Source organism: Homalodisca vitripennis, chromosome 6 (genome assembly GCF_021130785.1).
Source record: "Homalodisca vitripennis isolate AUS2020 chromosome 6, UT_GWSS_2.1, whole genome shotgun sequence".
In the NCBI taxonomy this organism is placed as follows: Eukaryota; Metazoa; Arthropoda; class Insecta; order Hemiptera; family Cicadellidae; genus Homalodisca; species Homalodisca vitripennis.
In genome coordinates this window covers 11,333,366-11,475,075 of record NC_060212.1, presented here as the reverse complement: position 1 = coordinate 11,475,075, position 141,710 = coordinate 11,333,366, and the positions used below count along the sequence as shown (strand labels likewise).

General features: G+C 35.1%; 3 protein-coding genes across 7 annotated transcripts; 1 reads left to right on the top strand and 2 right to left on the bottom strand.

The window, feature by feature from the left end:
• The first annotated feature begins 20,471 nt into the window (after nucleotides 1-20,471).
• Nucleotides 20,472-94,176, top strand: LOC124364101 (histone-lysine N-methyltransferase SETD2). Of its 2 annotated transcripts, XM_046819284.1 has the most exons (17): nucleotides 20,472-20,798; nucleotides 34,111-36,230; nucleotides 36,943-37,062; nucleotides 38,756-38,884; nucleotides 40,855-41,056; nucleotides 46,435-46,532; nucleotides 47,643-47,820; nucleotides 49,511-49,735; nucleotides 52,205-52,326; nucleotides 58,311-58,570; nucleotides 74,274-74,366; nucleotides 76,676-76,727; nucleotides 77,925-78,059; nucleotides 80,871-81,061; nucleotides 86,182-87,257; nucleotides 91,125-91,604; nucleotides 93,318-94,176. In XM_046819284.1, exons 2-17 carry the CDS (start codon nucleotides 34,147-34,149, stop codon nucleotides 93,468-93,470), a joined length of 5,598 nt encoding a protein of 1,865 aa, XP_046675240.1. In that variant the 5' UTR covers nucleotides 20,472-20,798; nucleotides 34,111-34,146; the 3' UTR covers nucleotides 93,471-94,176. The 2 variants fall into 2 exon arrangements, with proteins under 2 accessions (XP_046675240.1, XP_046675242.1); XM_046819286.1 differs by lacking the exon at nucleotides 74,274-74,366.
• Nucleotides 58,721-84,586, bottom strand: LOC124364102. 4 transcript variants are annotated; one of them, XM_046819289.1, is made up of 2 exons: nucleotides 84,472-84,586; nucleotides 58,721-59,844 (listed from the first exon to the last, which is right to left on the bottom strand). In XM_046819289.1, the coding sequence occupies exon 2, from the start codon at nucleotides 59,657-59,659 to the stop codon at nucleotides 59,285-59,287; it is 375 nt and encodes a 124-aa protein (XP_046675245.1). In that variant the 5' UTR covers nucleotides 59,660-59,844; nucleotides 84,472-84,586; the 3' UTR covers nucleotides 58,721-59,284. The 4 variants fall into 4 exon arrangements, with proteins under 4 accessions (XP_046675245.1, XP_046675243.1, XP_046675246.1 ...); XM_046819287.1 differs by lacking the exon at nucleotides 84,472-84,586 and adding an exon at nucleotides 63,508-63,742 and having other exon boundaries at nucleotides 58,721-59,695; XM_046819290.1 differs by lacking the exon at nucleotides 84,472-84,586 and adding an exon at nucleotides 63,508-63,587.
• A 14,003-nt stretch (nucleotides 94,177-108,179) lies between the features above and the next one.
• Nucleotides 108,180-116,002, bottom strand: LOC124364100 (outer dynein arm-docking complex subunit 4). Its single transcript, XM_046819283.1, has 5 exons — nucleotides 115,202-116,002; nucleotides 114,275-114,407; nucleotides 114,028-114,180; nucleotides 111,481-111,732; nucleotides 108,180-110,177 (listed from the first exon to the last, which is right to left on the bottom strand). The coding sequence occupies exons 1-5, from the start codon at nucleotides 115,772-115,774 to the stop codon at nucleotides 109,987-109,989; spliced, it is 1,302 nt and encodes a 433-aa protein (XP_046675239.1). The 5' UTR covers nucleotides 115,775-116,002; the 3' UTR covers nucleotides 108,180-109,986.
• Between the last annotated feature and the right edge of the window lie 25,708 nt (nucleotides 116,003-141,710).

Genomic DNA, 141,710 nt, shown 5'->3' with positions numbered 1-141,710 from the left:
TCCTTGGCAATGCAGCAGATTAATGCTGATTTGTCGAGGGTCAGGCTGACTGAAACCGTACATCGCCGCTCGCACACCCACAGCAAACCATCAGGGATGCGCGCTCCGCCCAATGGTGGCGAACGGGATGCCGGATCAAGACTGCTAAACTAGGTAAAAAAAAAAAAAAAAGAACACCGTGGTCAGTATACTCAGGTTCATTTACTAAGACACACACATGGACCTATCCAGTCAATATAAATAAATATGTATATATACTATAAATAAAAAAAAAATAAAATTAAATAAAAAGGTGCCTGCAGTAGTAGATACCTCAAACAATCCTTGTCAGGTGCACCTGCATACAAAAAATTAGAAAAACGCCATAATTTGAACAAGGAAATGCCCAATTTCACCCGGTATCCTTCGGCTAAGGGCGGGCTCCTAATGAGTGAATCCAAGAAATAACTAAATAATATCTAAACACTAACTTAAATTAAATAACAAAATATAAACTATATAAATGGCAACAATAACAATATCACAGGGGTTATCACAGATGTTGACGTGGTAGAAATGTTCCCATCATGGTGGCACCGTCCTTCAGTTGCAGTAGAGCGCAAAAGCGAAGGTTCTCTGCGACACGCCATGATGGAGAGATGACAGGAGGAAACAATTCATTACCCTTGGACCTCATCAGTGAGGGGGCCGTAAACTTAGCCGCACATGTCAGAAGGAAATCAGACTCCAGCAAATAATAACAAAACACTTAATTAAACTAATATATTAAACTGGAGCTACTCCTAACTTGTACACCACGGCTCGGAGTCTTTGCCACTCTCCGGAAAAGGCCACAACGCCTCCCTCAAAAGGTCAGTCGCCTCTGCAGCCAATAAAACCACACACACACTATAATAAAACACACATGAGCCGGGGGGATGATATAGGTATTGAACCGGCTCAGACTCCCCCCCCAAAAAAGGAGGAACACCCCTCTGTAAAATTTCTTCAAAAAGAAGAACCGAACGAAAGTGCCTCTCCCCAATGGTTGAAGAAAGAAAATATAACCGGAAAACCATGAAGTCAGCAGAAGGGAAGGAAAACCAAGAAAATCCAGTTGGAGGCAAGAAATCCCTCCAAGAGTAGCATGGGTACAAAGAAGAAAACAGGAACCTTGATCAGGAAGAAAGAGCAGAGGTGATTCAGGCCTCTGGAGCTAAAACCCTCCCGCACAGACTAAAGAGGAATCACGGATGACTCCGGCAAGGCTTCAGATGGGATATTGTGCTGCCTTCATGAAAATCTTCTCGGACCTGAGGGATCTCCAGAGTCGGGCTAGTCACCGGAGTCAGAAACTTCAAGATTGCGGTGGGGGACCAGTCCTCCCTGTAGCAAAGTTTAGCAGCTCTTTTAATACACAGCCGAATCTGGACTGGGCGTGAGCCTTGCAGTAAACTAGATCCCCCACCTGGAAGGGATTGGCAATACGACCTTCGGTTGTACTTCCTCACTCCTTACTCTAACTCCCTAGCCCGAATGACGATTCCGCCTGGCTGCCTCCCAAGTGGCTTTCACATCGGGGAGCTGTACCAGGAGGTGGCAGAAGATCGCTCTAATTTTCCAAAGGTTCGCCAAAGGGTTGTTTGGCGGGAAAGCCAAATAAATAATAACTCGAAAGGTACCGGGGCTACCTTGTGACTTTCATGCTGGGCCGTATTAAAGGGCAAATTGGATCCAAGGTAGTTGTTGATCCCAGGTGGTGCTCTGATTTTCCGCATGAAAGGCAATGAGAGCAGATCGAAGATTGCGATTGAAACCGTTCGGCGTGAGAAGGCATGAGGGATAGAAAGGGGAAGGAACGTGGTCACATGGCGGATTCCGTGCCCAAAGCACATTCTTTTTTTAAAGATATTGGAGACAAACTGTGAACCACTTATCGGAGAACTAAGGGTGGCGGGGATTACAAAGTGTTGAAAAAAATGGTTTACGAAGTGCTTGCACCGTGAGCTGCGCGGTAGCACTCTCCCGCAATGGGAACAACCAAAACAAACTTGGAGAAAGGCATCCACAACAAACAAGTAGGAACTTATTTCCAGACTTTGCTACGCGGGGAGAGCCCCCCCAACATAGTCAATGAAAAACCCTTCTCCAAAGGAAAAAGAAACGTTCGGTTCAGTTTTTTTTTTTTCCGCCTCCTCAGATGACAAAAAGACCCAACTTGGTATTTTGAGCGGGTTTGCTTAGCGAGAAACAGTTAACAAGATACGTACTCGAGCTGCAATATCCCTGAGTCCATACCTTTGTCCAGATGAAGTACTGATCCCTAAATCTTCGCGAGGTCTTTATGAATGCCTAGATGTTCCTGCCCACAGGAGATGAATGAAAATACTGAAAGACCATCGGGTACAAGAAAGCTTGGCAGCACTAACTTAGGTTTTCTCCGCTGCTTGTCACGGGCAGCATAGAGCACCTCGGTACAGAAAATATATGGAGGGTGGGCACCCTTCACGTTTTTAAGCTCATTGATGATAGCAGTCAGATCGGGATCCTTAAGTTGGTGTGGAAAACAATGTCCGAAAATGCAGAGGAAAGTCTAGGAGAACACACACATACATGGGCGGCTCTGATTATAATTCTTGGTGGTCGTTGGGTAAGTGATACATGCGTGACAGAGTGTTCCGCTATGATATTTTGGGGTGCCTCGCACGTGCTGCACTGTAGTGAAACTTTAGGGCAGAATTTGGACTTACACCCAGCGACCAATCTTCCCAAGCTGACGGGGGTGGGCAAGGAGCCAAGAAAGTGCCTGGTTGTCGGTTTCCAACAAAAATTCTTTATGTTCTAGGTAACGCCCCTTGAACTTATTAATTCCAAACACGGACAGCCAAACTCATTCCAGGCTCATAAACAGAACAACTCTTCTTCTCACAAGGGGTTAACGTGCGTGATAGCAGAAGCTATGGGCTGCCGGATACCATCTACTTCTTGCGATAAAAAACAGCAGGCAACGGACTTAAAGGAAGGAAGCATTCAGTTTGGAAGACGAACTTACTCGACTGAAATCAGGCATAGCCAAGACTGGAGGCTGCATCTCTGGCCTCTTTCAGCTGCTCAAAAGCAGTCTGTTGCGCTTCACCCACACTCAAAATTTTACACCCTTTTTCCTAAGAGAGTTCAGAGGGGCCGCCACTTCGAGCAACATTTGGGGATGAAACGACGTATTAAAAATTTATCATTCCCACAAAACGGGCAATCCCACTTGGCATCCTTAGGAGGAGGAAACTCCCTGATTGCCTGGGTTCTCTCTGGATCATTACAAACACCTCGAGAAGAGACAAGATGACCCCAGAAAGAAGAAACGATATTTCAGGCTGAGCAAAAACTCACCTTTTCAGGATTGACGGTAATGGCCAGACTCTCGCACAGCCTAGTTAGAACTTCCTCTAGATGAGTCAAGTGCTACCTCATAACTCTCACTGTACACAAGCAGGTCATCCAGGTAGTTGAACACGAACTTAAATTTGATCATCATGAAAAGATAGAATCCAGGAGTCTGGTGAGTGTTTGGGCCCCCACAGCCAAGCCCATTGGGCACTCGGGTGAACCTGGTACAATTCCAAGGCACACAAAAGGCAGTGAGAGGTCGAGAGACTCGTGTTTTAGAGGGAATCTGGATGATATGACCTGATTAAGATCAAAAAAATGGTAGAATATACTTGGCCTTACCAAACCAGTCGAAAGTCCAGAATGCAAATCGGGGAGAGGCACGGAGTCAATTTTCTATCTGAGCATTGAGCTTTCGATAATCCAGGACCAAGCTGGGGTCTTTCCCATTAGGTTTCGGCACTAGAAACGCTGGACTGGAAAAATGTTATTGAGCAAGACGGCTCGATTACCCCACTCTTAAGTAAATCATCAATCATATTTCTCAGGAAATTACCATCTTGGGCGGAGCAAGGCCCTTTTATATGGATGGGAAAAGTACAGGACGGGTGTCATGTAAGACGAATCTCGTATTCCACAAGAGATTGGTCGTTGGCCAGTTTGTCAGTTAGGACTTCAGGAAAACTGGAACAAATCTGCCTTATGTCCTCAGCCTCTTTTCGGCGTAAGATAAGATGTCATTAGTTTGGTCAGGAGGAGTCAAGCTCTTATCTTCTATCTCTAAGGCAAGCAGTCACCACGAGACTCAGACATCTGAAAAGGGAGACGAGCAACCACGCTCCTGGCGAAAGCAAAGGAAAAAGAAAACATTGACTGGAGAGGTCCAAATCCAAAATCATGCCAGTTTTTCCCGATAAAATCTGCTCCCAAGATGAAAGGAAATAGTTCAGGTCCTTAGCCACCAAAAAAGCTCCAATCCCCAAGAGAAATAATTAATTTTGATTTGTGATTTCTGGGCACTACAGATAATAGGTCAAATCATAATCAAATCAAATCTTTTATTGCTCGGTCACAATTACCACATTGTATGGCAATCGTCAGAATTAATTATATAAATTTAAAAACTCGCATTTTTCCACATTACCACCACGTCCAAAACTTACATTAATGTTCCATGCATTCCAGTCTCATTCATACCATCGCCAATCTCAACCCACTTTCAGCGCTGGAGTCAGTCATCGAATTGGGCGGTCTCCCAGTTAAACGCCAGAAACTCGTCACACGCTGTAGAATGCATTTGACACCCTGGAAGCGCTTTAAGACGAGCTTTTGGATCGCTTGGGGCGTTTGGGACGTTTGTATAAAATTTGGCAAACTGTTGATGAAAATGAACACCTGCCTGCGAAGGTAAGTTGCATCATTAACCACCGTTCTATGTCTTTCCAGTACGGTAGTTATCTCTGCCTCTAGTCTCATACCCGTGTATGTCATCGTCCCTGGGTTAGGGCACATTTAGGACAAAACAGAACCAAGATGTTTTCTAAAAATGTAGAGACATGGAGCAAAAGTCAACAGTTTGCCAAAGTGTTGAATGCTGTCCTGCACGGACTCTCTGAAATTCAACTTTAGCGGGGATGATACGAATAGCTTTTTTTTGCAATTTGAACGACCATCAGGAAATTATTGCCTGTACCCCCCCACCCCAGGCCCCCCCCACAACACACTCCATAGGAAAAGGTGAGAGTGTGAATTAGCCCATAATATGCCGCAATCAATACCCTGACTGGGGCAGTACGGGGCCAAGACCTCGAAAACATATTATTCCTGAGGGACAGTTTGGCGCAACACATGGTCAATGTGATATTATTCCATTGTGTTCAACCTCGGTCGAGGAGGAGTATTCCAAGGAATTTTGAGGAGTAGACTTCTTCCAATAAGGAATCTGCCAAACATGACGGCCTGACCCACATTGGGAGTCCGTTGGACGCAGTGTGAAAATTTCAACACGTTGGATTTCGAGAAAGAATTCGTTTTGAAGGTTGAGGTTATTGAAATATTGCACACAATTGTTGATATCTACAAAGGATTGTAGCTCCAAACCTTCTTGTGTGTTATCTCTGAAACAGAAGAGATCCGTGTCATCAGCATACTGCACAATTTTACCATGCAGCAGCGGATTGAATGTACGTCGTTGACGTATATCAGGAAAAGGATTCGGACTGAGTATAGAGCCTGAGGGACTCCATAACTCAGTTTGAATTGGTTTAGAAAATTGGTTTGAGATCTGAACCCATCTTGACTTTCTCTGAACTTAAAAATGATTTAAGCATAAGAGCGGCACTCGGACATGGATGCCCATGAGGAATTGTAATGTGTCAAGGCCAGTATTATTTTTTTTCATGGTCAACGCAACAGTCGAATGCTTTAGAAAGGTCCAGGAACCCACACTTAATGTGTGATCCTGACGTTCTAGACCTCTTCAACAATATCAACCAGACTCACCACTGCGTCTATCGTTCGATTTATTTTTCCTGAATCCAAATTGGTGTTCAGAAAGCTGGTGTTTTGTTTAAGAAATAAAGCATTCTCGTTAGAAAGAGTTTTTTCAAATATTTTTGCTCCAGTACAGGCAAAATTGAGGACTGGCGATAGTTATTTAATGAAACAGGGGTTTTCTTATACTTGAAAATGGATGCACTTTTGCAATTTTTAGGAGTGAGGGAAAAAAAAATCTCCTGAGTTAAAAGACCAAAATTGACCAATTGAGTCAGTGGTTTCACGATATGCTTAGAGCATTGTTTTATTAACCACATGGATCTCGATTCTAGATCATTCGATTTTTTAGCTGGGAATTGTTGAATGATTTTATCGAGCTCTTCCTCAACTACAGGAGTTCAGAGCCATTGAGGCTGTTGGACTCTGTCTACGCGTGTGGATTCCCCTGTGGCAGCGATGGACGAGGGGCCCCGGTCCACAAGCAACAGACGCAAAAAATCCGTTAAACTCGTCGGGCAACCCTCAGAGGCATCGCTCACAAGGGTGTCCCCAATTTTGACTGTGGATTTGCTTGGATTTCTGATGTTTATTGTTAATGATGCCACACCATACAGTTTTTAGATACGTTTTTTGAAGAAGTAATTGATTTTGACGACATCATACGATTTTTGCAGCTTGGGATCACCTTCCTGTAAATTTTTTTATAATTTCGAAAAAAGATTTTGAAACTGTTCATTGGCTGTTTTTTTCTGTTTATTTCGGAGAAAAACTTGAGTTTTTCTCTCGACACCAGAATGCCTTTAGTGACCCAAGTATTATTTACATTCTTTGGGACAGAGGTTTGATCGTTTTGTAGGGCTAGCAGGGCGGTGTTGAGATGGAAGAAGTTCAAAACCATTCATTGAAAATTTGAAAACTGCTGCTCTACTGGGTGTGAAGAATTTAGAAAATTCCACTTTTCTTTTTGAAAGGGAAGCGTTGAGGAGGCTAATCATTTTCTGGCCTCGTGTCTCTTATTGTTTTGGTAATTCTGGGTTCTCTCTCGATTTTGTTTTCACCACTAATGATAGCCTCTTAGGCCTTAGTGGTCTGACGATAGCTGTGTTGACACACGATACTGTGACATTTTCAATGTTTGTGATGATGTTATCAATAGTCGGACTGTGTTGTTGTAGCCTGTCACTCTCGTTGGAGTTTTGACCAGCAGTTTCAACGGCCGTATGACCTCAGCAGGATCGACAAGTCGCTTGGTGGAAGGATGGTTGCTGTTTCCATCGCATCCACGTTGAGATCGCCCATCAAAGACGTATTTGCAATTTGATGGTTAGTCAGGTCAGTGAGTAAACACTTTTTTTTTCGAATTTTGAAAAAAAACTGATCTTCATTTCCACTGGGAGACCTGTAAATCCCTATCACAATTAATGTTGACCTGTTAGTTTGTACTTTGATCCCAACTGCTTCGAAATCTTTCGCGGTCGTTCTTTGATCGTAAATTTTGTAAAAACTAAAATTTGGTCTCAGAAAATAATTGCTTACCACCATCCTCCTTTGGAGGTTCTGGCGTCAGTACGCTTCTGCAAGTCTGTAATTTGGATATTTTGAATAGTTCAAGGTTTTCGTTGTTAAAACCGTTCTCGGTTGACAACGAGTATATCTGATTTCTAGGCTCCTCACCACATCAGCTGAATTTCATCCAATTTGTTGGTTGCGTATGTGCGTTTTGGTGGTGTTAGTCTTAGGGGAACCATTGCACAATGTAATTTTTGATTTGTCTGATTTTTGGCCGATTTTGGTCGGTCAATTTAGTCCTTTTGCTGTAAAGTGGGTCCCCTAAAAAAACTGAATTTTCTTTTAGGTTTGTAGAGGCATCCTTTTGATCTGCAGAATGTCTGGACTGGGGTGAGCGTCCTCAACGGCGTCCGCCGTAGGAGACATCCTGGATGCTAGCTGGCCGTTGAGGGGTGGTCGCCGACTCTTCTCGGGGCGAGCAGCGGGCGTTGGCATGCTGGAATGTGGAAGCAGGGCGCTGCGCGAGGATTCCTCCAAAGTCGCGGCTGCGCCTTCATTTTTTTGATTTCTTGAGTGGCTGGAATATCGCCGCCACGATTCATCCCAGCCAGTAACCGCTTTTGTGTTTTTCCCCGCAGGAGAGATGTTGGCCGTGTCTCGTGAAATACCTACGGCTGATGTCATCGAAGTTTAACACTCTTAATATTGTGTCTAACAGCCAGTTCCTCAAGGTACTGTAGGCATTCACGAGAACGGTCTGATAGTGGACAGGTTGGTGGGTCTCGGGGTCCAGAATCGTGGCGGATGCGGCTGGGAGTGTGAGTGAGGATGATCTCGGTGCTGGAAGATCCTGCAGCGATATGTACCCCCTCCAGATGGCGGTGGTAAATATTTCGCTGCCCGCCAACCGCCCAGGTCGTTAGTGCCGGCGATCAGCACCTCGCAAGCAGGCGCCGGGGCTCAGATGCCGTTCGACGTGGTGGTCTCACAATATCCAGAAAACGCCCGCGGGTACAACAGACGTCGCTCACCGCGGTTGCAAGGGGCCGAGCTGTTTCCTCACGAGTCCAGCGATGTGGCGAGCGTTGGCTTATCCCCTCGAACAGTTATGGACTTAATACTGTACGTTGCGTGTAGGGATTTTTGGAGCTTGCCATGGATTTTTTTGACGTTTTTGAAAGCTAGTTGGATAATTTTGATTTTTTTCCATTTTAGAAAAAGATTCACTTTTTTTTGTTGAGTTGTCATTTTTGTTTGGGGGGCAAATAAATTTATTTTGAACGGTGCCGGGTATTTGGGCTTCCTCTTCTTCACTTCTGTTCACCTGTAGTTCTCTTTGAGATCAGCGCACTCGCAAGTTTTCAGACTGCTGCTTGAGACTCTGGTTCTCCGCCTCCAAGACCTCTACTGTTGTCCTACAATCCTGTCGTCGAGAAAAGGTCAGTCACGCTCACACGTGGCAAGCGGTTTGGCTGTTCCGGCAGGTCGCACTGCACTCCGAACTCCACAGAAAAAAACGGGTGGGCTGAGGAGCAGCTCGCACTGCACTCCGCGGTCCGAAGTCAAGGGAGCATGAGTCGTTGGTGTCGCGGGGACGAGGTGTCGACAGGGAAAATCTGGGTCCGTGGAACTGCAGTAGGCGGGTGTCGGATTCAATAGTATGATCTAGGAGACCTGGAACTCTTTTTGTTAAGGCGTTCTATCTCCTTGTTTAGTCTTGCGATCTCTGCTGGCTGCATCCCCAGGTGTTGTTTCAAGGGGTCGGTTCGGGTTCCGTAGAGGACAGGGACGCAGGTGGAAAAGGCGGTTGGTGAGTGAGGTGGCGGGGTCCGGGCCGGGAGCGTGGAGCAGCAGGCGGGCGCGGGCGTTCCGTCCGTGTGTCGGGGGACGCGGTGGACGTAATAACGGGGCTTAAGTAAAGGCGAAGGAGAGAGAGGGTTCGCATAGTGAATGGATGATCCCCCACTGTGCTTTTCGTTACAAAATACCGTCACACTCTCGTTTTATGTTCTCATCAGTTCTAATTGATGCTCCGCAACTTTTCCCTAGACACCGCCATGATATTTCGCCGTTTTTTTAGGAGTCCGTTGTTGCCTAAAATTTGAAAGTGTTGTATACAATACAAGGTCTACCAGTTTTGGTTTTTTCGATTAAGAAAGTACATTGTTGAAAGATGATTATAAAATAAAATTAGGTAATAAATTAAATAAGTTAATAATAAATACGTTAATAAATAAATTATCAATAAAATAATGTAGTCAACAGATAAATTTGTCAATAACTATAATTGATTAAAATAAATAAGTCAACAATAAATAATAATAATAATAATAACAACAACAACAACAACAGTTTTAAAAATATTATAAAATAATAAAAGTCAACAGCAACAATAAAATCTGAAAAAATAAATAAGGTCTCTGTGGTTGCTTCAAGCAAAAAGATATGTCAGAAGCCGGTAATCGAACTGATGTCCTCGAGCGTAAACTGACGAGTACGCAAACCGCATTCTGCCACCCGAGAGGTTTGATTGTGCAACTGTTTTATTACTTGTCATTTATGAATGCGCGCCCAAAGTCACGTTGAAAACAGCATGTCCTTCTACACTTGTAAATTGCCAGTAGTCTAACCTTGTTAGTTTGAGATGGTTAGCTTTTTATGGCTATTTACTACTCACAAAATGTAATGCTGTCCTCGATTTCGTCTTGATCCAGGTTTATGACATTAAAGAATACCTTGAATTTGTCAAAACCTTTCGTTATGTCTTTAAAACTAAAAATAAATCAATTTAATTGAGGAGCGTCGTGATGTACGTGTTCGCTAAGATTGGACACCAGGCCTACCAACCCTAGGTAAAGGGCTGTGCGTGATTGAAGCAGTTCCAGCAGATAAGTGAAACTAGGCTCAACCTGCCGTATTAGCCCAGAGGATTTTAGAATTTTCAAAAAAACGACAAAGAAATCAGGCTGCGTGCTGACCCAGAATCAACCAGGGCCTTCTGCACCACATTCCCACAAGTACATCCAGTTCGTGGGCAGGTTGAGCGGGCAGCCCTTACTCCCTGCGCAGCCAGAGCAGCAACCCTCCCCTCTCGGCCAACGATGATAACTGCTCCCCACGTCTATTTCTTTCTGTTTTCTTTTCTGTTCTGTATTAAACCAGAGCTACCCTTTTACCATCAAAATTAGGTACATATTTGCCCTCAAAATTACCTTTTACGGCACGAGTCGGGCTTACTCGTCCGCAAAGCTTTTATGACTAGTTTTTTTTATTAAGTGGACAATAAACGGTCTAATATCGTCCCACTTGCTTGCAGCCCGATAAACAGGTAGGAGGCTTTCTTGCCTACGGGAAGGAGCTGCTGCTGGCTCAGACTGCACCGGAGCCATGGACCGGCCCCGGAGGCAATAAGTGAGGTAAGATGGCCTCGACCATGGCCTCCCTTTGATCATCCGCTCATCCTGAACCCCTTCTGGAGATGATGGAGAGGCGGTCCAAATCCGCAAAAGATGCGGGACGGCTACAAAAAAAATCAAATGGGAGAGCGTTCGTCAGGTTTAATGCCCTCCAAAATAAGGCTCACACCAAATCCGTTTCGCCCCCCTTCATTTCAAGCTCAGCTCAAGCGCCGCACCACCGGGCTACATCCCGTATATCTCCCGACAAAATGGCTCTCAACGTCTCGTCTGGTGCCTTCGAGGACGGTAAACGCGTTCCACCCGCAAGCGCTAATCCTAACCCGAGCAGGTACAAAGAACTCCAAGATCTCGGCGTGGAACTGGTCAAATGTGGCACCTCGCTTAAGGCAGTCTAGAAGGCGATCAAAAATGCGCTGCGCTTAAGGAAAAAACTGCGCTAAAATCTGCTATTAAGCATGGCATTCTGTCATACCAGGAAATTCTCTTAGCTTTAAAAAACTTCCAGAAGGAAAATGGATAAGTAAATTAGTGTCAAGTCCATCAACTCTGGGGAAGTGTTGTAAAACATCTTTCCCCACCCAAAGGATGAGGGCAGTTTGCCAAAGGCTAGAAAAGGAAGGCACAACTATAGATGAATGCCCTCACCAGCCGCTTCAGGAGGGCCACTACCCATCGGAGACATTAGTAACTCTGGGAGTCTCGAAAGAAAGAGCCGGTGGATGGTTAGCAAAAAGTAATGGTAGTGGGAACCTCCGTTGGAGTGACAGCGGTAAATAGTACCCCCTTCTCTTTCACCGAGCGCACCTCACTCAAACCATCTAAGGCTTGTTTTAATTTATTACTGGCGAAAAAAGCCTCCAACTTTTAATATCAGAGTCTAAACTAGGAGCTGACATAAGTAAACAAACTATTCTGTCACGCCAATGTAAAAGCTTGGGAAGATGCCCACAATCTAGCCTTGCTGACCCGGACATGGGAAGTGACTCAAACATTAATGTCGTCTTCTAACTCTTCCCCCCCATTTTTTCGAGGTTTTACAAAACTCAAATTCAGTATTTAATTTTTTTGGAACTCTGCATTTCCAGCTGCGGTCCAACGCTATACAAGCCCGTAATTGAGCTCTTAATGCCCTCACATCTCCCTCGGGCTTCTGTCCTCTCGCCAGGACCTCAAAAACCAACTCGGGCTTGCGCAGATTCTGTTCAGGCACACAGGGAAAACGCCATACCAAAACAATTAAGACAAAATAAATACAACAAAGCGTACGCAACAATTTACTTAGTAACCTAAAAAGTGGCCATCAACTCACAAAGGGTTACACTGACGAGGTCCAAGTGAAGGTAACTTAATACTGCCACCTAATAGAAGGATACCCTGCAAAACTATACACTAACCACAACCTACAAACACAGAATGCAATAAATATAACAAAACAACACATTGATAGGGGAGAAGTAGAGTACAGTTAGATAAATTTATTAGCGGTTTAAGCAATTTAGAGTCCCTTGCTCCCTGCAACGGGTAAGTCTGCAGGAAGCAAAGACACTAAACCAATTCCACCGGTATCCTGTGCTAGGGCGGAGCTCCTATATAAAAAAAAGTTGTGTACTCTGACCTCCCCCTACCTAACACTAAACCTACCTACACCAACAAACAAATAACCAGAACTGAGAGAACAGCTTGTAGAGAGCAGCTAACCACAGCTCTGCTACATCTGAAACCGTTACATCGCCGCTCGCACACCACAGCAAACCATCAGGGGGAAGCGCGTTAGCGCCCATGGTGGCGAAACGGGGATGCCGGATCAAGACTAAACTAGGTAAAAAAAAAAAAAAAAGAACACCGTGGTCAGTATACTCAGGTTTCATTTTACTAAGACACACAATAGGCATATCCAGTCAATATAAATTAAAATATGTATACGATACTATAAATAAAAAAAAAATAAAAATAAATAAAAGGTGCCTGCAGTAGTAGATACCTCAAACAATCCTTGTCAGGTGCTGCACCTGCATACAAAAATTAGAAACGCCATAATTTGAAACAAGAAATGCCAATTTCACCCGGTATCCTTCGGCTAAAGGGCGGGCTCCTAATGATAACTAAAAAAATAACTAAATAATATCTAAAACTAACTTAAAATTAAATAACAAAATATAAAACTATATAAATGGCAACAATAACAATATCACAGGGTATCACAGATGTTTGACTGGTAGAAATGTCCATCATGGTGGCCGTCCCTCAAGTAGAGCGCAAATAAGCGAAGGTTCTCTGCGAACACGCCATGATGGAGAGGAGAGATGACAGGAGGAAAACAAGTCATACCTTGGACCTCATCACGTGAGGGGCCGTAAAGACTTAGCCGCACATGTCAGAAGGAAATCAGCTCAGCAAATAAACAAAAAAACACTTAATTTAAACTAATATATTAAACATGGAGCTACTCCTAACTTGTACACACGGGGGGGGCCTCGGAGTCTTTGCCACTCTCCGGGAAAGGCCAAAACGCCTTCAAAAGGTCAGTCGGCCTCTGCAGCACAATAAAACCACACACCTCACTATATAAAACACACATGAAAGACGGGGAGAGATATAGGTATTGAACCGGCTCAAGGCTCTGGGCTGACGATCACGGGCTTCAGTTGAATCCAAGAAAGTGTTCACTTGTTAATTTTTACCCCTCTTCAAATGCAGTCTTTCTTGGTAATGGACCCTTGGGAGTTTCCTTGGGAGGTGTTCCTTTGCAGGTTTCAGACACAGTAAAAATCCTTGGCGTTACTTTTGACAAGCAGTTAACCTTCTTGAACCATGTTCAAAATATCAATCGTGGTGTAATGAATAGGTTAAGAGTGTTGTTTAGGTTTAAGGGGTTGCTCCAGGAGGAAGAGAAACTGAAGATTGTCAAAGCTGTGGTTTTCCCAGTTATTGTTTATGCTCTTCCTGTATTTGGGGGAAGATTGACCCTTGAGGGTGCGGTCCTGATTGATAGGTTACAGAACTCTGCTGTAAGATTTGTGTACGGCCTGAGAAAATTTGATCACGTTAGCCAGTATCGCCGTACAGCAAGGATCCTCCCGATAAAGTACATTTTCAAACTCCAGGTGGCTTGCCTTGTTCACAAGGTGTTGCTGACGGGAAAACCCTCTTACCTCAGGGGGATGCTACAGACCCGGGCTGAGATTAGGGACTGTCACACTCGGCAGGACGCCATGCTGGAGGTGCCCAGGGTCAGGCTGGAGATGGGGAGGAATGGATTTCAATACTTTGGCCCCCAGATATACAACAGTGTCCCTCACAGTCTAAAGGCTTATGGATATTCCTCGTTTAAGGACAATCTGAGACTGGCTTTGGAGGAGGAGTGTTTCACCTCTAAATAGCTGTGTAATGTATTAGATTAGTTTAAGTTAGGTTAGATTAGTTTAATTTTATATTTCTCGGATGATGATATAGATTTGTATGTGCCTTGATTTAAAATGTATGACTTAAGTTATTTTGAAAAACAACAATGTAATGTTGAAAATCGCTGCAAATAAAGACGTTATTATTATTATTATTATTATTATTATAGCTTTTCTTGGAAGTTCTTTAAGTATTTTTCCAGTAATACAGTGCTGGCCAAATTATTAGACTAAAGCACATTTTTTTGTTTTTTCTTCTCAATTTTTAGTAAATACATTTTTAATTTCATGTTGGTATATGTTAAAGTATATACCCTCATTCGTGTGTTACTTTAGAATAGTATGAGCAGAAAATTTTGTAATTTTATGTTGGCTGGTGGCAACACTGCCTGTTTTGTTTATCATCTGCCTTTACAAATCTACCAGCTGCATAACCACAATCAGGTTACAGTTAATTTTTCATGTGGTTAACATGTTTTAGGTTCAGTAGATCTTTCTATTAGTGTGTTCTGTTATTATTAAAGTAAGTTTAAGGTCATTTGTGAGTGTATGAAACCACTTTTTTACTTCCTTATTGGCTATTTATAAAATTATCAGGAAATGGGTAAAAAGAGGACCTTTCATCTAGGAAATGTGCTGTGGCCAAGGTTCTTTTGGAAGAACAACATTACACACAAACTGAAATAGCACACAGACTAAATATTTCACAGAAGTCATTTAGTAGGATCAAGAAAACACTTGATATCAATGGTATTTATAAATCCAGCCGTATCGGAAAATGTGGCCGGAAGAAAGCGTTGTCCAAGGATGGCCAGAAAGTTTAAAAACATGACATTAGTCAATAGAAAAATGACCAGTAAAGTTTTTTAGTGACCAGTTAAGAGATTATGGCACAAATGCTTCGCCCAGGACCATCAGAAGAACCTTGAATGGACAAGGTCTTCGAGCATGCAGGCCTACAAAAAACAAAAAATAACACCGGCAATGGCTAAGAAGAGATTGGAATGGGCCAAAGGCATTCACTTCACTGATGATGATTGGAACAAAGTACAGTACCCTCAGGATTCAGTAGTGAACTGAATCCCTTTGACCCATTACAATATCTTCTTAGCCATTGCCGGTGTTTTTTGTAGGCCTACATGCTCGAAGACCTTGTCCATTTAAGGTTCTTCTGATGGTCCTGGGCGAAGCATTTGTACCATAATCTCTTAACTGGTCACTAAGAACCTGTACTGGTCATTTTTCTATTGACTAATGTCATGTTTTTAAACTTTCTGGCCATCCTTGGACTTAACGCTTTCTTCCGGCCACATTTTCCGATACGGCTGGATTTATATATACCATTGATATCAAGTGTTTTCTTGATCCTACTAAATGACTTCTGTGAAATATTTAGTCTGTGTGCTATTTCAGTTTGTGTGTAATGTTGTTCTTCCAAAAGAACCTTGGCCACAGCACATTTCCTAGATGAAAGGTCCTCTTTTTACCCATTTCCTGATAATTTTATAAATAGCCAATAAGGAAGTAAAAAAGTGGTTTCATACACTCACAAATGACCTTAAACTTACTTTAATAATAACAGAACACACTAATAGAAAGATCTACTGAACCTAAAACATGTTAACCACATGAAAAGTTAACTGTAACCTGATTGTGGTTATGCAGCTGGTAGATATGTAAAGGCAGATGATAAACAAAACAGGCAGTGTTGCCACCCGCCGACATAAAATTACCAAATTTTCTGCTCATACTATTCTAAAGTAACACACGAATGAGGGTATATACTTTAACATATACCAACATGAAATTAAAAATGTATTTACTAAAAATTGAGGAGAAAAAACAAAAAAATGTGCTTTAGTCTAATAATTTGGCCAGCACTGTAGAGTCGTAGCCAGGAGACGTATGAGGATTGAAATTGTGAGTTATAACTGAACGAACTTCAGATGGTTTGAATTTTCGTAACGGGAAATCGAGTTGAAGTGGAGAATCTAAATACTCGTGTGTTTCCTCTTCGTTCTTTATAAAGGCGTCATTTGGTTTGAAAACATTGGTGAAATATTCTGCAAATGTCTCAGATCTTTCAATATTACTTTTCGCCCAATTTCCATCAGGTTTTAAAATAGGGGATATGGATATCTTAGGTTGCTTAATTCTTTTAGTTACTTTCCGTAACGAATAGTCTGTAGCTTCGGTTGCTGAGAGAGACTGAGTATACTCTTCAAACCACTGGTTTGTAATATTAAACAATAATCTTTTCAGATGTTGTGCTGCCCTGTTGAAGTTTGCCTTATCATTTGGATTTCTACTGTTTTGCCATATTCTTCTTTTCTCAGCGATTATTTTCTTGGCGTAGTTAGGGTAGTATAACCCTGTCTTGTCAACTTTTGAAGAACGTTGTAAGGTTGTAGCCAATTTGGCAGAACATTGCAAACAATCAATAAAGTAGTCTGTTGCATTTTCTAAATCCTCAACACTTTTCAATTAAATGTTCTAATTCAAATCTTCATTTAATGGATCACGAAATCGAACCCAGTTAGTAAATTTGTTATGTATAATTTGACTTGACTTTTTTTAATACTTCTGTGCTTAAATTAAGTATAATTGGCGATTGATCAGAAGATAGATCAAGGTAGGATTTGATATATGTGTAGTTTTGATTAATATCTTTTCTAACAAAAAAATATAAGAAATCTGGACTTTTTCTCATATCAGATGGCCAGTACGTATGTTCACCCATAGAAATATAATTGTAATGATTATCATTTAGAACATTTAATAATTGTCGTCCTCTAGGGGTGGCCAAACGAGAACCCCATTCTGGGTGTTTCGCGTTGTAATCACCTCATGCTATAAATTTATTTCCCAATGTAGTGAAAAACTGTTCGAATTGTTGTCTGTTTATAACATGTCTGAGGGAACAATAAATTGCTGAAAATGTAATAGGGCCTAACCAATCTTCAATAACAATGCTGGAATCTTGAAAGTGATTCTCTCTAAAGCTGGGTAGTTCATAATGTTTAATTGTGTCATCTACTAACACGGCACTACCCCCATGGGCCGTTTTATCAGGGTGATTGGTATAATATAATGTGTAGTTAGGAATTTTAAAATACCTTCTGTTTGTGAAATGAGTTTCTGATATAAGTAAGACGTCTAAGTTATGTTGGGTGATGAATAACTGGACTTCTTGACACACGCTGAGTCAAGCCGTTGGCATTCCATAAAGCGATTTTGATAAGAATATTCATTTTAGACGAGAAATAATAGTAGTCAGCAGATTAAGTAACGTACTAATCTGTTCTGCTTGTTTAGATAAAATATTTTAAAATCGTTCAAAAGATTTTTGAATTATGTTAGACAAACTTTTGGATTCATGTATGTGTTCGTTAGATTCTTGTTCCCTAGAAGGAAAACTATTATTTCTGTGATTATTCTGTACAGCTTGAGCGAAAGTTACCCCTTCAGTAACCAAAATATTTTGAGAGGACTGGTTTTCTTTAACATTAGTTGGGTTGTTTCGTCTAGAACGATCCTGGTGGGTTTCTAAAGTCTTCTTCCTAAGTCAAGGGAATTGTTTGTTTTGTATTTCTTTATAAACAGGACAACCTTTGTATCATGGTCCTGGGAATATTTAACATAACGAAATGTATTTTGACAATATGATTTAGTATGTCCATAACATTGGCAACGTTTACATTGAACAACTTCCTTCTTTTTATTAGGTGGATCAAATAAAACTTATAAAATACATATATAATTTGAATATATATATATATATATATATATATATATATATATATCTTATATATATAAAAATCTTGAGTCACGATGTATGTTGCCAATAAACTCCAAAACGACTGAACCAATTTCAATCAAATTTCACATGTATCCGTAATTTAGTCTAACTTAGAAGATAGGATAGTTATTATCTGAATTATTCGCTTATGTCGTGAATATAAACGAATAAAATGAAGAAAAGTTTTCAAAGCGCCTGCACATTATAACCTGCAATTACGAGATAGATACGTATATTAAACAGTGAAACACTATTTGAAGGCGCTAAGTTATGATGTATAATTGTCTAAACTAAATTTTTGGTTGAACTTAAAGGTTGAGTGGTAGACCACTTTGTAATAAAATACATTATGCATGTACAATACATTTTTGACATATTTTCTTGATCGTGACATCAAGGTAAAATCTACATCGGGGTTGGAAATATAATTTACTTCAACCAGAAATGCTCATACGCGGGCAAAACTTACGAAAAGCGTGCGAAGCCGCGGGAAACAGCTTGTATATATATATATAAATGCGAATGTTTGTTTGTATGTTCCGTTATAACTCTGGAACCAATGCACGAAACATCGTGAAATTTTGTACAGTGATTCTACACGTTCCTGGAAGTAACATAGGCATACTTTTAGAGAGGTATTTGGTCCAATTTTAATAGTTTATTTCATTATTTTTTTAATTATAAATTGTTGTTGATGTTGGTGTGTTTTATATTGGATCCGACAGACTGCGCTACGACACGTAATACAAAGCGAATTGATACTTAACAGCTGATAATACTTTCAGCTGAAGTTCATCAAAGAGGCATTTGTTTACATTTAAAATTTAAAACATTTTTATTGTAAAGTGCTTGATCAGTAGTGTTTTTAAATTCAGATTGCATCAATGATCAATAAACTATTTAATTCAAAGAAAATTAATTTTAACAGACCGAATGTGATTCTTTATAACCTAATTAGTTTACCGAGATTCATCCGTATACAGTAACTGTTCTGAATAACTTATCAACACCTAGCAAAAACCACGAAAGATAGAGGCAGGAATATGATACATACCTTCATAATGCGCCCAAGAGGCTCACGAAGGAACGACTGTCAATTATCTCAGCAATGTTTAGAATGTGATAGAAAAAGAATAAGTGAATATAGTGTACTGTTTTCAACGGGAAATTGCGTGCGAAGCCGCGGGAAAACTGCTAGTATATATATATATATATATATATATATATATATATATATATATATATAATTTGAATATATGCGAAGCCGTGGTTAACTGCTAGGTTCTGTTATATTTTTAAATATTAGACTGCTTCTGTTGTGATATGTTTACAATGTTTTTTTTTCTTTTTGTGTATTAAAAATTAATGCTTGTTTTATTCATGTTACAGTTATATTGTCAATATACAACATTATTTATTGTAAAACTTAAAAATAATAATGGAGAAACCTTTAGAATAAACAAATAAATAAACTATAGTTCTAAATTATATAATACCTTGACGGATGGTTTTATAGCAATATGACTGTGAGTCCATTAGAACGAGAACGTTTTTTCTTGGCCACCATATTGTTTACTGTATAATTTGAGAGTGTAATTTAATATTAATAAGGTAGGTACACCTGTTTGTAGGAACCTACTTAACTGTGTTATAAACCTATTGATAACAATAAATTAACACCAGGAGCGTGGGCGTGACAGCTTGAAATATTTAGCATCTGACGTCCTCATGGAGACGGAGGCCTAGGGGATTATCGAATTCCTACTACTCACTCAAACAAAACTGCCCTTATCCAGAGGTAACCACGAGGAAAGTGACTGGTGTTAAAAGCTTTTACTGTTTCATGACTCTAAAAGACATAGACTTTACTGAGAAAATGATTAGAAAGCATTAACAACAAACATTATTGTGCGTCAAAAGTTGTAACAAACATTTAACAATTTTTTACGCAGCGATTAACAATTATTCATTTTTAATAGTTTTATGTATCTAAGGTGTATGCACATATTCAATCATATTTATGAAATAAATATTACTTGAAGCGTTATCATAAATAATATTTGTCATGTTTTGTATACAAAACACACATTGACACATTTATGTAATTTTTATGTTAAATATAAGTGTTTGGCACAATCGCTTTTTAGGCAAAAGCTATATTATCATCTAACATCATCTGAAATCCATCCCTGTATAAACAATAGTTTATTTTGATGCTGAAATATTGCTTTTGATTTTTTGAACTCGTATGTGCCTTTTTAAGTAGACTGCTTCAATTTTACATTTTTAATTTATTTTATGGCCTATCAGTTGGTCCGATATATTAGTGTATTAATAATGTTATAAATATCCATGACATAGAGATTGTTTTTATCATCAGTGGTGTTTCAAATCTTAGTTAAATCCCTATTCCATTATTTCCTCTATGTCACCATTTCTAACACCTAAGAATTTCAGGAAGGAAAGTAAAAAAATCTCAAGCATAGTTGCCTGCCTCCTGCCTTGTTGAGGTGAATGAGTCGGTTGAGGCAACCTCTATTTTCTGTAATCAGTATTGGATATATCAAATTATTTAACTAGGAAAATTAAGTCTTTGCATTGCGAAAAGGCCAGTGTCCTTTTAAGAATGATATTGTACGCACCACATGGAAACTCGCTTTATGTTCTTTTTTATAAATAAAAATTTTGTATGAGGTCTAAACAATAATTATTTTGGGTCTTGCAGTGGTATATTTTAGGTCAAATTGTTTTGTTTCTCTAGTAACTCAAGTTTACTTTCAGTTAATCAAGTGATAAAAATCATCAGTTTCAGTAAGTACAAGTTATATTCTAAGATGAAGACAATTAGCATAGCTTAGGTAGGTATACACATTTTAAAATCACAACATGCACTGATTTTGCTGGATTTGAAAAAGAACACAACTATTATATGTAGAATATTAAGTTAGTTCCTCCAGAGTTAGATATTGGACTAAAATTGTTAGTTTGATTCCTTGTTGGTTAAAATGTCCCATTACAGAATATTTAAATCTTTGTTTGGGCATGTTATTGTTTGCCTAACATACCTACCTGAAGCAAAACAAATCCAGGTATTTATTTACAATACCGTGACCATGAAAAATGGACTTTTTTTCATGGGTTGGGCATTTATAGCCAAGTATTATTATCACAGGTGCATATAAACTGGGGGGAAAGTATATTATTGTATTATATTGATGCCTTTCGGGCATTATTGCGTTAAAAATGGAAAATAACCGACAAAATTTTGTCGAACAACACTTAGAGGGTTAACGATCAGGGGCATCACGTGATCTGGGATTCGACTTTTGCAAGCTCGAGTTAATTTTTTTTTCTAAAAGAGCAAGCAGTGCGCAGCACTGCGCAGCGGGCAGGCATCGTTGACAGAATTAACGTACTTGTCAGCATCATTTCAGTAAAATTGCCAGAGATACTTTCAAAAACAGAGTTTTCAAAAAATCGTAACTCCTTTGATTTTTGTTGCCGACGAATTTTTTCTTCACTATTGTTTTCAGGAAAAATTGTAGTTTTCAGGGGAAAAAAATGAACATACCTTTCCATGGTCACGTTATTGTAAATTGATACCCAAATCCATGTTAGAATGTTTAGATAATTTACTTGTTCCATTGTATATATCTGTTCTTTTGTATCAAACATTTTATGGGTAGAGTACCATAAGCGGAACTGGTTTATATCGAATAGTATAATCATCGATATTTAATATTCATATTTTGAATACGAGTCTATCAATTACATCAACATATCTATAGTTATAAGAACAATCATACTTGAAATTTAAATAATTAATATAATGCAAATAAAGGCAATATAAAGGAGGGGTAGGGTACGATAAGCGGACCTGGTTTTTTATATCGAAGAATGGTACTTTGGGATTAGCCTATACCGACCACACCATGAAGAACACAAAAATATAAATTTATAAAAACAAACATGATAGAACGAAAAAAACAACTCTTTAATTACAAAATTACAAACTTACAACGATTATCAATTGTTAATAGGGTCAGATTCCGTTATCAAATCAAATCAAAACATCCTTTATTCCATATAACATATTACAATGGATTGGTTTGCGTCAACTTAGTACAATCATGTGTAGAGAACAATTTACATAGGAAAAAAATACATAGGAAGGACTAAATAAATTACGTATTGCTATTAATGTAGTCATCTACAGAATAGAAACAGTGTTCAATAAGATAAGCTTTAAGCATTCTTTTAAAACAAAATAAATCCTTTTCAGCTCTAAGAGCATCAGGAAGAGCGTTAAAAAGGGACGTGGCATTGTAAAAGGTGTGATGTTTAAAAAAAGTAGTGGAATGGTAAGGAATATTCAGTTTATGTTTTTGTCGAAGACTGTATCCCGACTGAGGAACAAGTTATATGCCCCCAACGCTTAAACGTTTTTCAATTAACGTAGAACGTAATAAAACGATGTAGTTGAGTAACAGAACTAACATTCCATCAATCAACAAGCATTTCCAGGTATTGTGATCGTTATTGTTGTCGCTGTTATCTTATCTTTCTCGAGAATCCCAATTACCGCAGGCCGCGCGGCATTACATGATTATTTAAGTTTTTTGCACGGTACATAATTGCCTTTCCATTACAATTCAATTTATATTTCTGATCAGCCCCTCTAGAATTTGATATTTTACTGATGGGTACTATCTCGAAGGATGTTTTTCTTTCGTTGACATCAGCACGGGCAGCTGCCGAAGCCCACGCTGATGGCCGGAGGCACTCGCATTTTGGGTGGCTGAGTGTGATCAAGAATAAAAACAAGTTTTGAGTGTTTTTTTCAATAAAGAGTTTAGTTTTGTTTGGTAATGTTTGTTTTTGTTGAATTTTTGTGTTTGGAGAAATGTAGGGGTAAAACACGGAAGTACAACAAAGCGACGCACCAGCTTAACGGGCGGCGAGACTTTGCAATCACGTTATCTACTAGACCGCTCGACTTTGACCTCTGTCTGAGGATGGGGAGGGGTTTGCAATAAGACAATTCCTGTTTTAAGTTATATTGACGAAATATTGTTTTACGCTAATCTAGTAATGAGTAGAAGCAAAATGTCAAATAACGATTCATGTCTGGGTGTGGTCGGTATAATCCCAAAGTCCCCGAAGAATATAGTCATCGATACCTAATATTCGCATCTCAAATCCTAGACTATCAATCGATATAAAAGTACCTATAGTCCTTGATAACAATCATATGTTTGAAATTAAAATATGAATTTAATATTTACAGTGATCAAACAACCAAAATTAGGAAAACTGAAGACAGCCATATTTACTCCTCTCACAGTTACAGTAGTTTCTTTCCCACAAATTTCACATAATGGGTTTTTCGGTACGAGTCCAACATGTTGAAACCACGAAAAAGCAACGTCATGTATTGTAGTTTTCTAAAATTGACTGCCATTTTTAATAATCAGAATTACTTATGTAAATTTGAAATATTATCCTACGTGTATTATTTTAGAGTGTTTACAGCTGTTGATATAGATTATTTAAGTTAATAGTTCAAAATAATTAATCAGTATCGATTGATTATATCGATGGTTATGATTAAGTATTATTGTTTGCCAATTTCGATATAAAAAACAGAGTCCGCTTATCGTACTCTACCCTAAAGGAGGTATAAACAATTAGAACTGGAAAAACTCATAAATTAGGTAAGAAATAATAACAACATAATAAACATTTATAACACCAAATAAGGAATAAGCGTAACTATTATGTTTTCTCTTGAGTAGCAATGATTAAAGACAAGAAGTTGTTGAAAGCATCCTCTCTAAAAAGTCACATTTTTGTACAAATACTCACATGCAGTAGTTGATCTGCAAGCAGATTGGCTGATATGACACTTTTTAAACTTCGTTTCAAGGTCTCTCCATTCAACTATGTTATTGTCTATAAAAGACAATACTTTTTTTCAAAAAGTGTTTAGAGCTGATAAAAGTTAGTTAGGTGTATTGTTTAAAAATCAGTATTGGTTTACTATATCAATAGTTATAATTAAGTAATATCATTTGTCAGTATCGAGATAAAAAACAGGGTCTGCTTATCGTACCCTATACCCTAATTTTGCTATTCTGATAAATTAATTTTGAAACACTAACACTCAAATGGGCAGTCTGTAAGAGATGTGGATCCAGTTTTGATTTTGTAATCAAATGTAAGGTCATGGGATGGATGTGAAATTATTGGTTGAGTGGCAAATCATTATATTGACGTTAGCCTATACTTATTGCATTACTTATTACTCGTCCTGAACAAAAAAGTTTTAAGATTTGTGGTAAATTAGACTGAAGCCCGCATTGATGGCCAGAAGAAATTGTGATCGGTACGTTCTCGTGATCAGATCATGAATGAATAGGCAGGAGAAAGTACTGATTACAAATGCCTCTGGCTATCAGGATGGGTTTCGGTAGTGCCACTACGCACTGCTAGCCTAATTGAAAACATCGCTCTTATACCTAAATTCAAGATCAGACCACATTATTGCTCCAATCTCAATTGAGTATTAACATTAATTACATAAGGCAAGGATAAATTTACAATTGATCCATCTATAATATGTATTGGTAGATGTGAAATAAACGTTCAGATTGTCTAAATATGAGTTTTACCATTGCCATCGTTGTCCAGATCAAAACAATATAAGGTTTCAAGGGACCTATAACAAGTTATAGAACATTAAAAAGGAACTATTTGTCTCGTGCAGAGTAATAATTCCTTATTATACAACTGCGCTGGAAGTCAATTGGTCTTGTATCCGTGTGTGAACCTCGTATTTATTATACCGTCTTTGGATATGTAAAATACCAATAATACTGAAATAAGGGCATTTTTACACAGTTAAACAACAATTTTGTTAACTTAGACTGTTAAGTTCATATTGGGCTGACATGAGTGCCTCTGGTCATCAGGGCAAGATGCTGCCCTGTTGGTGTTGACAAACAAAAAACATAGACAATGAACAAATATTTATTGTACAATACATTTTCTGTTATCACAATGTAATAAAAAACTGGTACATAGTCGATGATTAAAACTACATAACTAAGATTATTCTAAAACATATTTGATTGTATAGACTGATTGTATAGATTTGATTGTGTAAACATTTGATTTGATGTATAGTTGATACATATTTTATTGATATAAAAACGTTATGAGACATAACAAAAACATGTCACTTATCATTTTTCGTCTAATTAGAGCAGTTGTATTGTCTGCGTATAAAAAGAGGCTACCAACTTCTTTAGGGAGATAATTTTGGCAGATCGTTGACATAGACGATGAATAACAAATGGGCCTAAGATTGTCTCGAAATGGATTCGCGCGGAGCATGGGAGAAGGTGGAGGTTGCATGCGGGTTTGAGAGTGAGTAGAATGGTATTACAGTCACACATGTAAAATTCCTCATTTAAGCCTCAAGGGCTTTTTGCGCACCCCGGAAACACCATGAGGCCCACCAGTCTACAACTTCAGCAGTTCAACAAACCGCCGAAAACAACCTATCAAGTCCTCCTGGGAAAATTCACCACCCCTGTCCAAGCTGATTAAAGTGGCTCTACTAAAACTGAGTGAAGTGGGCGTGAATGTTTAAAGTGTGATCTTTCATGGTACAAGCACTAATCTCAGTGCTTTAAAACATTTGTAAAACAGGTTGTAAATTCCCTGAAATGCCATTTTTTTAACTTGATACCATTAATTATGAGATTTGTGCTATTTTGAATCCCCCGCACATGTTAAAACTATTACAAAATGCTATAGCGGATATGAAAATTATGGAATCTAAGTCAGGTAGGATTTGTTTTAAATATATAGACCTTAAAAACTTACATAAAAAAACTGGGTTTCAAAATGTGTAACTATCAGACAAACATGTTTTCTCCAAAACCGAAAAAATTAATATGAAGGTTGCAGCACAGACTCTAAGTTCCAGGATAGCGCTTTAGAATATTTGTGTGTAAAACAGCATCCACAGTTCATAAACTGTTTACCAACCGTTGAATTCGTAAGGATAATAGATAATCTTTTTGATTATTTGAACAGTAGGGATCAATTCGGAAGAGGATATAAGGGTCCCATAAAATTATAAAACAAGGAAAAAGATTAAAAAAATGTTCAATAGAGCAAAAATACTATTTGTCCAAACTTAGGATTAGAGAACTATCAGTGTTGGACCATAAAAAGAAAACGTTTGTTCTTGGGGTTTTAAGTAATGTCAAAAGTATTTGTATTTTAAGAGACAAATTGTTATTTTAGATGATTTTAACTATTTGTTAGCCTATAAATTTAGTCAAGACCATTTAGAATTATTGTTTTCGGGTTTGAGAGTGAGTAGAATGGTATTACAGTCACCTTCCTCCAAGGTGGCTTCGGACCTTCTCTCATTAAACAGATCAATGTCTTCTAAGGTCATTGGTCTCATTACGGGGCATGGTCACCTGAGGAAGCATCTACACAGAGTTGGCATCCTTCAGGAGGATCCGCTCTGCGGAAGGTGTAATGAGCAGGAGGAGACTGCTGAGCACCTACTCTTTGATTGCCCTGCAATAGCAAGAGAGCGGTATGCCATCTTTGGTAGCTTGGACAGGGGTGGTGAATTTTCCCAGGAGGACTTGATAGGTTGTTTTCGGCGGTTTGTTGAACTGCTGAAGTTGTAGACTGGTGGGCCTCATGGTGTTTCCGGGGTGCGCAAAAAGCCCTTGAGGCTTAAATGTATGGCAGTAGGCCGCCCCAAGGAAAAGAAAAAAAAAAAAGAAGAAAGATTGACCCTTGGGGTACACCCAACGAATTATACTAATGGAGCGCGCTCTGGGCCGCAGAATCCGAGCCGCAATCAGAGGTTGCGTCTGGTGGCTGCAGGCGCTCAAAATGGGCAAGAACTCACTCCGCACATATGCCAGGCATTACAGTAATGATCTAACAGCACTTTAAAATGCAATCTAGATTTAATAATATTGTTATATTCCTCAATTGATGTTTTATTTTTAGTTATAAAAACAGAATATTGTTACAATATCAAAATAACTGAGATGTTGCCTTGGCATTTTTTGTATAAAGTAGGTAACGAAGACTACAGATATTAAAATATGTAACATGTAAAAAAATAATTTTTTTATTGACTATTTTATTTCAAGTTAAACTACATAAAATTTACAAATATGACATACTTAGTCTACGTGTTAGAAAATAAAATTATTTGGTTCAGTTTTTGCCTTATCCTAAGTTGGATTTTTTTGCTACGTCCAAAGTTTTCTGTTTTGCAATGTGATGAAATATTATTTAAAAAAATAGTTTAGTATCAGTTTTAATAAAAGATAACTCATAGCTTCCAGTGAATTCGTCATTAGTTAAATGTCTCTTTAAAACACTACCAGTAAAATGGTTACAAACTCTTAATGTCAATTCAGAAGAGGTCGCATATGCTTTAGCTAACTTGAGCAGATAACAATTTTTTATAATTTTCAATACGTCATCACTTGATCTAATTAATTTACTCTCAGATTTAAAATCAGTGAAAAAGTGATTCTGAAATCAGAATCATTGGCGTGGATTACATAACTGCAGTCGTTACATTTAATACTTTTTTGAATTTGTCTTACAATGACGCAACAAATATATTATAAAATTTAATCCTTAAAACTAGAACTGTCTTAATTTTCCATAACATACACAGCACTCTCAATTTAACTATTATCATCTAAAGACAACTCCAATTCACACTTATCATAACTTAACTCAAGACGACCATGGTGTGAATTAGGATAAAATTCAAGGCGGTTAGCATTCTCAGAAGCTCTGACACTGTTTCGAAAGGAACATTAGTTGTCTTACTGCCCAAGTTGACTGTTTAGTATTTTGATTATTATTGTTTTCACCCCCACGCCAATGATTCTGATTTCAGAATCACTTTTTCACTGATTTTAAATCTGAGAGTAAATTAATTAGATCAAGTGATGACGTATTGAAAATTATAAAAAATTGTTATCTGCTCAAGTTAGCTAAAGCATATGCGACCTCTTCTGAATTGACATTAAGAGTTTGTAACCATTTTACTGGTAGTGTTTTAAAGAGACATTTAACTAATGACGAATTCACTGGAAGCTATGAGTTATCTTTTATTAAAACTGATACTAAACTATTTTTTTAAATAATATTTCATCACATTGCAAAACAGAAAACTTTGGACGTAGCAAAAAAATCCAACTTAGGATAAGGCAAAAACTGAACCAAATAATTTTATTTTCTAACACGTAGACTAAGTATGTCATATTTGTAAATTTTATGTAGTTTAACTTGAAATAAAATAGTCAATAAAAAAATTATTTTTTTTACATGTTACATATTTTAATATCTGTAGTCTTCGTTACCTACTTTATACAAAAAATGCCAAGGCAACATCTCAGTTATTTTGATATTGTAACAATATTCTGTTTTTATAACTAAAAATAAAACATCAATTGAGGAATATAACAATATTATTAAATCTAGATTGCATTTTAAAGTGCTGTTAGATCATTACTGTAATGCCTGGCATATGTGCGGAGTGAGTTCTTGCCCATTTTGAGCGCCTGCAGCCACCGGACGCAACCTCTGATTGCGGCTCGGATTCTGCGGCCCAGAGCGCGCTCCATTAGTATAATTCGTTGGGTGTACCCCAAGGGTCAATCTTTCTTCTTTTTTTTTTTTCTTTTCCTTGGGGCGGCCTACTGCCATACATTTAAGCCTCAAGGGCTTTTTGCGCACCCCGGAAACACCATGAGGCCCACCAGTCTACAACTTCAGCAGTTCAACAAACCGCCGAAAACAACCTATCAAGTCCTCCTGGGAAAATTCACCACCCCTGTCCAAGCTACCAAAGATGGCATACCGCTCTCTTGCTATTGCAGGGCAATCAAAGAGTAGGTAGGTGCTCAGCAGTCTCCTCCTGCTCATTACACCTTCCGCAGAGCGGATCCTTCTGAAGGATGCCAACTCTGTGTAGATGCTTCCTCAGGTGACCATGCCCCGTAATGAGACCAATGACCTTAGAAGACATTGATCTGTTTAATGAGAGAAGGTCCGAAGCCACCTTGGAGGAAGGTGACTGTAATACCATTCTACTCACTCTCAAACCCGAAAACAATAATTCTAAATGGTCTTGACTAAATTTATAGGCTAACAAATAGTTAAAATCATCTAAAATAACAATTTGTCTCTTAAAATACAAATACTTTTGACATTACTTAAAACCCCAAGAACAAACGTTTTCTTTTTATGGTCCAACACTGATAGTTCTCTAATCCTAAGTTTGGACAAATAGTATTTTTGCTCTATTGAACATTTTTTAATCTTTTTCCTTGTTTTATAATTTTATGGGACCCTTATATCCTCTTCCGAATTGATCCCTACTGTTCAAATAATCAAAAAGATTATCTATTATCCTTACGAATTCAACGGTTGGTAAACAGTTTATGAACTGTGGATGCTGTTTTACACACAAATATTCTAAAGCGCTATCCTGGAACTTAGAGTCTGTGCTGCAACCTTCATATTAATTTTTCGGTTTTGGAGAAAACATGTTTGTCTGATAGTTACACATTTTGAAACCCAGTTTTTTTATGTAAGTTTTTAAGGTCTATATATTTAAAACAAATCCTGCCTGACTTAGATTCCATAATTTTCATATCCGCTATAGCATTTTGTAATAGTTTTAACATGTGCGGGGGATTCAAAATAGCACAAATCTCATAATTAATGGTATCAAGTTAAAAAAATGGCATTTCAGGGAATTTACAACCTGTTTTACAAATGTTTTAAAGCACTGAGATTAGTGCTTGTACCATGAAAGATCACACTTTAAACATTCACGCCCACTTCACTCAGTTTTAGTAGAGCCACTTTAATCAGCTGCAACAGTAAAATGTATGAAGTTTTATTTACAAAAAAAGTACTTGCTTTTGAATAAAATATGGCTCCCTTTAGTCAGTCTGGATGTGCAACTTACGCTGCACAAATCTACGCCATGTCACAAAATAACAAACATTACCGACATTGACAACTAAATAGAAAAAAAAAACTAGTTGAGTTGCTCAGAGCAGACGTCTTGACGTACTGAACAAGAAGAGTAGTCAACAATGCAAAATCACGCGTTAAACGATGATTCATGTTTCAACATGAAAAGGCGGGATGCTGTATCGTCCCACATGTAAGGATGCTATCGCAGCATAACGCGGTGAGTTCTTGCCCACTTTAAGTGCCTGCGAGCCCGTGGATACACCCGCAACGCACAGCTGAATGTGACCGGAAAACACAACATGCGGCTTATGGGCAGTGCGCGTTCCAGTAATATAGTTCGTTGGGTACACCATGTTTTACGTCTGCCCAATTAGAACAATATTTTCCTGTTTTATCAGTATTAACTACTCTCTGTTTACGGTTAATTAAATAAGAATGTAACAGTGTAAGAGCTGTACCTTTGACACCCATTCTTCCCTACTTTGTTAGCACCAGTGTATTGTTTACACAGTCTAAAGCCTTAAGATAAGTCACAGAAAATGCTTGCATCATCCAAGGCCTCAACGGTACTGTTTACGAAAGAGAACAGAGCTGCTGTTTATATAATTTGTTATTCGATTCTAAAAAGTCAAAAAGTCCCTTGAGGTAGTAGTCTATCGGTTACTAAAACATCACAGCCTAGAGGATCTGATTACAAATGCTTCTGGCCAATACTATGAGCCAGGAAATGCAAGTTCACAAAGAAAAAAAATTGTAAAATTCACCTAACCATAATTTTTTACTATCTTGCAAGAACAGTAGTTCCACTTTTAATGTTCTACAACTTCATTGTGTGTTATTTTCATCCCTTTAAACCTTATATAGTATATTCAGGAGGATGATTGCAATAGTTAAATAACACAAACTTTAATACCAGTGAGGATAAAAAGAAATTTGAAAATAATGAAAACAAATTGAACCAAACTTACTTCAAACAAATAAATAATGTATACATTTCCAATTTTTTTTATGCATGTACTATCTACTTACTCACTATCATACCTTGTAACTTCTGATCACATAAAAATATCTTTTCCTCATTTAAAAACAACACACGACAAACTCATAGGCTACTCTAACTCTGAAACAACTCGATAACAACTTAAAAAAGGAACAAATTATTTCCATAATATTTTAACTTTAAAAGTAATTCACACTCACTCATGTAAATATTTTAAAAACTAATACGCTTAAAAAGGTTTCAGCTTCTTAATCACGTTCATGACAATGTGACAATAGACAATAGACAATATCTTTATTTGCATAATCTTGAAGATCAGCATGGTGTCACATCGAGTACACATGGGGCTTTCGCAAAGAGGATGGATTCCAGTCCTTAAAATGTAGAGTTCTAATTTTTTTAACACAACGATGGCAAATAGGCTATTCAAAATCCTATTATCCTTTCCAATCATTTACCTTCAACAACAAAATTTAGATCATTCCCTTGTTTTAGACTTGCACTGTGTATCATGTGATCTCGTGGCCACAATTGCTCGTGGCCGTGAGTCAAACTCGTATTGGTTATTACTGACATCAGCTCATCTATTTCCATCAATTGGTATGTGAAATAACAGTAATTGTGAAATCAGGGTGTGGTTTTAGCCCAAAAGAACAAGGGTTATTTAAATCTTCAGAGAATATCATCTGACATGAACGCTTCAGGTCATAAAGTGCTGTCCTGCTGTGATGGTGATGTACTACAAACATTTTTTATGAATTTTGACTACTAAAAGATCAAAATTTTAGACCATTTGATTACGAATGCCTTCAGGTGTGGTATGAGACAGGATAAAACAACTTTAAAGAGTTAACTAGTATATGAAATTCACCAAACATTCACCCAACCATAACTTTCTACAATTGCTCAAGTAAATCCTACCGATAAAGACAAATTTCAAATTAAAACAAAGAAGTTTTCCCATAACTTCCATTAATTTTACCCTTTGAGTGCCAAGAACCGATTTAGTCGGCCCACAAGTAATTCCAAAAAGTGCCGAGATCCGATGACATTGACCCACAGGTATTTCTGAACAATGCCAAGGTCCAATTAGATTTACTTTTGATTATTTATTATTCTGCTACAAATGTTGTTGTGTATATTCTACTTAGTCTCATTGTATACATAATAGTTCAATTAAAAATAGATTATTTAATTTGAGTTGATTTGTAACTGGGTTAAATCTATTTGCCAAGTTATATATGGGTGCGGATTATCAACATTTTGCACTAATATACGAGGCGTGTTTTTAAAGTAAATATTAATTAGATTTACTTTTTGTCCATTCGGTGGAGCAAGTACTTTTTGTGATTAAATATTTATTTAAATTTTATATTTGTAAAATGGCCAAGATGAACTATTATGGCTATGGTGAGGGTGTGATTTCATGGATAAGACATTTATCTGCAAGAAAGATGGCAGGTAAAAAAAATTGGCAATGAGACATCTCAGCCCCTTTTCAAATTGCATTGTACACCCCAGTAGCAGTGTGAATGCCCCCTCGAAGTCAATTTCAGCTGCTGCTTCAGACTCTGGTTCTCAGCCTACAAGACCTCTCTCAATCTGTCGAGGAGGTCATCTCGTTCACACGTGCCAGCGGTTGGCTGTTCTGGCACTTGGATTTGCTGCTGAGTTTTTTCTTTCTTTTAATTAAGAAGCTGATAATTACTCCCACCCAAGTGCAAGATTTGTTTCTTTTTGGGTTGGTATATTTTCCCCAAGCTGAATACTGTTATATACTGTATTTGAAAGAGAAAAATAAACACATTTATTATAATATTATTATTTGAACCCTTTGAACATCGTAAGCGATGTATTTTACAAGCATTGAAATCCCTATAACGCTTGTAGTGAGTTATCCTGCAAATTACATTTTGAAATATTAGGGGTCATAATAGTTGTTGAATTTTCCATAAAATGGTGGTACTTGTCAATTTTACTGCTTCTCGACGTCTGCTAACATGCGAACTGAACATCAGAAGAGTACCGACTGACAGCAGCTGTTCCTTTGGTCCTCTGTCACCTGTGCTTCTTGAAGCACCCATAGCGAGTACACTCGCTGTCATTACTTCAAGCTTGTTTTTTAATTCCAGCTTTGTGGTTCTGCTCATTGGGTGTTTCCTTATTTACAGTTTTATCAGTTTATATTACATTGAGTGTTTTTTAAACCTTGTAAATATTGACATACTTGGTAAATCAGAATCAGAATCTATTAATTTCATAAACATCAAGTTTCGAAAGTGCGTCATATTAACTTAAAGCAATACAATGTTAAATATTTACAGAGTTTCATAATTTCTGTACAAATGTTTTCACTATGATGGTTAATGCAGACGACCTGGACATGACGAGTTTTTTGTTTTGATGTTTATTATACTTTGTAGAACTACTCATTAGAATGGTACAAAATAGCAAAAGATTTTGCAAAAAATGTCTGTACTGTTTTTGAACATTTGTATTTCTATATTTTTCATATGATATTTTTGTTCATGTATGATTTTATAAAAAATATGTCTTGTCAAAATAACACTGTTCATTAATTATACATACTGGTACTAAATCTAATCTAAAAAATTCACCTACAAAGCGTTAAACAGTTTTTATTCATTAAATCAACTATCTAAACAAGTAAAAAATGCCTTTAAATGAAAACAAATTTAATTTGGTGTTAGGGTCAAGTATCTATTAATGAATTTGGCATTCAAAGGATTAATATAAAAAAGAGGTACTAGAATTGCTCATGATTCCTGTAGGGTCCTTATTGAAAGGTTTACATAACAGATCAAGTAGTTTCATTTTATGACATAAATCAGTAGTTACTGGTATTTCTTATACATTTTCACAAATATGTATCAGGAACATTGTAGACCACATACTCTCTTGAAATCATATAAGTGTTACTACAAAATAACATTGAAACTTGTATTTTTCAAGATTATTTTACTAAGAATTTCAGTGTATTTTATAACATATTTTATTTGCATCATCTGCAATAAATCTTAATGGTTCCATGTTTTGTGATTGTTCCAGGTACCCAATTGGCATAATCTGAAAGTAGTATCAGTTATGGCTAAAAGGCGAAGAGGCAGTGCCAATGGGAAAGGGAAAGATTCTAAAAACAAAGATAGAAGTTTGTCAACAGAAACTGATGATAAAGAAGGAGAAGGAAAGAGTTCTGGAGATGTAAATCTAGATGAATCATCGGCACCAAAGGATCCAGGAGGTTCTGAAGAGGAAGTAAACATATCAAATACAGAATCAGATAATGGAAATGAACCTTCTTCTCAAGAAAATCTTATGCCAATCGATATTCAACAAATGATTTTGGGTGACTTGCAGACTGCTGGGGGAGGAGATGAGATTATAGTGAGTAGGGAGCCAGCAGGGGACAGTATTGAAGATGAGATGGAGATCGTGGCAGAGTCCCCAAGAGAGGAGGAATACGAAGTTCATACAGAAGGTGAAGAAGATGAGGAGTTGGTGTTAACGAATGATGAAGATGGCGAAGAGGGGCATCAGTACGTGATAGTTTTGGACAGTGATTATGAGGTGACCAATCATGATGATGCTAGCCAGGAAATTAGTATACAAAACCTGACAGAACTGCAAGAGGGTTCTTGTGAGATCATAACGGTTGTGAGGGAGAGTGATTATGAGAGTAGTCAGGAATCTGTGGATGGGATCGAAGAAGATTGTGACAACATAAATGCTGTTATAGGAACAATAGATGGTATACATTGTGTTAAAATTTCACAGTATAACTCAGATGATGAGTTGTCTATCCATGAAGATGAAGTAGAAGAGGATGAAATTAGAGTGACAGAGCATGAAACTGAAATCGAATGTTTTTCTAGTGTCGGGAATGACGGTGATGAAGTGCTTGTTGGTAACAGTGAAAATGTAGATATTGAAATGCTAGAGGCTGTCAGACCTCCTGATATTGAAGACTCTACTGAAACTAAGGAACCAAACTGTATAGAGAAAATAAATAATTCCAGAGAAATACATGTACTACAAAAGGAATGTGATAGAAATTACAATACTGATCATAAAGTAGTAACTGAAGAACTTACAAGTGAACCAAAGTTTAATGTGCATGAAAATAATTGTGAATTAGTTGTAGAAACGCCTAAGGTAACTGAGATTATAGGGGAAGTAGTCATTGTTGAGGATAAAGAAATCGATGAAGAATTTTGTGTAAAAGATGATGAGACATCTTTGCCTCAGGTGGCTTGTGAAAGGCTTGATAGTAAACCTGAGGAAAGCCTAGATCTTCCTAGTAGCAATAAAGACTTGAATGTTAAAATTGTGGAGGAAAATTGTGTACCTGACAGTAGTGAAAGTAAAGATAATAGGGTTACAAGAACTTTAAGGACAAGAACAAAATCTGTAGGCCTAGAAAATAAAAGTTTAGATTTAGAAAATAAAGAACTTTCTAAAAAGGAAGATATTAGTTCTCATATAAAATTTGAACATCTTGAAAATTTGCAGGAACATATTATCAGTAGCAATTCTAGTGTTTCTGAAAATATGAGTTCGCAAGTTTCAGATGTTTCAAGTCAATCACCAAAAAAAGAAAATAGTAGTTCTTTGCATGATTTCTTTGACATAGAACGTGACAATAAGGTAGAGATAAAAGGAGATGTTTTAGTGAAGGAAGAATTGTCTTTGAAAGAAGAATCGGAGAAACAGGCAACATTCCGAAATAGAAGTGGCAGTACTGATACCACCGGTTCTGAAAGTGGATCGAACTCGGGTTCAGGTAGAAGACGAAGTGGCAGAATAAAGTCAATCAGCTCTTTGAAGCAAAGTGAATTGGACAATTCCAGATCGGGTGGTACAGGTTCTATGGTGACAAGCACCACAACCCCACCGGTCCCTGGGTACGAAGCGGACAAACCTGTGAAGGTCAAGTCACGCTGGAGGCGTTCCAGTGAACTGGAGATGGGTTCCAGCAACAGACGACAACTGGAACTGGACGTGATAAATGCCAATTTGAGGTTGCAGATGGACTCTGATAACACAATGACACCACCTCCCAGATCGGGGCAGCCCTCTACACCTCCTTACACGCCTCCACCTGACAGAGAAGTGGAGGACATCCTTGCGAAGTTCCAACACTTGGACTGCAATGAATACCTCACTGACAGGTAACTCTCAGCAGTGTTTTGTCATGAAAATATGACCAATAGTAATAAAAAGTTTATTCACAAATCCTGGTATTTCGTTGAACAATCTTTTATTGGTATGAAATTCTGGGATTTGTTCGATGAATAGCCTGTATTAGTACAGAATTTTTGAGATAAGAAAAAGTGAATTTTATAAATCTCTGGACTGAGATAGTGGTACTGATTGAGAGCTGCTGAGACACTGGTAAAAAGTTTCTAAACATAAAATTATTCACTAAAATAACTTTTGAAACCTTAAAAATAAAGCTATTCACTGAAAAAATAATATTTATAAATAGCCATGACGGCTGACTACATGCTCCCATCAGCATTTTACAAATTGTCCACAAACTTCACTCATCAGTTGTACTCGAACTGGTCAACTCTACGAATAGTCGAGAGTTTACTGTACACACATTTACAAAGCTAACTCTTGTTATTATTTGGATATAGTTCTCGTATTTTGTGAGATGGCAGTGTGTAGAAACCCCTGGATTTCAAAGTTTTTAAACTTATTGTAAAATGTATTAGATGATCTGAATTGTATAATTTGCTGTTACATTTATCTAAGTTTAACACCACCCCAGGGACAGAGCAGTCAGTGTAAATATTCTGAACAGACCATATCTTCTTTAAACTGTAAACAAAACAACCCATAGTATAACCTCAGATTATAATTTTCTTTTAATTTTAGATCAAAAAGTAAAGATGCTAAACGCATGGTGTGTGACTGCACTCTTACCAAGGAGGAGCTAGCTAGAGGGGACATGGGTTGTGGAGAAGACTGCCTCAATAGACTACTTATGATTGAATGGTAAGCAGTAATTTAGTATAAAACAGTACATAATCCATACATTCTAGATTTGCAGAATGAAGACAATTTTTGGAGAGAATGATGCTATCATCGCTCTCCTACTGCACTTTAATAACCATTTAATAATTATTTTATTTTATTTTCTATTATTTTATTTAATAATTATTTTAGTTATGCCTTTTTTAATGTTTATACAAAATTTCATTAGAACAAATTCCATAAATTGTTTTTGGAAGAAGTTGGAATTGAGAAGGAAGTATATAAACCAATCTCTACTGAATGTATATTTTTAAGGCTTCATTGGTGGCACTCTTTCATTTGTGGGACAGATTGGAAGAGTTGTGGCTAAAGAAAAGTATTTAACCCTCCAAGCTAAGTTTAGAGGTTAAGTGGAGGCTAAGAGGACTTTTTAGTCCTAAACTTGGCCCCTATAAATAAAGACATTTTTCATTTCAAGATAGATCCTTGCTCCTGAACCACTCATCATTTTTGGGTTCTCTGTCATCAAGGGACTGGTTCCACTGTTTCAGACCTCATTAAGCTTCTTCAGAGTCTCTCCAGTATGTCAGAAACATGTTCTACTGCTTCCAGATTACTGGATATTGCAACTGATCTTTCTCTTTCATTCATACATGTTTTAAATCCAATATTAGTTCTCTCTCAAACTTTAAGAAGAGTTCTCTTTTGAAAAGACCAACTGAATGTTGAAAGTAATTTCTTGGTAGTTGACTTTTGGGTAGATCAGTGATTTGGTAGTGGGAGCCATCACCTACTACCTGTCCTAACAAGTCATTGTTATGCTTTCGTTTCTGAAAAGGTTTCTTTGCAAAAATGCAACACATACAAGCAACTGAATAAATTTTATTGTTACTTTAGAATGGCTAATAAAATCAAACACTATAGGAATGACTTGCCAACTGACCTTCACCCCCTTACCACCCCTTTTCACTCTAATTCCCGATATTCTAGGCTCACCACAGTAGTAGCTCTATATTCTAGTAATCTAAAATAAATTTAACACATCATATTTTAGGACCTACGTCAAAAATTTACTTATGCAATACTCTTTTTGTATAGATGAGAACAATTAGTATTAAAATCAAATCAAATCAGTTTTATTGCAGCGACAATAGTACATTGTATAGCAGAAATTTTGGATTTTAATCCAGAAATATATATTAAGTTCTTCATGTACTACAACACTTGTACAAGTCAGGCAGTTATATTGAAAGTTTCTCCTGAAATAAATAATTATTGAAGTTTTACAAAATTGATTTTTACTGGTGTAATCTGCCACGGTAGGATTATTTGAGCACAGTAGTGGATCTAATTCATCTAATTGGACTCCAAATTGATGTACCATAAAAGTTTATGTAATTTCTTGACTATTACTGTTCTTGGCGAATATGCTAATAAATAAGTTTGTCTATTACAGTATGGATTATTGCATATCATACAGAGGGCATGTAAACCTTACCTGTACCTACTAATGTTTCAAATGTACCATCAAAGTTTATATAATTTCTTGACTTTATTAATTACTGTTCTTGGCGAATATGCTAATAAATAAGTTTTTCTATTACAGTATGGATTATTGCATATCATACAGAGGGCATGTAAACCTTACCTGTACCTACTAATGTTTCAAATGTACCATCAAAGATATGTGATGTTTGAACTGGTGTTGTTGCAGCGGAGCGAGATGTATGTTGGGGGAGCGATGTGCCAACAAACGCTTTCAGAATCTAGAGTATGCCAAGTGTGAAGTGTTCAAGACAGAAATGAAAGGATACGGTCTAAGAGCATTAGAAGATATTTCTCCGTAAGTAGTGAAATGGTCTTATGACGCAAAGTTAATCTTCTTGCTTAAGAAAAATATTCAATTTCAAAATGTATTAATACTTAAATAATTATTGTCAATAATCCAGGTTAGTTATTCAGAATTTTTATGTTACAACATAAAAGGACCAATGTAAACAAAGACTACTTGTAATTAATTGTTATTTACTTAATTTTTCTTATAGAAGAGGAGCAGATGAATAATACTAATAATGTAATTTAATTTGAACGTGTCTTATTTAGAAAAAAACAATATTCTTTGTAACAGTAATGGACAAGACCATTAAAATTTTTTTGCTTTGACAAACCAGTAGCACGACACAAGGCATTTTAAACACATAATAGTGCTAGATATTTGTTCTACCAAGATAAACATTCAATAAATATTTAAAATTTGATTTCTTATTAAAAGATGTGTATGCATTTAAAATTTAAAATCATGGAACTTGCAGGTTTTCAAATTAAAATAGTGAAACATTTTTCTAATCAAAATTTACAATTAAGATTTCTTAGATTTTGTTGATTTACATATGAAAATACAAAGGAATGTATTTTAAAAAATCAATAATTTCTTAAAATACAAATAATAAAGTACGAGATGACAAAAGCTATGTTACTAATAACTTATTTATCAATAATGTAATAGTTATTTGTTTTAGAAATGTTTTTACATATTTAAAAAAACTAATCTTTAACCCTTTGAGTGCCACGGGCATTTTCCAAAGTCACATGCGTAAAGTGCCAGGCTGTTTTTCCCATATTTGCAAGCTTTTGGGAGAAAAGCTGTAGTAAAATAACTATCCAACAGATTTAGATTATTTTGGTGTTGTTTTTTTTCTAATGAAATGAAGTATATGAGGCATATAATTAAAAACAACATTTGTTTTTAAAAAATATAAAAATTTCAGTTAAACTTTTGCACTTAAAAAAAATTTCAGTTTGAACCTAAATTGAGTGTATATGGTATTTTTTATATTTTTTTTATATACACCATGGGAAAGAGTGTACAAATCTAAACAAATTTAATAAGTTATAACATTGTTTTATTGTCAAAATAAAACATATATGATGATTCAAGGGAAAGTGTCATTTTACTTCAAATTACAAGCATTTAGAAAAAACATGATTGCACAAAAGCTAAGCATTTGATTTTCATGGTTTTTTAAATAAAGTGTTATACATAAAATGGAGAATAAAATGAACTTACTTTAATGGGTTTTAAAATATAAAAAACTACAACATTTCTTTGAACAAATATTAGAAAATCCCAAACATTTTATAAAAGCTAATGAAAGATGCAGAAGGAACACTTTCACTCAACATTTGTAAAAGATGATCGTCGTCGTCAGCAATGTTTCTATTAGACCTACTCATTTCTAAATAAAAGTCTAAAAATATAAACAAAGACACTATTTTTACTCTCTTTCTTTTACACTGAAATAACGTATTTCGTTTGAACACAACTTAGTCACTGCATTACTTATACGGTAACAAATACGGCTAAACACTGTAACTAATTCTAGTTCATATTCATAGCTTGGTTACCGGCACGTAAACAAAAATAATGGTTGATGTGCAACACAATACTCAACCGCCATGTCATGTGACTGGAAGAAAAATCATCGCAAAGAACACGTTTCACAGATCAATGAAGAAAGAAAACATCGTAATACTCGTAATTATCGATAGTTATCGATAGGAACCTATAGATTGCAGCTACCTGGTTATTTGGTCAAAATAACTTTGTACTATATCAAATATTATAAAAATAAAAAACGTCAAAATTGGCGATGCTGGCACTTTATTTATGCACTTTTCGTAGCGTCAAAATTAGTGTCGCCATGGCACTCAAAGGGTTAAGTCCTGAAGCGTAGATAGTTTCTTGTGAAATCTGTGTAATGATTTTTAAAACTTTTTCTTGAAATGTGTAATTGTGTTGCTTTGTCCCAATAGTGACACATTTCTGCTAGAGTATGTAGGTGAAGTACTGGATCCAAAGGAGTTTAGGAAACGTGCCAAAGAATATGCCAAGGACAAGAATCTTCACTTCTACTTCATGGCGCTCAAGTCGGACTCTATCATAGATGCAACACAGAAAGGCAACATCTCACGCTTCATCAACCACAGTTGTGACCCAAATGCAGAAACCCAAAAAGTAAGGTTTTTGAGTAACCGTTGGTGGAGTATTTGTATATTCAGAATATAAAAGATTTCTGCTTATATCGACTTGGCAGCTATCAAAGAATTCTTAAATAATCATAATTTATTATTGAATTCTAGTAAATCAAACTTTATAACATTTTCCACAAAACAAAATAGACATAAAATTGAACCATTAATTATAGTAGGTAATGATATTATAACACAAGAAAACTGTACAAAATTTCTAGGTCTAACTATAGATGAACACTTATCTTGGAATAATCATGTTCAGAATGTTTTAAACAAAATCTCATCTGGAATTTATGCCTTGTGTCGTATGTCAAAGCTATGTGACTTAAATGCTTTGCGAAAAATTTATTGATTGTACTTTTAACACAGTCTCTATATCACGAAACTCGTTAAACTCGCTACAAATTGCTTTTTCATGTGGTGAATTTTAATCTTGATACATAACTCGATATCGACGCTGCACACTAACAATCAATTTCCATTCTGCGTACCACAAAACACATCACTGTGACGTCTGTTGCACCATGAGTGTCAGTCACAATAGCGGACTGCCACCATGCAGCTGTTCTGTGCATTTCAAGGTCAAAGTTTCCTCCCGTGCTACACGGAAAACAAAACTTAGTTATTTCAAATTCAATTTCTTGTTCTTGTTAATCTCCCACTGGTAGCGCAATTGCGCCATGGTCGTCATGTCATATGTAGTGTCTATTCTTCAGTAAAATATTCCTCTACTGAGTAATAAGGTCTTTGGATTAAGTATTCCTTCAAGGCTGTCTTGAATTTTGAAATATCTTCAATTACTTTAATTTCAGCTAGGATTGTATTATACATTTTCCCAAACATGAATCTTGGGCCACTTCTTGCTAGGCTGGATATTACTTGGCTGACATAAACGTTCTTCTTTTGTCTTGTAGCATATTGATGTACTTGGTCAATTTTTATAAATATTTATTTCAGGCTTCCTCCTTACCATTATTGCGAATTCAAGAATATAGATGACTGGCAATGTTAGCACCTTTAACTGTACAAAGAATGCCCTACAGTGAGCTAGATAGGGTACTTTGCAGATAGTCCTTATGATGCGTTTTTGAATCAAAAACATTCGTTGCGCCATTGAACTATTTCCCCAGAAGATAATTCCATAGCTGATGATACTGTGAAAGCATCCAAAGTACACCTTCAAAAGCACATCCTTGTCCATAATTAACTGGAGCCTTCGCACCATGTAACATACTGCAGTAAGCCTCGCTGATATGGATTCTATGTGTTGTTGCCACCTTAGGTCACTGCTTATGGTTAAGCCAAGATATTTCACGCTTTCGTCCACTGCTATGCTCGCTCCCTCAAGCCGTAGTAAAGGGGCACTATCTGGTTTTTTCCTGTTGTAAAACATTTGAGCCTTAGTTTTGCCTTTATTTAGCAGTAGCTTATTTTCCTGACACCATTTGCTCATTTCATTAAGACCTTCCTGTGCTCTGCATCTTAGTAAATCCTTGTTCAGGTCTTCAAAACAGTGACAAACATCATCAGCAAATAGGCAGACCTTACCTTCTGTTATTGATTGTGGTAAATCATTCACATAGAGCAGAAACAGTACGGGGCCCAAATTTGAAACTTGAGAAACACCTGTGTTAATAGGGGGAGAAACCTCTGAATGGTAGTGTCGAGTTAGACCATCTGTTCCTGAATATTGTACAGTTACCACCATTTTTCTGCTATTCAAGTAGCTATGGATCCACTTCAATGGCCTGCCTCTTATCCCGATAGCTAACAGCTTCTTGAGAAGTACATCATGTGATAGTAGATCAAAAGCCTTTGTCATATCATAAAATATGCACAACTGTTCACCCACTAAATCAAGATTCTCATATAAATCAATTAACAAATCCAATATTGCATCTGTTGTGGACCTACATTTCCTGAAACCATACTGGTGGTTGTTCAAAATTTGGTTTTTCTCCAAGTAAGGGATTAATCTTTTCAGAAAGATGATCTCAATTATTTTAGAGAATACACTTTGATGATCTCAAAAGACTTATTAATGATAATAGTGAGTGACTTTGCAATAATATCTTTACATACTTTTAATATGCTACATGGAATTTAATCCACACCAGCCCCACGCTTCGAACTAACTTTAAGTATAGTTTCCTTAACTTCTTCCTCATCTGTAGGCCACAAGATAAATTCATCAGATGAGTCATGTTGGTGGTCTGAATTTTGATTCACATCAGCTTGCACCGTTGGTCCGGTTAGTTTTAAAATTTCACTTACAAAATAATTGTTAAAAACATTTGCTACATTGCTTGGGTGAGAAATGAGCTCGTCCTTATCCTTTAAATAAATATTAAAACTATTTACATTTTCATCACTTGTTAAGTGTTTAATGATGTCCCAAGACTCTTTGCAAATATTTTTTGCATTGCTTATCTTCGACCTGTAAAATTGTTTTTTAACTTGACATAGTAAGTTGGCATGTTGGCTTTTAGCTCTTGCGTATTGTAACTTAACAATGTGACTAGGATTATCTCTAGTGTGCCAATACAGATCCTTTAGATTTGTCTGGGATATAATAACTTCTTCATTGACCCAGTTAACATGTGACTCGTCCTTAATACTAAAAATCATCTTAGGAAAACAAATATCAAATATGTACTATGTAATATGTACAAAAAATATAAAAAACTATGATCTGATAACAACGGTGGCAAAGTTACAGTACAGTATGAGTTTGATTGTAAATCAGTTATGAAATAATCTAGTTGACTGTTAGTCTTCTCCGTAACTCTTGTAGATGTTCTAAGTGTTACATGAAGGTTGTATGACTCTAAGACATCGTAAAAACATTCTTTGGCCCAAGTTTCTTTTAAATTGTCAATGTTAAAGTCACCACATAATACCAGCGGCAGATCACAATAAGTATTTTTTATCATGCTTAGAGAATCTTCCAAAAGTTCAATAAATTCACAAAAGTTATCTCTACTGGGAGGTCTATATAAAACTATTAAAATAAATTCAAATCTAGGCCTATTACCATTAAAGGATATGAGGAGGCCACAACATTCAAACACGTTTTCAACTGATAAAAGTCTGCAGCTTATTTAAGGGGCTGACTTTAAGTTTTTTTAGGCTACCTATTTGAGCATATATTGCAACACCGCCACCAATAGTATTCTCTCTATATATTTCTCAGCTATTTTACAATAATTATTTATCTTAAAGAATTTATTTTTATCCTTATTTAACCATGTTTCCGCTAAGCAAATAAAATCTGGTCCTTCGTTTTCCAAGAATGATTCCACTGCTTCAACCTTATTAAAAACTGACCTAATATTGATAAATACTATTTTAAGGTCATTCGTCTTAGCTTGGTAAAATTGGGCTTGTCCTACCTTTGTGGTGGTGTTTCTCTCCTCTTGAACAAAAAACGTTTTAACGTTATATTTTTGGGCCAGAGTGAAATGTCTGTGACTTTATCCCTCATTGTAAAATCCACTCCAATCTTGAGGCTTTCATTCACTCCCCTACACTCCATTTCTTCCACAAGGAAACCTGTACCTGGGAAGCTTGTTTTTATGAAATTCCTCACCTCCTCTTCAGAAGTTCCACTTTTTACCTTTCCAAGGTAAAACCAAGCCATTTTTGTTCCCTGAATGAGATTTGTTTCACCCGTGCCAACCAAAATTTTGTTTGACCTACGTTTGAATTTGTTTAGGTTAGGCCTAACTCTGTCAATTGCCTCACCGGCATTTACACGAGTTCCAACCTCCTTCACTACAGATGCAAAACTCTTTTTCTTTTTATCTATTACAGTTATCCATTTTCCTGCTTGATCACTACCCGAATTTGGGATTTCATCAAAACCGTAAAAATCACTACAGTCACTTGACACATCGACATCGTCCGAATTCGTCTCGACGCTATGTTCATGTTGAACCATAGTAACAAGTTTGCCATTTAAAGATGTCTGACTGGAAGCTACCGTTCCGCCGTCATCTACATTGCTACTCTTTTCTGTGAACCGTTCCGTTCCAATTGCTCTATTCGTCGAATCTGAACCAGTACTCTTGATATTTTTGTTGTTCTTTGATCTTGTGGTAGAACGAAGTACTCTTTTTTGGTTCAACGACTCGTTCCTTTCCAAAGACGTAATCTCCTCAATATTCCTGTTGTTGAGATGAATTTTTTCAACTTCCGGTACTATATTCTCGACTTTCTGTTTACTTTTCCCTCTGACTGAGCTAACCTGTAATGTAACTTCTTCCAGTTTTTTGTTAATTTGAACATTATCATTTACAACGTTTTTTACTAACCCCATCAGGTTTTCAACTAAATCACGGAGGTTAAAATACTCCTTGTCACTGGCAGCATGATTTTTCATCACGTTTAACCTTAAAACACACTTGTCACATATCCAACGAACTTTTGTCTTCATCTTGTAGATAGCTTTATATTCACTACTTGTGATACTGACACATTTCGCTTGATACAAAATTTCGCACAATCCTTCACATAACAACGTTTCTTCTTCATTATTTATTAAAATTTTGCACGAACCACACAGGCAGCCACCTTTACTGTTCGTCGCCATAACCGGAAAATAACTAATATAAACTACACTGATCAACAAAGTATATTAAATAAGAAATGCTGTTACAAATAGGAAGATACAAGAACAGATCCCTGTGGCACTCCAAAACTAGTATTTTCAAATAAACGTAACGTGACATACGAGGTGCTGAACATCCAATTGGTTTGTATAATTTAAATAGGATGCATTCAGTGCTATGTAGGGGTTCATTATACCTGATTTAATGGAATAAATCTAGAGTTATTCATTATATAATATATACATTTACAACAAAATTGGTAGCTCAACTGTCCATTTATTGATATGTCAAAAATTTTCAGTATTCCTAATATAAATATGTAGATTTTATTTATTACTTTAGCATATATTTTGTGAAACACTGCTTTATACATTAGAATTTGTTTAACATTTAAATATTACAAAATACAGTTACAAGATGTGTATTAGAACATTGTTTTAATTTTATCTCTTTGTTGTATATATGACTTTGTCAATGCTTCCCTTAAAATGGCAATAAATATTATTATTAAACTTTTTTCTAATAGTAACTCATGGTATGTAGGGTCAAATGTGTCAGTCAAAACAGTCAGTGTTGTAGATGAAGTCAGTTTGTTTTCAAAGTTCACCAAAACTGTGTTGACAATATTTTCAACTGCTTGTTTGGTATTTCTGCTTGGTAAAATCAAACTGCTCCTCACATACAACCCCATTAATTTTGTATAAATAGTGTTATATTAAGTTTTAATACATCATTGATGAATATGTTGTAGTGGACTGTTAATGGTGAATTACGAGTGGGGTTCTTCAGCAAGCGCCAGATCGCTATGGGCGAAGAGATAACGTTTGATTATAAGTTCCAACGTTATGGGTAAGTTACTTTTTTTGCAACAGTTTTGGAATAATTCTTTCCTATAAAAGCCATGATAATAAGTATTCAACAAAAGTATGCCATTTGATAAGCCTGTAAAATGACGCATACACTCATATATACAGGCATTGATTAATTTTTGTACTGTTTTTGTTATGAAACTCCAAAACAAATTTTTAACATATTGCCAAACACTTTTTGAAGACAATCCTTTTTACTTCATGTATCTTATTTCGTGGATAAGTTGATGGAACATTTGTTTGTTTTGGCTTTTTTCCCCAGCAATTTAAATTTGCATGATCCAGGTTAACTTAGTCCAAAACTAGTGGATATTAAATGTGGCAAATATTCCATTGAAAAGTTGGAAACTGATGAGTAATTGGAATTTCTGCAATCAAAGGCAATACATGCAGAAATTAAAGAGAGGTTCTTGTTGGAAGATTAAAATTTCCAGTGTGAAAAAAATGGATTGAAAATATTGATATTTATTTTATTACCTACAGTTAAGTTAAGCCTGTGTTAGCTAGTATTGAAGTGGAAGGAATTTTAAACTGAAAAATGAACCAAATTTAACTAGTCAGTTTCAGACTGAAAGTTCTCATCATAGGTATTAAAACCTCTACACGATTAAAGTGTTTGAAACAACAAATATTATTGGTTATCAAATTGTTCAGATTTAATGGTCAATTTAAAAATAGTAATAGCAATGAGTAGTGATAAAATGATATAAATAAAAATTGCCAATAAAGAGTTTTTGTTTGCCACATCTTCAAATTAGAACACTTTTTAGTATTTTTGTAAATTGTATCATTTTTTTAATATTCAAACAATGAAGTACAAAATAATTTGAGATTTTTTCCTATCACAAGATTAAGAAAACTGAAAAGCATTTGGATACATATAAATAATATCTTTAAAATATTTCTTGACTGAAGGTGGCTCTGTACAGCAAGGTAGACATATTTCTGAATTCTAATTGTATTAGCAATGTTTTGATGAGTAACAAAATGTTAGAATATAGTCAGTTGTCTGATGTGATGAAGATCAGTTCTAACTGTGGGTTTCCTGGAAAACACTATGTTAAGATTATTTACTTGACCGATGTGACAGGAAAGAGGCGCAGAAGTGTTACTGCCAAGCAGCTCTCTGTAGGGGTTGGATCGGGGAGGACCCGGAGAAGGAGAACAAGTGGTCGGACATCAGCGGACGCAGCCGGGAACGGAGAGAGAAGGAGAGGAAGAAAAAAGAGGACAAGAGGAACTTAAAAGATACTCTCAACGATATAGATGTAATTCTATTGTTACTTTGTAAATTCTGAACCAAAAGATAAGGCAGATGATTATCTGATGCCAGAATAATAATCCTCAATTCTGTGAGCTGACTGATGATTCTGCTTGTATGTTCGGTACAGAGAGAGTTGTGTTATTATATTATAGGCCTTTCAAGCGTGGAAATTATTTATTCAAAAGTCTGAAATAATAAATTCTTGGACAATCCTAACTGTTTGACCCTGGGTACAGAGTATAAAAGCTTTGACATTTTCATTTCTTGTAGAGAACTGGTTTGTGTACACCAAATTTGAGTGTTTGAAAACACTGAATTTCTCAACTGTTGAATCTTGAAGCTGTCATTAACTCTTTGAGTTCCAAGAGCTGATGAGATCAGCCCGCAGGTTTTCCGAAAAGTGTCAAGGGCTGTTTAGATCAGCTTTTTGAATATTATTTATATTTATTCTCTCACTAAATATTGAAATATAGTATTGTAATTAGTTTAATTTTATACATAATAAATTAAATAAACATAGACTATCTATCTTGATTTGATTTGTTACAGCAGCTACCTTCCAAATATGAGATTCAGAATGCAGATTTTTAATATTTAGTACTAATATATAAGAAAAGTCATACTCAGTATTACAGATACTCACTTTTTTAATCTTTGTAATTTATACTTGTCCTTAATTACTTATAGTACGATAGTAAAGTTGCATACAAATGTATTAAGATAGAAAATTATAATTTTTCTTTATCAACTCATAAACAATTAAAATGTTTTGTACAGATTTTTAATTTAAAAAATTTCAACACATTTTATCATCCAAATAAATATTAAGTCATATCTTATTTCCCCCCAACACAATAAAACAAAAATAATCCCATTATGCTTATTTGAAAAAAATGTGAATTATATTGTGGAACTCTACACAAATGCCAAATGTACAAAACCAAAACTGAGTTATAAAACAATTGAAACTCATTTATACAGACAGATACTTGGTTTTTTTGAAATTTGGTATGTACATAAAGAACAATAAAACAAATGCATACAAATAAATTAAGATCATAAAATTACCATTTTTGTGTTCCAAAGTTAGAAAAACTTTTGTTTGTATTATATTTTTATGTAAGAAATGTTAACATGTTTTATTACTCAAATAAATATTACAAGTTATAGCCTACCTTCCCCCTACATAATAAAATAAAAATCATCTCAAATAACCATATTAAAAAAAGTTATAAATTATTTAGCTGAATGCTACACGCACATGCGCACGCATGCGTGCGCGCGCACACACACACCAAAAATGTGAGATGTATGGCACCGAGAGAGATGACCTGTCCCTGTCATAAATGCTTGGCATTGACAGCTCCACTCCCTTAAAAGTGATTGGCATTCAAAGGGTTAAAATTAAATTTCTATTATGTAAAAGCTTGCTGTTGTAAAACGAGCTTACATTTTACATCATAAGAGAAATGTTAAACTTCAAAAAGTAATACTTCAAGATAAAGTTTAAAAATGTCAAATGTTATCTCTAATTGAGCCTATTTGTTTTGATAAAAGTAAAGTGTTTTGATATGTTAAAAGATCGTAATGTGTAATAAATGATCATTTAAAATGATACGAGTTTGAAAATGTGGACATAATATTAGATTTGATCTGAAGTAGATTTTTATTAAGATTTATTTGGTCGTGTACAGTTGGAAGAGGAAATAGAGAAATTGGTGCTGAAGAACCGAGCACAGACGCTGATGCTGTGCCGACTGATGGTGCGGGCTGAGGACCACGCGTCCAGAGTCCAGCTGCTGAGGATACTCCAGAACGGGGAGACCGCCTGCCTGAGACTCTTCCTGGACTACCACGGTCTGCGTTTGGTCTGGAGTTGGATGATGGATCCGGCGTCTTCTTTTTCTCTTAAAATTGAGGTAACTACAATTGTCTATATTTTATTTGAAGCTTTTAGATAAGATCTAGAAAGTGTTAATATTGTTAACAGACTATCTAGTATTAGTTACTTCTGTAAACAATGCATGTAAATCGTACACTTACTACATATTGTATTTTAATTTGGTAATGCTTCACTGTGCAGATTGTGCTAGAGTTAGGCAGTATATGAAGTATTAGTGTCAGTAACACGGTTATTCAGTGGTAACTCGTTACCGGGATAATATGTTACTAGCAACACCCTGTTATTTCAGTAAAAGGGCTGAATGATTTAGCGCTCTCGTAATGTCTTTCTGGTATTAGGTAACTCTGAAATATAGTTAACTAGTGAGTAACATCGGTGCGATTATCGTGCAAGCATTAATACTAGGAACGGACCAGCTGTGGTAACACTTTCCTATTATCAGGTTACTGAGAAATCAATAACTTAGATCAGGGCTGCCCAACCTACGGCCCGCGAGTCAGTTTTATATGGCCCGCCTTGTTGCCAAAACAACCAAATTTGTTTACAAGCATTTGAAATATTAAATAAATACAAATTTTGAGAACCAAGCAGTCCAGCCGATTTCACGTAGAACGAGCCGTATTCATTTGGTGGAGTATGAGTGTTGAAAGAAGTAAAGTAGTTGCAGACAGATTTCACTGACTACGGTGGTGGCTGCCGGCTGGCGAATAGAGCGCGCGTAAAGCACGGCACAGCGCGCGGTGCGGCGACGTAACCCCTACCCAACTCAAGGTCACCACTCGCCACGTAATTTGTATGTCCTAGTATCCTAGTAGGCTTAATTAAAATCAATGTATTCAATTTATTGGTGACTTTTTTATTGTTCCCTCAGAATTAGAGCAAACATCCAAAAGTCTGGGTTTATATTTATTTCTACTAAAAGAACCTAAAAACATAATATGTTATAAACCTTTACCTAACAACTAATAAATAATAAGAAATTACAATAATCAGGAAACAAGGGCCAAATAACCTTAAAAATCATATTTTGCACAAGATTTCTGGAACAAACCCCGGGCAATACGTTTTGTTTGGGGTTCCAAATCCCCTGGGATGTTGGCCCGCCTGGCCATAAAGGCTTTACAATGTGGCCCTTGGGTAAAAAAGGTTGGGCACCCCTGACTTAGATGATTGACCAGGAGGGGAGGGTCAGAAGATCTAATAGATCAATGTATTTATCAAAATAGAAACAGAGAATAAAATGAAAACAAACTCAATTTATTCCTCATTCACTTGTTCTTTCTCAGTTATCATTTGTAGCCATTAGTAGTTATCATTGTTGTGTAGTGTATTTAAGAATAGTCTACTTTTGTGTAAATATTACATTGTTGTGAGTTACTGAAATTGTTATATACTAAACTATAATTGTATCGTGCAGTGAACACTTTTAATAACCAGTTTACAATTAGTGTATGTCAAAGTAGTCTACCAGTATAAATATTACATTCTACTTAGTTAAATTTCATATACTATGTCTAAACACACATGTACTTGTACATTGACAATAATCCATTGCTAATTCCCACTAGTCCACGTTTTATATAAGGTGCTAACTTCAAATATTACAACTAAAAACATAAATTGTTTATCAAAGTTTAATCAGCACTTTTGCAATTTCAACACATGTTTTGTTCCTCAAGAATCAGTATTATATAAAGAACAAACGAAGCAGAGAATCAACAACAGTAACAGAACAGATAAACAACTGCTTAGTACCTCAAACATATGTAAGTTAACGAGTGTAACAGACATTTGTGATGGTACCGTGTTCAGATGGTCTGGAAGTAGCAACACATGTACCAGAGGCTATCAAAGGAACTGTGTTTGTATAATTACATACAATCACAGATATGGGAGGTTTGTCACTGGAGCGGACAAGGTAACACAGTATATCAGAAATTAAAAGTATGAAATTATACATTTTTACTACCAATTTAGTTACCATAAATACATTTATATACGTGTGTTAAGCCACAGCACCGGTGTTTGGATTCCCCATCAAAGAAGTTTTGTCACCTGATGTTACACCAGTTAGTAATGGTTTCTTTCTACGTGTCACTTTCCAATCAAATACCTTGAGTTCTAGGAAATGATGAAGATTTTCTGATGCTAAGTCAGGACTGTATTGAGTACCAGTTGCCAGATCGCCCAATGTGATATGACGTCGGAAAAGTTACACGATCTGGGATGTAATCTGAGGTTGGGAAATGCCTCTGGCCATCAGTGCGGGTTTTGATGGCACTGTAGCCCACATTTCTGGTGAAAAAGAGAAACATCCCTCGAGATAGTACCTAAATTCAAGCTCAGATATTCGTCGTACGTGTACATGTAATAGTGGATAGGGACAGAGTGGCCTCTGTACACCAAAGTACTAAAATTGTTCCTAATAATTACATTTTAATTTATTGTGATCCGGCCTGAACCATTTTGACCATTGCTCTTCCAGATTCTGGAGACGTTATCAAAACTGCCGATCCCAAACAAGACAATGCTGCAGGACAGCAGGGTACTCGGCGTGGTGGAGAAGTGGTCTACTACAGCTCTCATGGTGGGGGAGGCCAAACACAGGTCAGTCATTCAACAGCAGGGCATTCAATGAACACAGTCAAGATATTTTAACAGTTGTTTTAGATACAAAAAGAGTTTAAAAAATTCCAGAACAAAAAGTATTCCACAACAGTTTTAATTTTTCTATGATCCAATGATCTTATTTGACCTGGAGAGAACAATTTTAGTATAAAGTTTGAATTTATTTGAAGTTTTTTTCTTGGTGATAGAAAAGTCCTCATGGAATTTACATATAATGAATACCTCAAAAACTGTTAAGTTACCACAAAATTGTTTATTATAAAATGTTTAGTCAAGTTTATAATGCATTCCAGAAAACCCTTGGTTTTCCTCTAGGTTCATAAATAACAGAGTTGTAAATTTAGAAAAAGTTTAAATGGCCACCATATTCTGAAATGCCGTACTAAGCAGGGCAATCAATAAACGCAGTAGAGATATTTAAAAGGTTAAATTTTTGTAATGAGTTGTTTCAGCATATCTATAGTAAATTCTTAGCAAGAAAAGTTCTTATCTCATATATATATATATATATATATATATATATATATATATATATATATATATATATATATATATATATATATAAAGGCTACAGCTAAAAAAATATTCAAGATACCAAACCAATTATTTATTATAAAATGTTTGGTATATTTTATATACATTCTAGAACACTTTTTGTTTTACCTCTAGTATCATAAACAACAGAATTATGAATTTAAAAAGTTTAAACGGCCGCTGTAATGGAAAGAAATGGAGTACCAAGCTGTTCAATGAACTTACAAGGGACATTAATTTATAAGAACAATATTTCTACCAAGTTTCAACTTGTTTATTTCAACTTGCTTGTTTGGGACACAAGCTTTGTTACTGTGTATACAAAATCTACCTAATATGACATAAACCCACTATTGGCTGTGTCCATTACCATTGGGAGTTTTATATTGTAGTATTGGGAGGCATAAGTAATCTATTAACATATTTGAGTGGGAACCTCATAACATGTAGTCTTGAGATTCTCCACCAGGTTTCACCACTTGCCAAGCAAGTTTTGAAGATATTACTTTCTCTGTGAAACAAACTTCATTTTCGTGCATCTGATGATAATTCTGACCATTATGAAAACATATAAACAAAACAAATAAAACACAAAATTGTGAGTGGACCTAAGTCAATTTTTTACTGTCATAAAACTTTATACAAATGTACTTTTATGTACACAAAAAGTACAAATTTTAACAGGTCTAAAAGTTTAATTTAAAATACTAATTATAAGCAATCAATACATTATTAATTAGACTTGGTTACAACTTAATTGCATGATAATTACTAAGTTACAATAAGGTTATCTTCAAATGTATGTTGAAAAATATTCTGCATCCTGTTAAAAATTCAAATGTACCATCAGACATAGAATTTATATTTGTTCAAAATGCCTAAAAAACTACATTTTCTCCATATTTACAACAGGAAAAATGGCTAGCTTGATATATTCAACTATAATTAACTGAATATATAATTCATTCGACTTGTTCATAGGAATAGGATACTTTAGGATTTGTTATTAAATGTTCAGCAAAATACCATTCTTGTAAATTTGTTGTACAAGTAAAGAATGGGTTTTTTAATATTTTGTTTTGAATACCTAAATGCTTTTATTTGAAAATGTAAAGCGATATTGTATAAATAAAAAAAAAATTTCTTTGTCTTAAAATAAGTGCAAATTTTCAAGTCATTCGTATTAACTGACGTATGATTTAATAAAAAAACACATTTTTATGGACTGATACTAGACTTATGTACTTATGACTTGTATGTTTCATAAATAAATCATTGCTTCAAGGAAAATTTCCTACAGACCTTAAACGAGTCAAGGTACAACCTAAATTTAAACAGAGCAATACAACTGACTGCAATAACTATCGCCCAATATCTCTTCTCTCAACGTTATCCAAAGAAAAATGTAAAGTCAACACAATCAGCAATCATCAACCTGATTGAGTATGTAATTGATGAAGTGGAAAAAGGCAACACAGTTACAGGAATTCTGCTGAACTCAGTAAGGCTTTCGATTGTCTGGATCATAACCTCCTTTTAACCCTTTTAGGACGACAAAAATTTTGGTTATTTTTTAGGTACGCATTTTTTGACGTGACCATATTTCATAGCGAACATACCAAAGAAGACGACGGTGAAATTGGGCAAAATGTAGTAGTTTGATAAATATATTATAAGTCCATTATTTTAAATTGTCCTTACACCATTTTTTATCCACATGTACATAATTAAATTGTCTACAATATGGTAGCATTTATTACTATTTACAATAACCAGAAAAATTAAAAATTAAATAAAATTTTAGAATTTTTATTTTATTTTTTTATTTTATTAGTTTGGCTTCAGTTTACTATGATAAAAAAAAATTTTTTTACTGTGGGAACTAATATTACTATGTTTCTTACATAGTTTTCAGTTTAAATACAAAATTTTATTAACATTGGTTGAGAAATAATTGTTTTACAACAAAAAAACTTACATTACTACAAAGTAGTAACTCACGGTCCAGTTCACTGCTGTGATCAGCTAAGTTAAATTGATCCATATTCACAAAAGAAGTTGAACAAAACACATTTCACTATAAATCTATAAACACTAAGTTTATAACTGATCTGAAACAATCAACTATAGTCAACGCGACCGCACTGTGACTGACTGAATGTAAACAAACTAGACGGAATTGGCGCGCTCCGCCGACTGGCACTACAATAGGCGCTCACGTGCAGCTGTTCTAAAAATAGACATATGTTGTATTGTTTGGCCAAGATAAGTTCCGAAATACTCCATTTCCTGTCTCAGGATGTGCCTCTACAAGGAAAACTAATTTTGTTCATCGTATTTTCGATATTACGTGAGTATTATGCAAACGTAAACCGGCGGGCACATAAAAGTCCGCTCGTCTTCTTCGGTAAAACTAGTGCGGACTATTGAAAGCCCGCATCGTCTTCTTCGGCAAAACTAGTGCGGACTATTAATAGTCCGCTCGTCCTAAAAGGGTTAAAGAAACTTGAACATCTATGTAGGTATTCGTGGAACAGCACTGAAACTGTTTCAGTTCTACACTGTACAATGGTAGACAATAGATACAGTAATACCTGAACCCCTGTATGTGAACAGAGGAGTACCACAAAAGTCAGTCTTAGGTCCAGTCCTCTAAATAATTGTTACCTGTGGTTTCACAAGATATATGGCAAGAAATGGAACACAAATAATGTGTGCTGATGACACCACTTTACTGCTGAGTAAAATTGCTCCTGAAAACCTTGTGGCATTGGAATACTGTCAAATTAATGATCTAATAGCACGAGAGTATATCAAAACAAATTATATGGGGTAAGAATAAACATCACTATGCCCCTTTCTAAACTTATATCAGTAGAAGAAACTAATTATCTGGGTATAACCATAAGCAATACACTACCTCGGGCCTCTCATATTGATAACATCTGCAAAAAACTGAGCACTGTAATCTGTCTAGTAAGAAGACTTATGGCAGTGTTGAGATCAGCAGAACGGCACACTTTGTCCTGTTAGAGTCCAACACCCGGTAGGGTCTGGATCTATGGGGAAACTCTTCAGTATGTAATCTGTCTAGTAAGAAGACTTATGGCAGTGTTGAGATCAGCAGAACGGCACACTTTGTCCTGTTAGAATCCAACACCCGGTAGGGTCTGGATCTATGGGGAAACTCTTCAGTATGTAATCTGTCTAGTAAGAAGACTTATGGCAGTGTTGAGATCAGCAGAACGGCACACTTTGTCCTGTTAGAATCCAACACCCGGTAGGGTCTGGATCTATGGGGAAACTCTTCAGTATGTAATCTGTCTAGTAAGAAGACTTATGGCAGTGTTGAGATCAGCAGAACGGCACACTTTGTCCTGTTAGAATCCAACACCCGGTAGGGTCTGGATCTATGGGGAAACTCTTCAGTATGTAATCTGTCTAGTAAGAAGACTTATGGCAGTGTTGAGATCAGCAAACGGCACACTTTGTCCTGTTAGAATCCAACACCCGGTAGGGTCTGGATCTATGGGGAAACTCTTCAGTATGTAATCTGTCTAGTAAGAAGACTTATGGCAGTGTTGAGATCAGCAGAACAGCACACTTTGTCCTGTTAGAATCCAACACCCGGTAGGGTCTGGATCTATGGGGAAACTCTTCAGTATGTAATCTGTCTAGTAAGAAGACTTATGGCAGTGTTGAGATCAGCAGAACGGCACACTTTGTCCTGTTAGAATCCAACACCCGGTAGGGTCTGGATCTATGGGGAAACTCTTCAGTATGTAATCTGTCTAGTAAGAAGACTTATGGCAGTGTTGAGATCAGCAGAACGGCACACTTTGTCCTGTTAGAATCCAACACCCGGTAGGGTCTGGATCTATGGGGAAACTCTTCAGTATGTAATCTGTCTAGTAAGAAGACTTATGGCAGTGTTGAGATCAGCAGAACGGCACACTTTGTCCTGTTAGAATCCAACACCCGGTAGGGTCTGGATCTATGGGGAAACTCTTCAGTATGTAATCTGTCTAGTAAGAAGACTTATGGCAGTGTTGAGATCAGCAGAACGGCACACTTTGTCCTGTTAGAATCCAACACCCGGTAGGGTCTGGATCTATGGGGAAACTCTTCAGTATGTAATCTGTCTAGTAAGAAGACTTATGGCAGTGTTGAGATCAGCAGAACGGCACACTTTGTCCTGTTAGAATCCAACACCCGGTAGGGTCTGGATCTATGGGGAAACTCTTCAGTATGTAATCTGTCTAGTAAGAAGACTTATGGCAGTGTTGAGATCAGCAGAACGGCACACTTTGTCCTGTTAGAATCCAACACCCGGTAGGGTCTGGATCTATGGGGAAACTCTTCAGTATGTAATCTGTCTAGTAAGAAGACTTATGGCAGTGTTGAGATCAGCAGAACGGCACACTTTGTCCTGTTAGAATCCAACACCCGGTAGGGTCTGGATCTATGGGGAAACTCTTCAGTATGTAATCTGAACAAAATCCTACTTCTACAAAAACGGTCATTGAGAGAAATCGCAGGTCTTTGACTCTGATAAAGTTGCCGTACAGTATTCAAAAACATTAAGCTATTGAAATTAATTTCGCTGTGTGACAGAGAAGTGGTTCTTCATACACAGGAGAGGCATCTCAAAAGGAGCTGCAATCTCTACAAGTACAATCCACGGCATAGAGCTGACTACCCACTTCCAAGATTCAAGATTTTATTCATCATTAAACATACGTAATAGATTTCGTCAATAGCGACATAACTCAATTTTACCTTTTCATCTCGTGTTGCATTCTGTTTGTAACTACTGTATTTAAGTAAACATTAAAATAAATATAGAATAACATTATAAATAATGTACATATACTAATAACTGTTGCAAAATTTGTGATGACAAGAACATAATAGATTAAAAACTCATACCTCACTAACTGGCTACTTTATCACCTATTTTACACCGTGACAGGCTTTAATAAATATTTGTAAAATTTTATTGCAGTTCCTATATGATATCTGGAATTAAAATAAGATGTTTTCTATAGTTGAATTCTATTTTATTACAGAAGATACTCATCTTTATTGCGCACCTACTGATCAAATTTCAAAATCCGTTATTCTAAAATAAAGAATTTTTTCTTAATCTTATTTGTTAATCTCCAGAAAACTGTAAAATAAATTCTCATAGTGTAAACTAAACTTTTAAATTGAATCCATAGTTCTTCATTTTACAGTATTGTGTTTTCGTATAATTTTGCACTACCAAAATAAAATAGCCTGTACAAACTATGAAAATAATAAGAATTATCAGTAAGAATTATAAAATTATCCTACTAAAAATTAGATTGCAGCTTTTAGAACAAATGAGTTTTATTTGTTTTAGAGAGTGCAGAATTTGTAAACAGCTGTTTTGATTTTCTTTTTAGAAGTTCAACTGAAGATGAGGTGGATAAGAGCAGTGACGCAGACAAGGAGAAGCAGACGAAAGGAAGCGACTCGGAGAAGAACTCTGACGACTCCAACCTGAGCCGGCCGGCGGAGAATGAGGAACAGACGGAGGCCAACAAGAAGAAAATTGTGGAGATGGCCAATGGCCTGCTGCAAGAGTGGGCCTCTCTCAAGGAGGTTTTCAGGATACCCAAGAAGGAGAGGATTGAACAAATGAAGGAACACGAGCGAGAAGCTGGTGAGTCTCTAGTTTTATTTATTCATTTTGTTTTTAAATTCCTAATATTGTTATATGCTTTTTTCTACTGAATTAGTCTTATGTGGCCAGTAAGGCCTGGAATTCATCAAAAGTTTTGTGTTGGGATTATTTAAAAATAAAAAATGAATATATCACAAAATTAAAAGATCTTTATTTCAGCACACAAAGTCAGAGCGAAATGGCCTCGTCTTATGTTAAACTGCTCATAAATAAATCATTGTAAAATTAATGAAAAATAATTTACAAACTATTTTGTAAATTAAATTAATAACAGAACACTATGTCGATTAATAAAATGTTACATGAACCTACACTCATACAGATCTATCAATCATACTAAACATCAGGTTACTCTTTAATGTAAAGTATTTGGCATGATGTCTCAATTAACTTAAAAACTATTGACGAACCAGTATCAGCAACACATTCTCACTGACAACTGGATATGCATTGAAAATACACAAAAAGACCAAGCTATTGTATGTAATACACGTTCTGTGTTCTGTAAGTTAAATTATAGTAGATCATTTGCATTTGCATGTTACTATAGTATTGTTTCAATATTAAAATAGCTGCACTCTTCTTTCTACTACTATTCTTGCCTCACAAAACACTTGTTACATTTGGATAGCCTTTTTATCGAATCATAAAAATAAATAAAATAATGCACATTCTGTTTTAAGTGATGGCAAATTAATTTAACCAGCCGAACTTAGAGCTGGACATTTCTCCTTTGATCGGTATCAGTTCTACTTCACCGTGTCTGTTCAGTTTAATCCGGTTTACGGTCATAGTAGCCCAGTCAGCAACCACGGGAGCACCGTACCTTCCCTTCGTGATCCGGTAGAGGTCCACTCCTTTACTTGTGCGACTGTACTTGACCAGGTACTTGTGTCCAGTCTCAGGGTCCCGAACGAAGGGTAGGCCCAGCCGGTCCGTCTGCACCCAGAATGTTCGGTACTTGTCTGTGATATCGTCTTTCGTGACCAGGCGTCTTCGGCCGGCCAGGTCATATATGATATCAATTGCTATCTGACGATCCAGCAGGCTCCCGATGTCCCCGGTCATCAACAAGTCCTTGACTTGTCGTCCAGTAGTAGATGCCTGAAACAACCGTTCTACTGAATCCTTGTCAATTGTTCTTATCGGTCAGCCAGGTCATAGATGATATCAACTGCTATCTGACGATCCAGCAGGCTCCCGATGTCCCCGGTCATCAACAAGTCCTTGACTTGTCGTCCAGTAGTAGATGCCTGAAACAACCGTTCTACTGAATCCTTGTCAATCGTTCTTATCGGTCAGCCAGGTCATAGATGATATCAACTGCTATCTGAAGATCCAGCAAACTCCTGATGTCCGCAGTCATCAACAAGTCCTTGACTTAAAATGAAGAATGTAATATTTTTGTTTTATGTGTTGTTAAGATGGTTGAAAATGGGAAAAGAGGATAAGACACAATAATTGGAGTAGAGCCTCAGGATTAAGACTATCCAAATTGTTTATCTCTCCTTACGTTAAAGGGTGGACAGCTCTCCTAGACCACAATAAGGAGGATATAAGACTGATATTAGGAATGTTGACAGGACATGGTCCTCTGAGGAAGCACCTTATGAAGGTAGGCCTTAGTCAGAGTAACGAATGTAGACTCTGTGGTGAGGAGGAGGAGTCAGCGGAGCACATTTGGTTAGATTGTCCTGCCACCATAAAGACTCGGAAAAGATACCTGGGAGCATGTCTCCTCAGCCCCAAGGACATTAGAGAACAGTAGCCCTTAAATCTGATTGGTTTTTGCAAAAGCCTCGGTCTTTGAGGGCACAAAATTAAAGTAAGGGAGACGCAAAGGTCTTTTTAGGACTAAGCGCGGGACAGTTTAGTAGTTGGTATTTTGAGTTTAAATACAAGAAAGTGTCTTTGGCCATAGTCGCGCCTTTGTGGGTCACCTACATAGAAGGCAATTTATTCATTCATTATCTGTGGTGGAGAAAATCTAAAATTAATTTGCTTATCCAAACCTTTTACAAGATTTGTAACCTATTTTATTTAACCAATTCTTGTCAGAAATATAAATTAATAAACAGATTAATTACAATTTTATCAATTTTGATTTAGAAATACTGTCAAGTCAAGTGATTGACTCTAGTTTTCATGGTGTATTATATGCTACTAACACATACCTGCGGCTATTCCCTTCAATTTCTATACAACATTTTGTGTATTTGTTTGAATAGCTCCCATAGTTTCAGTAATACTTTAACTATTTTATACCAATGTAGAGGAATTTCACAGTTGAAGTTTAAAGGATTCCTAGTGAAAGAACTTGTGATTTAATACGATGGGGTCCTATGATATTTAAAAAATTTAATTAGTCATCAGGTACCCGTTTTTTTCTTTATTTTTTCTTTTTTCTTCTCCTTTATTACATGAACATGAAGTACAGTAATAGTGTCATACAAAATTCTAAATGTCATACAAGTAAAAATGGTCACATTTTTTATGTCATTCAATATTAGTGCGCAGTTCTTTCTCAGCTTGGCGTTGTCAGGAACTCTTTAAGGGTGTATATTGGTCTTTTCACTAGGTAGTCTTGAAGTCCTTTCTTGAGTCGATTTCCTGATAGGTTTCTAATGTTTTCTGGGAGCATATTTTTGACATTTTTTCAATGTTAATCATTAAGAGAATCACAGAGCAACATTGTGAGTAGTTGTTATTTCAAGTTTTGTACTTCAAATTAATCAATTTTGATAGTTCAGAATAATTATATACTTGACATTAAATTGGAGTTTGTTATTTTGCCCTGAGAAACTATGTATATATAATTTTGTAATAAGGTTGGATTCAAAACAGTACAGTTTTCTGAATTGTATGGATATAGATATTGCCGTTGAAAATTAAAAACTAAAATCAACTTCAATAATACTAACTCATTCCAATACTTACATTCCATGACAACTATCATCATCCATATGTAAAGATGATAATATCTGATACAGTAAAGTTCTTGCTTCCCAAATCCATGTTTGCTGTATCATACTATTTCCTCATCCAGTCTAGGAATTATATCAGTATTGTATATCTCATCACTTAGAAATGGATGCGATGTCCTCTCGACAATTCTGTCATCACAGTTGTATTTAGTGCCTTGTTTATTGCTTTGTGATTCCACTTGCTATAATCACGGACTCACTGCACTCGTAGTCACTGAGCAAATGGTTTGTTGAATCATGCTAATGCACGGACCCTTGGTTTTTGTTCCTTCAGCTACTGTAAATATGCTGTCCCACAATGTCTAAGAAAACCAAATTCAATATCTAAATTGTGTACACATTCACAATTTTGTTCATTAATTAAAATCCAGAATAAATTAATTGGTTTGACTTGTGGTCATGATGTTGAAATAAGGAGTGTTGTTACTCTAAAATTTACTTTATGTTTTCTAATTGAATAAATGTTAACAAATTGAAAATAGTGGTTTAGTTAATGAAACATAATATGCTTGTGATGTCATATTTCAGTGTCTACACAAAACATTTGATTAGGTTCAACAGACTTTCAATCAATATTTCACAATTTTGAGGACCAACATGGAGTTTTTCCATTTATAATATTATTAGGATTAGAAGAGATTTAAATGAAAAATCTAGAAAATGCAATATGGCAGAAGGCTAACCTTGGGAACAGCCTGATTATAAAATTTGTAATTTTTATCTTGTGCAATTTAAGAAAATCTTCTTCTAAAATCCTGGAAATAGATTATTTTGTATTAATCCATCCTTATTTTCATATGGAATAATTAACAGTAGCCAGAAACTTCATTTTCTGCACATTCAGATGTGATTTGTCTCTTGGGAGGGATGACTGTGGGCATGATATTCGTAGACGCAGGAACAACTTGAGGATGAGACGTGTCTTTGTGAAACTTCACCTTCAATTGATAAGAGGTCGATCAGTGAGCTTTCCAAGAAATTAACATTTGTTAAAAATTCAACCAAACAATTTTTATAGTCAAATGTCTTTTATCCTGTGGAGAAGTTCATAGCGTAGCTGCTGAAAGTTATAAATTAACTTACTACTAGCACTGTTGAGTAAAACGAACATGAATGTTATTTTATGTGTGAATGATGAATGAATAAATACAAAAATAAAGTAAAATAAATGCAGTAACATAAAAGAAGTTGTATAATCTAAATAAATTGCACAATTTATCTTCTTCTACTAGTAGTGTAAAATGGATTTTTTTCAGTGGAACTCATAATTTCTGTTTGTGCTTTAGAGATTAGCTCATTGTAAATTAGAAGATTTTATATAGTTGCTAAACTAAAATGTATCTTTCTATTGTCACTCCTTAAGTGAAAAAATTCACTAAAATTAAACAAACTGTTTTTGACCTCTCTACCTGAAATTGTGTTCAGTAAAACTCTAGTTACATCTAGGATCTATAAATTTTGCTTTTGTGTGTTTTTATAGTCCATTTGCAACATTTGAAGGAAACAATAGATTTTGATAATAACAAATTTATTTGGTTACAAATTAGTGTTCTTTGACAACATTTTGTAACAAATACAGCCACTAACTATATTTATAGAACCACTAACTGGTAACAGCAGACTAGCACTGACCACTAACATTAAAAATCAAAGTCCAACAAATAGTGATATCAAAGATGTTTGAACTTGCCACGAAGTATTACTACACTGCATGTTGGCATTTCCTGCAAGATAAGTGAGGTGTAGTATATTGAACTGTAGCACTAAAAGGGTTAAAATAACTATAACAGGGGTCTATTAACACTTTTCACCGTTTTAACAAAATATTCAATGCTCACTCTGTTCCCTTCCCTGAAGTACTGATTAATGAACTGTTGTTGGTTCTAGTAAACAATGGAGAAAGTTTGAGTAGAAAACAGTAGATTCACTTACCACCTGCAGAATGGAAACTGTGAACATAAGGTAGTCGAAGTGAATGATCATCGTTGACTTGAGACAAGATTTAGTGTGACTACCTTCACTTAGTTATGTACTATTGTTCGACAAAATTAAGTGCAAACAAGAGTAGACCATGTGGTTGTCATCAGACACAGCAACGGATCTCTTGTCTTATGTGTGATTTATTACTTGTTATCTGACAATCAAACAAATATTCATACCTATTCTTATATCTTCTTTACTATTGTGGTCTGGTAAAGTTACTATGCCATCTAATGTAGTTGTTATAAAGAAGTGAACTGCAGGTTAGCCGGTCGTTACTATTGTCTCATAATTTCATTTGCAATTTATTTTAGTAATCACCATCATTAAATATCAATTATAAATTTACTTAAATTTAATTATTTTTTCCTTTATATTTTTTGAAATCATTACCCCTTATCTATGTATAAATATTAATTAATATCAAATTTAATATACAATAGACAATAATCTTTATTTGTACATTTTTCAAGAATTACAATAGCATCAACATTTTACAAAATACGTAGTGAGTATGGTTTAAATTTAATTATTTAGTGTGAGTCAATCTTTCAAATGTGGTTTTAAGCTTCAAAGTTCCACTGGGTCCTCCAATTTAAGAATTTGTCAATTGTATAAAAAGGGTGGTTCAGTAACCATCTTCTCAGCTCCCTCTTGATGGCATTGCTCTCTTCTTGTGACTTGATGAATTCGGGTGTTGAAGAGCTTGGCACCCATGTATGATGGCTTCTCCGAATACAATGCGGTTCTATGTGCTGGTAAAGTGAAATTTGCAGCCTGGCGGTTGTTGTATGTGTGCAGGTCTCTTCCCCTTGTCAAGTTGTTATGTTTGCATACATTATTACTTGTAGTATGTACAGAGATACTACAGTTAATATATTAAGCTCAATGTAAGCTTTTCGACAAGTATCTCTGGGCTGTAAACCTGCAAGAATTCGGATGCACTTTTTGTGTAGAATAATTAGCTGCAGACATAATTATTTGGAGAGACAAACTTTTCTTGCGACAGACCGTTATTTTAAACTCTTAAACTTGTGATATGAAGACCAGTGTTAAATAATATAATTAAATACTAATAATTTATGTTTAGAGGGTTTCAACTTTTAAATTTACAAGTAATTACAAATTTAATTTAAATCCCATTTTATAAATGTTTGTAATTTGTTATCTAATAACTTATTTCAAATATCTCATTGACAATAAATTCCTGTATTTTTGACTTTGTACAAAAATAATTCTTATAGGAAAAATTAACGTACATTTAATAATATCATATAACAAGCTAAATGTTTTGGTACTAACTGTGTAATAACTTTTATAGGTTTTGTAGTCAATTAGTGATAGTATCTTTGTGTGACGTGTGATAATTATGATCTTTATGGTTATGTATGGTCTTTAAGGTTGACTCAGATTGTTTATGTTTTAATATTTATCCCTTCTTAACATAAAAATTCCCTTACATAATCTTTACAACATTAATTGAGGTGTTTAGTCAAGACCAGAAGTTTAATCCCAAGAAATGTAACCACAGAGACTGTATCTGTGTCTAAACGTTTTCTACAACACACTGTTTACTACAGTTTCTGGCGGTACTGGCTGTCATCTTGTAGGCGGGCACTCCCGTAAGGGCAATGTTAAACCTTTTATGGTACTTTTACTATTTTTTGTTAGGTTCCTTTTACTACTTTTATGGCAAAGTTTTTTTAGTTTGGATCCTACTTACACTTTTACAAGCTTATTTTTGTTTCAGATTTATGAAAGATGTCTCATTTTAAAGACACAATTAAGACGCAACCAAAGTTTTTTTATATTTGTGTAAATTATTCAGAAAAAAATGATCACAAATTTGTACTTTAGAATTGTATACACTTAAATAAAAACTAATAAGCATTTGGATCTTCCATAATGCTGCGATAAAAGTCACGAGGTTTAACATTTCTTAAGGTCCCCAGACTGTTTTCTAATGTAAAATGTTATTTTATTGTTGAAGGCACATTTGAAATAAAGTTCTAGTAGCTTTAATAATGATATAAATTGTTGCGTATGAAAACTAATTTCATCATTATTTCAAAGCGTAATTAAAAAACTAATATTTTGAATAAAATAGGTTAATTGAAATGCAAAAATGTAATCAAATGTTAGGATTGTCCAAGTGGGCATGGATATCTCAGATGGTTGTTATCTGAGCGATTGTAGAGCAGTGTTATACTGACAAATCATGCTGATAAAGACAAGCCAGATATTGTCTATGTTAGGATTGTCCAAGTGGGCATGGATATCTCAGATGGTTGTTATCTGAGCGATTGTAGAGCAGTGTTATACTGACAAATCATGCTGATAAAGACAAGCCAGATATTGTCTATGTTAGGATTGTCCAAGTGGGCATGGATATCTCAGATGGTTGTTATCTGAGCGATTGTAGAGCAGTGTTATTACTGACAAATCATGCTGATAAAGACAAGCCAGATATTGTCTAACAGTGAACAATCAGCTGTATCTCTAATTGAATGCTAGACATTTTGTTAATATAATAATAGAAAATAAGGAGAAAAGTCAGTACAGTACTAATAAAAAGTGCAATAGATATACTATCCACATCTTTCTAAACCTTATTACCATTTTATTACCTATTACAGTTGATACCAATAAAATGCCTCTACGGCAAATCATAAAATGTTAATGAGTCTCTATCAGTGTAAATTTGAATATCCATAAACGTTTTTATCATAAGAAATACCTTTAACATTTAGTGATGGAAATGTATGAAAGTTACATTATTTAAAAGAACTAGGAATTAGTTATACGATTACGTGATGAACACCAGGACAAGTAGATAACTGATTACTGCCCAGGATTGTAAAATAAATGAACAAAAGAATCCTCTAATGTTGACTTTAATTTCAATATTTACAAAATAGTATGTAAAACCTAGGGATGGGCTGATACCACAAGAGTTTAATTAGAATTCCAATACTGATACCAAATTGTCATCTTTATTCTCGATTCAGAATTTAATTCGGATTCCTGTGTTATTTTTAATTGAGAGCATAATACACTGAGTTACAACTAAATAAAATTTGGCCAGTAGGGGTAGCCAGTCAAACATTTCAAATCAGCCTTAGCCATGATACGAAGTTTTCAGATATGCTCTTAATTATTGTTAAAATGCTCTTGTTAAAATTGTGGATAGACAAATAAATTAATAAATGACTGTAGTTTGTTAAGTAATATTTAGCTCGTAGTTCTTATGTCCATTGCTCCTGCGTCATCGAGTAGTCTGCTATGCATGCAATAGGGGACACATCTATAAAACTACTACACAAATTAGGAGGAAACAATAGTGATCGTTGGTTTATTTACCGTCGAGTAACGGACGTCTGTGCACAGCACACTCGATGATGCAGGAGCAATGGACATAAGAACTACGAGCTAAATATTACTTAACAAACTACAGTCATTTGTTAATTTGTTTATCTATCAAAGATTTTTCGTGTACAACAAAAGTACAGTAAAACATGTTTCAGCACTCGATATTTTGTGTACTATCGAACTGATATCATCTGCAAATAACTAAGACTCGTGCTGATACATGGTCATAAGTGTAGGAAAATATGAACTGATATGAAAGTATTACTTACAAAACAACAACAATTGGTTAATTTGTTTATCTATCAAAGATTTTTCGTGTACAACAAAAGTACAGTAAAACATGTTTCAGCACTCGATATTTTGTGTACTATCGAACTGATATCATCTGCAAATAACTAAGACTCGTGCTGATACATGGTCATAAGTGTAGAAAATATGAACTGATATGAAAGTATTACTTACAAAACAACAACAATTTGGTTTTTATCTACGTCTTTTCATATACAAAATATGACAAAAACACGGTTTGGCAATCTGTAACTCGCTTATTGCTGATCAGCTGACGTCTGCAAATTGACATTGGTTAATGCTATCACAATCAAGTGAAAAAAGCAGCAGTACAAAAATCTTCATTCAGGTTCGGATTTAACTCTGATCAAGTGTCATCATATTGTAATAACTTGAGATTATCTACATAGCAGTAAATGACAAGTGTACCTACTCAATCAGAATAATCAAAATACGTCAAAAGGGTTAGTCAGTAATTCATAATTACTAATCTTTAACTTTAAACATTTCTGTAATTTGTAGACTCCTTTTTTTAGAAAGGTACCAGAATTACAGCACAAGAAAGTTTTAATCTGTTTCTTTAAATTATAACATGACTAATTATCTAAATATAAAGTGAGAACAGAAATTATGTTTGTTATTGAAACAATCATTGAAATGTTTATCTTTAGCTATGCATATTGTCTTTTGTTATGAAATTTTAATGACTTAAAATAAAAACATATGTAAAATCAAATGAAATTGTGTTGCGAGACAATTATTGTGTGGGGTTTCTCCAGATTGAATGGTGCAGTGACACGAAACTGTCGAATCAAATGGCTCACAGTGACGCAGCACTTGACTCCCCGGTGTTCGTTAGTTTCCAACGGTTGGTAGACCTTCACTACATCACTATCAAATACGCTTCACATCTCACTTTGGATATTTCTACCAGCAAAAATTTATCTTGTTTTCACTCCGACTTTTAGGTAATTTTTAATGGTAAAATGTATTTTTTTCCAAAAAGATGGAACATTCTATATTTCATATGTTGACATTGTTGCAAGAAAGGAAAATCTGAAAAATAAAGAAATCTTTGAGCATATTATTGTGACTCCACCACTAACGACTATTTGGTCTATGATGTTAACACTGTCCTGACTGAAATTGATACTGAAGATTGTGCACCATGGTTTTGGTTTAGTACATTACAAACTCTACATTTGTGTTTACTTTTTTATAAAATTATCGATTCATCCAAATAGATGATATTCAATCTTTGGATGGAAGAATAACAACAGTCGAATCATAGAAAGAATAAATATTTATGATGAAGAACAATGAAACCGTAGAGGTACAGAAGTGTTGGAGTATAATCATCCATGGTTCATTATAAACATTTTTGATCCGCTTTTTCATTTTTTTAAAATTAAATCTTTGTTCTCCAAATTTATCATAATCAATATGCCCATAAATTTTGATTGGATGGATTTAGTTAACGTTGAAGTATATGTTACATTTGGCAGGATTGTAAATGTTATCACTCGTTTAAACCTTCCAATTGAGAGTAAATGTCCATCATAGATCACTGTGAGTGTTGCATGAAACAGGAGTGTTAATATTATTGAACATTTGGTGGACGTTGTGGAGAAACAAAGTTGTATTAGGTCATCTTTATTTTACAGATGACTAGTATTACAACATAGAGTTTTTATCTAATTATTTAATACAAAAAAATTCAACCCAAATCTGATTACTTTGTTATATTGAATTAGTATTATTTGTGTAGGATTTAAAAGAAGAGACCACCTTTGGGTGTATCTAGGAAAAAAGAATGGTTTAATACTATTAAACATTTTTTTGAAATTTACTGTGTCGCAGGTTTTAATATACAATATGAAAATTGCATCTTTTTTACAAAAATAAATGTTTGTAAAAATTGTCTTCACACATAAATTTTGTTTTAATAAAACCCAATTAAATTTATTTTTAAATAAAATAATTACAACATTTTTTTGAAACCTTAAATACACTAAGAGACTGGCAATTTATAAAAAGAAGAACATGGATTTTCATTGAATACTTACAGTTTTTGCACACAACGGAAAAAGTGGCGTCAATATGGCAATGTGAATCTTGTTCCATATACCTTATAGCAGGACTAGATTTTAAATCTAATAATAAGCACATAGTTTCCAATATAAATGAACATTTTGTATTATATCATTTTATTCTTAGTTAGTTATATCGAATTTCTAATTATCCAGTTGCTCCAAGAATATTTCCCTCGTCATGACCTATCAAAACTATAGTATGTCCACAAAATCAGATATTTATAAATATCTTGATAGTAGCCTAGAATCAAGTTAATTTTTAAAAAGAGTACAAAATTTTAAAATATCGAAACTGAAAGTAACTTTCATTTTATAGACACACTAAAAATTAATGTGTGTTTAATTTTAATTCAGTACTTAGAGTTGGTCCTTACTTTATGGTCCTCACTGTTAATCATCTCTATTAAGTAAAGAGCTAAATAACAAAACGTTTTAAACTTTTTTTGGTTGATATTTAAGTTTAAACACTTGTTTTGACAACACATTTTATTTAAAAGTATACATAACTAAGAGTTTTCTTTGGTTTTTGCACAAAAATCAGAATTTTATTTGCTCAGTACATGGTTATTTAGAATAGAAATTGTTTAGTTTTCAGCTTAAATCAGCACCTAGATCAAAATTTATAAAGCACAAATTTCTCTGTATTGTTAACTACTATTTTAGAGACAAAGAGATGATTAATTTTGTTTATATTAAATTGTTTTAGATAAAAAGAAAGATCAACCTTTTAATATTATAAAATCCATAATCTATGTTTTGTATGAATATATGAAACTTTTTTTAGCACAATTTAGTAAATCCGCTATTGAATTTCCTTTTAGAGAATTGTGTTTTATAGTTGATTTTAATGGGGATTAAAATTAAAATTAGCAGCATATCCAAGTTATCTAAACAAATAATGTCTTGCCAAGGTGGTCTGACACTCAGGAATATTTAATCTAAAATTGTATTTAATACAGATTGAAAATTATAACCCTCTCCTGTTGACTTTTATAGTGATGAATACCTAATAAAATTCTACATATAATGCAGATTGTAGGAAGGGTTGATTAAATGTGAAAGTTGAGTTTAGCTCCAGTTCACCTTCCTCCTAGTGCAGCGTCTGTAATTTGATGCTGTCATAGATCTGACTCCTGGAATCTGGAGTCATGTTCGTCTGAAGAGATCCAGAAAGAGTCGGTGCCAAAGAAGTTCAAAACAAATTTTTTACATCAATCAACATAATGTTCACCTAGAGTACACTATATTTATTTTTTAGTCTAGGTTCTGATATCAAAACGATGTAAAGAGTTTGTTTTGAGCTTCTTCGTCACGGATTATATTTGGATCTCTACAGACGAATGTTACTCCAGATTCCAGGAGTTGTCTGAGACAGTGTCAGATTTCAGACGTAGCACTAAGAGGAATGTGAACTGCTAAACTCATCATTCACAAAAACAAATATTTAAAATCATAATAACATTTTTTGTGGAACCTTCGTTAGAATATTCCAGGTTTGTTTTTAAGTTTTAAATTTTGACACATTTCCTAAAATTTGAGATTGAGGGATAATTCATAAATTTAAGTTGGCATTTTCTGTTGTAACCAATTAAATAAAAGAACAAGAAAGAAAAATGAAGAAAATAATCTTAAATATGTCATCATGTCTACATCACCCCCCAAAATATCAATCAGATCAGTTAAGAATGTTAACTGGAGGCATAGGTCAAGGTGATTGTTGTCTTGTAGGTTTTAATAATAACTAAATATCATTATTCAGTTGCACCACACAATCTACTACTTTAAAAACTTTTATACAAATAAACTTAATAATGTAAAAATATTACATAAACTAACCAACCGTTTTAGTTGTGATTTTATAAATTTTTAATAAGATTTTAATGAGCTCCAAGTAAACTAATAGTCTCATAGTAATATGTTTATATAGTAATTCCTTTGTAATGTTCACTGCGTTCATGCTACGACTTCATGTCTCTAATACTAAGTCATTGAAATCAGACGTTGAGTTTGGAACTTGGGTTCAATTCAGTTCTCAGTACAGTGTATAAGAAAATCGTACACACTAGGACTCTGCCTCCACAGATTATCCATGACATCAAATTTAATATGATTGTACTCTGTTTGTGTACAAATTTATTTATTCTGTGATTTTCTCATTGCTGTCATGGCTACCTACTAGGGTGGTCTGAAAAGTTTCCGATCTCAACGTGAAGATGGCAACACTCGTAAATAAAAGCAACTGAATTTGGTTGTTCATCTGTTGAAAGTTATTCATCAAAGTTTCAGCCATTTTTAATGTGCAGTTTTTATGTAACAGTCGTTTGAGTAAGTTGATGTGAGTTTTTTTATGAAAATGGACAAAATCAAGTATCGACCTATCATTAAATGTTTGTTTTTGAAAGGCAATCAAAGGCCTTCAGAAATCAAAGATGAGTTGGATTCTGTGTATGGGGACTCTGCACCATCATTTACCACAGTGTAATTTTGGCTGCTGAATATTTAAACGTGGCCGCAAGAGTTTGGGATACGGTGAACATTCAGGATGTCCAAAAACTGGAACCATTAATGAAAACTTCGCCAAAGTTCAACAAATGGTACTAGATGATCACTAAATTAAAGTGAGAGATAGCAGAGGTTATGAACATGTTTGTCACATATTAAATCAACAGTTAGGCATGAGAAAGCTGTCTACGTGTTAGGTGCCGCTATTGTTCACGTGACCAAAAATGTGTTTGGATGAACATTTCCAACGCTCTTTTGGCACAGTTTAGCCAAAATAGAATAAGGTGATGAAACATGGATACACCATTACATGCCTGAAACAAAAATAAAGTCCAAACAGTGAACTGCAAAGGGATATCCGTCTCTAAAAGAAGCAAAAACTGTTTTTCCAGCTGAGAAAGTGATGGAAAATGTTTTTTGGGATAGTCATGGATTTATTTTAATCGATTATCTTCAAAAAGGAAAACCCATTACAGGAGCATACTATGCATTACTTGACAAGTTGAAGGCAGAACTAGTAGAAAAACCACCACATTTGTAAATAAAGAAAATTCTTTTTCACCAAGATAACTGTCTCACACCTCAGTGGATGACATGGATAAAATTTACGATTTAAACTGCTTGACCATCCGCTTTACTCACCAGATCTACTCCCAAGCGACTTCTTTTTGTTACCCTAAAAATTACACTCTGAAGACAAAGATTTTTGTCAAATGAAGAGACAATCACCTTCGTGAACAATTATTTTGCAGAGAAGAATGCTGAGTACTATTTGGACTGGTTACAGAGATGGGAGCATCGCCTGAAGAAGTGTGTAAAGAGTTACAAGGAGATTATGTTAAAAAATAGCAAATTTCAGGAGAAATGTCTTGTATCTTCGTTAGGATGGAAACTTTTCAGAATACCCATGAATAAGACCAATATAAAAATGTTCAGCCAAATCCTGTGGAGTGACATTCACCATTATTGAACTCGACATTATATAATAGGAATGAAACTTAATGAAAACTTTGAAGTCGAAAGATTGTTCTTGAGATATTGTGTGGACAGAGACAAAAATGAAATGTTATGAGCCTTTTAGGTGATATGCTTTGCTAATGCTCAGCCAATGACACACGTATTATTGTTAGACTAACCAGAATTAGAGTAATATTGAGTAGTGTAAAGGTTTTGAAGAACTATTTTGAATGGTCAAAAGATTGGAATGTAGATAAAATTTATCAAGCTATCTCTAGTAGTGAATCCAAAGGTACCACAATTATCCATGGCATATTTTCAAGATGCTGATTTTAATTCTGAGTAAAATTTTTAAAAATTGTATTGCATTTTTGTCAAGATAATTATAAAGTCACAGTAATAATGAATGGAATGATCTAGATTTCATGAATAAAATCTAGATCTTTTACAAATCGTTATATAAAAAATAATTTATGTTATAAAAGGTTTGGTCTTGAGCCAGTTCTTCAGATTTTGGGTGTTTGTTGCTATCCTTGAGTAAGTCCGGCAAGGCGTTTCACATCTTTGCACCAATAATAGTCGATGCACAGGTATGTAAGCTACGTAAGATGTCAATGGCACATCACACACCACGGGTGCTGCAGTAACTTGAACTCGCCGTCTGCCTCATCCTAGCCTTCCCCTCCAGCAACTCTGTCTTAGTACAGTCAACAGAATGATCCACTCCTTGGTTATTGAACATGTTTTAACGGTTTCAATAATCTTGAGCTTTTCACTTTTTGAAAATGTTGTATGTTTCACTATCTTCCAACAGAACACGATCATGATCACCAGAACTTGACTTTGTGAAGCAGTTGTAAAAATACTGTCTCTAAGATACATATTAAAATGAAGAATTACACAATAGTGTGTGACATCTTGTGGATTGCACGTTTCGACTTGAAAGTTGTCATCACATTCGATACGCAGAGATTTCATCCCAAAAACTTCTAAATGTCAGGTTGGTCATTGTGAGGACGTGAAAATTCATTTCGGTCAGTGCTTCATTGTATAGAAATAAAATAACATGGAATAGGATTCAAAAGATCACGGAATATTTAGAAAGTTCAATTTGTTGTGGAATTTGATTTATTGAGTTTCAATTTATCAAGGTATGGCTGTGTATATATATCTCTCTTGGATTTGTATTGCATTTTAATTGTTAATTATAACAGTGCCAAAAATGTTTACTGTATTAGGCATATAAAAAATTACAATTCACGAAATTAATATTAATTGTATGAGTATACAAATAAAACCAGTAAAATATTTTAGACTATGAGTGAAAATCAGGCATTCAATGTGTTTCAGGAGATTTTCAGGACAAAACAAAAACAGCTTGACTGTAGTATAAAACCTATTAAGTGATCAAAACGCACGTAACATGTCAGCAACCAAATGAGTCAATAATGTCCTATTATACTTTTATATTTGAAGTAGTTCATTAACAGTTTCGTATGTTCTGCCCAGTATGTGTGACAGTTAACTGTGTCTTGAAGTTCACCTGTACCTCTCCTTTCCTAGCCAAACCCTCCCTAGACCTACACAGATGTACAGGACGCTGTAAGTACCAAATGTGCTAATCTCTACACTCAAATTACACTCAATTACAGTTGACACTATTTGCTACTTTATCTAATATATTTATTGTATTCGCAAACATTTTGTGGGTATAGCACATACTATAGTTCTCTAAAAAATGTTTGTTGCAATAAAATTAATTCGTAGCAACACTAAAGTGTCAAATATTATTTGTGCATTGTTCATCTCTAATTCATTATTGCAACAGTACAAAACCTTCAATCGCATGAACTTTTAACCCTTTAGTGTGGCTACAACATTTTGTTCTTTCTGTTCAGCTGGAAACCAAACCGTATCAGCTGATCGTTTCAACAGAATAGAAAACTTTGTCCATTCCTCAATTTTTTATTACACAATGTTAAAATATCACTGTTTTAATCGATACACACTGAAGTACGAGTCTAAATATTTTTCAGTAGACAACCAGAGCAAATTAGCGTCTCCACTTCATCCCACCTATACACGTGCTGTCATACTTTTATTACACAATGTTAAAATATCACTGTTTTAATCGATACACACTGAAGTACGAGTCTAAATATTTTTCAGTAGACAACCAGAGCAAATTAGCGTCTCCACTTCATCCCACCTATACACGTGCTGTCATACTTTTATTACACAATGTTAAAATATCACTGTTTTAATCGATACACACTGAAGTACGAGTCTAAATATTTTTCAGTAGACAACCAGAGCAAATTAGCGTCTCCACTTCATCCCACCTATACACGTGCTGTCATACTTTTATTACACAATGTTAAAATATCACTGTTTTAATCGATACACACTGAAGTACGAGTCTAAATATTTTTCAGTAGACAACCAGAGCAAATTAGCGTCTCCACTTCATCCCACCTATACACGTGCTGTCATACTTTTATTACACAATGTTAAAATATCACTGTTTTAATCGATACACACTGAAGTACGAGTCTAAATATTTTTCAGTAGACAACCAGAGCAAATTAGCGTCTCCACTTCATCCCACCTATACACGTGCTGTCATACTTTTATTACACAATGTTAAAATATCACTGTTTTAATCGATACACACTGAAGTACGAGTCTAAATATTTTTCAGTAGACAACCAGAGCAAATTAGCGTCTCCACTTCATCCCACCTATACACGTGCTGTCATACTTTTATTACACAATGTTAAAATATCACTGTTTTAATCGATACACACTGAAGTACGAGTCTAAATATTTTTCAGTAGACAACCAGAGCAAATTAGCGTCTCCACTTCATCCCACCTATACACGTGCTGTCATACTTTTATTACACAATGTTAAAATATCACTGTTTTAATCGATACACACTGAAGTACGAGTCTAAATATTTGTCAGTGGACAACCAGAGCAAATTAGCGTCTCCACTTCATCCCACCTATACACGTGCTGTCATACTTTTATTACACAATGTTAAAATATCACTGTTTTAATCGATACACACTGAAGTACGAGTCTAAATATTTTTCAGTGGACAACCAGAGCAAATTAGCGTCTCCACTTCATCCCACCTATACACGTGCTGTCATACTTTTATTACACAATGTTAAAATATCACTGTTTTAATCGATACACACTGAAGTACGAGTCTAAATATTTTTCAGTAGACAACCAGAGCAAATTAGCGTCTCCACTTCATCCCACCTATACACGTGCTGTCATACTTTTATTACACAATGTTAAAATATCACTGTTTTAATCGATACACACTGAAGTACGAGTCTAAATATTTGTCAGTGGACAACCAGAGCAAATTAGTGTCTCCACTTCATCCCACCTATACACGTGCTGTCATACTTTTAGAAACGGATGTGGTTGACCAGTAATCCACTCAGCAGATATATTCTGCTTCCTTTGCTCTACCAAATGTGAATCTACGGCCAATTTAATATCTATTGGTAGATGGAATAATTGTAAATCCGTTGTGAAATGAGGACTAAATGTTGCCACAACACATAAAAAATAAAACGATGAACAGTGAATAGCAGGTGTCAGTGAACAATGATCCCTGCTGAAAAATTATCACTCGATTGCACCTGTATTGAGATAATTGTTATCCTGTCCAGACAGAACTTCAGCTACATAACTGTGAGTAGTATGTGAGTAATCTGCCACTTCATCGATGGTGGCTCGGCAGCGTACATGACGACAACATGGTCTTCCCTTGTTCTTCATACTAGTTTGCCCGCTTTACAATTGTTCAATGCACTAGTAAAGAGGTCATACTGCCAACCTAAAAGTATTATCAATCAATTTTGGTAATTGTTTTATTTCTGTTTCAGACAAAGTTTGCAGAGACAATTCAGTTGACAAGCAGGACAAATCATACGACAGGTGTGTTAAGTACAGTGATAACAGTATTGTTCGTTTGTAAAAATGGTGTGGTACTACATGTTTTCAATTAATATTGGCAACACCATTTCAATACTTAATGCATTTTAAATTAAAGAATATTTGTATTGTATTTGAATTTCGTTTTTTAATTGTAGGTAATCAAATAGGTTTTCCAACAATAACATCATATGAGACATTTTAACTTTATTTTATGACTACAAAAAAATAAGTAACTTAAATATGACCTAAGTTATTTATTAGGGTTTTTATTGTCATGCATGCAAAATTTTAAGGTTTTTCCTTGAAATGTGTAGGAGATATTGAGCTTATTGTGTGAACTTGTACATGCATGCTTATGTACATGTAAAGATCATAACATTATTTTTGCTAAATAAAATACACACTGGAAAAACCTAAAATAATTCCTATGTGTTTTATTTTGTAATACTTGTTTCAAAGCATTTGGATGGTCAGTCTGTCTATCTGACCGTAGGACATCTCGAGAATGAAATGAGCTATAGGCTTAAATTTTCAATGAGACCTTAGGGAAGCCTGTTACACGACACGTGCTGTGGCTTACTTCTGCCTTGTAATAATACAGTATATATTAAACTTTTTGTTGTAAAAGGTATAAAAACAAAACAAAATTAAGTTATCAGAATTTTTACTTCTTTTTAAAGTAATATCTTATAAAAACAGCTATATCATTTAAAACATGTTACTACGTGAAAAGAAGTAAAGAAAGAATATCTTACATTTTAGAAAATGTAAGTACAGAAAATATATTGAGAAAGAAAAGAAAGTAATATTGTATTGTAATAACTGAATAATGTTCTCATTAATATACAATTTAATTCTGTTTTGTCACATTATAAACAAATTCTTAGCTCTTGTGTTTGTGTGTCAGTGTGCTGACTGGAAAACGTTATTCACAATAGTTTTTGCATGTAAAACTATTGAAAATAACACAAGTAAATTTAAAAATAAATAGTGCCTGTTTTCAGTCAATTGACCATCTCACTCCTATAATGTGTGTAACACATTTTTTTTAAAGTTTTAACCGCATTTTCTTCACTTGTGAGTAGTCTTAAATTTAACATTTTAATTAATTTTAATTTATGTATCCAAATATCCTCTATTTATTGTCGTAGTAATTTGTTTCCCATTTAAGCATGTAACTCTGATAATGTCCTGCAGGCACTGGAACCGCAATGACTATGACAGGAGGGACAGGGATAGAGACAGGGATCGAGACAGAGATCGAGATCGTAAGAGAGGAAGAGACTCACCGGACTCAGATAAGTCCAGGAAATCAGCCAAAATTGATGACAAGTGAGTTTTTGTATACTTCGTAGTGCAAAAATTAAAAATCCATACACTCTACAAAAAATTAAAAAGTGTGTGGTTATGTATTAATTATATCTTTAAAATTAAACTGTGTATAACGTAATAGTAAAAAAAGTGCTTGACATTTAACATTATTCTTATGGGGAAAATCTCTCTTGAAAACAAAGAAAGATTGCTTATTTTCTGTTGTGTTTGTATCTTTACAAACATAAGAAATTGATTTATATCACTTTAAGAGATTTTGATTTCTTGACAAAGATGGATGTCAGTATCATCCTTCTTATGCCATAAGAGGAACAAACTACTAGTAATAATACTGACAAATAACATTTTGCAATAGTATAACAGAACAGCTGAACACGTCTAGTCTCTATGGAGTAGGGGCAGACAGCTGTTTTTGGCCGACAATTGTTTACAGAGCAACCAAAGATAACGAACACTTCAGTTTTTAAGATTTATTTAGCAGTGAAACAATGTTCAAGTGGTTCAGAAAAAAATCTAGTGGTAGCTGCACTTGTCAAATTTCAACAGAAAGTTGCTAAGTCTGTCCAGATATTATCACTAGGACTGGTGAGATGTTGGAGCTTGTACTACTGTGTGTATTAGGGTTCTCTGACACTTGGGCAGAAAGTTGCTAAGTCTGTCCAGATATTATCACTAGGACTGGTGAGATGTTGGAGCTTGTACTACTGTGTGTATTAGGGTTCTCTGACACTTGGGCAGAAAGTTGCTAAGTCTGTCCAGATATTATCACTAGGACTGGTGAGATGTTGGAGCTTGTACTACTGTGTGTATTAGGGTTCTCTGACTGACACTTGGGCAGAAAGTTGCTAAGTCTGTCCAGATATTATCACTAGGACTGGTGAGATGTTGGAGCTTGTACTACTGTGTGTATTAGGGTTCTCTGACACTTGGGCAGAAAGTTGCTAAGTCTGTCCAGATATTATCACTAGGACTGGTGAGATGTTGGAGCTTGTACTACTGTGTGTATTAGGGTTCTCTGACACTTGGGCAGAAAGTTGCTAAGTCTGTCCAGATATTATCACTAGGACTGGTGAGATGTTGGAGCTTGTACTACTGTGTGTATTAGGGTTCTCTGACACTTGGGCAGAAAGTTGCTAAGTCTGTCCAGATATTATCACTAGGACTGGTGAGATGTTGGAGCTTGTACTACTGTGTGTATTAGGGTTCTCTGACACTTGGGCAGAAAGTTGCTAAGTCTGTTCAGATATTATCACTAGGACTGGTGAGATGTTGGAGCTTGTACTACTGTGTGTATTAGGGTTCTCTGACACTTGGGCAGAAAGTTGCTAAGTCTGTTCAGATATTATCACTAGGACTGGTGAGATGTTGGAGCTTGTACTACTGTGTGTATTAGGGTTCTCTGACACTTGGGCAGAAAGTTGCTAAGTCTGTCCAGATATTATCACTAGGACTGGTGAGATGTTGGAGCTTGTACTACTGTGTGTATTAGGGTTCTCTGACACTTGGGCAGAAAGTTGCTAAGTCTGTTCAGATATTATCACTAGGACTGGTGAGATGTTGGAGCTTGTACTACTGTGTGTATTAGGGTTCTCTGACACTTGGGCAGAAAGGGCTAAAGAAGGAGATAGACAGACATGTATAGATCTCACACAGAAATTAATATCCCATATTGGTGAAACCACTGAACCATTGTTCAAAACTGGTACTCAGTCTTAAATTGCCATTGTGCATTAATACTGCCGTAAAGCATAATTACAGTTGTAATAACATTTTGTAATTGTGTACAGAAGTGTATGGGCATTATAACAAGTATGTTAGAAAGTTTGATTAGATTTTTATTTCAAATTTAAAGAATAAATCATAAAAATTAGTAACAAAACTAGAAAACACAAAAAGTCCTTCTTTAAGAAAATGTTTGTATATTTATTCAAAAAGCAGGACTTTTATTAGCAGGAATATTGTTGAAAAATAGATGATTTAAAATTTGGATTCTTCATAAATTGTGAAATAGGTTGTAAAATAATTCTTCTCAACAAATAAGTTTAGAAGTGGGCCGTTACCTCGCTTGTGTTGTACATCTGATTCATGCTGTCTTGTGACGTACCTAATACTGTAAGTCTATTAGTTTGTTATCAAATGAGCCCATCAAGGCTTCTGCATTGAATTTGGTTTTTGTTTACATTTTTCAATTAAATTTAATATAAAATTTGTAAAGTTAATTTGATTTGATAACTATAGTTTTAATGAATAATTTTAACCATTTAAGCACATGGCGTATAAATAAGCCCTACTTTCAAAATTTTGCTAATTGTGGCATACAAGAATTTCCATATTGTCTAACTGACTCTTGCATCTCCTCCCCACTCCTCACTGACAGTTTGACTTGCCACTCATCTCTGTCCAGTTCATTTCTTTGGTCAGTGGGTTTAAGCCTGTCATGAGACAGTAATAGGCATCTCTGTCGGGACTCTAGGTTTGTTTTGATTGTTTGTGCTGCAGATAATTTGTGTTTGTACCATGTTGATTTGGGCCTTTGTCTCTAATATTTTATATGAGTTGTATTCCATTACTTTTGTTATTCACTAACACCACACGATATTTAAACTTACTGTAGCACATTGCATTCACTGACATGAATAATTGGAACAGCAGGATCTTCTATTACAATCGGTTGTTGTGATAGACTCATCTGCATCGAGACACAGTTCTGTAGTAGAAACAGTTTCAGGAGGCAGCCTATGATTTTTCAATTCATTAGGCACAGAATACAGCAGTAATGTTTAGTAACAGAAGTGTTATGGATGTGTGTAGGCAGACACAACTCAGCAAGCTGGAGAGAAGGCAGCGGTTTGCAATTCGAGCGGCCCAGGAAGAGGAGCAGCGACTGAGACGGCAGCAAGAGAGTCTGTGGCAGGAGCAGGTGAAGATGGCAGCACATGAGTTGGCAGCTCAGCAGGCTCAGGAGTTCTCCAACTACCAGTGGCTGCCCTTTCCTCCTCCAGGTAATCACTTACTTGGATCAGTTATGTATGACCAAACACACATTTGTATGTTTTTTTTTATTTATCACCCATCCCACACCGTAGATGGATATATTTTCAAATGATAGACATTGACTAAAGCGCTAAACGCGATTGTATCCGAAATCATAAATTGTGTCTCTTGGAGAGTTTTTAGTTCACTAAAAGCCTTGGAAATGGCAGGTGCACATTTTTCTTGATGTGTCTTTGACCACTCCGTAGTCACACACCACAGACAAATTTCTGCTTCTGGCCTCCCCAGTGTTACATATTCTCGCTTAAAAACTAAAAATCCTTAACTGTTTTAACCTGGGCTACTATTGATAGTCATGTGCCAAAATCCTAAGCCCTTTTTAGACAAAATGTATGAGTCCAAAAAGGTATTAGGACTTGTACTTAAAAATATACTTCCTACATGTAAGAAAGCATAAACACTCACCAACTAAAATTTATGTAATTATTTTATTTATCAACAGATTTTAACAAATTTGTTATTGTTCGTTTTTTATAAAATTTGCAATAAATAATTATTATAGCAATTTTTCTGTGGGACGAACAGTTTATGGAATACCAAAGTTTGAAAAATGTAAAATGCCGCCATTTTGAAATGAAAAATGATAATAGGTATTTAATGTTTTTAATTTTTCCTTTAATAAACTTAAAATTACTGCTAAGATTCGTCTTATTCATCTCCAATGGCTTTTGAGATATGATTTAAAAAAAATAAAAAAACACATGGACAGACAGATATTAAACAAACCGAGATAGGACATATGTTCATATGAACTTTTTTGCTTGTTTTTGTGTCTAATCCTGAAGTTGTGCCAACCTCTCACAAAACACCTTATATATAATAAATATAAATTTTAAAATTTCAGGTGTGTTGATGAAAACCATATATCTAAAATAATATTTGATACACAAATATCTATTCATTTTAAGTTAAATTTAATTTTTAATCCCAGAAAAATTATAGGCCTACTTTAATTACTTGTTGAATTACATTATTTTTTGTAAGCTTGAGTCATTTTTCCTTTTTGCCATTTCTGTGCAAGTAAAAGTAAAACGAGCTAAATCCATAGTACAGTACTTAAAATAAAGCATAAAACCAAAGTTATTTATTATAAAATAATTAAAACTGTTTTAGCATAAAATATTTAAAAAAAACTAATAGAATATTTACACGAGTAAAAATTAACATAGTTTTCACTTTAACAAAAATTTGTTTCTACAAAACTAAAAAGTATTGCCATAACATTTTTTTCTTGTTTATGTCAAAACGCAACTATCAGTTCGTAGAAACCAAATTATGTTTGATTAATATGTCAGTTGTCAGCAGAAAATATTGTCATAATAAATTAGCAAAAGAACGAAATTTCCTTTATATACATATTTTGAAATCTATTTAATTTGGTTAAGTAACCAGAATAACATATTACAATATTAAACGTTATCAAAATATGAGACATATTTTATGTGTCACAAAAACCATGTCACTCTAAGGGCTAAGAAACAATTAGAAAAATGTAAATAATTAACTGTGTAATAAATCTAAATAGTTACATTTATTTATATAATAATAACTATCCTAAAAATGTATATCCTCCAACTTGCAATTAATGAAGCAAAATAAACCTGTATCATCATAATAATTAATTAAATAGACTAGCAAGTACAAGAAAGTACTAATTTTTAAGTAGCTATTTTGTTACAATGATTTAAATTATTTGTCTCTAATCGAAAAACTTTTTGATGAATCATCACTGAAGCGTGGTTTTAAAATTTGAAACTTAACATTAATGTTTTCTACAGTGGTTCTAAATATGTTAAATTATATTAATCAAAGTAGACAGTTTGTTGCAAAATAAGCTAAATGCTAAATTAAACTCAATGCTTCTACAAACATCTGACCAGTCAGTCTTCAGAAAATCTGCAGCACATTAACCGCAAAAAATCCACACTCACAACCACAGCTGAGCTCTTTTGTTTACTATTCGGAATTATCGATTACATCTGTTTCATTTATTGATGTTTTATACAGTTTGTATATTTTGAAACAAAACCAGATATGGTCTATACATGAAGCAGAGTTACCATGCACTCTTGTGTCTTATCTTACAAAGTTACTTAAATCCAAGATCTCACATTGAATACTAAAAATCATTAACGTTTCGTAATATTCCCCAATTATATTTAACACTAACTCCAGTCAAACATTTAATAAAATATAAAGGGCAAGTCCAGTTACGAATATTATCTTTTGGCAATATTAAAGTATGGCAATGTAATATCCTTCCTTGGAGAAAAATAATACTGTCCAAACAATATAATACCAAACCCACATCACAGTCGCACACATCTGACTTTACTTAAAAACTGGTTTTTCTCATAGCACAGTTAAAAGATGCAAATATTTGATAACCTCTATATTATATAAAAAGGTGACCCTTTTACTCACCAACCAGGCTTTAGGTATATACCTGATGATGAATTAGAATTAGAAATATACATCGTACAAAATAAACATATATCATAAGTGTCAAAAAGGTTTTTATTGTATATATTTTTATAAAGAACATGCAATTACATGCAATTAAAATGTATAATGAAATAGTGAATATTATTATTAAGCATGCGTTATTGTAACATTAATGTGGCAAAATAATTAACCGTCATGCCCTGCAACAAATTTATAACCTTAACTATTATTCTCTGAAAGTGTTAAGTTAGTCGCTTAAGATAAGAAAAGTATTGTTAAAACAGCATTACAAAAATAAAAATATTATAAAAGAAAGCTAGCTGTCAGTTTGATAGGGAAATCAGCAGGCTAACCTTGAAAACTATTTTCCTATCAGCTAGAACACTGTCTAGCTTACAGCCCTATCAATTTGAACCTGTCAGTTTAATTAATTAAACAATGCAACTAACAATAACAATAAGCCATAGTGATTCATGACTGTTTACACTTAAAAAATAAAATGTAATTTATGAAAACTCCACTTCATATATACATACAGAAATATACACTTTCTTCTAACATGAAGAAAGTTAAAGTTTTTGTTCATCTTTTATTATTACATTAAACACATGTCCTATTTTCCTATTTTAAGGATTAATTGAATTTGTATACTAAAAAAAAAAATAATTCTTATTCTTATAATGAAATACTGATATAAAAATATGAGGTAATATTTTGAAGAAAATCAGAACTTTTGTATGTTTTAGTTTGTTTTCAAACATGCAAATCTATTTTTTCATAACCGTAAACGTTTTATTTGTTGAAAATATAATCAAAATAAATTGTAGCTTGTTTTAAATGAAATATATTTTATACTTGCCTCAAATAAGCCAAGAAATAAATAAAACTATGATATTTATTTCAAAGTACAAACCTTAAAATAATAGTACTAAAACAACATTAATTGTAATTGTTAATAAAAAGACACATAAGAGAATAGAAAGCTGCATAGACAAGAACTTAGCTGTGAGACAGTAGTAAGAGTCTTGGTGGAGACAAGACATTATATAGAGCATTATACATGTCTGAACCTGCCTGTGACCTATCAGGTCCAGTTCCTTGCAATGATCTGGTCTAAGCTTGATGACCGTCTATGATTTAGCAAACTGTTCATTATCTTTTCTCTATTATTCCAAATCCTGTAGGCAAGATATGCTTACTGCCTTCCAGTCCTTGTCCTTTCTCATAAATATCTTTGAATTGGGTATACAAAGGTACTAATAGTATTTTAGTTTTACCAATCTTCTTGTTAAAAGAGGTTTTTTAATATGGAGTTAGATGTTCACCAACTTAAATTGTAGACCGTAGAGCATCCGTCATGAACATTGTACTCCTGAATCTACACGGTTTTGCTTTCTTTTAAATAATCACATTTTCTGCTGTCCGTAGTTAATTTGAACCACACCACCATATCTGGGTGTTGTCGTGTCCGTCAGTAGCGTTGATATCTAAATTCCAATGTATTTTTCATCGACAATAACTGTCATTCTACATACAAAATTTGAGACATTTTCTCCCGGCACATTCTTATTTGAATATTATTTTTCTAATCTATCTGCAATATGTTTCCAAAATTTGTATTAATTTGATCAACTTCTTTTTCCACCTTACTGATGGATACTGATTTAGCAGCTGAAATATATACTTCATCCTTGCAGTTTTTAACAAGCTAGTTTTCATGTTTATTATTGGCTATGGATAATTTTAAACATAATTATGCTCATTTGCCATTATTATGTGTTGTAACAAAACGAAGATTAAGAACTTCTGTCTGCCTTCTTCTTCAGGTTAAAACTGTTAAAAAATTTAGTTTCCTTTTTTATGTGTTAGGATTGTTTACACCTTAAAACAGGGCAGACACTAGATATCCTTTACTATCAGCAGTTACTTTATTTAAACAAAAGTAGGCAGATATCAGATTTGTTTTATCGTGAAACATTTAAGTTCTTCTAGTGGCTCTGCACAACACGTTTTTAAAAATGTTCAATATTCTGGAAAAGTTGTCAGACTTCTATTCAATATATAACTGTGTATAAAATGCACGACATTACCCTTACTTTCCATATAAGTGTACAGTAACTTTCAATCACTTATAACACATACATTTAAAATAACAGTTATTTTCAGGTAGTACTCCATTTCCATGAGATGAACATAAATATATGTATATATAATTTACACTCAAAGATTTAAACAAGAAACTGCATTAAAGCTGAGCTGGGACTTTAAACAAGAAACTGCATTAAAGCTGAGCTGGGACTGAATAGCTAGTTAAATAGGATGCTATAATAGGAATATGAGTAGCTGTAATTGAAACTTTCTGCTGTTGTTAAAACCACTTATTATTAAACATCAGCGTCAGGAAAATTAAAAATATTATGTGCCCATTTTTAATAAAGTGAATAATATTTAAACAATATTTTTTTAGATGAAAGTAACTGGTAGCAATTAATTTTGTTATACTGCGTTTGGTAGATTAGTGACCTTTTCATTTTACTTTTAGCGCTAGTAAAACTGTTCTTTAAAGTTAACTGTTACATAATTGCAGTACTTTTCTTCCTTATTTTATTTGTATTTTTCACAGAGTCCGGTATGATGCCCCCTCAGCACATGGAGGGCCAGCCTATGTTTGGGGCTGTCAACCCCAACAATCCTCCACCTTTCTTGTTCACACAGAACGGACCCCAGATACATCAACATCCTCCATTCCTGGACCCCAATCACAATCCTCAGTTCCACAACCCGGTCAATCCTTTGTTCAACCATCCTCCTCCTCTACCCAAGCAACCTTTACTGCCCACCCCGCCTTTACCGAACCAACCACTCTTACCGACGCCTAATCAGTCCATACTTCACAACCCGAGTCAACCGTTACTCCACAATCCCCACAATCCGAGTCAACAGATTCTCCACAATCCGAGTCAACCATTACTTCACAATCCAAGTCAGCCTTTACTCCACACTCCGAGTCAACCCTTACTCCACACTCCGAATCAGCCCTTGATGCCTACCCCTTCTTTACCGAATCAACCGCTTTTACCGACCCCGAATCAACCGATGCTTCACACCCCGCCACTGCCGAACCAACCTTACATGCCGAGTCAGCAGGGTCAGCCTCTGATGTCGAATCCACCTCCATTGCCAAGTCAGCCACATCCTCTGAACCTCCCTCAGTTCACAACACAACCACCCCTCCCCAATCAGCCACCCCCCGTCGTGATGACGAGTCAGCCTCCACCTGTCACCTCCATGAACTATCCTCAAGACATGGGTGTCTCTCAGCACTTCCAGTCCGCACCTCAGACCCAGTTCACCCAGCCACCTCCGTTCACGACACAACCGCCGCTCCCCAGCCTCCCGCCCGCTCCGAGCCCTCAGAATCCCGTGTACACGACCCCCGTGGTACCCGCCACTCCGGTGACCTCGGCAGTGGCCTCGGTGCCTCTCTACCTCCCGGTCCGCCTGCCTCCCCGGTGGAAGAGTGCCAAGGACGCGGAGGGCCGCACTTACTATTACCACGTGAAGACGAGAGTGTCGCAGTGGATGCCGCCGATGTGGGAGCAGCAGCAGATCGTGCACGAGTCCGAGACTGACACCGACTCTTCCGACAGTGACGACGATGACAGCTCTTCGGAAGATGAGGAACAAGAGGAAGAGAAGGTTTGTGTACAATTAATGTTTTTAATATTCAGATGTGACTGGTTTTAAATAAGGTTTCAATGATTTGATTCAACGATATGTCACTAAATATCATCATTTTTGGGTAAGGAGATCATCACATCCATTTGTAATATTATAATATACCATCATCAGATTAGTTACATTGATTTGTACGCTAATATTGTACATAAGTTAATACATTCTTACGACCTCATTTTTTACTGTAATAATATTAGTGTTTAAAAATGAAAGAAATTAAGAATTTGTACGTGCGTTTTTTTTAAACAATGTGCAGTATTAACAAGGATTTTACTATTTAATACAGTTTGGGAAGAATAACGATGTTTCTACATGTATAGTCTAAGATGGATAATTCCAAGTTTTAAAGTTGAAATCATGCATAATTGGAACTTTTTCCTAGACATTTATATTGTGTATAATGCTAAAATGGTTGATTTGGAGTTTGTTTTATATAGGTTGACCTATTTATTTTCATTATATATAAACATTTTGTTATTTCTGAGCTAGATTTCCTAAACTTAGACAAAGCAACATTAAAATGCATTGTCTCATGAATTTGTCTGTGAAAAGCCTGTTATTGGAAATCTATGACCCCTATAGAGCAATTTGTTGATTCTATTTTGCTCTACATACATTTTAGCTCTATTCATGTGACATTTCGTGAAAAAAAAGAAAAATAATTATCGCAAAGAATACAATAACATTATTTTTATTTTTTATTATATCAAAAATTAATAAAACAAGCAATCATATTCGTTCAGACTTTGCAATTCATGTACTAACTCATGGTATTCTTTGAAATATTCTCTGCACAAAAACAATTGGCTAGGACAATTTCACAGTCTCGTATTTTTGTTGTAATTTTTCTTATACTGCCTTTTTTGACCACCCTCTTCTGAAACAATTGTCGTTCGTTGTTAAATTAAACATTTTGTTTAGAGAAGCTGGAATGAAAATAGAAATGTCTAATAATTGTTTGTCGACGACTCCTTTTTCCTGCATTGATTGATTGTATTGAATACATACTTATCCACCTCCTTATGGACTTTCAGTGTCTCTAATGAAAATGCTGAATTCTGTTAATATCAAAATATACTGTTTTAAAATATTTTATGTTTATGTTATGTTAAACCTAATTATGTTTGGTAATTTTAATAATATATGCCTAATCATGTTAGGTAACTTCTAAATCATTTAAGCACATTTATTGAGATAAAAAATAAATTGTTTCATTCAGTAAAGAAATGTCAAAATCTGGCATTTATTATCTGTAGACAGCAGCTGAAGAAATGTTTTACTTTTATACAATTAGTAAAATACCAGTTATTATGAATGAAAATAATTTATTTCAACCAGCTGTGATTTTATAGCTTGAATCAACCATATGTTAATTACATTTAATATGTTATTTACCATTAATTTTAAATTGATGTACTGTGATTCAGCTTAGTATATTGTTTTTATTCTCCTCTGCAGTTGTGAAAACAATCTTGTATGTTTTGATTAAGGTTTTATATTTTATTTAGTTTAGCTATAAGATATTCTGTATGTATATAAATTTTGTGCTGTAAAAGAAACTAACCTATTTTGGTATTGGCTTTGTTGTCCTTATAACGCCTATTGTAAAGCTTACAACCATAGGTAACTTTTTTCTATCAAGTAACTATCTTGCTGGAATGAAATATTTAATCAATTAGTCTGTTTTTCTATATCTATATTTCAACAGATACAAAAAATACGAGATAATCTTAATCCTGGAACTATTCCTTGTTTTCAAATCAAACTGTCTGAGAGTATTCAGTAAAATAAATATGAGTTGTTTATTTCTTTAGTGGCATCAAACTGAGTATTCAAATCTCCACCCAATACTACTGTATGTGAGTGCCATTTATTTAAGTAAGTTAAAAGCTGTTCCAGCATTTCTACAAAGTACAATTTGTTACTATTTGGAGTACTGTACAATGTTACTTTTATAAGTCCCTCAAAATGCTTTTGTGTACAATAATTGCAGATATCAAGTGCTCAGCATTCAAATTTACTTGAGGCAAAGCTCAAAGTACTGCCGTGGATCATGTCAAGCTTTTGGTAATATGTAATGAGAGTAAAACCATCAAGATTACATGTTTCTATTTCTATTCCATTTATCCAATGTTGAGATAAACTAAAAAATTACACCCCCTGCTAATTAAAAGAACCTATAAAACTGTCAGTTTACTACTAAGTCCCTGGATATTGAAAAAGAGCATTGATACTGCTATCTGACTATTAAAGTTAGACTCAAATGGTTGTTTAAACACTTTTTTATCATCATTTTGACTTCATTTATTTAGTGAACAGGTGGACCTAAAAATTAATAGTAGCATTAACAGAAATTTGTCCAATGATGCAATCAGAGGGATAGGGTACGGATGAATGACAATATCAGCAAAAGAGTCCAGAGCAGCAGCATAGAAGGTCCACAGGTCACCCACAGCAGCAGTTGAGTCATCCAAGGAAGAGGTAGTTCCACCACCGACAGTTGGTGCCATCCCATGCTAGGTATCCACCATCTTACAAACACCTCCAGTTGCTCTCACATGGTTTCCTGGATCAAGAGAATGTTCAGTTCTTGTGATCACAGATTTTACTATAATGTTAGCAATAAAATGTTTTCCATTTTTACTAAGGTGCTGTCTCAGCTTTCTGTAGTGTTGAATTTGAAACAAGTCCAGGTACATAAGAGCAATGTGTACATTTCTGGGTGATCTTTTTAATGTCATCATTTGTTTTCCTGATGTTATCATTTATCTAATCTCATGGTGATGCTAACTATTGTTGGATTGGGGTTCTTTGTTGTTTTCTGAAGATTTGAAATCAAAGCCTCTAGACGAGTTGTCATAACATAATTTGCATCTGCAAGAAATATGGCATGTTCATCTTCTTTCAGGTCTTCAGTAAGCTCAAGTAAGTTTTATTGCAATGTAATGTGCATATCCATGCTGTGGTTATGTTTACAAAGGACTTGGACCTTCCTAGGAACCAGGATTTTCACAAATACCATACTAGAAGAGCAAACCACTACAGTCTTCCTGCCCATCACACGACACAATACAGCATGAAGCCCTCATATATTGGCCGTAAAATTATCAACTCCCTACCAGATCGTATAAAAATTGCTCCAATTAAAAAACTAAAGAAAATACTCTGGGAATTTCTGGTAGAATGACCAGTCTACTCAATTAAGGAATTCCTGGATCAACTAACCTGAAGAAAAACTGAAAATGTTACAAACTAAGAATTCCTCTTTTATTATTTATTGTGATGCCATTGTATTTCTTAATGAAATTAAAAATACAGATTTTTGTCTTTTGTCTATTAAACGGTGCACCGAAGCTCTCACAACCATAACATTATACTCTGTGCTAAATTTATTCTGCATATATTTATAGACTGGTCATACACATTAATTTTGACATATGCATTGTAACAGTGATAGCTAAATAAAGACATTGTAAAGAAAAGTGTTTATATGTAAAAAAGGGAGATGTCAAACTGACCTAGGCAGCTGTGAAGCAAGGTACGGAGATATTTGGATCAATCACATTGCTAAATTTGTGGAAGTCAAACAGGCATAGCAAGTGGTGTGGTTGAGAGGTGGATATTTGTAATGCAATGGCCTGTGCAACCGTGCATACAACCATTATCAGTAAACTACAGTATAGTGTTGCATGATGCACTGTAATGTTGCCTTGTTTACTTTTAAGAACTGTAGCCTAAAATTTGTTTAATATCTTGTGTGTAACAGCTTTTCAACATGTAAAAACATTTTTTGTACAACATAATTAAATAATTTTTTATGTGCGATAGGTGGAAGAAGAAGAACCGGAGCTGGTAGAAGAAATGACAAACAATGAGGACCTCGGATGTGAGGAGCTAGGAGACTCTCCCTACGAGCCAGAGACCATGGAGTTGTTGGAGGACATCGTCGAGGACACCAAGAAGAAGGGTAAGGACGTCCTCGTCCAGGAGAGAATCATCAGTCCACGGACAGCAGACGAAATACCGGACAAACTGGACAAGAGAAAAATTCGGGAACTGAAAGAGAAGCTGCGGCGTCAAAAAGCGAAAGAGAAACAGCGCTTGAAGCAGAAGAGTAAATCGAAAGGCAGAAGTGCGACCAGTAAATGTGAAGCGGACACTTCAAGTGATCCTGGCAGGAAGATCAAGGATGCCTTCAGACTGAACATGGCTGGAGTTATAGTTCATTACCTGAACGCCTACAGGAAGCCTGACTGCAAGTTTGGGAAAATCACCAATACAGATGACTTCAAACACCTGGCGAGAAAGGTATCTGGACTCGTTTCACTTTGATCGTTTTATTAATTTTAAATTGGTGCTACTTTTTAAAATTAATATTTTAATCAAGTTCCCTTAGGCGTCATATACAAGTTCCAAAATTTTGCTTAAATGCACTTTGCTTGTGCATTATTTCCCATATACTTATTTTAAAATCTCTAAATATTATTCTTCATGTTTTGTTCTTCTTATATCAACGACTTTTGATTCAGAATTAGTGCGAGATAACCAGTAATTGTTATTGTAACTTAGTCTTGTTTTATGTCATAATGAATAAGAAGCTGAGCGAAGCGTTCTTTCATTATACTTGATGTTTCTAAGTACGAATTTTCAACACAATTAGCACTAAACCTGGTTTAACCTCACTGTTTAGTTACGATATCATGCAACTCAATGTTATGAATTATATAAATGTTTTCTGAGACTCATCTACGTTAAATGGGTTTACGTAATGGGTGAATTTGAAGAATCACCATGAATCCTCATTGTACACAACTGAAGCAGTAGCACAGTGTTGTCGTGTACAAACATCCTTCTAATTCCAAACAAACAATCCCACTGTTGAACAAACTTCTCAATGAATTGCAGTAGCTATAAGGGTTTTTGCTAGTAGGCATTTTATACTAAACAGATTATAAGAGCATATTTGGAAAGTAAGTGCCATTTTGGAAATAAACTAGTACAAAAACTTTTTCAAGTAAATTTTATTTTTATACGAAAGAGCATACTCTAAACTAGTTTCCTACATGTTTCCGTCAATGTTCAAACACTTGTTGTAGCGGGTGACCAGTTTTTTTATTCCTTCTGCATAGAAACTTCCCACTAGTGACGATAGCCACTATTTCACAGAATTTTTAACTCATTGTTGCATCCAAAGCGCTTGCCACTGAGCTTGTGCTTCTTTTGCAGGATCAAGTGAGACTACAAGTCCAGGCACAGTAGAAACCATCCATCGGGGTTGGTTGCATTTGGATGTTGCTCGATGTATTTCAGCGCAACATCAAAGGCGTCTTTAGCAGCAGAATGACTCACTACGTTGTCACTTGTGGTTTCCTCTTCATCTGAGTAAATTTCTTCTTCATCGGCTTTGTTCTGCACAATATCAATTACTTGGTTGTAGATGAGATCTTCATTGGCTGTAATATCCGAAACATCACCTTCAACAAGCCACTCTTCTACATCTGTCATCTGGAGATCTTGTATATTTTGTAATGTTTCTGTTTTCTCTGTCTCAACATCTGCTTCGGTTGAAATTGATCAGTCTCAGGTTATTCTTTTTTCAATGATGGCCAAATCTTTTGCAAGCCTTCTGAAGGGTGATTTGTTTAATTTCATCTCAAGCTGCAGCAACAATATATATGGTAACTTTTATATTTAAATTTTTCATTGCCTCAAAAAGGTTACATTTTTCTTCTGTTTTTTCCACGAGAGAGCCGACATATTTTCTTCTGTATCTTCTCTTTATCCACTCAATGACGCCCTGATCCATAGGCTGTATTAAAGATGTAACGTGGGGTGGTAAAAATGAAGAAAATTTATAAAATACAGTTTTGATGATGGACTAAAACCAGGTTAAAAGTTTGCCTATACATCAAAAGTACTCACTCACACTATACAAGCATTTTTCAGTTAACTATAACTTAATAATGGTTATAAACCTGTGTGTTTTAAACACAAGGATTTCACTTATTTTGTCTGTTTCAGCTGACGCACTTTGTGATGCTAAAGGAGTTAAAACACTGCCGCAGTGTGGACGAGCTAGAATGTAATGATAATGTGAAGCACAAAGCTCGGGACTTCATCAAGAAGTATATGGCCAAGTTCGGTCCAACCTACCAGAGGCCTGACGATGACTAACAGATGTGCTGACCACTACCGGCCGCGCCCGTGTAGTGGACTGTGGACCAGTTCCTTAACCCTATTGTACAGATCTGTATCATACGTTATGTGTTCATGCCACATGTTATTTATAGTACCTTTGTAATTATTTTGAACAGAATGTAATGCTTTAACATCGAATTTTTGTACTCGTTGTCTAGTTTAAGTATTGTTATTAATTTTAACAATGTTTCAATTATTAGGTATCATTTTGTAATTGATTTTGTTTTATTTTAATTGTTATTTTTCTAGATTGTTTTGATTTTAATTTATTACAACAGTTTTTACGATGCCCTGAACATTTGTAAATAAATCGTAGAGATTAATCAATAATGTATTATGAAGAACGATTATTAGCCGGTGGAAATTATAGTTTAAATTTTTACTGCTCTGCATTTTATACGATCTCCTTTGCATGAACTGGAAAAAGGATTAAACTAACACTTTTGTAAATGCGTTTTTATTTGTATTAAATACTTGTAAGTGACTGACTTTAAGTTGTAATTAAATAATTTTATATTTATGATAATTCATTTATTAAAATTGTTATGTACATTTTCCCAATAGATTTTAGCCTGTTGTTGTGAATTATTGTTTCGATATAATAAGTACTATAAAGATAATTAATTATTTCTTAGAAAAATCTATTTTACTCAAATAAAGTTTGAACTCTTTCATTTTGTAACTTGTTTGTTTCATTGAGATAACACTTATTCGTGTATTATTTTGTTTTGTAAATTAATTACTTACTGGCACAAGCAAAAATATACCTGTAATTTTGTTGTTTACCAAGAATATTTAATAGGATTGTAGGTGATTTTTGTTATAAGGAAGTTATACACCATCTTATCTCTCCTCATCTGAATGATTTCAAGTTGGTATTTTCAGCAGGGGCTTGTCTGCAGTTGAGTGTTAAGGTCAGAGTTATGCTCTCTACCTTGATTTCCAAAAGCATTTGAAAAGTTGCCAATCCACCTCGTATTGAGGATACTTCCAGCTTTGGGTTTTTTCGTACTATTATACTATGGATAAAATCCTACTTTTGGAAAGAAGATTTAGAGTAAGATTTTATGGAGTGGATTTTGAGTTTCAATGAAAGTTCAGAAGACCTAATTACCAGTAGTACCTTAAGACCCCAAGTACCAGAATTGGCTCAAGACCCTAAGTACCAGAAGTACTTGAAGACCCCAAGTACCAGAAGTGACTCCAAACCCTAAGTACCAGAAGTGCCTCAAAACCAAGTACCAGAAGTACTTTAAGACCCCAAGAACCAGAAGTGGCTCAAGACCTTAAGTACCGGAAGCACCTCAAAACACCAAGTACCAGAAGTGGCTCAAGACCCTAAGTACCAGAAGTGCCCCCAATAACAAATTCAGACTCTATTTTTCTTTAACTCTGGAGTTGCCAATCGGTATCACAGGTTCTGATTTTGTCCTTTCTAAAATGCCATCCATACTGTATGGTACCAGCTCAAGCTTTTATTTTTTTTTAACATAAATAAGAATTTTCACAGGTATTCAAGTTTTTATTCTACTGTCTATGACCTGAGTTTCATGTTAAAGAGTTCTGTATGAGTACCTGTGACATAGACTGTAGTCTTGAGTCGCAATCAATTGTTGATGGCACGCTTTAACCCTGGATGTCAACCGACTAGTGACTAGTCGCTACAAATTGTATATATAATTAATTGGGATGTTTCATAGTTTAATTTGATGTATTATTTCATTAAATAATAATAAGTACAAACCAAAATTATAAAGTTGCAATACAAACTGTTGATTTGCCTTTTCTGCTTACCCATTTGACAGAATGAAAAAAAGGAATATATAATCAAATTATGAAGGTTGGTTACGTCTCTGTCTTCAGAATTTCTTCAGCATCAAGAGCATCTGCTTCAAACATCTGTTTATACTCTCTTGTCCAACGAAAGCCATTTATTGCAAACACAATTTGCAGTATTTCTATATGTCAAGCTTTTTTGTCATCTTTGATTTTATTATAGAGTTGTGATTGTATCAAGTGACATCAAACTTTACATCATAAAATTTGCCATCAAGTGTTGAAGTATCTTGTAGAACTATGTGCATTGAAAGAATTCGTTTATTGAACAATTTTAACAACACTTCACCAAAACAATAATTTTACCATTGTGTCGCACTTGGCATTATTAATTGTGAATTCAGGTTTTTTTAAACTATATTGTGAGCACGGGTTTTATTTATGTTTGTATTATTGGGTAATAATTTATTGATATTTTTAGGTTAGCCTTAATTTGTTGTAGGCTATAAATTGTGCAATAAATATTGTTATAACTAGCCCTAGGCCTAGTCTAAAAATACTGTGTATTTTATTTTTTTATTTATTGAGCACTATGAGTGACCTAGTAAATAAGTCAGGTGATCTGAGAATATTATTATGTGGCAATGAATTTGTAACTGATAGTGAACTAGACGAATCTTTTCAAACCTCCCTATAACATCCGATACTATTTATTTCTCCCTTATAGATAGCGAAGAAGAGAGCTCAAGTGATGAAACCCAGGAAAAGAAGACGTTATCTCCAGATGCTCAGCCTCCATCACCAGCTGCTCATCCTGCATTACTAGGTGCTCAGCCATCACCAGCTGCACCATCGTCACCAGTTGCTCAGCCATCGTCACCAGCTGCTCAGCCATCATCACCAGCTGCTCAGCCATCATCACCAGCTGCACAGCTTCATCACCAGTTGCTCAGCCATCATCACCAGCTTCTCAGCCACCATCACCAGCTGCTCAGCCTTATCACCAGTTGCGCAGACATCATCACCAGCTGCTCAGCCTCTTCACCAGTTGTGCAGACATCATCACCAGTTGCACAGTCATCATTACCAGTTGTGCAGCCATCATCACCAGCTTCTCAGCCACCATCACCAGCTGCTCAGCCATCATCAACAGCTGCTCAGCCTCTTCACCAGTTGCGCAGACATCATCACCAGCTGCTCAGCCTCATCACTAGTTACACAGCCATCATCACCAGCTGCTCAGCCTCATTACCAGTTGTGCAGCTATCATCACCAGCTGCTCAGCCATCATCACCAGTTGCGCAGCCATCGTCACCAGCTACTCTTTCTCCAACACTAGCTACTCAGTCTCCATCATCAGCTGCTCAGACTTTATCACGGGCTGCTCAGCCTCCATCATCGGCTGTTCACCCTCCATTACCAGTTGTGCAGCTCCAAACTTCTCCTCCTGTCCAGCCTATGTGCTTGAGAGTGTATCCCTCTGAGAGGCCAAGGTAAGTGGACTCTAAATTTAAGGTTAGAGGCCTTGGACCTTGACACACCAAAGTGTGTTCAAAGGTGTTACTGTTTTTTTTTTCTCATAGATAGTGAAGAAGAGAGCTCAAGTGACGAAACCCAGGAAAAGAAGACGTAATTATTTGGCATCCCTCAAGCTATCGTCACCAGTTGCTTAGTTTCCATCACTAAATGTTCAGCCTCCACCAGCTGCTCAGTCTCCCATTACCAGCTGTTCAGCCTCCCATTACCAGCTGTTCAGCCTCCCATTACCAGCTGTTCAGCCTCCCATTACCAGCTGTTCAGCCTCCATTATCAACTGTTCAGCCTCCCATTACCAGCTGTTCAGCCTCCCATTACCAGCTGTTCAGCCTCCCATTACCAGCTGTTCAGCCTCCCATTACCAGCTGTTCAGCCTCCCATTACCAGCTGTTCAGCCTCCATTATCAACTGTTCAGCCTCCATTATCAGCTGTACTGCCTCAATTATCAGCTGCTCAGCTTCAATTTCCTCTTTTTTTCTCTCTTCATGTCATGAGCCATTTAGTATGGATCCTATTGGTTTGGGAAACCACCAGTTTTGCTCAATGGCACATTGATTCACTTTGGGCCAATATGACTTATGAGGATGTTGAAATGTTCTCGGCTCTACTAATCAGCGTAGGACTTATGAAAAGAAAGTCTGTTGAATTGTACTGGTCAACCAACCTCTTCTAAAACCTTACCTGCTCATACCTTTTTTCTAGACTGTATCTTGATGTAGAATTCAACAGATCCTGACCATGTTTCATTACAAATCCTTCGTAAAATTTACGACACAGCCTATCTAAAACAGTTGAATATGGGTAGTGTGGTGTGGGAGCACCGCCCCTCTCCCCCTACCTTCCTGAACATGTCGGTCAAGGTCAGTGACAGTCTGCCAGTCACCTACAGCACAGTGTACTGTGCGAATTAACCCGTGCGTCGTCCTTGTTATGAAGATTTTGTAAATAAGTGACTTATTTTGCTGAGGCAACTTTTTGTTTTTCTTTGAATATTTTATTATATGAGTTTATATACCAGTGATTCATTAACTGGAAGTGTATAAATAGTTACCTGATCGTTAGTGTGTGTAAATGTGGGGTGAACGTGTAAATTTTAGCAAGTATTATTTTGTGAGAATGAATGATGACGAGGAAGCCAGGATTAGACAATTACTGGACAAGACATTGTCAGAAAATGAGGATGATATAGTCTACGAAAAAAGTGAGGATAAAGAGGACCAGTTAGAAATAGATATATTTGAAGATACAGATGCTGACCCAAATTTTGAAGTAGATGAGCAGAGTGATGTTTTGAGAGATAACTTTTTTCAGAGGAGGGAACATCTGGGATACAATACTACTATGTACATCCACACCACAAGCTGTCACAACCAGCCACCACACCAAAAGCTGTTACACCACAGCATTTTTTTCAATGTTTAATTTTTTGAGTACATAATGAAAAAGATAAATAAACAAAAAATTTAATAATGCATTATTTCTGGTCTTTTATTGCAGGAAGTAAAATATATATTTTGAGTTTTTAAAATAACGTTTTTGCCGATATTAACTAAAAAGTACCTTTGGGATTTTTCTGATTTTTGATGGTTTAAAAAGCCTAGTTCAAGCATACAACTAGCCGTTATCTGCTTGTAATTGATTTCCTACTAATTCCTGCTAATTCGTGTCTTCCCACTTTATATAATTCTCTATTAATGTTAGAACCTCTTTGAATTGTTCTTTTCTTAGTCTAAAATGGTTTTAATCTCTTCTCCCTGGTCTAAATCTGCTATCAAATGGTGAAATTCGCCAAACACTTTTCATTATTGGGGTGCACCCAGTGTTTTCATTTACTAACTGTATATAGTTATGCTGTAAGACTGTATTTTCGTTATCACTGCTGGAACAGTCAGCAGCAAGCTTCAACACTTCTTACAAAATCACTGTTGCACTAAATGCCATTATTTTAATGTTTCCCTGATGGAGATCGCAACTCAACTGAAAAACGAGATGCAAACAAATCCGTCCATCGGTGCATGGACGTTCGGTGTGAGGCGGCCTTTAGTTTGTAGATGATACCGATTGTCGGACACCTGCCCTTCCATTGCTGACTGCTTCAGAAGTCTCCTGAAGGGTGGACAATGTATATATTCTGATAGATATACGTGTGACTTAAAAGTATGGATACACTCTGTTTAGTTTTTGATGGATAAAGATGGAGGAATGGAACTCGGGACACCTTTCTAGTAAATAGAAGTGAAATTTTTAGTCACTATTACAACTTTGTTCATTTCCACAAAATGGGATTTGGTAGGGCTTAACATTTTTATATGTAACATCCACATCCAGAAGGTAAATAACTTCAATAGACAACCACTTATTTACAAACTCAAACCTGTTTTAGCATTCAGGCCTCCCTTATCCTATCAGTTTGAGGACGTTCAGTATCATATTCAGTTTCTAGTTGGAATTAACAAAGTTAAGATGTGTTTTTGTGATACTGTTAAGTTGAAATGAAATGTTTAAGTGAACAAGAGTGTATTATGACCCTGATGTGGGGCTATGGAGACTGGGTGAGATCTTATGATGAAGTAAGGAATTGATTTAATGACACTTATCACAATCAAAAATCTCTTAATTTTTCTATCCAAATGAAGGTACAGCAGGAGCCATCCGTGCTTTTAATTTAATTAATTTCAATGAGCTGCCATTTTATACTGGGTTAAGATAGAAAGCTCTACTTTCCACTGTTCTTCTTCTTTAATCAAGACGTTTCAAATGAGGTGTCACTTAATGAGTCTTTATATTTAAAAATTTGGAGCCACCCTTCTAAAATCACATTTTGGGGAAATGGACAAAGTGTTCCAAGTTCGTTCCCTCCATCATAAAAAACTAAACAGAGAGTATGCATACTTAACTCACACTGTATACGTTTATTATATAGTTTTCTGAATTTCAGAATACTCATCTTTTGTAACAATATTAATTACAATAATTCAGAAATCCTAAGGTAAACAAAATCATACTTGTAATCGTGGTGACATATGTACTGATGAGGCTACACACCTGTGTGTTAACATGTTATATGATTGTACTCAGGTTGTGGTTACCCATGAGTCAAATCCTATGGAGGGTTAAACTTCATGTTACATACACAGGGGCACACGGTGTACACAGACAAATGAAATCTTCCAGCTTCTTGAATAACAGGCTTTGCTAACACTCAGCCGACAAAGCCCAGTTATTTCTTATTCTGTTGTCTTGTTGTTTGTTCTTTATATAAGGCATTGTTTTACTGCTATTATCTGTTGTTTATTTGTTGACTGAGTTTTTCACATTTTTCTTGCACTTTTAATTAAAATCTTTGTGTTACATTTCTTTCATACTATTGCTTTTTATTTAGTATAATGTAATGTGTGTCGCAATGCAGAGTCAATGAAATAAAATATTGATATATTTTATGTATATTTTGTGATAGAGTGATAAAATTTGGCGACATTGACCATTTGGTGGACTCTTTTTAAGTAATGTGATCTTATTAGTACAAGCAATTTTAACCTCTACCTAAAAAAGTACGTAAAAAAGCTGTTTTGTTGATTATTTTAATGTTTTTTACAGTCAGGTATGGAAAGTTAAAATATCTACAATTTTATGAAAAAAAGGTTTGTAGTGTCTTTTTCAAATGTTTTGTATTATATATTGACTACTAAGTCATTTTCACACTCGAGAATAAAATGCGCTATACACTTAAGCGAAGCCTGTTTTGTGCCACTTGGTGTAGTGTACCCCTTACCTTATTTTATTTTATTGCACAAATTAAAGCAAAATCTCTAAAGTTAAAACAATGAATTTCCTCCACAGTCTGAGATGTCGGACTTTGCATCTGAGTTAGAGATATCGGGTTTAAATCTTGCCTGTGTCCTTTATACTTTTTATCAGTAGTCTACAGCTGACCCTGCATTGTACCAACTCCTTTCCTAATTCTGTGGAAAAGATCCTCACAGGCTAGTGGTCCATGAGGATGCCTGAACTTCCTCTGTAATCCTGATCATGCCAATTTCTCGGACGAGTTTGAAAAACCTTCAATTTAAAGTAGCCCCATAGGAATAAATCACAAACAGATAAACTTGGTGATTGAGGTGGGCAGTTTATGTCGCCAAATCTTTAAATCAAATGACCATTAAAAACATTTCTGAGAGCGGTCATGGATAGGTCTGCAATGTGCGTAGTGGCTCCGTCTTGCTGAAAGCACACAGCATCTGTATCAATATCCAGCTCCTCTAATAATGAAATTAAAAAGTTATCAACATTACAATATACCATTCTGAATTCATAGTAACCGTGGTTCGCCAGTTATTTACAAAGAAGTAAGGTCCAAAAATTCGCTTTGTCGTAACTGCACCCCATACGGTAATTTTTGGGCTTTTGGGTTGGAGCTCTCTGGGGTTATGAGCACTTCAGTAACACATGTTATGTTTGTTAACATGGCTAGAAAGGTAAAGATGTTAATCATCAGACATAATCAACAGGTTAGAAAAATTATGCAACTCAATTTTTTATGTTAATAATCCATCACAGAACATAACTCTTTTACCATATTCTGACTCTTTAAGTTCTTGCACAATTTAAATTTTGTTATGAAAATGAAGGTCGTGGTACAAAATCCCCAACGCCGATTTATCTATTTAAAAGCCTAAGTGCCCCCAGTGTTTAAAAGCAAAATGTTTTTGACGCCCCCAATTTTCTTTTGAATAGAAGCCGTATTTATAAATAAACTTACAGTTTTTAATCATTTGTTGGTCTGGAACAGCACCATGTTGACCAATGTTGAAGTAAGTTCTAAATAATCTTTGAGTACATAAGAATCACTGCTCTTAAATAAAACGTTTCAACAACAAAAGCATGGTGTTCAGGACTACAAAACGCCATGTTTACTGAAATGACTCAGTTTACTTATGGTTATAAATACAGCAAATGTTTCATTGTTGCAATATTTAGCATATAACACCATAAACAAAATGTGGAGTTCTCATTGCTTCACTAGGTACATAAAACAAAGTTTTACACCATTTATAACAATAATGGCTGTACCTTTACTCTGATTTGTTGGATAAGTCTTCCCCTCAGATACTAGAATGTAGGTATTATAATATCGTAAAAGTTCAGGAATCGGATAAACAGGCAAATATAGAAAGACAAAGGTGTTTTGTATAATAATATAGATTGAGAGAGTACATTATGTTAAATGTAATCAACTGCTCCGTGTAAACATTGCTCTTTGACATTAACAGCACAATTAATTTAACCATTATTTTCAATGGCAGCGGAGGTGGACGGAAGGATCGGACGGTCGCTGGACCTTCCGTCTCATTCGAGAGCTTCAATCCTGGATAGATCGTGGCCACGGGGAGATAGATTTCTACCTGTGTCAGTTCCTGACGGGGCACGGTTACTTTAGGAAGTACCTCTACAGGATGGGAAAAGTCAGGTCGCCTCGGTGTGCTTACTGCCCGGAGGAAGATGATGATGTTCATCACACCTTCTTCGCTTGCGGGTGCTTCACCGAGGCCAGGCGAACGCTCGCCACCAAAGTTGGCGATGTTACGGCAGAGACCATTGTGGAGATGATTTTGCAGAGTGAGGACGCCTGGAATGCAGTCACCACTCATGTACATGCGATCCTTCATCAGAAGCGTGAAGACGGATGCCTGGCTGACCCCTAGCTTCCGAAACAAGTAGTTTTGTCCTGGTTGGGACATAAGACACACGGACCAGGCAAGATGTCATCCGAAAGGGTTCCGGCCTGGGCCCTCCGTGGCCCGTAGGGGGTTTAGTGGGTAGTCCGCAAGGGAGTCCCACACTCCGTGCGCAAATGCATTCCCCTACGTAAAAAAAATTCAATTTGTTTATATTTATAGCCCTTTGTTTATTCTCTTTTAAGCCTCAGCTCTTGGCTATGCTGGCTTGTGTTTGGTCACTGTGGCTGTTATTCCTATCATGATTGGATCTCCCTGGGATTTGAACCCGTGATCTCTTAGTTAGAGAGCCGTGACTGTACCCACTAGTCTACGGAGGAGGACCATTTATAGTCTTAAAAGTACAAAGTAAGCTTTATAGTAACAACACTTCCTATCAAGCTTTTCTGCAACTGCACTGATGAGCACAGAGTAAGGCAATATCTAGATAAGGAAATTAAGATTTGTGAATACTTTTGTACGTTGTAGCAAATATTAAGTATGCAGTGCTTGGTCAGTACTGTAATGCAGATATCGAAAACGAAGTTACTATCTAACATTTATTATATATTTAAATACTGGTATAAAACTCATCTTGTTTGATATACAGGGTGTATATTATGTCTGGAAACACCCAAATATATCCTTTAATAATTTAAATATAAATTTGAAAACCTCTTACAATCGTGATAGAGATTGGGCATCTACTTTTTGGAACAATTTTTGTTATATGTCACACCAACGGGGGACGTCCTGCCGAGGGTATCTTGAATATTCTTAATGGAAGCCTATACCTTGTGATACATAATTTTAAAGGTAATAGCTTACTGAATTGAATGCCACAAACCGCATCTCAAGGGAATTATTCTATCAGAAAATAGAGCATTTTTAGTATTGAAAATTTACTGATGTTCAACAATGTAATTTTAACATGGTTCTTGCCACAAAATGTGTTACACTAATTTTTTAGCATTTTTTTAAATGTTCATCAATTAAATAAAACAAAAATTTCATTTTAAGCTGGTTCTATTAGCACAAATTTGCCAGTTTTTATTACAGTACAATTATGGAAATACTTATGTTATTGATTTCTTATTACAAATAAAAAATAATGTATGTGTTAGAAAAGTCTTACAACAAACGTTTTACCTGCATTTGGTGTCAAAGCAATTGTTCGAAACTGTGTTCCTTCTACGGTTTGACAATGAGCCAATCTTGTGTAAAATGATTCGACAGAGTTGCCTAACATTTCTTCAGTTATCAAAGCAATCTCCTCTATAATCCTATTTCTTAGGTCTTCCAAATTATGAGGCTTTCTTCTATAAACATTGGATTTTAAATGAACCCCATAGGAAATAATCGATTGGTGACAAATCCGGAGATCTTGGAGGCCATTCGATTTCTCCTCTTCGGGCCAATCCATTTATGAGGAAACCTTAAATCCAAATACTCTCTTACCTGTCTCCCATAATGAGGTGGAGCACCATCCTGCTGAAACCATACATTATCAAAGTATTCTCCTGGTGCAATTTGAATAGCTGGGATTATTTCATTTTGGAGCATATTGTAGTAAAGTTCGGCATTTAAATTTCCATTGATGAAAAAGGTCCAACAATTTTGTTACCTAAAATTCCACACCATACGTTTCAGTTTTTGTGGTTGCTGTGAATGGGACTTAGTAATCCAATGTGGGTTTTCACTAGCCCAGTAACCGGCAATTGTGCCTGTTAACATTGCCATTTAGGAAAAAAGTTGCCTCATCAGAAAATAGTATGTTGGTCAGAAAATCTCTATTGTCATCACATTTGCGCATCACAAGTTCACAAAACTCAACTCTTCTGTCGTAATCATCCTCACTTAACTGTTGGACTAAATGAACTTTAAATTGGTTTGTAATTTATTAATTTTCAAAATCTTACTCACAGACATAGGGTGCATATCATGTTGCTGTGCAGCTTTTCTGAGCGATGTATGTGGGTCTTCAATAAATGTTTGCAAAACATCTAGTGCATGTTCTTCATCTGTTGCAGATTGTATCCTACCCGACTTTGGCCGATTACGTACACTCCCTGTCATTTCAAAACGCTCAATAGTTTTTGATATTGTTGAAACACTTATGGGATTCCTTTCTGGGAAAGTGTCATTAAACAAATTACAAACTTCCCGATAAGATCTTTGACGATCACCATATCCTCGCATCATCAACAGAGTAATTCGTTCTCTTTCAGACAATTCCATTAAAATGCCAAATAAAAACTGAACTACTGTAATTAGATAACTTGTTGACAGCAAATGCTTCAGAGACACTGATTAACTCGACAGGAATGATATGACCTTTGTCCATTTGTAATTCCCAAGCTTAGACCTGTCTAGTGAAAGCTCCATGCTCAACAAAACTGAAACCTGTAGACCAGATGATTAATAACACAATAATGTTTCTCATAGGCTAGTGACCTTTGTCTCTTTAAACCTTCCTGCTGACTGGAAAACACCAAGTACAGATTCATAAGTAATCAGAGAAAGTGACTCATAAGTTTTTATTCATTGTAATAAAAACTGGTAAATTTGTACTAATGAAACCAGCTTAAAAATAAATTGTTTATTTTCTTTTAATTGAAACATTTAAAAAATGCTAAAAAAATTAGTGTAACACATTTTGTGGCAAGAACCATGTTAAAAATTACATTGTTGAACATCAGTAAATTTTCAATACTAAAAATGCTCTATTTTCTGATAGAATAATTCCTTTGAGATGCGGTTTGTGGCATTCAATTCAGTAAGCTATTACCTTTAAAATTATGTATCACAAGGTATAGGCTTCCATTAAGAATATTCACGATACCCTCGGCAGGACGTCCCCCGTTGGTGTGACATAACAAAACATTGTTCCAAAAAGTAGATGCCCAATCTCTATCACGATTTGTAAGAGGTTTCAAATTTATATTTAAATTATTAAAGGATATATTTGGGTGTTTCCAGACATAATATACACCCTGTACAGTATATTTCCTTTATCAGGAGAAAAGCAAAATGAACTATGGCACAAAAACATACTAAGACCAAAATAAATTAAAATACACTTAAATTTACACTTTTTGACATATTTCCTTGCTTATAGCAACAAAGCAAACTCAATATTGGCGTCGGAAACATAATTTACTCGAACTAGAAGTTCCCATTCTCATGCAAAGCCAACGAAATTGCCTGCAAAGATGCGGGTAATTGCTAGTATCTTAATAATAAGCTGGTAGGAGGTATTTAGACCAAATAAAGAATATTTTTGTGCTTTATTTACAGAAATAGAGATTTATTACAACATACACAACAAGAAAATATCAACTTATCTTGTGAACAACAGGGGGTGTGTCACAAGATGATGAGCAATGGGGTAGTCTACTAACTATCGTGCAATGAGCATTAAAAAAGTTGATTTCTAGTCATTCCAAATTTAATATCTTCCCACATAATATCTTCCTTTAGCATATATAAAGGAAGGTAAAGGAAGGGGGGAGGGGGCTCAAGCTCCTCACAGAAATGATCTAAAACAAACATTGCACCCAGTAGATTTTAAGCTAGAATACATTCATGAGGTCTTAAGTTTAACAATTTCCTGGGGGGAGGTCATTCTCAGCCTCCTGTTCCCGGAGGACATTTTATATTTCCTGAACCACTCAGTGTGTTAGCCCCCTCTCTAACAATATTCTATACACGTCACTACCCCACCTAGCCATAAATTCTGTATTGTTCTCAAGTATGACACAACTTGCCTTCTCCAACCAGCCATGTGTGTTGTGCAGCGTGGTTGTGTTCTTAGATACTTGTACAACTAAAAGACACGCTACTTGCAAGACTATTTGTGGAGTCAAACATAAATAAATTGTCATAAAATTAAATGCTGTTTACAAAATAGAGTAATGTATCCTGATTTAAACTGGGGGTTTAAATGTTATCTTCTGAATTTGACAGAACCTTTTGGTGTTTGTTGTTGTTTTTTGTTTTAGACCATTGTTAACTGGAATTTAATAACTTCAGTTTTTTCCAATTTTGTATGGTAACTGATAGCCTACCGGATGTATGAAATAACCAAATTTGAAGTTTTAATCAGTCTTTCAAGATTAGACATTTAGAAACATTGCTCTATTTTGGATTTCATAACACTTATTTGACCTGTTGTGAATATTTATTACACTGTCATGCTTATCAAACTAAAATTTAGCACCAAAAATAAGCACTAAGCTCAGTTCTTAAAGTAAGCTGTGTCCTCCATCTCAAAATATTTCACTTTGGGCTTTTAAACATTTTGAAATTTTTGGGGATTTTTATATAATTATGCCTATTTATGTGAATAGTTTCTAGTTCCTCCGCCATACCTTGTGTGCATCAATTTTGAACTCTATGTCTAACACAAGTTTTGTATAAATATTTAGGAGACTTTCTAAGACTTCCAAGTTCAATGTAAAAACCTAAATTACTACCACAAATACACATACTCGAGCTTTAACAATATTCTGTACAATCATTAATTTCGTTTTAGTAAAGAATGTCCATTTATAACGCATTGTTTTGCATGATAAACGAGTTTTGAATGCATTACATTAGAGGAAGCGAGTTGACCAAATGTTGTAAATTTCATGAACCATTGTCATTCCTTTGTGACATCCGAAATGGAGGATGTTTGTTCATCTTTCCTAACCAACAGAAAACAGGTTGTTGAAGTGTGTCAGACTCCTAAACAGATGTTTGTACTGCTTATACTCTTGCTGTGTTACTCATCAAATCTATATATATATAAAATGAAACTGTTCGTGTGTAACAGCATCACTCACAAACGGCTGGACGGATTCGCCTATTTTTTTTTTTAATTTGTTCGTCTTGATCTGTAGAAGGTTATAGGATACTTTTTATCCCTTTCCCGATTCAGGATTCCGCCCCACTGGTTACAGAAATACCCGTAAGAAATGCATTACAGCAAACATATGTTATTAAGTGAAAGAGTCTTTTCAAATTTTTAATCAGCTGTTCTTTGTAAACATATATAATGCGACACAATCGATGCTTCAATGATATTTGGATGTAAATTTTTGACGGTTAGTCGAGTGCCGTTGCACAATTTTGGTGGTCGTAAGTTTCTCAACATCATTATCGGTGATCCTACTTTCAAGAGTAATTGATGTGACGGCATTCCTGATGGTTCAAGTGAGTTTAAAAACTCCACAGGGTAGTGTACAGCTTGTATATTTAATAGATACTGCCTGAGACAGCGCCACCGGTACGATTCAGAACTAGGTTTTTGTACAGTAACACCGGTACAATACGTTACTCTGTGGCAACACTGTAAGAATACCTGAATGAATAAAAAACTCCGATAAATGTTACATGCCAGTAAAAACATTATATTGTCTACGGCAATAACCCGAACTCTCTCGCCTTTCTCTACAGGACAACACTGCTAAATACCATACATACTCGTCTAATGTTTGGTAAAACCCCTCAAATGGTGTAAATATTATATAACCTAACAATTTAAATGTTTTAAAAATTAAAAGGTTTTCTGTATATATCAATAGATGGATTCATATGCCAGACTTCTTAAAAATCACAGTATACATATAATCTCTAACACGTTATCAACTGAGTTTTACCAAGAAATAATTTTAATGTTTTATTTATTTTGAACAAGAACGTATAGCGAAATACGTTTGGGCCGTGAGCTCGTATAATATTACAAACATAATCACAATCTCTAGAGAACTGTTTTAAATAATTTTAATGTTTTATTTATTTTGAACAAGAACGTATAGCGAAATACGTTTGGGCCGTGAGCTCGTATAATATTACAAACATAATCACAATCTCTAGAGAACTGTTTTAAATAATTTTAATGTTTTATTTATTTTGAACAAGAACGTATAGCGAAATACGTTTGGGCCGTGAGCTCGTATAATATTACAAACATAATCACAATCTCTAGAGAACTGTTTTAAATAATTTTAATGTTTTATTTATTTTGAACAAGAACGTATAGCGAAATACGTTTGGGCCGTGAGCTCGTATAATATTACAAACATAATCACAATCTCTAGAGAACTGTTTTAAATAATTTTAATGTTTTATTTATTTTGAACAAGAACGTATAGCGAAATACGTTTGGGCCGTGAGCTCGTATAATATTACAAACATAATCACAATCTCTAGAGAACTGTTTTAAATAATTTTAATGTTTTATTTATTTTGAACAAGAACGTATAGCGAAATACGTTTGGGCCGTGAGCTCGTATAATATTACAAACATAATCACAATCTCTAGAGAACTGTTTTAAATAATTTTAATGTTTTATTTATTTTGAACAAGAACGTATAGCGAAATACGTTTGGGCCGTGAGCTCGTATAATATTACAAACATAATCACAATCTCTAGAGAACTGTTTTAAATAATTTTAATGTTTTATTTATTTTGAACAAGAACGTATAGCGAAATACGTTTGGGCCGTGAGCTCGTATAATATTACAAACATAATCACAATCTCTAGAGAACTGTTTTAAATAATTTTAATGTTTTATTTATTTTGAACAAGAACGTATAGCGAAATACGTTTGGGCCGTGAGCTCGTATAATATTACAAACATAATCACAATCTCTAGAGAACTGTTTTAAATAATTTAGTTTGTTTTAACCAATGCCATATTAATTTAAAAGTGTTCTAAAAAATCATTTCTGCAAATCGAAAACTGGTTGAATTTGATGCTTTATACCCAATGCTTACATCCACATTCATATTTATATAGACGACAGTTGTAGCCTACTATAGAACGGACATTTTCACAAAAAATCACTTTTTACTTCGGTGCAGTGATTACAAACATACAATATATTTCTAATGAAAACTAGCATTTGCATTTTTTGATCTTCACTATATTTTCTACTGTACTGTGTTGTGAAGGGTGGAGGTATTAAATAGCCTCCTTTGTGTAAAACTTTAGATTAGACCCATGTGTTGTCGAATCTAGTCCGATAGTGTGTGCGTACTAAAAAGCCTGAGATGGAATTTAATCTCTATGTCAGATGGAATTTAATCTCTATGTCAAGGAGGATCACAACCAGTCTGTTAGAGCAGTCCGAACTAAAATTACTCGTATCTGATGGTGTCCGGTGCATCTGAATCTCGTTCTACACTGTTGCCAAATTTACAGTTATGGAATATTACTCTTTTTGCCTTTGGTCTCAACACTATTTGCAATAAACTAACACAATATACGTGATTTGATTTCAATAATCTATTTTGCAAAGTACACGTCAAGCCGACGGTATGTGACGGTATATGGCGGAACATCTGGAGACTATCAACGATATGGCAACACCGCCTCAAAGATCATCAGACTATTGTAGTGCGGCCTGCTCTAGCGATAATGTATTAAGACAGTGCTAATTCCTAACACAATTAACAACTATCTATCTATTGTACACTAAGAGGATTTGTTTGATTCAGTAGACTTGATGCTTTTCTTGGACGGCCGCCTCCGCTTGGTCGTGCCCCCTGAGGTGTCAAACCTCTGCTGTCGCCAGAACTCCTGACGGTTCTTTATAAAAGCGACTCCTTCTTCGGCATAGCGCTGTATCGGGTTGTTGTCCATTTCTTTGTGTAAGCACTTTATGTCTGCAATAAATAGCGTACTTTTAACTGTTTGAACATGTATTTGTGAGCACTATGTTTAAATGACTGATATATTGCTCAGTTCGGTTTTCATTTAAGAATTTATAATCCCTTGTTGAAATGACTATAAAAATTCAGGTCTATATTGACAGAACGAATAATACATGTCCAGTAATCAGCAATTGGTAAATAAATTAAAGGTCTTCAGTGGTTCACTTAAAACTTTTCAAGGTTCAGCCGGTTTTGTTTTAAGTAGAATATGACAATAGTGTTAAATGTTGGTATCCTTTATGTTTGATAGACCTGAACTACTTATACATAATTCATATTAACACACACCTTCGTCACGCTGTCCACATAGTAGTCATAGATGTTACTATAGTTTCAACTTCTAGTACGTCATCTTCTGGCTAGTATGTATTAAAAGCGAGGATTATCTGGATTCGTTAATTAAAAATGTATAAACGCAAAGGTATATGTTAATATTAATATTACATGTTCCATTTGACTTCATGTTTCCAGATTACTAATATAAACTAAATACTGCAGAAGAATTACAAAACAGGCACTTTATCATTTGGTTAAACTATGCCTATAAATGTCAGAACAATATTTACTCCATGTAATCATGTTATATAAAAAACTAAACTGATACACCCCGCAGCAATTCTGTATACAGAAGAGCTACTATTATTTAAGCAGTTCAATTTTGTTACCACAGCTGTCATTTAATAAAACTTAGTTGCTGAAAGAGCTATTAAAGGAGGTCCAGATTAAAATATTATCCATGCTTCTCAAACAATTTTTAAAAATGAGAGCAAAAATGTTTAGTAAATAATGATTTTGGGTCATTAAATAATTCACCGTTACAATTGTAAATCTAATGAAATATTAATTTTAGTTTTCTTCATACATATTAGACATAATGTCCTAAGATTTTAAATTAAAAACGTTTTCTCCTTGTATTTATGACGTGTTTTAATTATGTATACATTTGTTTATGTAATTTTGATAACCACTTCGTATTGAGTTTGTGGGTCTGATCGTGCTTTCCTTGAAAGCTGAAGGCTCCAGGAAATAAAAATAAAATCTCTAGTTACTGGATTGTTTGATCTTCAAATGAATAATTAAATCCAATAAACAAAGAGAATCTTCAATATGATAGGCATATGTAAAACTCGGCTGAAATTGAAAGGAACTGTAAGCACACCAATAGAAGACTGGATCGAAATCACAGATCCTCCAATAATAAAGAAATGTGACAGGATATACAAGGACACACTACTGAAGACGATGATGTGCTGACCTGGGTGTTTCAGCAGCTCCTCGAAGTATTCCTTGTCCACGTTGAGTCCGCCCAGCAGCAGTTTGTCTGCCTTCTTGCTGCCTGAACTGATCTTCGCTATTTCGTCCACCCTGATGGCACTCTTTCCTCGCTCCGAGGTGACACCACTGGTCACAGAACGGCCTGCAGGTCCCGCACTCGACCCCTTGCTGTTCGCAGCTTTGCTCTGCTCGGCCAGGAACATTGGCACTGTCAGTCGTGAACCCACCTTGTCTGGAACAGTGTTACTGTAGTGTTAGTGTGTTACTATAGTGTTAGTGTGTAACTGTAGTGTTAGTGTGTTACTATAGTGTTAATGTGTTACTATAGTGTTAATGTGTTTACTATAGTCTTAGTGTGTTACTGAAGTGTTAGTGTGTTACTATAGTGTTAATGTTTTACTATAGTGTTAATGTGTTACTATAGTCTTAATGTGTTACTATAGTGTTAGTGTGTTACTGTAGTGTTAACGTGTTACTATAGTGTTAATGTGTTACTATAGTGTTAGTGTGTAACTGTAGTGTTAGTGTGTTACTATAGTGTTAATGTGTTACTATAGTGTTAATGTGTTACTATAGTGTTAGTGTGTAACTGTAGTGTTAATGTGTTACTATAGTGTTAATGTGTTACTATAGTGTTAGTGTGTAACTGTAGTGTTAATGTGTTACTATAGTGTTAATGTGTTACTATAGTGTTAATGTGTTACTATAGTGTTAGTGTGTAACTGTAGTGTTAATGTGTTACTATAGTGTTAATGTGTTACTATAGTGTTAATGTGTTACTGAAGTGTTAGTGTGTTACTATAGTGTTAATGTGTTACTATAGTGTTAGTGTGTAACTGTAGTGTTAATGTGTTACTATAGTGTTAATGTGTTACTATAGTGTTAGTGTGTAACTGTAGTGTTAATGTGTTACTATAGTGTTAATATGTTACTATAGTGTTAATATGTCAATATAGTGTTAGTGTGTTACTGTAGTGTTAATGTGTTACTATACTCTTAATGTGTTACTATAGTGTTAGTGTGTTACTGTAGTGTTAATGTCTTACTATAGTGTTAATATGTCACTACAGTGTTAATGCGGTACTGTAGTGTTAGTGTGTTACTATAGTGTTAGTGAGTTACTTTAGTCTTAATGTGTTACTATAGTGTTAGTGTGTTACTGTAGTGTTAGTGTGTTACTATAGTGTTAGTGTGTTACTGTAGTGTTAATGTGTTACTATAGTGGTAATATGTTACTATAGTGTTAATGTGTCAATACGGTGTTAGTGTGTCACTATGGTGTTTGTGAGTTACTATATTGTTAATGTGTTACATAGTATTAGTGTCACTATAGTGTTAATGTGTCAATACAGTGTTAATGTGTCACTATGGTGTTGATGTGTCAATACAGTGTTAATGTGTTACTATAGTGTTAATGTGTCAATACAGTGTTAATGTGTCACTATGGTGTTAATGCGTTACTATATTGTTAATGTGTTACATAGTATTAGTGTCACTATAGTGTTAATGTGTCAATACAGTGTTAATGTGTCACTATGGTGTTAATGTGTCAATACAGTGTTAATGTGTCACTATGGTGTTAATGTATCAATACAGTGTTAATGTGTCACTACAGTGTTAATGTGTTACTATAGTGTTAATACGTCACTATAGTGTTAATGTGTTACATAGTGTTAATGCGTCACTATAGTGTAAATGTATCAATATAGTGGTAATGCGTCACTATTGTGTTAATGTGTCACTATAGTGGTAATGTGCCATTACAGTGTTAATGTGTCACTACAGTGTTAATACGTTATATAGTGTTAATCTGTTACATAGTGTTAATGCGTCACTACAGTGTTAATGTGTCACTACAGTGTCAATGTGTTACTATAGTGTCAATGTGTTACTATAGTGTTAATGCGTCACTACAGTGTTAATGTGTCACTACAGTGTCAATGTGTTACTATAGTGTTAATGTGTTACCATACTACATGTTTATATCGCATCATACTGTTGTACTTGGTTTGTTTACAAATGCGTTCTATGACATTCTCGTTACCATCATGGTTACTCATAAGACCAATATAACAATTTTCACTAACGCTCAACCAAATCCAGTGACATACGCCATCTTCAAACTCGTTGTTGCTTAAATCTAAATGAAGCTACATGCAAATTTTCTAGTTTATAGGTAAATTCATTTCAGAGATATCGTGTGGATAGACAGACAGACTTGTCTGAAATGACATTTTTCTAGCACCTCGTGTAGTAGGATTCACTAACGCTCAGCCATTAAATTTAGTACACAAAATATTAAATGACGTCGATGAAATTCATCTAAACTAATGTTGTCACCTCACAAGTCATTTCAGTCAGGATTAGTTGCATGTCACCTAAATTTGATATTTTTATATAAACCTGTTGACTAACAACAAGTGCTAAAGAAAATCAACGAAAAGAGAAATTCCAATCCCAATCTTCTTTTAACAGTTTTGATAGTACTCCTTTGGTAGATCAGTCTAACTCGCAACACACAACTCACTGCCAATAGTATTCTCTATGGCCTCCTTGGACTTCTGAACGCCAAGCCGGAACTCCTGCATCTCCGGGCGGATACGCAGGCCGCGGTGGTAGTACATGAGTGCATGCTCGAAGTCACCCAGGTGGTAGAGAGCCTCGGCCTTTTGGAGGATACCTTCAAAACACGTCAATCCATCAATGATTACTAAACAGTTAGTATAACTGTAGGGACATAGAATGTTAGGGAATGTTAGTTAAAGGTCTCTCACCCTTGACAAAGGTCTTATCTCCTGCAAGGGCTGTCTCTGCATCCTTGAGTGCGAGGTTGGGCTCCCCCAGCAGCAGGTAGCACTTGCTGCGAGCTACCAGGGCGTTCTTGTCCGTAGAACATAATTCTAACGCCTACAAACATAAAATGATCATAGTATAGTATTTTAAAACTAATAATCTCCAGGGTTAGTTCACTAGTTTAAAATTATTTACATATGGGTGGGATGATTTGGAGATAAACTCAGGGTTTGGTTTATCGTGCTACCTTCGGATATCAGAAGAAGGATAACAGAGAAGGGAGGCTAAAGAATGTTACCGCCTGATCATGTAAAAATAATGACATGATGCCATTTCGTGAATCAGTTGCTAGTTCTGACGCCTCCAAAGTCTTTCGAGGAAGTCCCAATTCTTCAAGAAACCCCAAGTTCCTAGGATGACAGCATATAACTTTTGCAAACTGTTCCTTCTGAATTTATTTTCAATTCTGGGCCCACTACAACTAAAACTCCCAGATATCCATTTTTCTTCCTAAGAGTAGGAGGAATCACCGATCATATATTTCTTAACAGAAGGCTGCCACAGAAACGTGCGTAATCTTATCCGCATACTCACTATTTGAATACACTCAGTTAAAATCCACTCTAGCAGTATAAGGGGGAATCTTATTTTAACAGTTCTTGTGTTCTTACAACACCAGTTATAAGAGCTGCGCACAACTGGAAAACACTGCATCGCAGCCAAAAAGTATAGTTGTACTGTACCCAGAATTGTTTACAGATATTTATAAACCGGCTTTGATTCAGTTTGATGTTGTTCTTTTCGATCGAACAGTTCGTAATAAATCTATAAAATATGAAAATAGAAGACTAAGTTGTGTATTATGGTTTAATGGTTTCTATCTGAAGCGTGTCCAGATGCACGTTTACCTTGTTGACAAAGCCGATAGCGATGTCTACGTCTCCCGAGCGCAGTTCATGACTACCCAGGGCCAGCAAAGTACTGGGCTCCGCCTCCTCAGGGATCTGTAACGCCTTGCTGCGGTCCTGCCTCCTCTTCATCTTCAGCGAGTGTTTGATGTCCCTGCTGCCCATGTTGACCGCTGCAGCTCGGTCCTTATCCGTATATATCTCCTCTTGCCGGCGTTGGCCCTTTATCTTCTTGCTCTTCAGGAGCTTCTGACGATCCGCCTTCGCCTTGGCTATGATCTCTCGCTTGATCTGCTGGAAGGAAGTCGGGCCCGCTGGAGGCGGAGTTCCAGGACTTCTCGGCCTCTCCCGCTCTCTTCGCCTCTCGAAATCTCTTCGCGGCTCCCCCTCTGGTTTCTTCTTGGTGGCTTTCTTTCCTTTTGTAGGTTCTCCCGACTCCGATCCCGATTCCTCTCCGTAGTCCACTCTCATGAAGCTGTGCAGCAACTCCGTGTGGCTCGACATCTTCAGAATGTCGATCTTTGCTCGACCGCCACCGGCCGATATATCTATATCCCCCGCGGTATCCCCCATTCTGCCTGATTACTTATTGAATGGTTTTAACTTTTAATATCTTTTGTTGGAAAACAAGAAATACTCCAGTGTTTATCTCACATTAGTCGACAACCACTAAACGAGTCCAAATTAAATATGGAAATATAATTTTCATCCTTAATGCCTGCATTGATCTCTTTTAAGTTTGGGTGTACCACTCTAGAATACTCAGTAGCATATTTAATTAAACTTTTATATTATCCTGACCAGATTATAATATATTGTAATAACGGAACTTTGACCATATCCAATTCACAATACTCATAATGAATGTCCTAAATAGTTTAATTCCTTAAATAACCATAGTAATCGTATTTTAAAAATTATGTACTACTCATGTTTGACACTTTTATGTTACAATATTCAATTTTCAGTACAAGTAAACAAAATATATATGATTGAAATATTTTCTTACCACAGCGATAGTATGCAAACGGTTGACAAATCTTGGTAACATGTTATCCAAGGTTATACAAACAATTCACTGCTGGTAAAATGGTTATCCAAATCCGCGGTTGCAAATCTGTTACCAAGGTAACAATACTTCTATCACCAAAACGGTTGACTACAAAGGTAACTACTCCTACTGCTACACCTCACCAAAAACGGTTGACAAAATCTCGGTAAACTGTTATGTTATCCAATGGTTATACAAACCAAAAACGGTTGACAAATCTACATCCAAGGCAAACAATACTTCACTGCTACACCTCACCAAAACGGTTGACAAATCTTGGTAAAATGTTATCCAAGGTTATACAAACAATACTTCACTGCTACACCTCACCAATACGGTGACAAAATCTCGGTAAAATGTTATCCAAGGTTATACAAACAATACTTCACTGCTACACTCACCAAAAAACGGTTGACAAATCTTGGTAAAATGTTATCAAGGTTATACAAACAATACTTCACTGCTACACCTCACCCAAAACGGTTGACAAATCTCGGTAAAATGTTATCCAAGGTTATACAAACATACTTCACTGCTACACCTCACCAAAAAACGGTTGACAAATCTCGGTAAAATGTTATCCAAGGTTATACAAACAATACTTCACTGCTACACCTCACCAAAACGGTTGACAAAACTCGGTAAAATGTTATCCAAGGTTATACAAACAATACTTCACTGCTACACCTCACCAAAACGGTTTGACAAATCTCGGTAAAATGTTATCCAAGGTTATACAAACAATACTTCACTGCTACACCTCACCAAAACGGTTGACAAATCTCGGTAAAATGTTATCCAAGGTTATACAAACAATACTTCACTGCTACACCTCACCAAAACGGTTGACAAATCTTGGTAAAATGTTATCCAAGGTTATACAAACAATACTTCACTGCTACACCTCACCAAAAAGCGTTTAACCCAAATTGTGTGATTATCCAAGGTTATACAAAAGATATACTTTTTAAATGGAAACTTCAAAACGGTTGACAAAATCTTGGTAAAATGTTATCCAAAGGTTATACAAACAATACTTCACTGCTACACCTCACCAAAAAGCGTAACCAAAATGTGTGATTAAAGACAAAAAGATATTATTTTTCACTGGAAAACACTTCACCAAACGGTTGACAAATCTCGGTAAAATGTTATCCAAGGTTATACAAACAATACTTCACTGCTACACCTCACCAAAAGCGTAACCAAATTGTGTGATTAAAGGCAAAAGATAATTTATTTTTAAATGGAAACTTTCAAACGGTTGACAATCTGGTAAAAATGTTATCCAAGGTTATACAAAACAATACTTCACTGCTACACCTCACCAAAAAGCGTAACAAATTTGTGTGATTAAAAGGCAAAAGATATTTATTTTTAAATGGAAACTTCAAAACGGTTGACAATCTTGGTAAAATGTTATCCAAGGTTATACAAACAATACTTCACTGCTACACCTCACCAAAAAGCGTAACCAAATTGTGTGATTAAAGGCAAAAGATATTATTTTTAAATGGAAACTTCAAAACGGTTGACAAATCTTGGTAAAATGTTATCCAAGGTTATACAAACAATACTTCACTGCTACACCTCACCAAAAAGCGTAACCAAATTGTGTGATTAAAGGCAAAAGATATTATTTTTAAATGGAAACTTCAAAACGGTTGACAAATCTTGGTAAAATGTTATCCAAGGTTATACAAACAATACTTCACTGCTACACCTCACCAAAAAGCGTAACCAAATTGTGTGATTAAAGACAAAAGATATTATTTTTTTACTACCTATAACGGAGCGAGCATATTTATATTCAGTGCTTTCTTGGTTAGATTGGTTAAATTTCGTTTCTCACTAGCTTTTAACCAATAAATTTAAAAGTGGTGTTGTAGATTTCGTGTTAAGAGAACAGTTTAGTTTAATTATACGAGTAGCCTACATGTTGGTGTTCATAACTAATAGGTTATTTTTTTAACTGTGATATGATTTATAGTATATATTATAGTATGTATACAAGCTCTAGTACTTCTATTTGTATTTTAATTGTAGACCCAAATCTAAAAGACATCAATGGAAGCAGTGGTGAGAAATATAAAGTTGACTGCTTCGACCGTTAAGTAGGTCACACGTCCTCCGGCTGTAACACTCCGAGATAGCGAAACTTACAGTAGTTTATAGCGTGAAGTGTGTACCCGGTAACTGCACCACCATCGACATAAACAGAATTAACAAAACTAGCGACACTACAGCGAGACCCGGCGAACTGGTGGGAAGGTGGGTATCGAGGATCGAAGGTGCGAACTCGGCCAGTAGACCAACGCCTGCAGTGAGGTTCCCATGGAAACACGAGGAATCAATGCCCCGAGAAGTGCGAGACGTCGCCTACTGTTGGCTGTACCTAGAGGTGTTGGCTGTCTGCACCTCGACACGCAAATTCACGGCCAGACCGTCGTAACGAGTTTTGTTACATGGCTGCAGGTTTCTAACTGGGAACTTATGGACAGAATTCTCGAATAGGTTAAACGTGTTGCAGATGGGTTTCGTAAAATGTTTATTTAGATAGTTAAACATTTCACTAGCGTTAACCAACGAACAACTTGAAATAATCCCTTTCAGAATGGCCTAAATAAATATACCTATGTATAGTCAGCGCATTGTAACTTGAAAATTGCTTTTCAAGAGTGTTTCGTTTAGTGAATTACAAATAACTAAATGTAAATCTTAACCTAAAAGTTAAAAAATGTAGTTATTACAATGAGAAAAGACTACTTGTAAATGATATTATCCTTAAGACGTGCAATTTGTTATGAGTATATCTCTCAATTTACGTTTAAAGTTCTCAAATAAAACTACACTTTTGGCTTGCAAAATGATACTAAGCAATTTAGAGCCGAAGTGCGAAAAGCCCGTCCACCGATCTCAAGAATCACAATCGAGAAAAGAGCGTACGGTTCTGTCGGGTGATAGGTTCGGAGACCAAATCTCGGTGTGAGAGCATCTCGCTTAAGTACTGTGGCTCTTTGTAAATAATATGTTTATGAAACAACCTCAGTCATGGAACATGTCAACATTCTGCAAACCACTTCCATGGACAACATTTAGGAGGAAACATGGTCAATCGGTTCATACTAAAAATGTACATTATCGCTAAGTTTTGGTGTCTTTTCCTATTTATATCCTGACTTTAGACGCTGATTGCGTATGCGAGAAAGCAATAAAAAAGTGATAGAAATAATAAATACACGAGTTGAGATGTTGCAATCGAAGGTAGGAGCGTACTGAATCCATACAGACCCCTCAACTTGCCAAGAGAACGGAAATACACTTTCAAACAATAGAAATATTTTTGAAGTCAGAAGATTGCTGATTTCATTTTCGCAGGCCCAAATGCCAAATGCAGCTGATCGTCATTTGCATTCATATGCGCAGCAGAACTTTGTACACAGTCTGGGAAATAAGATGTGTATAAATAAAGTTGAACAAATTTGGGTCAATCTATTGTTGTAACATTGGGCTACAAAGTCATCAAGAGTTAAGAGAGTATACTATTCTCAACATTTCTACTCTGTTGTCTTTCTCGGTTTTTAATTTGATCTCAAAACCTTTATGAATCTCATGAATACTATAAAGATATCAGACGATTTGCTCTTGATAAATCAGCTCTAGAATATTACGTGCTACTGTAATATTAATCAAAGTACTGTAGCGTTTTTAAAGCTACATTGATTTATTTTTTTAATTAAAACTTAAATTAAATAAAAATTTTGGGATCGAAATATTGGGACTTAATTTTAGATTAGATTGTGAAATGTCAGGGGAAAATCGAACATGTAATCCTTTGGCAAGTTAGTACTGGTAGTTTTAAATTGTTAGGAAGGCAGGTTGACTACCTTGAATTGATGAGAACTTGTCTTGTTGCGAGTATTGTTCTCCTTGTTTCATACTGCTGGACCAATGAGAGAGCACCACGGTTGTCCTGCAAAGGTGATTGGAAAGGGAAGTATTTAAGCGCCCGCTCATAATTTTCGCCCTTCTTTTGGTTATTTTCGTGAGTAAAGTTAATTGCAGTGCGCCGTATTTCTTAAATTGTTTTTTCCGCGAGTGATTTTGAGGTAAGCACCAAATTTATTGTACGTTTTATTGAAATAGTCATCTTGATCTGATATTAAATTAATTTTGTTGTCTTTTTTTATAGGAAAAAATTAAATTCATAGAAACTACAGAGCAATCTGAATAACTTATTCTCGAAGAACAATAGAGCATAATAGAATCATACAAGTTACATTTGGTTCATGCTTGCAAGAGAAGTGAATTAAAACTGAACTTTGTTAATAACTTTAATTGAGATTCGAAAAAGTAGTAATTTATTAATAGTTAACTGGAACTGTTTTATTGTGAATTATTAATTGAAAATTAATTGAACTTTATAATTGTTAGAGAGAGAGTTGTAATCTGAATTGCAGAGACTTGAAAGTTAAGGTTCAAATAGTGTAAAGAGAAGTTGAAATTTTTATTTTGAATTTTGAGTGAACTTAGAAGTGAACATTTTTATTTTAATTATTTCCAAGTGGTATTTCATTTTTATTTTAAAACTTTATTATTTTATTTTAGAAGAGAGCTCTGATTTTTAGTTTGATATATTTGATTAATATTATTACTTCTTACCAAAGGAATTTTTAAATTTACTAAAAGGTTTGTCAATTCTTTGTGGATAATAGAGTGATAAAAATTCTGAAACGTTGAACTTATTAATTTGCCAGTTAAAAATAAATCCATTGTTTTTATTTAGAACTGTGATTTTTATTTTAGACAAACCAGATAATATTTAATAGTTAACAATTTTAGTAATACATTGTACTTAATATTCACTAGGATCTTTACTAATCAAAAAATATTTTATATCGTCTTGGATGTATTATTGATGATTTATATATTAATACTGTGGAATATTAATATCAACAATCCAAGTCGTTATATTGACTGCGCCACTCTGCTAGTAAAGTATCCAGTGAATTTTTAATAAACTTATACAAACTGTTATAAACTTTGTTAGAAATCTTTGGCAAGAACTTGTGTTGTCTAGTTAAGTTGTGATATTTAAGTTAAATTTATTTAACCTAAAATGGCTCTCAAAGTGGACTTTTTAAGTAAGGACGAATTAATTTATGAACTGTGGTTCCGTGGTGTGGAAACAATTACTGATAGCACTGTAGATAAACTTAGAAAGTTATTGAGACAGGTAGTAGGTCTCAACATTATTGGCAATAAGCTAAATTTGTCTAGTAAAGTAAGTGGCAATGAGGAATATAAACAGTGTGCTGCTATGTATGAAGTGTTAGTTCTTCGAGTGGAAAAGGCAATAAAGGGTTCTAATAATTTGGAAATTTTGCGGTGCCAGGTTAAAATTGCTCATTGGATAAGGCGAATGAACAACCTGAAAGGTCTATTCAAATTAACGGATAACTTGATCAAAGAGATTGATAGAATGTCTGAGGGTTTAGTAGCTCAGGAAGAGTCATTGAAATCAGTAGAATTGGATGAACAATTATGTAGCGAAATAGAACGCCGGCTATCAGAATCTAACCTGGAGACGGAAAATGAAAGTGTAGCACTTGAAAATATTACGAAAGGACCAATTCCCGTTAATATGTGTAATGATGTTTTCGTACCTGAGAATCGTTCAATTGTATATAATAAGTTACCTAACCCACTTGAAAGGTATCTTAGAATGTTCAAGGTAACGGACGGGTTAAAAGTAAATGAACTATTGGAGTTTTTAAAAGTTGTTAAAAATTAAAAAAACGAAACAAAATGTTCTGATCAAGAAATCTTGGAAATTTGCGTGTCTTATTGCCAAGGTCCATTATTGGCAAAAATTTTGGAAGCGAAAGAGTATGGACAACCCGTCAGTGTTGTTCATGAAAATTTGTTAACTACCTTTGTGCCCCTTTGTTATCGCGAGAAATTAAAATTTGAAAAGATCTATCGCCCCCAAAAATTTAATGAAAGCCTGAGTTTTATACTGGATGTTAAGGAATGGGTTAGTATATTAGCCACATCAATGTCAGAGAGGGAAGTAGTAGATATTATTAAAACAGGTTTAAACCCAGACACCCGCAATAAAATGATATTTATGGGAAATCCTACTTCGCTCAAAGAGTTGGATGAAATCTGCATAAGGTGCCACAATATTGAGTATGCGGATAAGTTGAGGATGGTTCAACAAGGCACCTCAAACCGGGAAAGTAGGCCTATAACTAATCACGTTCAATTAGGCCATAACAATCAAGTTGGATGTTTTAAATGTAAGAAAATAGGACATTACGCTAGAGACTGTAGAACTTGGCATGGTAATGAGGTTAGTAATCAACCTAAATTGCCTGTTGAAAGGCCACCCCGTTTCTCCAATATTCCAAAAAACTTGTAAAAGGGGAGGGCTTAGAAAAAGGTAGCTTAGATTCTAACCCTTCCCGTAAACTGGACACTCAAAAAGATTTTAAATATAGTCCCCAAAAAAATCCGGACATATTAACCACATGTGGCAGAAACGCCATGAGGAAAGCCAAAGTACCTTGCCAAGTGTACTAGTAAATATAGAAAACAAAGTTAATGTGAAATTTTTGTTAGACACTTTAAGTACACTAAGTTTAATCAGTGCGAAACTTTATAATCATTTAAGGGAAGCGAATTTAGTTAACAAATTGTTAGAATCTAAGGTACAATGTGTTAGTGCTGGAAACCAAAAATTAAATGTACTAGGAGAAGTAAATCTTAAAATTAAAATTGACAACTTATCCTGGAAGGTTAATCTAGTAGTAATTAATAACTTATCACAATGTGGAATTTTAGGGGCTAACTTCATTAAATCAACTGGGTTGTTAATTGATTTAAAAAACAATGTGTGTAGATTCGATTTTAACTTGAACAAGTCAGTGCATTTAATTCAAAACACTTGTTCTAATGTGTTAAATATAAATCATAATTATAAGATAGGGAGTTCCGAAGCTACACAGCAAGTTTTAGAAATCATTGAAGAGTTTCCTGAAGTTTTTTCTGAACGTCTGGGAAAAACTCTTGATTTCGAGTACAAGATCCAATTAAAGGATGATGGTATAGTCAAACTGCGGCCTTATCCACTTAACCCTCTGAAGATGGTGAGAATGAAGGAGATCATCGGCGAGCTACAAGAACACGATGTTATCGAGCCAAGCCTAAGTGAGTACTCCAGTCCGGCCTTTTTGGTGGGAAAGGAACCCGGAAAAGAAAGGTTGGTGATAAACTATAAGGAATTAAATAATAAGATTGAGGCTGTAAATTTTCCAATTGGGGAACTCCATTCTTTATACCCGCATTTAAGTGGTCACCGCTATTTCAGCATCATAGACTTATCAAAAGCTTATCATCAAAATAGATTAGCTGATGAAAGCCAAAATTTGACAACTTTCTCTGTGCCATTCGGTAGTTATAAATTTAAAAGATTGCCATTTGGACTTCTTGTAGGCAGTGGCGTTTTAACTGCTTATTTAAATACAGTGCTTGGACACTTAAAATTTAAATGTGTTTTAACATACTTAGATGATATTATAGTATACTCTAAGGGTTTAAATGAACATTATGCCCACTTAAGGGAAGTTTTACGCTGTTTGAGGAACCATAACCTGACAGCAAATGTTAATAAAGTTAAATTTTGTTACAAGGAAATAAATTTTCTGGGACACATTGTGAGTGAAAATCAATTAAAAATTGACCCAGAAAGAACTGTAAATATTCAACAGTGTAGGAGACCTAAAAACAAAAAGGACATTGCGCGGTTTATAGGAATGACGTCCTATTTTTCTAAATTTATTGAAAACTATGCGGACATAGCGGCTCCTCTGAACGCTATGAGGAAGAAATGTGCAGTCTTCCGGTGGACCGAAGAGTGTGAAAAATCGTTTGTACAGTTAAAGAATAAGATATCTAATCCCCCTGTGTTAGCTATTCCTGACTTTAATAAAGAGTTCACCTTGCAGTGTGATGCGAGTGACAGGGCAATAGGAGCTTGCTTATTGCAAGAAGATAACAATAAGAACTTAAAACCTGTGGCTTATTACTCGAGAAAATTTACTGAAAATGAAGAGAAACTAAGTACTTACCACAAGGAGGCTCTGGCAGTGGTGTGCTCAATAAACAAATTCAGGGAATTTCTCGAAGTAAGGAAGTTTAACTTGTACACTGATAACTCCGCACTTTCTTGGGTATTGAGCAACCACACTAAACTAGGGAAACTTGGTAGATGGGTGGAAACAATTTTATCAATTCCTTTCACTGTAAAGCACATTAAGGGGAGTGATAATGTGACTGCAGACTGTTTGTCACGGCTGTTTGATGACAATGATGAGGTTAATGGAGAGGTGTTGAAAGAACTGTCAAATAATTCTGCTGTAACTGTGTGTACAATTAGTGTAGTAAATGTAACTTGTAATGTAAATAACTTCTATCCTTTCTTACCCAAAGATTTAGAATTGGAACAGAATAAGGACAAATTTGTGCAAGAACAGTTAAAAAACATTAGTAGTGATGATGAGCGCAAAGGGTTTTGGGTAGAAAAAAGAATTTTATTTTATACAAATTCGAGATCTAAATCCCCTAAAATAGTTCTCCCCGAATCTATGTTTAAGGCGGTCTTTGATTATTATCATAATAGCCCAAGTGGGGGGCATTTTGGAGTTAATAAAACATTAAGGAAAATTACAGCGGTGTTTTACCATCCTAATCTGAATGAGTTTGTGAAGTCCAATGTTAAAAGGTGTTCTATTTGTCTTAGCAGTAAACCTACTAACTGGAGGGACCGTGGTGAACTGCATGTAAACATTTCGACACGTCCACTACAGAAAATCTACATGGATGTATTTGGACCTCTACCTAGATCTTCAAGACAGAATGAATACATCTTAATCATGGTGGACGACTTCACAAAGTACAATTGGATCGTACCTCTCAAGAAAGTAAATTCAGGTATGGTGTTGCAAGCTTTAGAGAGTAATATTTTTAAAAACTTTGGTTTGCCGGAAATTATTGTGAGCGACAACGCTACTTACTTCACCAGCGAGGAGTTAAGAGCAAATCTTTTCAAATGGGGTGTGAAATTAATCACTACAATCCCGTACAACCCCCAGGGTAACAAATCTGAAAGATATTTAAGAAACTTGAATTCAATTTTGACTTGCTTGTATAGTGATTGCAAAAGGAACTGGGACTCTGATTTAAGTAAAATTCAACAAGCAGTTAACTCGTGTGTGAATGACAGTACTGGGTATAGCGCATATTCTTTAATGTTTAATTTTAAACCTAACAATGAGTTGGATTTAAAGTGGAACTTGAAATCAATTTTTGAAAATTTAGTGCCAAAGGAAAAATGTCAAAAATATGCGGAGGCGTTGGAAAATTTAAATAAACAGTTTATTAAAAATGCGAAGTTAAGGCCCTATAATAGAAACCACCGAAAGTTTAAAATTAATGATGAAGTGTTTTGTAAAATACCTGGACACAGAAATAAATTGGATATGAAATTTGACGGACCATACAATATTGTGATTATTATCTCAGAGAACAGTTATATAATACAGCACACCAAGGACTTAAAAATTTTGAAAAGAGTGCATTTACAAGATTTGAGACCCGCTTAAGTGAAATTTAATTGGAACACTTGGACAGTTAAAAACAATTGGACAATTTTTTCTTTCAGCATAAAATTAAAAAAAAATCCCCATATTAAAATGTCATAATTGAGTAACCATAGGCCAAGTCAAGGTTTTGTGTTTTCTTTCAGGTATTAAAAGAAAAAGGGGATTTTTATGACATATAAATAAATATTTACATGAAGAGGATAATTTACATGGCCTCAGGACTTTAAAATTAAGAAATGTAGTATTTAATAATAGTGTCTACAACCATTATTCTGTCTGATATTAGTATAAAGCCATTATATTATTGATGTACTAACATTCCTTCTTGTGTGTCCAATTTCATGTTGTTATTTGTTTATAGTGAATGAATGAGAGAAAGAAATTCAGGTCAAACCCCCCCCCCCCCTTGTAATCCAATGTAAATAACGTGTTAGTAATTAAAAAAAGGGTCTTAAATGTTTTAATAAAGTTTATGAAGGAAAGAATGAGCAATCTTTGAGTTGGATAAAAATTAAAATTTTTTGAAAACGAAACGAGACAAGCTCTGAAATTCCGACATAAATGGTGACAAAGGGGACTTATGTCATTGTAAGAGAGAATGTTCTGTTTATATGTGAAATGCTGTGGAGGTGAGAAACGGAACAGCACTGACACTCCACTAACACTGGTCACACGCTGCGGACCACGCGCGCGGCCCACCGGCGGTTCCAACAACGGGGATGGTGACCTACACTACACGACGGATCCAAGGGACGATACATACGACCGTGAAGACGAGCACTCACTGACTGAGGGATAGTGGTGGGAATAACTTAATGAAAATAATTGGTTAGTTCGGTTATTTTATTTTAACCGATTAGTCGGTTATTTTTGCTGCATCCAGTTAAATTAGTCTATAGACTAATTTTTCTATAAGTTAACTGGTTGTGAAGACTTGGTCTATATTTGAATTAATCGTTGATTCTGATCGGTTATTTTAAACTAGTCTTTAGATTAGTTTTTCTAACGACTAATTTTTCTATAAGTTAACTGGTTGTGAAGACAGTCTATATTTGAATTAATCGTTGATTCTTATCGGTTATTTTTAAATTAGTCTTTAGATTAGTTTTTCTACCGAATAATTTTCTGTAAGTTAACTGGTTGTGCAGACAGTCTATACTTGAATTGCTCGTTTATTATAATAAGTTATTTTTATTACTGACATATCGTTCTTTAGCGATTAACTTTCGGTTAACTTTGGTGATTCGTAATTAAAATAAATTATAATTTTGCAATTTGAACGGTAATTATCTTGTAGTGTTATAAATGATATATGATAATATAACATTTTAAAATGTTATGACTATAACGTATGCACAGAAAAAAGTAATAATACAATTACAGAATTTCGTTTTCAATTACGGTTCTGCCAGTGCGGGTTTGCTTGGAATTTTTTGATTGTATATTCAGGTCCGAACTCAGACCGGGTTTTCGTACAATTTCTTCCGGAGCCAGTCACACGTCTATATGAAGGGACTGTGTCTGGTGGGGGGACACGACGGGGCCCGACCGAATATCTTTACCAGGGCTCGCCAAAGCTAAGTACGGCCGTGAGTAAATTGGCCGCGCCGCGCCGCGCCGCGTACCTGTCTCAACAGGAATGGTTCATTCCCCCACCACCCCATCCCTTTGACTCTCCATACCTATCAAAGAATATAAATAATCAGTTCAGTTCGCACCTACTTATCTCCAATAGAAGATCTTCTTTTATCAAACTTTGATGTTTGATTTTTTATAAGACATAAATAAAATAATTGTGTAGGTATTATGGTTAAGGTGTTTCGTGAATAATAGTGTTTTGTTTAAATACAAAAATGAAATGCGTTATATTGAGAGTAAGTTAAGCAGAGCATTAGGCTAATTGTTTTGGTGTAATTGTTATCTGTAAATAAACTCTGAAATTGTGTACTAAAATGTGGATTGAATTTAAAAGGTAATCGGTTATTCATTCGACTAAAATAACCGATTAACGAGAAAAATAACTGACTGGTTAGTCGGTTATAAAATCCATTCGGTTATCCCATCACTACTGAGGGAGCTGCTGTCCATACTTAGACGTCGACAGGAGGAGACCGGAAAGGACAAAATTCCTTGGACTGGAAAAGACTGACCTGTTGTAGATAGTAAAATTAGAATTGTGAGGGGAATAGGCTTCGCTATCTCGAGTTATTGACCTACATTCCTTTTATAACGGCCAATCTCTATTTGTTTAACTGTTCTGTCTGTTCTAAAAACATTGGTGGGTAACTAAATGATGTACGTATTAAAAACATTTTTTTAATTGCTAATTGGTGTTAAATTTCTTTTATCAACTTCAGGGCCGTATTTAGAAGTAAAGGAGGGGGAGTAATGTAGCGTTTTTAAAGCTACATTGATTTATTTTTTTAATTAAAACTTAAATTAAATAAAAATTTTGGGATCGAAATATTGGGACTTAATTTTAGATTAGATTGTGAAATGTCAGGGGAAAATCGAACATGTAATCCTTTGGCAAGTTAGTACTGGTAGTTTTAAATTGTTAGGAAGGCAGGTTGACTACCTTGAATTGATGAGAACTTGTCTTGTTGCGAGTATTGTTCTCCTTGTTTCATACTGCTGGACCAATGAGAGAGCACCACGGTTGTCCTGCAAAGGTGATTGGAAAGGGAAGTATTTAAGCGCCCGCTCATAATTTTCGCCCTTCTTTTGGTTATTTTCGTGAGTAAAGTTAATTGCAGTGCGCCGTATTTCTTAAATTGTTTTTTTCCGCGAGTGATTTTGAGGTAAGCACCAAATTTATTGTACGTTTTATTGAAATAGTCATCTTGATCTGATATTAAATTAATTTTGTTGTCTTTTTTTATAGGAAAAAATTAAATTCATAGAAACTACAGAGCAATCTGAATAACTTATTCTCGAAGAACAATAGAGCATAATAGAATCATACAAGTTACATTTGGTTCATGCTTGCAAGAGAAGTGAATTAAAATTGAACTTTGTTAATAACTTTAATTGAGATTCGAAAAAGTAGTAATTTATTAATAGTTAACTGGAACTGTTTTATTGTGAATTATTAATTGAAAATTAATTGAACTTTATAATTGTTAGAGAGAAAGTTGTAATCTGAATTGCAGAGACTTGAAAGTTAAGGTTCAAATAGTGTTGTCTAAAATAAAACTTTATTATTTTATTTTAGAAGAGAGCTCTGATTTTTAGTTTGATATATTTGATTAATATTATTACTTCTTGCCAAAGGAATTTTTAAATTTACTAAAAGGTTTGTCAATTCTTTGTGGAAAATAGAGTGATAAAAATTCTGAAACGTTGAACTTATGAATTTGCCAGTTAAAAATAAATCCATTGTTTTTATTTAGAACTGTGATTTTTATTGTAGACAAACCAGATAATATTTAATAGTTAACAATTTTAGTAATACATTGTACTTAATATTCACTAGGATCTTTACTAATAAAAAAATATTTTATATCGTCTTGGATGTATTATTGATGATTTATATATTAATATTGTGGAATATTAATATCAACAATCCAAGTCGTTATAAGTACATTTCTTCTACTCTCTCTTGGAGAATAGTGTTTAGAACGACGTGGTTACGTGGGGATAATAAATATCCAAAGGATAACGTTTCCACGATAAAAATGCGCAAGACTAATATTCTACTGCAACAGCCCGCTGGCTGTCACCGTTGACTATGGATGTCTTGGCGGTCTATAGGTCTCAAACTGGACTTGCTATGCATTAAAAATGTTTGTAGTAAATTAAACAATATACTTGTAACGTAGCTATGGTAGGAAGAGCTGATACAATGTGAATATTGACTTTAGCTCCAGTTCACCTTCCACAGTCTGGAATCTGACTCTGTCACACAGTTGACTCCTGGAGTCTTTACTTTACTTTATTGTTATACTGACACATAATTGTGTATGACAAAGTCAGTGAGACAAATATATATATATATATATATATATATATATATATATATATATATATATTTATATATATAAACTAATTTATTTTACATACAAAAACTAAACTTTAACTTAACACATCTTACAATTCTTAAAATATTTTAAAATAAACAGATTGAAAAAAGTCTTAAGTCAAATATAAAATTAAAGTTGCAAACCAGTTAATACATGATGAAATAAATAACTGCAACAAAGAATTCATATAACAAAAACACGCCAAATCTCTTAAATTGGTGTTAAAGAACTCCCCAACCAAGTAAAACTCTCCACTGATCAAAAACTCGTTCAGTTGACTTTTAAATTTTGTTTCTATGGGTTCGTCTTTTTATTTCGGGGTAAACAAGAGAAGAATCTCGCTCCAGCACTGTAAAACAATGGTTTAATAAATATACAAAGAAGGAAACGATATTTCAATCCGAAAATACGTTTATACATCAAATTATTCTACTAAATCCAGCTATCAACCGAACCGTACGTTTCTGCAACACAAACACTCTTTGCATCAGAGCCTGAGATGCTGAGCCCTAGACTATCAGACCGTATCTTATCCGAGACTCGATCAGTGCTTGATAGATAAGTTTAATCAGACATTGATTTCTATATTTCGCATACTGCGAGAGCAAAAATATTGAAGAAGCCAACGAGTTACAGAAAACATTCATATCAGCCTCCCACCTTAATCATTACTCAATTTGAATTCCAAGATACTTTGCAACAGGAGCTGAATATGTATGTACGGATAATCTGACTTTTGAACGTGAGAGAACTCATTAAACAAGTTTTTTTGTAAGTAAAAATGTAAATTTCTGTTATTTAAGCATTGAAATATGTCTGACAAAACAAATTACTGTTAACTTTGATATTTTGTAATGTTTTTCCTGAAAAGACTATAGCAATGTCATCTGCGTATATTGTGAGTTTTTGATAATTAACTAATTTCGGCAGAATGTTAATGTAAAGATTGTAGAGAATAGGTCCAATCACAGAGCCTTGTGGTACTCCATGTGAGATTGGTTGCCAGTCCGATCGTTGGTTCATAGCCTCCACACACTGTTCTCGCTGAAAGAGACATGATCCCAGCCATCTCACAGCTCCATCACCTAGCCCCAACCCCCACAAAATCTCCAGCAATTTCGAATGACTGACACAGTCAAAGGCCTTGGAGATGTCCATCATCACACTTACCACTCTCTAACGTTTGTCCAGACTGCTCACTGCCTGTGTTACCAACTCAGTAACTGCTTCAGTTGTAGATTTTCTTTTTAAAAAGCCTGGGATAAAATCTGAAGTCATGTTCGCCTGAAGAAACATAAATGTGTGGAAAGCTCGGTTACTCCACCGTGCTGAGAGATCTTGTCTTAACCATCTTAGTGCACTCAATTGAGGAGGTAATTTTCATAACCCCACATGTCCAAACATTTTATTTTTCAGTTTGTGTTTGCTGTTGTTTTAGAATTAAAAACTACACATATTTCAATGTGATGAAAGTATTAAAACCCCATACACCAATGTTAAAAACAATGTAAGATATTTCCGTCAAAATCATAGGCTCTTAAATAATTTATCCTGGATATAGCAAACCACACATCAGCTCTTAAAGCAGGAATTGGAATCGCGTGACCTTTGTGCTATACAACTCATGGCTGCATTGCGATGATTATTTTGTTTTTGTTTTGAGGTTAAATATAATATTGTGTTACTGTGGTGTACATTACAAACAAGAATGGATACGAGGAATATGATAAAGTTGGAAAAGTTAAGGCACTTCGAGTGATTGTCTCTTAAAGGTGATGTGTCTCTTTATAATTTATTAAAACATTTGCCTAAAACCAGTTATATGAAAAATATTGTTATACAGAAAGTTGAACATAAGACCAAGAAACTAAAAAAGATCTAGGTAACAGGCAATGCGTTTTATCGTTTTCAACCTGATCTCATAAAATATAGTCTGTTGACAAAAGGATGTCAGTGATCTTTTAAACAAGATTGGCAGAAAACCCAAGTATGCAATGGTATATTAACATTATCGTTTATCGTTGGTTCCCTCTCAGGCCCAGAGGATGAAAAGGTCGAGTGAGACTGCCTGGATTAGTACTGTGCAGATCACTTGTAATTAAAAGCCAATTTTTTATTAATCATTTTATATTTTTTTTACTTTTAACTTAATTGGAATATAGCAACTAATAAAATTGTGAAAATATCTCATTTTTGTTCATAAACCCTTATTTTTTAAACCTTATCCCCTTCCATTCAAACACATTACCCATCAATCAAAACCTTTTCTAATCTAATCTTATTAAATTGATCGACTCAAAACCCCACATATACAGATGTGTTGTTATCTAAACCCTTTATGTTAGGAGTGTTTCAAGTATAACCCTACACTTTTCTAATTTTAAAGGGTATAATCTCATTATTTTACAAATGTTTAGTTAAAAACCTTATACATATTTTCAATATTATTTTATATATAGGTTTCATCTAAAAACTACAGGACAGTCTTTTGGTTTTGCTGAAAAATCAATTAACATGGACATGTGGGTTATTGAAAATTACCTCCTCAATTGTGCTCCTTATGAGAAAATGAGAATACCTCTTCACCTAGATTACAATATACTTTGTAGTCTAGGTGTCTCTGATGTAGAAACGATGTAAATAGTTCATTTTCAGCTTCTTTGTCACCGACTTTTGGATCTCAGAGGAACATGATTCCAGGTTCCAGGAGTCGAGTCAAATATGTGACCGTCGAGCTTCAGATACTGCACTGAGAGGCAGGTGAACTGGAGCTAAACTCAACATTCACTTGTATTATAACACCAACTTTTGTCAGTTGTAAAAAAAATCATTTTTAGAAAACTAAGGCCATGCTCCATGCCCGGGTCTTCTGGGTCCGGTAAGGATAGAAAGAGAAAAACCAGATATTTTGAGACTTAGAAGCAATAGCGTGACAATAGGATCTACTCATATTAAAATTTAGCACACGCAAAGGATGTTCTGCGAGTAATCTGTATACCTCAAGATCGACATTGGCCTTCAGTAGGCACTAAGAACTTTCCCTAGTCGATGTAAATGTTAATCACCGATCACTATGAGATAAACATAGTCGGGCGATAACTCACACATGGTGTCCTTGAACTATGAATAGAAGAGCACAGTGGGTTTGTATGTTGTTGATTAGTAAGGAACCTTTTCCCTTTATATACGGTTCTGACTTGTAAGGTCATTAAAATTTACATAATATGATGAGTACACCACACCACGACACTTAGGTTGCATACCAAGTTCAGAACTCATTTTCCTTATCCAGATATTCTGCGGGAGAGACATAATAACACAGAAAATTAATTGACACAAAAATTACGCTCGGCCAAACTCCATGGTTGGACATGCACCATCATAGAACTCGATCTTGTCTATGTAGAAGTGAAGTTTCATCTAAACTTTAAAGTATAAAGATACATACACATGTCTCTTCATTAAATTAGGTTTCGTAGCAGTGGTCAAATAATAAAAGTTCTGATGAGCTAGGGAGGGTACTAAAACTTCAAATTGCACTGAACTCAAATCTTGTCACTGTCTTTTAACATTGAATTTCCATTCTGTTATTTGTTTCTTTTACTCTATGAAATAAACTGTCACATGTTCACATCTGTTATGACTAGGTTTGTTCACAAATTATTTATACGTCTATGTTCTCGTTATCATCATGGTTACCCATAAGACCAATGTACAAATATTCGCTAATTCTCAGCCAAATTACACGAAACAACATGCACCATCACTGAACTCGTCGCTTATATGGAAGTGAATCTTCATGCTAAATTTCAAGTATATAGATCATTTTGTTTTCGAGATCAGACAGACAGAGAAATGACATTTTCCAGCCTCTCGAGTGATAGGCTTCGCTAAAGCTCAGTTAATAATTTCGCAAGCACTTATCATTCATCACTGCAGATACACCTCTCAGGACCAAGAAATATGGTATCTTGGTCATACAAATTATGATGAGGATATGCTTCTTATTAATTGCACAACTAAGCACTAGTAGACTACTTATTTTTTATTAAAGTAAAATGTTTTGTGACAACAGCCATATAATACGTGACTATCAATAAATAACTTACATTATCAGTGTTTCCTAGTGTAACAGCATTATATTTTTAAACGTTAGCTTAATTTTCAAAGTTTTTAACTTTATTATTTCTGTTATTAAGGAGAATAATATTTGGTACTGTTTTTAATAATATTAACTATTTATTAAATGGAAAATATCTATCACGTTGATATTAGTTTTATATATATATATATATATATATATATATATATATATATATATATATATATATATTTAATAATATTATTTTGATAGTGACAATAACATTTAATTTCGTATCCTCTAAGCAACATTTGTTACTAATTCGCCTTTCAACTATGATAAGAATAATAAATAAGCACTGATAACCAATCATTAACTCATTTCCAACTGCGATAGGATTAATAAATAATCATTGATAAGTTATTATTAGATCTTTTTCAAACTTTGATGAGAATAACACATGAAGTTAATTAGCTTTTACTAATTTAAATTTAAATTTACTTGATAGATAAAGCTTTGAATAATTGAGAGCCAGTTATTAATTTTTTTATCAAATATATTTTTATCAATAATATCGCAGAGGAATTGAAGGGAGGGGGTGGATACCTGTAGTGGAAGGTGCTGCTCCTGGTGGTAAACTACGAAACGTAGAGCTTCTTTGCTCTCCTCACAGATGGTGTGATGATGCTCACTTCGACCAAGCGTTTGATTCTTTTTTAATTACTAGAAATAATAGCATTATACTAAACTATCACTAAAGGTGGTGCAATCGATTTTGAGTTGAGTACATTTTTAAAATTTTATAGTCACAATCCTTTAGATCTCCTTCCTGAATACAGATATAAACGAAAAAGTGTTTTAGGTCGCTTCACGAGGAATTTGAAGTAGTCATTTAGTAGACAACGTCGATAATCTTAAATTCGCAAGGTAATTTAAATAATTATAATAACTTAATATAGGAAGGCGGTAATAGTCATATTAGTCGATTGGACAAACATTGATTCAGCATCATAAATTGTACTAACAGTTTAATTTTGTTTCCCATTATTTTCTACACAAATAAAAGTACTATTATCTTATTTGTTAAATATAAAAATGTAGATTTCTAAACTCATTTAATACATTTCGTAATTTATATTCTAAACGTGTTTTATTTTATAAACTATACAAGAAAGAGACAACGATGTTGTATAGCATTTGTAATATTAAAATAATAAATACAATTAATTAGAACCATATTCATCCCCAAAAAATTGGTGCTAATTATAGGCTGTCTCGTTTAGTTTACGGAACTTAATGAAACTAAATAATAGATCGCTTATTGTTTATCAGTGTTTTGTACAGTGTTTATCAGTGTACGATAGTAATACCTTATCAGCGATTCTATTTACCATTCTTAACAGATTAGGTTGAAGATTTAGAAGTAGCTAATGTATTATTTTTACCAGAATCAGAAGAAGATATACTTGTAGTAATAGCTTTTCAGCGCTTTTAATAAAATTATACTTATACATATTTTTTCAAATTTTTAAGAAGATTTAAAATAGCTTATCGACGAATTTTTATTCTTCATAAGAGAGTAAGGAGACAAATTAGTACACGTAATACCTTATGCACGCTTATTTACTATTATCATCAGAGTTTCAAAAATTTTTACGAATAACTTAACGATAATTTATTATTCCTTTATTCCTGTCACAGTTGGAAGATGAATTAATAATAGCTTATCAGTTCATATTTATTATTCTTATCAGAGTTGGAAGCTGAATTAGTAATAAATAGCTTATACACACTTGTATTATTTTTACTGTCACAGATAGAATACGATTTCATAATCGTTTATCAACGCTTATTTATTATTTCATTATTATTGTTATTATTACAGTTTAAAAAAACGTGCAGTAGTAATAGCTTATTTATTATTCTTATCAGAGTTTGAAGAAGAGCTAGCAATAGAGTATCAACAAATCTTTGTTATTCTTATGAGATCTAGGAGATGAGTTAGAAATAGCTTATAGCATAATTTACAGTATCGGAGTGTGGGTATTGAACATGTTCCCTGTAATGTAATACAAAACCTTGTTTTATAGGAGACATTAACGTCAGCAAAGTTTATCAGTTACTCATTCCTTCGGATTCGATCAATGCTAGGCCCATGGATTGTTATCCCTATTTTATTCCTGTCTCAGCGAGCATTTTCTTCCTGAAAATATGTATTTCATTATTGAAGCCGTTTGATTCCGGATAATCTGTTAAACGCCGTGTATCTTGAAAAAAAAAAACAACTATTTTGCCCCTTCTGTGAAACCTGTAACTTCATTCCTACTGTATTTATTGTAGAGTGTAACTAAGTAGACATATGTATTTTATTTGTCCATAAGGAAATATAGTCATTTAAATTAATAATGCGGGCATCGTGTCCACAAACGATTAGTTTAAGATGATAATAATATTTCTGCAGTATGTGTGTAGAAAATGACTGATGTAATGTTTTCATATATCAAATATGTAATTTCCTTGAACAATGTTTTATTTACAAATATGCCGTTTTATTAAACTACTAGCAGTTACCCACGGCTTCACGCGCAATTTCATACTGAACAACTGGGACACAGGAGGCGTATCTTTTATTGAATGTCGTTATTACTCCCCTGAGATAAATGATAGTCACTGAAAGATATTCCAAGCTCATGATCCATTTAAGATTAAAATTTTAAAACAGTGTTTATACGTACTTGTGAAATAACTCGAATTTCTCTCCAAAACTGTATGATGTGTTGTATACAATTGTACATTAGCCCAGCGTAGACAGGAGTAATGTTACATTAGCCCAGCGTAGATCAGGTAGTCCATTAAAGACGATGCCATTAGGTTTCAGTTAACGCACATACATTGTAATACAGTATGGCGTTCAATTTAAAACGGAAGTAGGCATGTTGTAGGTACATATTATTATTGTGTTCATACTGTAGTTAAGAGCTTCAGATATTAAGCGAAATTGCATATGGTTTTCGTTTTAGACTTTGCGCGTGTATGAGCACTACTGGATCGAATTAATTATATTTCCGATGCCATGATTGAGCTTGCTTTGTTGTTCCGACCAAGAAAATATGTACACTTAGTTCTGAGAACCATACTTCGGTCAAAAACAACTAATTTGGGTTTTATATAATTTGTTTTGTTTGTAGCCAACATAAGATAGTAACTTCGATATCTGCATTACTCTGTTTATATATAGTTTATATTACATTTTAAACTTAAAGTTGTATTTTTACCAAAATTTGAATTGTATTGTCTGGATGTGTTGTTACTTTTAAGTTTGCTCTATGCTTTCAAACTATAAGTGTAAAGACATTAAAAATTGTGAAATATATATATATTTCATACACATTTACCTTTCTTTAAGTAATAAATAATTCGCACATTGTTCTTTGAAGACATAATTCATTACCTGAGCTTTAGCGATCGTCCGTGGGGCTTTTGTCTGTCTGTCTGCACGATAACAGTAAGACGCACGGACCTGTAGACTTGAAATTGTGCATGAAGCTTCATCTGTATATGAGGTACACTGAGATCGATGATGGTGCATGTGGCTGAGCGTCAGCGAATATTTTAACATTGGTCTTATGACTAACCATGACGGCAACGAGAAAATAGCAAAATAAATAGATTTGTAAGCAAACTCGATACACCCATAACAGCTTCAAACATGAGACATATTAAAACATGTAGCCTTACTGTCCCAACACACAAAACATGTAGCCTTACTGTCCCAACACACAAAACATCATCTTACAGTGACTTGACTAACCATGACGGCAAAGAGAAAATAGCAAAATAAATAGATTTGTAAGCAAACTCGATACACCCATAACAGCTTCAAACATGTGACATATTAAAACATGTAGCCTTACTGTCCCAACACACAAAACATGTAGCCTTACTGTCCCAACACACAAAACATCATCTTACAGTGACTTGACTAACCATGACGGCAACGAGAAAATAGCAAAATAAATAGATTTGTAAGGAAACTCGATACACCCATAACAGCTTCAAACATGTGACATATTAAAACATGTAGCCTTACTGTCCCAACACACAAAACATGTAGCCTTACTGTCCCAACACACAAAACATCATCTTACAGTGACTTGACTAACCATGACGGCAACGAGAAAATAGCAAAATAAATAGATTTGTAAGCAAACTCGATACACCCATAACAGCTTCAAACATGTGACATATTAAAACATGTAGCCTTACTGTCCCAACACACAAAACATGTAGCCTTACTGTCCCAACACACAAAACATCATCTTATAGTGACTTGACTAACCGTGACGACAACGAGAAAATAGCAAAATAAATAGATTTGTAAGCAAACTCGATACACCCATAACAGTTTCAAACATGTGACATATTAAAAACATGTAGCCTTACTGTCCTAACACACAAAACATGTAGCCTTACTGTCCCAACACACAAAACATCATCTTACAGTGACTTGACTAACCATGACGGCAACGAGAAAATAGCAAAATAAATAGATTTGTAAGGAAACTCGATACACCCATAACAGTCTCGAACATGTGACATGTTAAAAACATGTAGCCTTACTATCTCAACACTCACAAAAAATCATCTTACAGTGACTTGACTAACCATGACGGCAACGAGAAAATAGCAAAATAAATAGATTTGTAAGCAAACTCGATACACCCATAACAGCTTCAAACATGTAGCCTTACTATCTCAACACACAAAACATCAAATTACAGTGACTTGACTAACCATGACGGCAACGAGAAAATAGCAGAATAAGTAGATTTGTAAGCAAACTTAATACACCTATAACAGTTTCGAACATGTGACATGTTAAAACATGTAGCCTTACTATCTCAACACACAAAACATCATTTTATAGCGACTTGAGTAACCATGACGGCAACGAGAAAATAGCAAAATAAATAGATTTGTAAGCAAACTCGATACACCCATAACAGCTTCAAACATGTGACATATTAAAACATGTAGCCTTACTATCGCAACACACAAAACATCATCTTATAGTGACTTGACTAACCGTGACGACAACTAGAAAATAGCAAAATAAATAGATTTGTAAGCAAACTCGATACACCCATAACAGATTCAAACATGTGACATGTTAAAACATGTAGCCTTACTATCGCAACACACAAAACATCATCTTATAGTGACTTGACTAACCGTGACGACAACGAGAAAATAGCAAAATAAATAGATTTGTAAGCAAACTCGATACACCCATAACAGTTTCTTTCTTTCTTTCTTTCTTCTTATTTGCTGAATTTCAGCAGGTTGTGCTTACTTTGAGCATGGAACCTCTATAAACATTCTTGTATGTAACGTCACATTCAAGACTTAAGTTATGTTAGTATGTTTTTTTTATTTTTTTATATTACCTTATTTATAGATTTAAGAAAACTTACAATTTCCAGTATTATTTCCATATCAAAGCTTGTTAAAAGATCTTTCAATATATAAGGTGGATCTATTTTCTTCGCTTTCAGTTTAGTGAGCAATTCATGTCTGAAGTAGTTATATTGCACACAATCAAAGATTAAATGTTGAAGACTTTCTATGGAACCTGCATTGCATTTGAGGCAAAACGGAGTGAAATAACAATTTATCTTAAATAGGGTTTCATTAACCCAAGCATGTCCAATTCTTAGTCTATTTATCGTTACTATTTTATTTCTACTCAGTTTGTAATTATTATACCATGGGGAGGGGCTATCAGGGGCAAGTAGTGATTGTTTAATTGCGCCAACAAAATCTTCCAATGACACTTTAAAATCTGTTGGTTCTTCACCTGCTTGGGTTACCTCTTTTGCCAGCCTATGTACATGTTCATTGGGACCTATCCCCACATGACTTGGTACCCATTGAAAAGTGAAGTATTTATTACCTCTCATCATGCAGATTGTAATGGCTGATGCCAGATTTTCTTCATAATCTGCTGAACTTGCTGCCTTTATGGCTAGTATAGCAGCTTTTGATTCAGAACATACTACAATGTTATCATAATTTTGTTCGTTTGCTATTTCAACAGCTTTCTTTATGGCATACAGTTCTGGGGATTAGCTGGATGCCTGGTTTGGAAGTTTATATTTGTATTCTATTTTTAAGTCCTGTATATACACGGCAGAGCCTGCGCCATCCTTGCTTCGTGAGCCATCAGTGTAAATTCTTAGATAGTTTTCATATTTCTTTCTCATTAATTCTAGAAATAATGCTTTAATGGCTTCTGGTGGGAGTAATGATTTTTTCCCAACTGTGTCATCAATCTGTAGTTCAAATGATATTTTTAAGTTCTTAAGCAGTAGGGGGCTATCAACGAATTCCAAAAGATTTGAATCACTTACTGCAATATTGTTTAGATTCGCCAGATTATCTACTGTGTTCACCAGTTCCATGTATAGAGGTTTGGTTTTTTTGACCCAGTACTTATGATGATAAGCTACTGCATGTAAATATCTTATATTCACATAGCATGGGTGTTGTGGATTACTTAGTGTTTTAAATAATATTTTCTCTGTTAAGAATTCTCTCCTTATATGTAAGGGAGGTAATGCTGCCTCTGCATGCAGAGTATTAGTTGGGGAAGATTTCATAGCTCCGAGAATGCATCTTAAAGCATGGTTTTGGACTATTTGTAGGCTTTTAAGGTTGACTTTTGGGGCATGACCAAAAATAAAGCAACCATACTCCAGCTTAGATCTAATTACACTTTTATATACCTTTGTTAGAAGCTGCGGGTGGACACCTAGCCTCCCACAAGCCAGTAACCTCAGGATGTCAAGGTCTTTTAGGGATTTGCTTACCAGTGATTGGATGTGCTCCTTAAAGTTTAATTTATTGTCGATTATAATACCTAAGATCTTATGGCTATTGACTACAGGAATGACTTGATTGTCAACAGTCAATGTGGGATTTATGATTTCTTTCCTTCTACTTATTATGATAATTTTACACTTTCTTGGATTTATATTAAGTGATACCTTTAACAGATATTGTTCAAGGCTGGACAAGGCTTCTTGGATCCCAGCTGCACTAATGTCTAGCTCTTTATGACTACAGATTAGGGTTATGTCATCTGCGTACAGTAGAGGTTGTACCTGTCTTGGCATATACCTACCGATGTCTGCAGTATACAGTGAAAATAATATTGGACTGAGCACACACCCCTGGGGAAGGCCTCTATATGCAGTTCTGATGAAGGTACCCTGATTGCTGATGAAGGTCAACCTTCTACAACTAAACCATTTAAAAATGTGCATTATAAATTTTTCTGGGATTCCTAAAACATATAACTTACTTGCAAGTGTTGGTATGGAGACTGAGTCATAGGCGCTACTTAGGTCCAGGGATGCAACAACTGCAGTTCTATCGTTTGTAAGGCTTACCTGAGCTTCGGTTATCAGGGTCAGCAGGAAGTCATTGCTTCCACTCTTCTTTTTGAAACCAAATTGGTTGTCAGGAATAAGTTTGTTCTTAGTGGTAAACCATACTAGGCGGTATTTAATCATTAAATTGAATATTTTCATAATACAGGATATTAATGAGATAGGCCTATATGAGTTTTCAGATGTCCTATCTTTTGTTGGTTTTAATATACCTATTACCTTTATGTTTTTCAGGTATT

Bases quoted from the DNA above. Each gene is read 5' to 3' on its own strand.
- LOC124364102 (XM_046819287.1), bottom strand. From the start codon at position 63,558: ATGATCATTCACTTCGACTACCTTATGTTCACAGTTTCCATTCTGCAG. The intron at 59,696-63,507 runs GTAAGTGAATCT...CGGTTGTTTCAG, and splicing joins CAGTTTCCATTCTGCAGGTG to GCATCTACTACTGGACGACA.
- LOC124364101 (XM_046819284.1), top strand. From the start codon at position 34,147: ATGGCTAAAAGGCGAAGAGGCAGTGCCAATGGGAAAGGGAAAGATTCT. The intron at 52,327-58,310 runs GTCAGTCATTCA...TTTTCTTTTTAG, and splicing joins GTGGGGGAGGCCAAACACAG to AAGTTCAACTGAAGATGAGG. The intron at 58,571-74,273 runs GTGAGTCTCTAG...TGTTCTGCCCAG, and splicing joins GGAACACGAGCGAGAAGCTG to TATGTGTGACAGTTAACTGT.
- LOC124364100 (XM_046819283.1), bottom strand. From the start codon at position 115,774: ATGGGGGATACCGCGGGGGATATAGATATATCGGCCGGTGGCGGTCGA. The intron at 114,408-115,201 runs GTAAACGTGCAT...TTATGTTTGTAG, and splicing joins CTATCGGCTTTGTCAACAAG to GCGTTAGAATTATGTTCTAC. The intron at 110,178-111,480 runs GTCAGCACATCA...TATTTATTGCAG, and splicing joins GGAGCTGCTGAAACACCCAG to ACATAAAGTGCTTACACAAA.